Raw genomic sequence first — 118,726 nt, forward strand, 5'->3', positions numbered from 1 at the left:
CCGCCCCCGAAGGCTGAGACAACCACGTATCCACGTTGACGCACCTGCTGCGCCCTCTCACCCGCATCGCCATACGCCTGGTGATATTGTCCGTGGTCCAGCCCCATGGACCGGGGGTGAGAAACCATGTGGGGTAAAATCAGCATCACCAACGGTGTGTGCCTGAATGAATCCCTTGGCCTATCAGCACATCGGGTTCCCCTTGCTTAAAATGACAATAATTGCAGGCCATACCCAGATCTAAGCCAAGTAAGGGAATGCCGGTCAGACAGATGGAGTCAGGCAGAGATCGTTCACAACACGTTATGAGGACAGCAGCGACACTTTGGGACAGTGAAACCACATGTGGTCACCGTCCCCCTCAGGTGCCCCTGACCCTCAGCCCCTCCTGATTCTCGGGTCACAAGCCATGTCTGGAATCCAGGGGTGTTTCTCCCACTGGGTAGAGAAAACATTTGACTACAAGAGGAGTCTCGCCGTGTCCCTTGCAGAGGAAGGAAACATGGCTTCTCTGGGCCCCGGAAGTGAGGGAAGACCATGAGCCTCAGGGCCCACTACAGGAAGGCACCTGCGGACACAGGCAGGTAGGTGTGGGGGAGCCCGAGAACCTGGCTCCGGGGCTCTGGCATTGGGCGGAAGCTTCCAGGCTCCAGGAATCCTGTGGACATTCACGTCCAACATGGCGGTAGGGCAGCCAAGGCGGAGGGATGGCCCGGCAGAGCCGCCTGAACCGACCCCTGGCTTCCCGTAGTCTCCGGGGTAAAGAGCAGATGAGAAATTCCTGGGAGCGCGGTGAGAGGACCTCCCTCCCCGGAATGTTCTCAACAGTCAGAGACACCCACCGGAGGGACGTGGCCAAGCTCAGGGGCGCCGAGCATCGCCAGCAATCGCCACGAGCTGGTAGTGAGGCCTGGACCAGATTCTCCCTCAGGGGCCTCGAAGAACCAGCCCTTTGATTCCGGGGCCTCCAGAGCCGTGGGCCGGCAGAGCCGTCCTTTGTGCTGCCTTGTCCCAGCAGCCCTGGGAGGCTGAGACATGTACCGTACCTGGGGTCACCAGGACTCCCGGGGTCTTCAGAGGGGCAGGGAAATGGAAGACGCAGCTTACGGGAGAGTTAACAGCTATTTCCCTGGAGAGCCAGCTTGGAGGAAGACAGTTGTGACTGAGCAAGTTCGGTAAAATGTCAACGGTAGACTCGAGATGGTGGGGGTACAGATGTTCATTGTAAAATTCAACTTTGAAACTGCTAATAGAATGTCGGGGTGTTGTTCGTGGCACATACGATAGGTTGGATGACCTAACCCCTCTCTTCTTTGCTTGCTTTTATTACGAAGTCTAGGAAACCCAACTGTTTGCTTTCTCAGCTTCCCTTGGAGCTCAGGGTGTCCACGGGGACGTAGCAGAAACCCCGGGGCTCTGGGAGAGCTGTGGGTTTCCCGTAAGAAGGGATAGATGTGCCCAGCAGCACCCTCCTGTCTCTCCTTTCTCTGCCCGAGATCGTGGGCGGAAAATGACAGAAAGGCCAAGAGAAGCACAGGACACAGCCCAGACGGGGTCGGGCTCCAAAGCCACGCTATGCCTTGGCTGGGGAGAGAGGGGTGGTTTCCGCTGTTGTAGTTCGGTGTCCTGTTACTTGCAGACAAACGCCTTCCCATCTGATCAAAACGTTCCAACTGTGAAGACTGGAAATGCCGTCATGGATGGTCGAGGGCACCACGCTCTCATGGGCCGGGAGAACGCCTGTGAGAACAAGGCGTCCACACCCAGGAGGGCGTCGGGTCCGGGGCCCCGGCATGCAGCTTCTGTGTGGTACCAACTGCTACTCCAAGGGAGACGCAAACAAACGTGCACGGAGTTTTCTTGGGCAGATGCCTCCCTCGCTCGCCAGCCCCCCACGCTGGGTCAGGTGTTTATCAAAAGCACCCGAGGGACACCTGGGTGGCTCAGTGTGTTAAGGCTCTGCCTTCAGCTCAGGTCATGATCCCAGGGTCCTGGGATCGAGTCCCGCATCGGGCTCTCTGCTCAGCGGGGAGCCTGCTTCCCTTCCTCTCTCTCTGCCTGCCGCTGCCTACTTGTGATCTCTGTCTGTCAAATAAATAATAAAATCTTAAAAAAAAAAGCACCCCCAAAGCCCAGGACGCTGGCCACAGCACACATCGCAGTCGCCCTGTCCGTCGTCCTGTCCGTCGCCCCGTCCGTCACCCCGTCCCACCTGGGAGCGCTCCGTATCACACGGTCTTTCCGCTCCGGAAACCTGACGCTAGTGAACACGGGACCCAGCTGAGCAGTTCCGTGTGTGGTTAGCGGACCCAGCGGCAGAAACGCTCTAAGCTCGTCTTAGGGATGGGTGAGTGAGTATCTCTCAGTCTGACAGAGGCCCCTACCCAGTGCTGTCACCGCCTGAGCCGCGGCCTCCGACAGACACGTCTGAGCGCTCACCCCCAGGGCCTGCGACCCTCACCCCATCGGGAGATAAGGTCGTGGCCGAGGCAGTTAGGTAAGCTGAGGTCACACCGGACTGTGGAGGGCCCTAATCCAACGTGCCTGGTGCCCTCAGGAGAACGGCCACGGGAAGGCGCAGATGCAGGGAGTCGGCTGTGCGGGGACAGCGGCAGAGGCTGGAGGCGGCTGCCAGCCCAGGAGCCCCAAGGACCACCTGCCTCGGCCGGAAGCTGGGAGAGGGGAGGAAGGACGCTCCCCTGGAAGGTCCAGAGGAAGCACATTCCCGCCGACACGCGTCAGACCCCCGGCCTCCAGAGCGGTGAGACAAGTCGTTTCCATTGTGTTAAGTCTCCGAGTTTGTGGTCCTTTGCCTCACAGCCGCGGGCCAGCAGTACTGACGGAGAACGCGCAGGGACCGTGTTACCATAGGATGCCCGATGCTCAGTCCAGAAATTCAGCTCCAGTACCTTCGGGCTGGGGCCTGTGTGTCTGTGATTCCGCAGCCCGAGAGCCCCGAATTATGGACTAGAAGCTTCCCAGCCACGTGCTCGGTGACGATCAGCCTCTGCGTACAGCCTGGAGGCTCCGGGGCACACGCGCAGCCCCCGACAGCAGCCACCGCCGGACCTGCACTGTCGGCCTACGGTCCTCTCTCAGCTCGGACACGCCGCCGCGGCGCCCTCGGCTCCCGGAGGGCAGCCTGAGTGCCCGGGTCTCTGCGTCTCCTCCTGTCTGTGTGTTTACCTGCCTACTCGGGCCCGATCACAGGGAGCCGGTAGGTGCGTCTGTGCCCAAGATGGAAAATTAATTAAATTTAAGGCTCCAGGTGATGTAAAATAAATTAGGTCTCTGTTTCATCAATTTAAGTCCCCAAACCTTGACAGTAAGTTTACTTAGGATGTGATGTCTCCCCGTAAAGTAACGTATGCCTTACGAAACGGAAACCGAGCACATGCAGAGATTACACCAACGGATTCAACTTTAGGAACTAGGTCACAAATGAGGTTTTTACCCTGTGCGTGGGAGAACTCAGTGCCGATTGAATTATTCATGCAACGTGCACTCCGCTGTTTTAAACCAGACGATTGAACGCTGGTTTGGAAGGTCATTAACACCCAGGAAAAATGCAAATGGCTCCTCCATCATTTTAATTGTCAGAGCCTGAGAATCACCACCACATGGAAATGGGATGAAAGCAGGTCCCCTCCCTGGTGGGGGAGACGGCTCCCACCTGCCAGACTCTTCTCGGATGTAGACCAGGGAAGGCTCCCGTGGGCACCTGCTTCCCCACAGAGACCCCGGCTCGCTGGGCGAGGAAGCAGGGACGTGCTATTTAAAGCCTTCTTCTCATACGTGAATAATCAAGGGCCTTTTTTCTTTTTCTTTTTTTTTTTTGGATAGGGCGGAATTGGGGGCAATGCTCAATTAGCCTAGAAAATATCCCCTCGCCTGGCCACCTGTGGAAGGGAGCAGTCCCAGGCGGCATCCCAGAGTCAGAGGGGACTCCTCCCAAACTTTCTTCTTAGAAGCTGGCAGGAGCGTGGGGATTTGCCCAGAGCTGCTCAGCCGCTTAATGATGGTCAGAACTAGAACCCCTTCCCGGCCCCAGCCCTGAGCCCTGCTCACTTTGCCTCTGTCCCCCAGGAGGCGGATCTGAAGGGCTTCTACGCAGAACATCTAACATCTGCAAGTGTGGCAGGAACAAGAATGAGCAGGTGTTTAACCGTGAAGCCCGGTCTTGAGTTGGTTCTGAACACAAATCCCGGCCAGGTTCTATTTCCTGAATCCCCTTAGGTCGGCAAGGGGGGTGTTGCAACTGCCCCAGGCTGGCCAGGTTGTGGGGGGCGTCTGGGGGGCGGGGGGCTCCTTCATGGGGTGCTCGTCGGGCACCGCAGAGGGAAGGCGCTTCCGCTTCTGGAATGCCAGCGGGGAAGGGGAGGCATGCACACACAGGGGATGGGGCAAGCAAGCGGGGTGAGCTCACTGAGGCCTGGAGGGCACATGCAGGGGGGCAAGGGGAGGTCTCACCTTTGCCCGTTCCTGGTTTGTTCACCAACGGCTCGTTCTGTCGAGAAGAGAGATGATGGAATCTCGGCGTGCGTGGAAATGATTCCAGGGGCTTATGAAAAACACAGATTCCCCGACTCACGCCCGGGACTCGGGGTGGAGCTTCTGACTCGGGTGATGGCAATGAGGCCGACCGCCCACCTTGCAACGTGAATGGAGAGAATTCCACCTGCTGTCCAGACCCCGGTTCCTGGGTACAAACTTGTCGCCGAAACGGTGGGATGGTGCGGGGGTCTCAGAACGTGCCCACCGGATCCCCTCAGACCGGCTGTATCAGACAGAATAACGGTCCCCCAGGGGTGTCCACGCTCCAGTCCCCAGAACCTGGGCATGTGTTACTGGTATCGTCTGAGTGCTTTGTCCCCCCACATCACACACTGAGACCCCACCCGCAGATGATGGTGTTAGGAGGTGGGGCCTTCGGGAGCTGACCAGCTCCTGAGGGTGGGACCCCCAGGAGGAGCTCAGTGACTCCACAGAGCTCCCTCTCCCTTTCCCCCGTGGGAGGACACAGAGAGGGGCTGCCGTCCGTGGACCAGGATGCCGGTTTCCTCCAGATACCAGCTCTGCCGCACCTCGGTCTCGGACTTCCAGCCTCCCGGGCGGCGAGGACGAGACTGTGTGGTTTCTGCTCCAGGGCCTGGGGTGTCCTGCCGCGGCAGCCCGAGCTTACACGGCAGAAGGGATGTGGCAGATGTGACAACAGTCGAGATGGAGAGATGATCCTGGATTCCCTGCGTGGTCCATTGTGCTCATGAGGATCTTTATAAGAGGGACGCAAGACGGGCAGAATGGGAAGGAGCCGTCAGATAGAAGCAGAGGGTGAGTGCTGGCTCTGGGCAGCAACGGGGGCCCCGAGCCTCCCAGCGAGTGAATCCCGACGGGTCGATCCGGTTCTGTCGGGGAACGTGCTGAGCCCGCGGGCTCCAGCCTGAGCTCACCCGGCTCCGCCTGTCCCTGAGAAGCTGTCTGGCTTCCATGCGGGCACACCCGCCTCGCCGGCCCCGCGCCGCCTCCTGGCACAGCCCGGGGAGAGAGGGCTGCCGTGTACGCAGTGTCGCCCCATTCCCGGGCAGGCGGACCCAGTCTCCCAGCAGGACGGGTGCACTTCCAACGACGATGAAGCCCCCAACTGAGCGTCACGGCTGGAGTGGAATCAATGACCTCGAGAGCCCCTTATAGCGGGTCTGCTCCTTGGGGACGGAACACAGGGTCGCGGTGCTTCCTGGCTCATGCTGCGACAAGCCGAGCCGCGAGGGCCGGCCAGGTAGAAGCACTGGTGGCAGGGGGCCGGCCTCCGGGGGCACGGGGTCCCTGAGCCCACCTGCCCTCCTCCACGGACGCGGCCTCAGAGGGGCGTTGTCACCACCTCCCAGGCCGTTCGGTGACCTCCGGAGGTCCCCTAAAGGAAGCCAGAAGATGGGAGGAGGCCCCGGGGCCAAGCCTGTGCACGAGGGACGCGGACATGAGGCCTCGGCTGTTCCGACGCAGATGAGCACCCACTGGACAGGGACGGACCCCACATACACGCGGGCTCCGGAGTCCCACAGCGAGTGCCCGTAGCACGTCATTTACCCTCGGGGACAGTTTTATCTGTTTCTCAGATGGGTCCCAAGGCTGGTGTCATGGTGTGGAAACCACAGCTGAGGGCCCATGTGGCCGAGGAGAGCTGCTGGCATCTCGAGGCCCCGCTCCCTGCCGGCGTCACCATGGGGGGGGCCTTTCCGGCCCCGGCAGCTTCGGGGTGCTCAGGAGCCCTCCTTCACGAACAAAACTCACAAAAGCGTGGGTCTGTGCCTGTGCGCAGAGAAGCTGGGGAGAGGAAGGCGGGCGTGGCTCTGACCGTGTGTCTGCAACACACACCCCCCCGGCTGGGGCGCCCTGCCCAGGTCCTCTTAGGACGGCAGGCACGGGGGGGGCAAGGAGAGGTGGGTTTGGGGACAGAGCCAGGGGATCCCCTCACGGTCCTCAGATTCACGAGCCCCCAGCTGCCCCCTCCTCCTGAAACCAGCCTGACTATCCAGCCAATCCTCCGGACCGAGCTGTTAACTTTTCCCTAAGTAACTGAACGCGGAGGGACGTGACCGTCAGGCCATCCGATCTCAGTGCGGGGTCACTTCTTAGAGGGGAAGGAAGAAAGGCGGCAGAAGGCGCGGGGCTGGGAGCGCAGGGGTAGAGCGCGGGTGGGGGGGCAGGGCTCGGCCGCGGGCGTCCCGTCGACCCCTTCTCGTTCCGTCTCCAGCGGGCCTGACCAGCTGCAGTCTCGAGACCGGTGTCCCGGGAGAGGGGAGAGAAGGTGTTGGCGTGTCTGGAAACCGCCAGGCCACCATGGGATGCCGTGGGTGTGTGTTTGGCCACCAAGCCACACAGTCCACTGGGAGGAGTCACCAGCTTCTCTGTGCAAAAACAAAATGGAATAAAACCAAACAGGACAGCGGTGCCTGCTCAGTGCTCCCTCGGTGCCCGGGAGGGCTTAGGTCATCGTCTGGCAAGTGACGCTGTTTGGGGAGCCCCTGGGAACACTGTACCATGCCGCCAGCCCGTGGGAGTCAGAGTGTGACAGGTCCCGGGGAAGTTTCTGGAAAATACATCATCATCATTTCTGTAAATAAACCTCCTGGCATTAAAAACGAATCCAGAGCCTCTTACTGACTGCGTAAGCGCGGAGAACGAAACGGGGGTGCAGTGAAACAGCTAAGCCAGATTCAGAAGCTGGGGCCCGGCGTGCTCCCGACACCGGCTCAGCAAAGCGCCTGCCAAGCAGGTTGGGAGCCCAGAGACCGTGTCCTTTCTCTCAGCCCCCATGAGGCTCCCTGGTGAGGGCCAGCGTCAGAGTGAGAGCCACTGGGAGAAATCTAGAGTTTGGGTCTCTGCTGGAGACCACTGGGCGTTATGGCCCTTCCCCAGGGAGATCCCAGCAGGGCCCTGCAGGGACAAGCTCTCGGCTACGAATCACCAGCCACGGCTTGCCGGGGGGCGACAGTGGCAGACCCCGGCTGCCTGGTCTGGTCCTGCTTCCACCTAAAGACCCGGTCAAGCTTTCTTAATCCCACAAGGAGCCCGGGATCAGCCTCCTCCCCACCCCCGGAGGATGACAGCGCAGCAATGCATGGTCCTTATCGTCTCTCGGACCCAGGGTCCACACCTATGCAGCCCCCGTGTCACTACTTGAGAAGTGTCCGTGGCTGACGACAGCAGGTGCGTTGGACAGAGGGGATATTCCGAAGGCTTGTCCCTGCACCGGAGGCTTCATACCCAGGGGCGCTTCCCTCACTGGGGCTACTCGTTCCACTGAGGGTTTCCAGCTCTCTTGCTCAAGCAAGCTCAGCAGATCTGGGGAAGGACCCAGGTGCGAGCACTTCAATTCCCTTCCTTTGGATCCGATCACAGCTTGAGCCTGAATGATGGGGTTTCTGGGTCACTTGATGAGGCTCCTGCCCCAGTCTGGAAACCCTGCTCGAGGGGCCCCTGCGGAGGCATTTTGCCGAGGTGAGTGGTCACTATCTATAAGCAGTTCACTCTAAGGAGACCACCCTCCACAATTAGGGGGGGCCACGTTCAATCAATGAAGGACTTAGGAGCAAAAATGGAAGTTTCTGGAGAAGGAGTCCTGTGGGGGCTTGCCCCAGCCAGCCTGCCAGGATGACTTTAGGTTTGCCCCCTACAGTCTCGAGAGCCCACCCTATAAAGCCGGTCTCCTGTTGATCCACTGGCGAGCTCTGGCTGGTCCAAGAGCCCATGGGGCTGCTGTGCTTTTGGAGGGATCATTCTGCATGAAGTTTCTAGAACAGTGCCCGAGACGCAGCAATCATTCCATAGATGTGACCATGTTACTGCTCTATGCCAGGGACAAGACATCATGCTCTCTGTCCTTGGGGACTCTCCCCATGTACCCCATATTCTCTCCAATGGCTCCAGGAAGGTGAGTGAACGTGAGTGTGGGACAGGGATGGGGGAGATCAGGAAACAGTGGTGTAGGGGAGGAATGGGAGACCCCAGCAGTCTGGGGCACAAGGCCAGGGGGTCCACGGAGAGGGCGAGGACAGGGTCTGACCACCAGGCTGCCCCCCCGCCCTCCTCCCGCCTCCCACGCCCCTGTATCCTCACCTCACCCCGACCTGCGCTACCACTGCTCTGGCCATTTGTCCTCCTGTCGGCTCAGCTCCACGAATTTCCCAGTGCCCTGTGGCTCTCTGTCCTCTTCTCCCCGCCCCGGGTCCCAGCCACTGCCACCGCAGAAGGCAGCTCTAGACCCACGTGAGATGTGACCGTCCCCAAAGCTGCCCTCACCCCATGGTCTCACAGCCCTCCGCCCATAAAGGGAACAGCCCACCCGCCACACGGCTCGGCTGGGGCCACAGCTCTCCCTCCCCAGGAAATCCCAAGTGCTGGCGCTGGCAAGGAGGCCCCGGAACCCCGTGTGCCGCTGGTGGGAACGCACCAGGCGCACCTGCTGTGGAAGGCGGTGGGGCGATGGATCAGAAACATTCCAGCAGAACCACCCCAGGACCCGGCAGCCCCACGTCCGGGCACACAGCCAAGAGAACGGAAATCGAAGTCCCAGGGACTCCCCGTGTCCACGCGGCATCCCTGACGGCAGCCCAGCGGGGGCGGCGAGCCTCCCCCTTGCTGGGTGACTGGAAGTGCCCTGCGTGCACTGTTCCTACAGTGCGCTGTTCCCCAGCCTCCCGAGGAGGCCGTCCTGCCGTGGGACACCGCACGGACGGACCCGGAGGACAGGATGCTCGATGGGCTAAGCCAGTCACAGAACGGAAATGTTCTAGGACCCCCCCCCACACACACACGCACCGCACGAGGCACCCAGAGGGCTCGGATTCACAGATGGGGGTGGCTGCGACAGGTGCTTCATGGGGACAGGCTCTCAGTCTGGGGAGATGTGAGCCCGGAGACGACAGTGCTGACGGTCTGCACAGGCTCCTTTCCTAAACTTCCTTTCACGATGGTTGGGATCGCAAATCTCATTATTTGTTTCACAGTTTAAAAAAAGACCTCGTTCAAATAACATGTGAAATCAAAGTTGAGATGAGACAGCCAATCTCACCACCTAATATTTTCCCTTGTAGCCTTATTCGAGAGAATATACACTTCTTAACATTTTGAAAAGAAGAGCCATTTTCCCAACAATACTAGCCACCCAGGATTTAAGTTTGCCCAAAGGCAAAAATGTCCTTTTCAGTCTTAGATTTTACCATTTTCATCGCAGCCGGGACCCCAGGGGACCTTGGATTCTCACGAGTGATACGGAAAGGGACATGTCGGGAAGCTGGAAAGTGCCTGGTGGGCTCAGGGATCCAAAACTGAGAGTCACTTCCCAAACTCATTTCGTGGCAAAACCTGATCTGAACGGATGTGAGCCTTCTTCTGCTAGCTCTGTCGAGTAGCGCGACTCTCCTACACTCACTGCAGAAATAGCAACGCGTTTCATACAGGGCGCTGTGGGCACCCACCAAGCCACACACAGGTCGCACAGAGGACGCGCACCCTGTTACCTTTCCAAAATCAAAGAAGTTCTGATCCAAAACGCCTCTAAGTGTCCACCTCAGAAAACTGTAGTAAAATTAACTCATGCTTCAAATATGCATTTAGCACAGCAGGTCTCAAGATGTGGTCTGCGGATCCCTGGGGGTCCCCCGGCCCTTTCTGGGGGTCCACACACTGCTTTGTGCATTGATACTGAGCCACTATCTACCCCAGCCCCAGGAGACACGGGCTCGGACGTGCAAGCATCCAGGCGCAGCCAAGGGCTGGTCCTCCCCAGGACCCCCACCCCGGCCCCAGCTGTGCCTGTGGGCGCCGTGCCTTTCACGGCCTCACGCTCTCAGTTTGGTAAAAGAAAAAAACAAGCCAGTTTCTCTGAAGGATGTCTGTGAAGAAATACGGAAAAGTGGTTTTATTAAACCTTGGCCCTTGAGTAAGCATTTTTTTACCACTCTGGGTGAAGACAGGGACAGTGGGCACTCAGAAGCGAGGTGGCTGTCCAGGCGAGAAGCACTTGTCGACGGAGCTGTGAGCCGCGCGAGCCTCCTTCGTGGAGCTCCATTGTACAGGAAACAGCGTGCGATGGACAGACCGTGGTTATTCAGACGTGGGTATCGGACGGATATTTTTTCAAAAATAAGTGAACTGAGTGACCAGAGAAACAGGAGTGGTCGCCGATGATCAAATTTGGGTTTTCAAGGGGAAAACAAAATTTTGGAAACCTTGTATCCAATGCCACGATTAGACAACTTGCCAGTACTTACAGACTTCTCTGATGAGCTCACGGGTAAAATGACAAATGTGATTTTGCGGTATCGTGTAATGAAAGTGTCACCGTTTGGAAAAAGTGCCTAACCCAGAGAATCGGTATTTTCCAAACGACCGGTGAATGATGGCACAAAATTTTTCATGGGTAAAAGATCCTTTCAAATTCAAGATGGCCCCAGGGATTCGGACGTATCGGAGTATGAGATGTTCTTCGATGTGGTTTCAGATTCCACACTGCAATGAACCTTCCAGAAAATACCACTCGTTGAATTTTGGTGTAGTATTAAGGAAACATGTGCACAACTATCTGACAAAAAACAAAAAAAAAAAACCTAGTAAAACACTCCTCCGTCTTCTAACTACCTATCTGTGAAAGGCTGGACCTGCTTCATAGACTTGAACCAAAGTCATGGACTACACAGCAGAAATGAGAACCCAGCTACCTTCTATTAAGCCAGACATTAAATAAAGTGTGTAAAAATGTAAAACACCACTTTGCTGACTCATTTTGTTTTATCTGGGGATACACAGTAAACGTTTATTGAAATATATTAAGTAAATACCAAGAAGGTTTTATTTTCATTGCAAGTGAATCAACAAATATGTTTACAATCTTTGTTTCAATTTCTTGTTTTAACCACAATTTTAAAATTTTTAATTAAAGATTGTATCTACTTATTTGAGAGAGAGTGAGAGAGCAGAGAGGGAGAGGAGAGGGAGAAGCAGACTCCCCGTGGAGCAGAGAGCCTGACACGGCGCGGGGCTCCATCCCAGGACCCTGATACTGACCTGAGCCAAAGGCAGAGGCTTCACCAACTGAGCCGCCCAGGCACCTCCTTTGTTTCAATTTCTAATATGATAAACAGCGATAGCTATGATGCAAACAAAGAAAGGTCTTTCAGGCCCTCGATAATTTTTAAGACGATAAAGGGGCTTTGAGACCAAACCCCGAGGGCACCGGCTGGGTGCTGGCTGCACGGGGGGGGGGGGGGGGGGCTGGAGCCTCAGGAGGCAGGGCCCCGCCCAGCACAGCCCTACAGTCCACACGGGGACACTTACAACCTCGCGCAGCCACAAGGTCCAGGGAGGATGCAAGACCGGGCCAGGCCCTGCTGTAGACACATGGGCTCACTCTGGGCTGTCCGCATGGGAGGACCTGCCGGATGTGCCAGCTGGAGGGGCAAGAACCCCCTGGGGGCGTGGGTAGAATTAGTAGGGCGCCAGGGCTTGCAGAGGGAGGCCAGCAGCCTAACGTGAGGTGAGGGCGGTAGCCTGGGCAGTCACAGGGGGCCCTGAAGGACAGCTACCCGGTTATGTCTCACTCTCAGCTTTCCTGGAAACCGCTGGCATAGACGACGGATGGAAGAGCATCTGGGTGGCACTAACTGAGGCTTCTTCAGATGCCAGGGACCAGCAGAGGTAGAAAGCGGGTCAGGAGGCTGCAGCAGAGGGAGCAGAAGAGGGAGAAGGGCGTGGGTGCTGGTGGACGGGCCCCAGGCGGCAAGGTCCATCCCTGAGAGATGCGGGAGCCGGCACTGCCTCCTGGAGGCTTAGCCGGAGAAACTGGCCAAGTCAGGGACCCCCGGCGAGGAGGAGCCGATGGGGGCTTCCACGACAAGGGAGGCAGGACTCAACCACCCACGTGGACTGATAAATTTGAAAAGCCTCCTAGACCCCGAGTGGAAGCGGCCAGGAGGCGGCCAGGCGCGTGAGTGTCATGCTCAGAGCTGGACAGAAATCTGGATTATCATCTGGGCAGTGGCGTTGATTAAGGCGCGTCCCTTGAGAACTGCTGGGACGAGGTGTGTGTGTGCGAGGAAGGGGGCGATCGTGGCCAGCATGGTAGTGGAGGAGACTTCACCTGGAGAAGGACCGACCATCAGACTCATGTTTCCTTTTTCTCTGGGCTGCCACAGCTTTGGGAAGTCTCCAAAAGTCAGAGCCCCTCTAGTGCCTGGGGCAGTTCATCCCCCGGGGGGTTTATCCTCGGGAACCTAGGGAGCCCAAGGCCTGAAGGGGCCTCCCACCAGGGAGGCGGGAGGGAGGGGCTAGGCTGAGCCCAGCCTCTGGAGAGTCAGGCAGCTGGACCTCTTGGGGGTCGTGCCCCTGTCCGGGGTCACGGCGGGACAGAGCATCACCGGAGTCGCTCCTGGTGTCCAGGCCTTGTTAATGTGGCCCCATGGAGACGCAGGTGACCCTTCCATCTCCGCACGCTTACTGCGGTGACCACGGCGACACCGTCACGTTTTCTGCCAGGCTCATGGAGTAGACAGGAAGGAACACAAGACTTCAATGGTAGGAACAATGAAGGAATCATAGATTATTTTAGATTATTATTATTATTGTATTATTATATTATTATTATATTATATTATTATTATTATTATATTATTATTTAGATTATTTGCCAAAAGGGAGATGGATGTCCTTCCTACAACTTGACTTCTAGGGCCTTACAGTCGAGAAAGGGGACCCCAAACGCTATGCGTGGAGCCGTTTTGAAGTCCGTCTACACTCACGTGGAGATCACAGAAACCCAAGGAAAGAAATGCGGCTTGACTTGAGTGTGGACTGAAAAAAAAGTTCTTTTAAAGAGGGCTGGCTGATTTGGACTTCGGAGGAGCTACGGTGATGGGCAGTGTAAGGGATCACTTGCAAAATTCCTGAAATAAAAATCCATTGACTTAAAAACAAAGACTCGTAGGAATCCCTGCCCTCTTTCCTCCCAGGTCCCTGTGCCCCTGGGCTCGCACCCCCAGGTCCTATCAACTTCTGCTTCCTTCCCCCAAGTACTTTAGACCTTTCCCGGTCTTCCCTGAGCCAACGCCCTGCCCCCAAACTCGGTTTTGCACAAGACGTACGGACCTCTGCTTCACTGACTCCCTCCCTGCGCCACCGAGGATGAGAGGGGTCGCCGAGCCGTAATCCTTCCTCACCTCTGACCTCTCCCGCCTTCCCTACCCCACCCCCCACGCCCCTGCCCCCCTCCCCGCTCCGGTCGGCTCCCTCATGTAAAGGTCTGTGGGGGACGACTTGGGAGGCCGGGACTGCGGCCTTCTTGAGGGCTCGCCCCTCAGAAACGCAGGGAGACCCTCCTGGCGGAGTAGGAGAGCGCGGCGGCCGCCACCGCGGGTCTCCCTCCCCGGGGCGGGGCGCCCTGGGGCACCCGGAGCAGAGGGGCCGTGACCCTCCGCGGGGCGCCCACCCGTAGCAACGGGAGCACCGTGGAGGCAACGACAGGCTTTGATTGGGGGGGGCGGAAGTGGGGCGCCTTTTTGCAAACACAGCTGCTCAGGGAAGCCAGTCCCAGGAGACAGACGCGCGCGGACGTAAGGGGGCGAGGACTAGGTGAGCGCGCCCAGGGTCCCGGGGTCCTCCAAGGACGCGCGCGGGGTGGGTCAGAGGCGGCCGGCAGCTGGGGGTCACCGCGGGCGGGACGCCTGTGGGCGTTTCGGGGGTAGGGATGGGGTGGGGGTGGGGACCCGCAGCTCCAGCCGCGCCCCCGCCGCGAGCGCCACCCTTTCACCGAGTCCGGCCGAGCGGCTTTGAAGTCGCTGCCGCGGCGCGCCCCCGCCCCCCGCGCCCCCGCCCCGCGCCGCGCGGAACCGCTGAGTCCGGGCCGTGCCCGCTTTGTCGCTAAGCGCTCATTGCGGCGACTCATTGGACCACGTCGGTGGGGCGATCGCAGCCCTCTGATCTGTGAGCTGCGGAGAGCTCGGCGGCTCGTTCGCAAATCCGCGCCCGGGGCCGCCCTCGCTGCGCCCGAGCCTGGGGCCCCGCGCTCCTGCTCCCGCCGCGCCCTCGCCAGCCTCGAACTGGGGCGTGGGGTGGGGGGTGGGGGACCGGCTTTCGCCTCGACGGAAAAGCCCGAAGCTGAGAAGTCCGCCCCGGGGATCCGGCCTCTGACTCCCGAGCCCTCGCTGTCGAGCCAAGGGTCTCAACTGGGCCCGGGTCCCCTCCTCGCCCGAAGGCGGGAGCGCTGCTGGGGCGCGTCTCCAAGGGCCTCCTCTGAGCCTGGGGCGCGAGGGCAGCCCTCTCCGCCGCGGGGGCCGGGCCGGCGGTCCGAGCCGCAGCAACCCCCTCTCTCCCTCTCCGGGCGCCGCGGGGCACCTGGCAGTTCACAGGGAATCACCCCTAAAACCACGCCTGCCCCGGGCTTCGCTGCGGACTCGCAGCGCCGGGGGCCTGGAGTGGGGGAGGGGACCCTGGAGCGAAAACTGCGCCGGGGCCTCCCGGGGACCTCGCACTCGAAGCCCCAGCGGAGGAGCCCCCCCCCCCTCCTTACGCCGCAGCGGGTGCGGAGGGCGATGCGGGGGAGGGAGAGGAGCCCCCGCCCTAGGCGGCCGCCTCTGGAAGGAGAGCCCGGGTCACACTCCGGCGACCAAAGGCCCGCGCCCCCGCCCTCCCCCGCGCGCGCACGGCCGGCTCCCGCCCCGCGTGCCCGCTGCGCCCGGCCCGCGCACCACGGGAGGCTCCCGCGCTGGGCGTCCCACCCCCGCCTCCGCCGCGGAGACCACGGCCCCCGGGCGCGGAGGCCTGCGGTGGCCGCTCGCCCGAGACCCCTCCAGGCCCTCCCGGGGTGCTGGGGTGCGCGCCCCCCCACCCCCACCGGAGCGCGGCGGGCGCGGGTGGAAGGCGCGGGACCCCCGCCCAGACCCGAGGCGGCCCACCCTCCCCCGCCCGGCCCTCGGCCGGCGAGCGCGAGGCGTCCTGACTCCCGGAGAGGGAGCTCTCCTCGCGCCCGGGCCGCCGGCGGGCATCGCGCTGCCCTTCTCGCTCGGTTTTTGTCTTCCAGGAGTCGCCTCCACCGTGGCAAGGAGATTCCGGCCCGGGAGGAAAGGCTGCGAGCCTGCCTTCCGCCCCGTCCCGCCCCTGGCAGACCTTCGCCTCCGCGGATCTCCTTGATCCCGAATCCGTTCTGGTCTCCGGCTGCCGAGGCGGCCCCCTCCGGAGTGAGGTTCCCAGCCCGTCCACGCTTGGGTTCACGTTGTGTTTTCGGGGCTGAGCTGAGCTTTTTTCGTGGCTGCTTTGCACGCGGAGCGGCTGGACTTGTATCTGCAAATAAGATAGAAAACCTGTCACCCGAAGTGTGTCGTTTGTTTGGGGAAACCCGCGCTGTGCCCTCCGAGCGCGTGTGCCAAGGCCGTTGCACCGAACCTTCTAGTTCAGGCAGGCCGCCCCAGACCCCTGGCCCCCAGGCGCCGGGCCCCACGCGTCTGTAGCCCGGGTTAGCCCTGGCAGTGCCCACTGAGAGCCGAAAGCAGGTAGTTAATTAGAACAGCTCTCATTTCCCGCTCCTGGTGCATGGGGGAGGTGTAAATCCCGAGGAATTTAAGGGCATTAGCTGCATATGTGGGAAATCCTTGCACATATCCCATTTCTCTCTCCCAGCCTCTGCTAATACTCCAAATGGCACAGTCTCTAGACTTTGCCGGCTTCGCAGGGGCTGTTGTGTCTTAAGGGATTAACTGATATGAGACACACAAAACCCTGAAACTCCATAACATAAAACACAACACAAAGAGGCTGCCTGCTTGCCGAGGAAAGGAATTTTTTATTTTATTTTATTTTTTTAGAGGAACTGAAGAAAGGGAAGAGGAGAAAGAGAACGCTTCTGCCCTGTGCCCTCACTTGCAAACATTGCTTTGTGGACTTTTCCTTAAGTGGAGGAGAGGTACTGGGATGAGGGAAGAGAGGCAGAGGAGAGTGCGAGAGGGTCCCCCAGCCCCGCAGGAGCCATCGAAGGAGCCCAGGGAAGGGCAGCCTGTCCCTTGGGGAGCACTCCCTGAGAACACTTCCTGAGGGCAAGCACCCACTGTGCATGGTGACCGGCCGTCCCAGCTTGCAAGGTCAGCGGGAGCCTTCGTGCTGGTCAAGGGCCACCACTCCTCCCATGAATGCTCTTCAGTACTGAGCCCAGGAATTTATCAGGGTGGGACCTACCCCCCTAATACCATGCGCTGAAGAATGTTCACCAATTAGATACTGATGCTAGAGAGGTGGCCCAGGCTGTTAAAGTCCCTGAAATTGATCAATGATTTAGTCAAGTCGAGAGAATGCTTGAATTTAAATCTCGAGGTGGTTTTACCTTTTTATATCAAACTATAGAGTTCCATGTGATAAAGGGAAAAAGAAATAAACTTGAACACAGGTTTTTTTTTTTTTTAATCCTCCCTCCCCCAACTGAACCAGTGCATAGCTCTACGTGAGCCCCCCACCCCCAAGCCAGGCACTGTTCCGTCTGGATATCTGAGAGCCATGATGTAGATGTGTTCTTCCTGAAACGAACCCCAGACTAATGAGCTATTTGTCTCGAGAGCTGTAGGCAGAATGGCTGGGCTGGATCCAAGCACCCTAAGTTAAGCCTGAACTTGCCTAAAGTGCCGACGATCTCCAGCTACTCAAATCATATTTCCAAAAACAATATAGGGTCAGCAAGTGCGAGCTGACGCTGCGCAAGCCTCTGGGAGATGACCTGTGGCTTTCAGGGAAAGAAAGAAGGAAAAAACCCTTGCACTCCGTGAGGGGAAGCAGGTGTCCCAGGGGCCGCTCCTGAAGCTCTCGTTTTCCTTCCGAAAGTCAAAAGGAAGACAGTGACAGTCTGTCCTGAAGTTCTTCCACTGTAAGTCATCAGAACATTGCGGATGGTGGCTGGTTTTCGCCACAACTCCAGTACCCCGTCACAGGGTTTCTCATTTGGGGGCTTAGCTCAGTGAGTGTCGCGCCCCAACTTCTTTGCCAAACCAATGTTTCCCGTCTTCCTCTGGACTTTTTTGGGAATGTGTCACTTTCTTCCGGGTTGCTGCAATTCTCGGGGACATTTTCTTTACAGTAGAGCCGCTAGGTCGTGGGACAGTCTGTCTGACCGCCCAACCATGACTCTACTCTGCCCAGGCTGTGCTAGAAAAACATCCACACCAGACCCCAGAGCTGTGGTTGATCTGGAGTGCGAGTGGGCTCAACTTCTGGAAGGGTCTGGATTTGACTGGGATTAAGGACAGCAGTGAAATAGGGTGAGAGAGTGGGAAAGCAGCTCCTAGGGTCCAAAGGGGTTCCCGAAGAATCCCAAGTTAGGTTACTTAAGCCAGAAGTCACCTGGGCTGGGAGAAAGTCAGGGGAGGGTGGGCGTAGGGCCAAGACCGAGTCTGGGTGTAAGTCCTGGAGCACAGGTGCGGCCAGCCTACAGGTCCCCCTTGAGAAGCTTCTGTTTCCGAGAGAAACCAGGTTAAGGATGCTTCTTGTGTGGTGGCCTCTAGTTCTGGAGATCTGGAGATCTTCCCACCCACCCCCCACATCATCCACATCTCCCCAGCTCTCCCAGGCTAGCTAAGGGTCAAAATGAGGACCTCTTCCTGTGGTCTGGACAGGAGAGAGGTCTCCTGTGGCTGTCTCCTCCACTTGGTGCCCCCTGACGCAGAGTCACAGGGAGCTTCTGCTGTGCACAAGCTGCTGCTTTCCCAGCTCTACCCAAGACCCCAGACAGACAGTGCTGCTTGCTGGCCTGTCGCCCTCCCCAGCTGAGCCTCCCTGGGCACCCACCCGCCCACCAGGCTCTCCGTGGCACGTGGCAGTGCCTCTGGGGACCTGGGTGACCCTTGCAGGCCTGGGACAGGGAGAGGAGTGTGGCCTGGAGGGCGGGAAGGAGCCAGGAGCTCCGGCCCCTACGCTGGGGCCCCTATGCTCGCCACCAGCTTCAGGCTCTCCCAGGCTTGCCACTACTGTGTTTAACTCCTTCCTTCCTGGGGTTGATGCGCTGAGGCCCCTGACCTCAGGCCCAGCCTCCACCATCCTGGGCCCCAAGTTCCCTGGCTGGGTTTGTAGGCCCGGGCTTTCCTTGCAAGTGAGCACAGATGTGCTCCCAACCCCCCCACCAGACCCACCCCCTGCTCCCCATCCCCCATCACTGCGGCCTTTGTCTGCAGGCCGGGGGTGCAGCGGCAGCACCCAGGACGGCTCTCTCCCAGGCTGGAGGTGGCGCTCCCCGCTCCGCCGCACTTCCTCTGCTCGGCGCCCAGAGCCAGGCCCTGCGGAGCCAGCTCCGGGATGAGGGCGCACGGCTCCCGGGCCTCATTTTGTTGGGGTGGAGGTCTCACTCTCCGGAATTGTTGGGCGTCTCTACCAGCCGAGGGACCCTGACCCCCGCGAGCAAACGCCGCTCTCACTGCGTTCTTTTTCTCCCCGGGTGTCCCCACACCCACCGAGACAAGTGTGGGGAGTGAGGGGACAACGGAGCTGCCAGAAAAGTCACCCTCCTCCAGCTTTGTCTGGAAGAAAAAAATAAAAGGGAGGCTGAATCAGCAGCCAGGCCCCGCTGTGCGCAGGAGCGCTCCTGCCCTCCGCAGCCCTCCTGCCCTCCGCAGCCCTCCTGCCCTCTGCAGCCCTGCGCGAGGTTTTATTTGCAATACTTGTGTCGCTATTATAAATCCACTTGTCTAGAAGCCGTTTTTCCTTCTGATACTCTTCCAGGTCCCTCTTCGTGCAGACAGCCCGGGACGTCTGGAGCTGGTTCCCCGAACGCGGGTGGTTTGCGGGTGCTCTGGGGCACCTGCCAGGCTGGGATGTTCCAGGTTCCCGGGTCTCGGCCTCACTTGACGCTAAGCGGAAGCAAACGTCCGGCGGTGGCTCCCGGCTCGCGGACGGACAAGCTGACCTTGAGTTCGGCGGCGGCGGCGGCAGCAGCGGCCGTTGGGGTCGGGCCGGAGGGGGAGCGCGGCTGGCCGGGTGCAGGGCCTCGGGGCTGAGCGGCTGCAGGGCTGGCTAGCATCTCGGGACCGCAGGAGAGAGCTGCGAATGCCCACTCCCCCGCACCCCCCAAAAAGCACAGCCAGGGCGGTGTCCGCATCTGCAGGGGGCGGGGGCTGGGCCTCAAGCGCGTTCCCCGAGCTTCCTGAAACAGCTTGTGGCGATGCCTGTGTTGTGAGATTTAGAATTCCCTCAACGTGGGCCGCTTCCTCGCGGATTCTCCTGCCCTCCTGGCTGGCCCTTTGTATGGCGCTCACTCTCAAGGGGCACTCTTTGGGGGAATTAATGTCATGTTTGGGTTGGCTTTGGGTGGCCTGATACTTTAATTCTTTCTCTCCATATTCTTTTCTTTTTGCCCGTGTCTGCCTCCTGCCCCCACCCCCCCACCCCCGCCGCCCCTGGCCGGCCGGTAACTTGGAAATCGCCTTCTCCCTCGGACCCTCCTGACCCTGTAGGCTGGAGACCTGGTGACCCCAGGCTGCTGCCAGCAAACAGGCTCGGTTTGCCTGGAGATAATGTGCTGCTTGGCAGGGCTCCTGTGCAGCTGCGAATGTGGGTCTGGGTTGCAGGAAAGAACACAGCAGAAGCCCACCGCCCACTGTGGGCTTACTTAAGGCTAAGGCAATCAGAGGCAAAGTTTCCCAAGAAATTAGAAAATATTTTCTAGGAGACGGCCTAATTGATTTTTTATGGGACAGGTGGAGAAATTAACCTGGGGTGGCTTTACAGGAAGCGAGCCAGCCCTGAGCCTTCCCACCGCTCCCTCTGAGTTCTGGAGACCCAAAGTCATTTGGACATTCCCTGGCTGGTGATGATTTGGGTTCTCAGAGTCGCAGGAAGATGTCCCGGAAAACCACAAACACAAGTCAATAGGGCGTTCCCCAAAACCTCACCAGCTCCATTTTCCTAGGGACGGGCCAACTGTGAGGTTTGATTTTTTGAGACTCAGGGAGGAACCCTGGCGGGTATGAACCTAGCAAGGAAATTTGGCAAGGACCCCTCCAATAGGAGGAAAACCTGGGGGCGGGCAGTAGATATGAGTCTCCCCAAGTGAGAATTGCTTTCAACTTCCCCATCTGCCTGCTGAGCCTACCCACCTTCAGTCGCCTTTTAGTGGCCAGGTGACCCAGCCCAGCACCTCCTCCTCTCCCCCATCTGGGCCCCCCTCTTAATTTCCCTGGGTGCAGAACCTTGTAATTGCTGTTTGTTGCGTCCCTGCCGCCCCCCCCCCCAACCACCGGCCTGAACCCTGGAACCTGTAGTGAGCAGACAGAGCTGGGTTGGGGAGAGGATAGGATGCAGGTGCGATGGCTGGAGAGCTGAGCCAGGCCAGGGGGCTTCAACCTCAGGGTGGCTTGGCCATCACACTGCCAGGAGGGCTGCTTGCCTAGACCTTATCCCGCCTTGCCTCGCCATGTCCCACTGACGCTCCCGGGCCTCGAGCTGCTCTGCAGTGGGCCTCAGCTGCTGAGCACCCCGGAGCTGCCTGGGCTGGCCAGAGCTAGGGTGCCCCCGCTCTCCTTCTTGTCCTCCTCCCCATCCCTCTTCCCACTGAGGGTAGTTTTATTGTGTCAGCGCTCCCAAACCCTTCGGAGCCTCCTTTCGGAGGCTTCCGGAAGTTTGCAAATTTCCATAAAAATGCATTTTAAATGATAGGCAAGCTTAGGGGAACAAGGGTATTGGGTGGGTGTCTGCAGCTAGGGGAACGAGAGAAGAGCAAATAGGAAGGAGCCTAAGGGAGGAGGGGGAAGAGAAGAGGAAACAGAAGTTCAAGGTGGACATCTGACAGCCACTAGAAAGGAAGTTTAGAAGGAGATGGGGGGATAGGGGAGGAGTGGGGAGAAACGGACTGGAGCCATCACCCTTCCACCCCCTCCTACATGGCCCCTGCTCTCCCAGGGAACTAGTTTAAAGGATTCTAGGACAAAGAAAATGTGGTGAATGGCCCTCAGTGGCCGCTCAGTGGGGGTAGAGATGTGGGGGGGGGGGGGTGGAGGGTTATCTGAGAAAGGAGGGGTAGGATGGGGGAGGGGGATGCTCTGGGGTGTTTTCTCTCCCGATGGTTTTGAAGGTTTGGCCAAACCGTCAGCCCGCCTCTCCTTTCCCAGACAGAAGATGCGTTATTACCCGCCATGCTCCTTTATTTCCCTTTCCCCGCACGGAGCCCCCCGTCCTACTCCCGCGCTCCGTGGGATCTACACGCACGTTGCATGAGGATCTGTGTTCCCGGGTGGGATGCCGCCGTATGCACGCGCCTCCCTGCTCACGCACACGCACACACATGCACACTTACAATGAGCGTCTACAGGAGGAGGGTCCCGCGCGCCAGCTCTGCGTTTAAGACAGGAATCTGCCAGGCTAGCAAAGTCAAGAGTAAGTGACAATTTCCCTCTCCACCAGCAAGGAAAGGAGACTACAAAAGTCCCTTTGTACCTCGGCAGCTCATTTAATATTATTTATGCATTTTTGTGCAAGGAATTGTGGGATTTCTCCCCACGGTAAACAATATGGAAATGTCAAAAATCGCGGTCTTCCAGCGCGTGTCCACGGACGCACACCAGGGTGACCTGACGGGGCTGCGGCGGGGGCTCCTCGGGTCCCCGAGCCGAGAGGCGGCGGCGAGAGCGCGAGCGAGCGCAGGAAACACGGTCGCGGGCTCGCTGGGGCCGGGGCTCCCGCGCGCGGAGCCCGAGGACGCGGCCGCTTTAAGGGGGGGAGGGGCGGCGGCGGCGGGGGAGGGGCGGCGAGCGGCTCCTGTCACCGAGCGGCCGCCGGCGCGTCACGTGGGCGCGCCGCGCCGCGGCCATTGGCCCGAGGCACGTGTCCAGGAGCCCGGCCCGCGACGTCACTCGAGGGGGCTCTGTTAAAAATAAGAACAAAAATCCAGAGTGAAAGTGTCTCAGGTCGCGCCAAGTGGCCTGGAGAGCGCCCGAGCCCGCGCGGAGGCCGAGGCGGCGAGGGCGCGCAGACCGCCCGGCCCGGCCCGCGCCTCCCGCCGCTCACCCATGCGCCTCGGGCCGCGGGGCTCGGCGGGGCTCGGCGGGGGCGCGGCCGCACGCCGGTGGGGCGCCCGGGCCCGCAGCGGGGCGGCGGCCGAGCGCAGCGCGGGCCCGCGGGCCTCCATGTGCGTGCTGGCGGCGGCGGCGGGCGCGCTGACCGCTCGCGCCCCGCACCCTCGAGGGCCGGCCGGGGCGCGCGGGCGGGGGCGGCCGGGCGGCGGCGGCGGCGGCGGCGGCGGCGGCCGGAGCGGGCCCGGGCGGGCGTGAGCGCGGGGGAGCGCGCTGCCTGCATGCGCGCAGCTCCGGCCCCGGGCGGCCGCGGCGGCAGCGCGGGAGCCGGAGGCAGCCGGACGCGGAGCGGAGCGCGGAGCCCTGGAGGAGCCCCGGGTCCCCGCCGGACCGTTGTGACTGTTTAGCGCCCGGGGAGGGGCGCGGCGAAGACGAGGACCCGACTCTTTTGAACCTCCCGGCGTCTGGGCGCGGGGAGACTCCTGGTATTTTCTAACTCGACTCGTGGATCGGAACGTGGCTCCCCTCCAAACGCGGCCGGGGGCTTGTAGGACCCCAGCCCTGGCCTCGGCCGCCGCGCACGCCCTCGGAAGCCTCGGCGGGGTAGGAGCGCGAGCCGGCCGCGAGGGTCTCCGTGCGCGCCACGGGCGGGCCGAGGGCTGATTGGCGGGGGGGAGGGTCCCCGGAGAACCAGTTTGGGATTTGTGGTGAACAGCATGGAGGAGAATGACCCGAAGCCCAGCGAAGCGGCGGCGGCGGCGGAGGGGCTGCGGCAGCCGGAATCCAGCCCCGGCGGCGGCTCGGGCGGCGGCGGCAGCCCGGGCGACGCGGACACTGGCCGCCGGCGGGCTCTGATGCTGCCCGCGGTCCTGCAGGCGCCCGGCAACCACCAGCACCCGCACCGCATCACCAACTTCTTCATCGACAACATCCTGCGGCCCGAGTTCGGCCGGAGGAAGGACGCGGGGACGTGCTGTGCCGGCGCGGGAGGAGGACGAGGCGGTGGAGCCGGCGGGGAAGGCGGCGCGGGCGGCGCGGAAGGAGGCGGCGGCGCGGGAGGCGCCGAACCCCTCCTGGGGTCTGGCCGAGAGGCCCGGCAGAACGCGCCCAGTGCGCCCGCACCGCTGCCCGGCGGCGGCGGCGGCGGCGGCGACTCTCCGGGCGACGGGGAAGGCGGCTCCAAGGCGCTCTCGCTGCACGGCGGCGCCAAGAAAGGCGGCGACGCCGGGGCCCCCCTGGACGGGACGCTCAAGGCCCGCGCCTTGGGCAGCGGCGACCTGTCGGTGAGCTCGGACTCGGACAGCTCGCAGGCCAGCGCCAACCTGGGCGCGCAGCCCATGCTTTGGCCGGCCTGGGTCTACTGCACGCGCTACTCGGACCGGCCCTCTTCAGGTGAGCCCGCCGTGGGGAGGCCCGCGGGGTTGCGGGGCGGCACTGGTGGGGGAACTTGCCCGGAGGAAGAAGACACCAGGACACCCCCCCCCACCCCCAGCACACACAAAGACGCACAAACAGGGACATTGTGTGCGACTGACGGTGGCCAGGGCAGCGGCGGAGGAGGAGAGGGCGCTGGACTGATTCGCAGGGGGGTACAGATTGCTTCCAAAAACAGAAGCGACAGGACCTTCCCTCTCTGTCTTGCTTTTGGGGCCACTACCCGAAGTCCCTAATCTGCCGCTCCCCTGGCTGGAGTTTATTCGGTGACGCCGCGGGTGGCTGGAAGACTGGCCTAGAAGCTAGCCCTCTTAACCCTTTCTCCCTTCTTCCAACTCCGTCCAGCCCCAGGACCCTTGTCCCGGTCCCCCGCAGAGCGAGACTCCTCCTCCGACCCGGTTATCCCAGATGAAGCCGGGAGAAAGAGCTAGGTTCCCGGCGCTTCCTTAGACCCCTGGGCCCGGGCTGAGGAGGGAGGAGCAGGGGTAGAGATCGGGAAGGGCGATAGAGGGGCCCTTTGCTCCGACTCCGTGGCCCGATTGCAGGGTAGGGGAGCTCGGCACCCATCTTGCACACTGCTGGGAGGAGGGAGGCCTGCAGTCCCCCAAAGAAAGGACCTTCTCCTGGAGGTTTCCCGGGGCAGCTCCCAGGGCGGAAGGAAGCCGATTTCTGCCGGAGGGCGGGTGGCAGGGCCCGCGGGTGTGTGCGGGGTTCTGGGCGTATTTTTCACAGATCTGGGTTTTTAAAAGCTAAATGCACATCCATGTAGAAATCATCCGTTACATGAAATGGGGGTCCGCGGCTGCAAACCGCCATTAGGAACAGACTCCATTTGTCCCGGAGCTGGTAATCCAGACCCGACCCGCTGCCCCCCAACCCTCAACTGTTTTGTGGGGTTTGTTTACCCAAATCCCAGCACAACTGAGTCTCCCCTTGGCCGCCTTCCCTCAGAAATGTGTGTGTATATTTCTGATGAAATCCACATTTCTTCAGCTAGATCTGAAATTTGCTCCATTGTTCTCGCCTCCCTCCTTTGTTAATATTTAATTAACATATAGACTCACAATGCGGCCAGCGAGGAGCCTCGGCCGGCTTTGTGCGGCGGCAGAGTCCCGGCCGCGCCAGGCCCCGGTGGCCCGAGGGAGCCCCGCAGCCCGGCCGGGCCCCAGTCGCTGCTCTTCCTGGACTTAAAAAAAAAACAAAACAAAACAAACAAAAAAACACCAAACAAAACAAAACAACAGCAACAACAAAAACAAGCAACAACAACAAAAAAGAAACCCATAAGGTAACATTTGTGTTTCTTGGCCTTTTAGAAAGAAGAGAGGCAGAGAGTTTTCTTTGCCGATGTTTGCTTCTGTTTCTCAAGTGCGTACGTTTTGAAAGAAAAAGAAAGGGAACTAAAAATTCTCATCTTAGGGAGCTTTCCTTTCCGCAGAACGGTGTGTATCGTTTCACGGGCTGGTTCGTGTGTGCAGGAGTCTGGAGGGCTGGGAGCGCGCTTCCCCGGGACAGTGGAGGCGCAGAACCGGCCCCCGGAGCACGAGGCCACGGTCGGGTCCGCGCGGGTGCGGGGCCTCGCGAGGCCTCCCGGAGCCACCGCGAACCCTTCGCGCGCGCCCTGGCGGCCTCTCGATCAAAGCCCGCCCGCTGGCGCGGAACCCGCGCCCTCGGCGTGTGCGCGGCGGTAGCGGTGGGTGTGCGCGCGCGGGGGTGGCTGTGGGCGCGGGGTCTGCCCCCAAACCCAAAAGGCGGGAGTTTACGCCGAAGGGCCCTTGGACACCCCTGGCCGCGCCCACAGCCCCTCTTCCCGAGTTTGCCTCCCCGAGAGCGCACGGCTGGCTCCGCAGACCGGGAATTCTCCGCGTCCGCTGGGTCTCGGCACCCGCCGGACCCCGCGCCCCCTGCTTTCTTCACTCTCCCGGTGCGGGTCTGGTGCAGCTGGAGGCGTCCGGCGAGATCCCTCCGCCGCTGCTGCGCAGGGTGGCGGGGCTGTCCCCGGGCCCTGCAGGGTGGGCTCCGGGCCCTCGGCTGAGACGTGGCGGGGTGGGGGGGGGGGGTCTGGCAGCTTGAGGGAGCCGGCAGGGGTCCAGCCTCCCCGCTGCCGGCAGTCTGGGAAGGAGCTGGGGCCGGAGCTCCCCCAAAGTTGGTTCACTTCCCAGACTAAGAAACCCACACGTGCAGCCCAGCCTCCCTCCCCTAACGGCCTTTGCCGTTTCTTCCGTCAAAGACAGCGTTGTGGGGCTGAATTTCTTGATACCAACAAAAAGAAAGCGCTTGGCCCTCCTCTCTGCTCCCCTCACTCAGGCCTTTTCAGGTGGTGGGGTCCTAGAAGCCTTGCCACCACTGTCCCACGGCAATCTCGAGTGGTGCAGGGGGTGTCCCAGCGGGAGGAGACCCGGGTGGGGGGTCAGAATCCCCTGCACAGGGTCAGCTGGGTTCCTCTGCGGCCTCTGGGGAGGCGGCTCCAGTCTGGGGGAACAGGGTCCCCTCTCCTGCCTGGGAGACTTGGTGGGAGGTGAAGGGGGAGCTCTGAGTGGCTCAGTGATCCTTCCCCATCCCGGAAAGGATCCGTGTGCTCCCTCCTCTCCAGGAAGGAAACAATGAACTTGGGCCCACAGTGCTGTTTAGGGGAGGCAGAAAGGGGGCTGGGGAGTGGAGGCGGAGCCAGGGCCTCTCCCGTTCTCTGGATGCACCTGCCCCCTGACTCCCGCCACCCCTGGCACCTGAGGGTATCCCCTGTGGGCAGCCAGTGGGCGTCCTGTCACCCTTCTCTGGGCTCCTGCCCCTGCTCTGGCTGCCCCTCCCCTCCCCCAACCTTTCCTCTGGCCTCCCCTGGGCCTTCCTCCCCTTACTCCAGGACAGAGAGGGATAGCAAAGGCCTTGCTAGGAAGTTTGGGGGTTTTTCTTTCCTGCAGGAGTTTTCCTTTTATCCGGAGACCATTCTTTCTTCTTCTTCTTTTTTAATCTTAAGTAAACTCTGTGCCCCATGTGTGGCTGGAACTCAGACCCCCAAGATCAAGCCTCGCCCCCCAGCCAGCCAGGTGCCCCTGGAGACCTTTCCACTAAGCCTGCCCCCTACCCCTACTCACCCCCTTACGCCCCATGATGTCCTGGGCCTGGCTTTCCAGGGGTGGGGCCTGGAGGCGGCGGCGGGGACCTGAGTAGGCAGACAGGCCTGGAGCCCTCCTAACCCAGTTCTCTGTGCACCGTCCCGCCCAGGTCCCAGGTCCCGCAAACCAAAGAAGAAGAACCCCAACAAAGAGGACAAGCGGCCCCGCACGGCCTTCACGGCGGAGCAGCTGCAGCGGCTCAAGGCCGAGTTCCAGACCAACAGGTACCTGACCGAGCAGCGGCGCCAGAGCCTGGCGCAGGAGCTCAGCCTCAACGAGTCGCAGATCAAGATCTGGTTCCAGAACAAGCGGGCCAAGATCAAGAAGGCCACAGGCAGCAAGAACACGCTGGCCGTGCACCTCATGGCCCAGGGCCTGTACAACCACTCCACGACCGCCAAGGAGGGCAAGTCGGACAGCGAGTAGGGCGGGCGGGCGCCGGGGCCGGCCTCCGTCGGCGCTAAGCAATGCAATAATTTAAAATCATAAAGGGCCAGTGTATAAAGATTATACCAGCATTAATAGTGAAGATATCGTGTATTAGCTATGGTTCTGCAATATTCTATGTATATATAATTTACAGGTGGTGTAAAATCCAAAATATCTGACTATAAAATATTTTTGAGTTTTCCAGTGTTTATGAGATTATGCTAATTTTATGATTTTTAATTTTTTAATTTTTTTTGCGGAGGGGGCTGCTTAGGGTTTCATCTTTTCTAATCCCCTAGGCTCTGTTGTGGGACTTGGGACACTTTTATTTTTTAATTTCAAAAGAAGAAAAAAATTAAAACAACTTGCTGAAGTCCAAAGATTTTTATTGCTGCATTTCACGGGACTGTGAACCGAATAAATAGCTCCTACTTGGTCTCTGAGTTCTGCCCCCTAGTCTGTGTGGGCTTGGTGAGGACAGCAGGAGGGTCTGCACCCCTACCCGCGGCCAGAGGGACACTGGGGTCCTGGGAGGAGTGCCGCTGCTTCTTGGCGGTAGTCAGGAGCCTCTGGGCTGGGCTGCCAGGCCTTCCGGGCCCCCAGCCTTGCCGGGCTCCTCTCCTCTTCCTCCTCCTCTTCCTCCTCCCCCTCCCCCTCCTCTTCCTCCTCCCCCTCTTCCCCCCTCCTCCTCCTCACCAAGGCCTGGCCAGCACCTCCCTGTGCTTCAGTCCTTGTCTGTCTTGCTGTCCCCTAACCAGCCGCCCCCGGCCACAGCCGGCTCTCTCGCCTCTGGGCACCACTTCAGGGATCCCAGGCCCATAGGCCCAGCATGTGGCCGGTGGTGGCGGAGCCGCCCTGCCCCTCGTCCTGTCCCTCCCGCCCCAGGACTCTCCTGCCGCCCATCAGCTCCCCCAGGCGCTCCGGGGGCCCCAGAAATGGTGGAGGTCTGCTGCCTCTGGGCAGGCAGAGGGCTCTCCAGACGGAGCTGGTGTTTTCTTCCTTTCTTGTTTTTCTACCCTTCCTTTTTTTCTTTTCCTTTTTTTTTCTTTTTTTAAGTGGCTGCTTCTGCTTTGGAGAGCAATCTTTCAAGGTATGTGTGTGTGTGTGTGTACGTATCTGTGTACCGCGTGCACACAGGCACAGAAGTGTACGAGTCCACAGTTCCCCAGCATGTGGCTCCCTTGACTTTTAGAGGAACTCAGAATCCTCCAGGATCGAGAGGAAGGAGGAAAATGTGTAAATAATCATTTCTTATCACTTTTTGTCTTTTCTTTTTTTTTTAATATACATTTTATTTTTTGAAGGTGTGGTACAGTGTAAATTAAATATATTCAATATATCCCCACCAAGTACATATATATAAACAAACACATTATCTATATATATAACTCTGCACTGTCTTCTGTTTAGTGTATGGGAAAAGAATCGTGTCCAAATGTCCATCTGCAGCCGGGACAGCCCGGGCGGGGGGGCGGCGTGTTTCGGTGGCTGAACCAGACCCACAGCCGAACGCCCCCCTCCCAGGACTGAGGGTGAACGTCTCTCTTTGCCTTAAACCTCTTTATTTCACTGCGATAATAGTTTCACTTTGTACATACTAGTGCAAACCTTTTTAAAAAGGAAACTATAAAAAAAGTTGTAATTTAAAATTCTGTGAATAACCATCTGCTGCTTAGGAAACTCAACGAAATGATATGCCTTTTTAGCAGGAAGCAAAGTTTTTTGTTTTTTTTTTTATTTTTTTATTTTCAGTTTATAAAACATGTGCATTTTACAGTTCCAGCATCAAATATTTATAATCTTATGAGAAATGAATGTTTCTATTTACAACTGTGGTTATCAGCATTGTGAACATTCCCCTTGCATTTTTTGTGTGTTTAAATTCTTGAAAGTTACATTAAATAAAAAAAAAACGCTTTATTGTAAAACATTGGATGTCCAAGTTGGCATGACTAGTTTTTCTAAGTGTGTTTCGAAGTCTGGCCCAACCGCTCTGGGCCTCCTCCCTGTGGTGCGGGTGCTCCCGCCCTTTGCGGTGATTGGAGCAGGGGAGCACCTGCCTACCTTTACAGGCAGAGGTGCAAATTAAAAGAAAAAAAAAAATGAAGACACTTTGAATATCTCCATGTGTGAGCACAGAACAACCAAAGTAATTTAAGTACACTTCTTTGCCAGAAGGAAGTGTTCAAAAGTATGGTGCCCTTTCATTGCATAATTGTTGAAAATCCTACAAAACGCAACAGGTTTCTGTCTCCCCACTGTTCCTACAGGAGGGAGAGAGATGTCGCTCCTGAGGGGGAGGGCTCTCCTTTTTCATGTTTTGTTGTTGTTTCTACGCCCCAAAGCGAAGGACTTGGACACATCCAAAGGCTGAGGTGGGGGAAGGACAGACTGTGTCTGAGCTGACCAGACAACCAGAAGCATCCATCCCGGTAGTGTTCTGGGGAGAGTGGTGACAGCCAGTGTGTCCTGCCGGGATAGCTGAATGCACAAGGTGTACCCAACTGATCTCTGTCCAAACTTCCTTGCCATGAAAAAGATTCTTCTCCCAGTGAAAGAAACTCAGAGACTAGCAAGGATCATTTGCTGCCAAAGGAGATTGGTGTTTTGGGTTCTATCTCGGCTTCCCAAATGGAAGCTGGGCCTTTGGGGGCAGGAGAGGGGCTCCTCCCAGGATTTGCAAAGATGCATCAAGCCAAAGAAAGCTGGGGTCTCACCACGGAGGCTCTGGAGCCCTACCTGTCTGGTCTCAGGAGTGCCCCAGGGTCATCGCCAATGGGGTGTGATCAATCAGGCAATCCCAGTGTCTCCCCTCTTCCCCTACATAATTCTGAGGATTCTTTGGAGTAAACACAAAACAAAAAGGATGGGGGCAATTTCTATTACCTGATTGGTCACCCTCTCTCTCTCTCTCTCTTTTTAAAGACAGTACAGCAACATTAAACAACCATTCTTTTTAATCTATTCACAAATGATTACATTATTGATTGATTGAAAACTGTACATTTTCTAAGGTACAGTTTTCTAAGGTACTGAGTTCCTTTTTTGTAAAGTAATGAGTTCCCCATCCTCAGAGGAGTGCAAGCAAACATTAAGCCTGCAGCAGCATAGGGAGTTTTTCTTTTCTTTTCTTTCTTTCTTTCTTTTTTTTTTTTTCATCTCTGACAAGGGATTGGACGGAATGAACCCCTAGACCCTCAAAAGGTTGAGATTCTGGTTTTGCTCCTATGTTTATTACATTTTAAAATTCAATCTAAGTTTGAGGCTCATGAAGAGTCGCTGTTGCCCCAGCCAGCATCTCTCTCTCTCTCTCTCAGTGGCAAGTGGAGACCAGAGCCAGGCCCGCAGGGTAGGCAAGGCCCCTTTCTGAATCCAGAGCCGGATCCCTTCCTCCTGAACTCGGGGCTCCACTTAACGCACCTTGGATCTGGACCAGGACTGCAGCTCGGAGAGTGGGTGGAGCCTTGGGCTGGACCCCAGCCAGACTGTTGACCCCCAGAAGGCCAGTTCCATAACTGTTCTTCAGAGGAAAGCGGGTGGTGAAGGAAGCCGTTGCTCCTTCCAGCCGGAGGGCTGCCACGGCCCAGGCCTGGTCCTCCACAACCCGGCAAGACCTGTGCATCTCTGCAGGGCCTGCGAGCCTGGGTGGGGGAGTATAGATGCCTGTTGCCGCCCACCCCCCTTCTTGAGCAGCGGCTCCTGCGGGGCGGGGGAGGGGGTGCCGGAGGGGCTTCGCAGGGCCCCTTGGGGTTCAGAGGGCCTTCCTTTTCCCACCGCCAAAGTGGTCAGATGAGGGGGGTCCAACCGTCAGGCTGGAGTCAGAATCCGAGGGTCAACGCAGGCCCGAGGGTCCCCTGGTGTGGACCGGCCATGGGCTTTCCTTAGGGAAGCTAGGAAGGAGCCACGCAGGTGACCTCCTGTGATCTCCAAGAGGACCCCGACTTTGTTGTTGTTTGCTTTCCTTGAGGGAAAAGGTGCAGTCGATGGGGGCTTCCGGACGCCCCGCGCAGGTGTTCGGCGCTCGGCTCCCCGCACACACCCAGACACCAGGCTGCGAGCGCGCTGTCCGCCGCCCCGCGCTGGCTGGGAGGCCGCGCTCGCTCGCCCTCGCTCGGCTGCAACTCGTTCTGTCTCCCGCTGATTCCACAGCCGACCTCCGCCGTCCCCGCCTGCCCCAACAGCTCCCCAAGCGTCCGGGGACGTCCCGGCTCCGCCGAAACCCGCCGCCGCCCAGGAGCAGCCGCGGCGGCCGGGAGGCGCACAGACGCTGGCGACCGAGGGCCAGAGCGCGGTGCCCACTGCTCCCTGCAGGCCACACCCGCACCGCAGCCCCTGAGCCGGGCCTCGCGGGCCCCCCTTCCCGCGCCTCCCCCGTGCGCAGGGCCGAGGCGAGGCCTCCTGCAGGCCTCCAGTAGGGGTGGCCTGGAGCGGACGGAGGGTTGCGCCCCGGGACCCCGCGTGCTGGCAGGCAGGGCAGGCCCCTTGCGGGCGGAGACGGGCGCGCGCGTGGGTAGGGCCGCCGGGAGCTCTGGCGCGCGCGTGTCCCTGACCCTGGCGGGAGCGCCCCCCCACCGGGCCGCGTGGGCCTTGGGTACACAATTCATGTTGTTACTAATTTCAAATGCTTCATTGTATTTCTGCGGCCCGCCCACGGAAAATAAAAGGCCATTCTTGAAATTGCCTGAAATGTGATAATATTCATTAAAGTGGCTCCTAATTATGAGATTTAATCAAGCGTGGTCCGCTGCTGCTCTGTCTCTGGCTGGTGAGGCCGACGATGACGACGTTACTATTATTGTGGTTGTTAGTAGCCCGGTGCTCAGGTGCCAGAGTGCCGGCCACATCTTCAGTTTGGGGATTTGGGGAGCCCCAAGATGGAGGAAGGGGGGGCCAGAACGACTCTGGAGTCCCAGGGAATAGGTGTGGCCCAAGCTCACCGCCCTTGTCGGTCCAGTCCCGGGCCTGAGCGAGGCCTGAGCAACAACTCTGGGCAGAGGTAGGGGGTCCCCAGACTCCTGGGCCCTCCGTCTCCCCGAGAGACGCCAGGGCCGGTTTTCTGGGAAGGGGAACCTTCGGTCCAGAGCCCGGGACACCTACCCCCTCTATTGGCTGGCCCCCTTTCAGAACTGAGACCCACGCTTTGCTCAGAGCAGAAACAAAGAGTAGCCAGATCTGCCTCCCAGGCTGCCTTTTCCGCCCCTCTGCCTGGAAGGCATCCCAGAGAGGCCCTGTCCCAGTCCCCCAGACCGGGAGGGAAAAGAGCTGAGGGCCCAGTGGGTTGCGCCGCAGCTCCTCCTGCGCAGAGGGGGTCAGGGTGGGGCGCGCGGGCGGGAGGGACCCTGGCACAGTGGGGTGCTGCGTGGAGCTGAGGAATGGTGGGGATCACTGCGTGCACGCACGGTCTGGAAGCATTGGGCGGCCGCCTCCGTCCCCATCTGTCGGGCTGTGAAACTTGGCCGTGCGGTCAGAGCGCGCGCGGCCTGCGGAAGGGGCCGCCCAGAGCCTTTCAGCCGCGCCTTCGGGGTTCTCTCCTCCCGCCAAGTCCTTTGTCTGGAAGGGGACTGTCAGCTCCGCCGTGGTTCGCCTCCTCCTTCCCCCAACCTCTACCCCCTCCGCTAACTGCCCTTTCTTCCTTTCGCTTTTCTCTCCTCCTTGGATGGGTAATCACAGGCTTCAGCTGCCAAGCGCGCTGCGAGGAGTTGCTGCCCCGTTTCTGTGTCTGCGGCCCCTCCCAGCAGCAGACCGGCCGCTTCCCTCCAGCCTCTCGGACCTGGGCCCCTGCCCTCGGGCGTCACGTAGCGGCCAGGGGACGCTGCATTGGACTTTTCCCTTTGGGCCAAAACTTTGTCCTGAGGTTTTTGGTAGCTTTAGTCTCCCACTCCTAGCAACAGAATGTGAGCCCTGGAAGCTGGTATTTCTTCCAGTTCAGGCAGAGGGTGCGGGGGGACAGGGCAGAATCGTGAAGCTCCAAGGCCAGTACCCCTTTTCTATCACTACAAGTAAGGTGTCCCCAATAAACCGCTTACGCTACAACTCAGAAGTCTCAGAATATACCTTCCCGTGCAAAAGCATCTGGGTGAAAGTTGGGAAAATCTCGGTCCCTCGAATGCATGATGACCAGGCTGGGTTCCAAGGCCTGTTTGTTTGGGGGAAAGGCTGAAGCCAGCCAAAGCAGTGGGCTGAGTTTGCTTCCACACTTGGGCTCGGTCAGCTCAGGTTTCAGGGTTTTTTCCCGTGCAAACCCATAAGGTAGCCGGCCAGCACACAAAGAAGTGCCCCACAGTGAAGGTAAACTATCCTAACTGCCCCCAGCCCTGCTCAGTGGCTGTTCATCTCTCCAATAGCAAGAAAGCTGACCTAATGGGCTTCCCCGTAGAGTTTTTCATGAGGGAAAATGAGCCTCAAGCAACGGGCACAGAACAGGGCTCAGGGCTCCGCAATCGAGGGGCTGCCTCCCCACTCGGCAATGACCCGTGTCGGGCTCTGCCCCCCACAACCCTGGCGCCTGTTTCTGGTAGAGCGCCTCGCCTTCCTGGCTCCCACCGCCCAACGCAGCCTCTACAGAGTTTGAGGCAAGGAAAAGAGGAAATCGTGAGGAGGAGAGACGATCACTGCTGTGGCTCGGACACACACACACACACCTGTCCTCACCGCAGGGTGTCCCACCACTTTTTTTCTCGACTACAACATAAGTAAGATGCTGCGTCTGGGGTTTCCACAGAGGCCCGGCCACGTCACACACCACTCCATTTCCCGTTCCCATCCACAGTCGCTGTGCTTGGCGGCATCGTCCCGTCCCCTGAACCCGATGTGACTCCAAGCACGGGACGCAGGCAGCCTACCGGACAGCGAGACCGGAAGCCAAGCTACACCTTGCCCGTGGGCCCCAGCCCATGTTCATGAATCCTGCTGCCACCACCCCCCCGCCGTGTCTCCCCCACTTCCTCCAAGAGCGAGTGGGCGTCCTGATGGTCTGATGAGCTGTTGGGTGTAAAGAGCGAAGAGTCTAAGTAACCCTTCTAAATTAATTGCTGTTCCTATAGCTAAAAGCATAACAGGCTTTGATTACATGCTAACCAGAATGAAACATAATCCTGAGTTAATTACGTGGAGATAATTTTATAATTATATCATTCAATTTAAGAAGCAATGTGTTGTTAACCTCCTAATTTTCACAAGAGTGATGATTCAAAATAAAAATGGTCATAAATCTGGACCTTCTGAAAGACCTATCCCTTCGTCTCTCCCAAATGGCAAAGTGAGTATCAGCTCAGCCCACCTGCTGTCGGTTTACCTGCAGAGACTCGCACCAGGAGAGTGGAGACCGCTGAAAGCCTCAGACAAAGCAGGCCAGCCGCGGACCGTTTCCCAGGCTGACCTGCTCTCCAGGCCGGAGGAAGCTCATCTGCATTTCTGTTCTGTCCAGCTTGTAAGTGCAAGTAACACCCAAGATCCTGCCGCAGACCCCCACCCCCATGCCTGGTCCGGGAGACACTCCAGCTGGGAGCGCGTGGAGCCTGGGGCTGGGGCTGGGGCTGGGGCTGAGGTGAAGGTCAGCCCCCAGCCACCCATGCAGGTGGTTCATTTCCTCCCCCAAACACTAGTGCCCTCCGAGGGGTGCCCCGGGCAGCCCAGGACAGGACTGGCTGTTCCCGGCTCCCCTCCTCCTCCCTCCCGTCCATCCCCCACCCTCAGCCGTTGGGGGAAGCTCTGGTTGGGGGGGGGCGAGGCCGTCTAAGAGGTGCCCCGCTGGGATCACTGCCCGCACGCTGGCCCTTCCGAGCGGTTCCGGGAATCTGCAAAGGGCTGGAGGGTCAGGGTGTCGGGTCCGGGCGAGAGTGAAATTGTCTGGTTCTTGCGAGGCGATCAAAGGTCAGCCAGACTCACTCCCTTCGGCACCGGGGAGCCCCGCATCTACTGTGGCCGGCTGCACGCTGCCTCGAAGGGGGCGGCAGGACCGCCGGTGACCCCCTGGCGGGGAGGGCGGTGGCTTCGATGCAGCCCCGGGAGCGCGCCCGGAGCCCCGAGGAGCCGGAACCAGCGCGTCCGAGGAGGGACGGCGCACGGGCCGCCGGAGCCAAGAGCGCACAGCCCGAGCCCAGCGCGGGCGTGAGCGCGGCCTTCGTGCCCCGCGCCGAGTGGGCATCGGGGCGCAGCGCGGGGCCGGCCGGGGCTCCCGTTTCCACGCAGGTAGAAGCGTCCGGCGGGGCGCGGGGGCCGGCCCTGGCCTTGCACCGCGAGGCTCGAGGCCCCTCCCCTCCCCCTACAGGGGTATCTCATTCGCACCTTTTTTTTTCTAAATGCTTCCTGGTCTAACTTGAATATGCAATGAGGCGCCAGAGCTTTGTGGCGGAAATATAATTAAACTGGTGAAAGATGTAAAAGATGAAGAATGAGGATGACATCAGGCCGATTTCACACTTGGCAGTCGGATAGCTGGGCCCAAGCCGCGCTCTTGCCACGCAAGGCAGATCAAAGTACCCTGCCCCGGCTAAAAAGGCAAAAGGAGACTTAAGTATGCTAATCCCCAGGACAAATATATTTTAATCTTGTTAGAATACAAGTTAATGCCGCAGCTCAGTGGCTGAACTTGGTCAGACGGTGGAGATCCATTTTTATTTTAGCTATGAATGAGGTAGACCTCCTGGTGTATTCATAGGTAGTGAAAGTAAATGTGCAAAACGAGCCCCTCTTTGGGCTGGGTCCCCTCACCTAGGGCTTGCTTTGCTGGGGGGTGGGGATTCGGGAGGCTCCCGGGATGGGATGATCCCTGACACCATTCATCTCTCCCCGTGTCTCCCTCTCTCTGCACAGGATCCTGACGGCCGAGGAGGAAACTCAGCTCATTTGGCACAGAAGAAACAGGGAAACTCTGAAATTAATTAAAAGATTCTCCAAAGCAATCTGTTTCCCTTTAGGCCTGAGGTTTGACAACCAAACCAATTCCTTTCTATCAGCCCCCTCACTTTAATTTTTACAATGTCAATTTTCATTACTATTAATTATTTGCTGAGCTCCAACTGTATATTCAGGATTGCCCTGATTAGTGGGAAGCTCGCAGGTTCTTGCGAGTTTCAATTCCTATTAGATGTGAAGGTGTTAGTCGGGCTTGTATGCAGATGGAGGTTATTAGTTACAGAGAGAGGAGGGGAAACTCAGTCCGTCGTACTCCCCTGCAAATACAGCCATTATGATAAAATGGTACATGAAATCACGGGTGTGTCTGTACGTGCGTGTGTGAGCGTGCGAGGGCGCGAGCCCGGGAGCGAGGGCGCGCCCACTTGACGGGGAGCTTGCAGGAGGCAAGCTGGCCCCAGAAATATTGCTGGTGGCAGCCGTCTAAAAGGTAATTTCTGTCTTGCTGCTCTAGTGTGTGTTAGAATTCCCTCGGCCTCAGGCATAAAACCTGACTCCCCCTCGAGCCAGCCGCACATCCCCGCATTCCAGAGACCTGCCTTTGCTGTCCTCAGCTCCCACCGACCCAGGGTCCCCCCCAGGAGGGGACGGGAGGCGTTGGGCGGTGGGGGAGGGGAGGCCCCCAGCCGTCCCTCCCAGGCGCGCCCTGGTTTCCAGGACTTGGGAATGTCGGTCTGCCCTAATCCTCTCAATTCTCCCTCAAGTTTCGAAGGGCCGCCAAGGTGCCGTGCTCGTGCTCGCTGTACCCACGCAGCGGGGTCCACGGAGGCTCCCCCAGCAGGGGAAGCCAGGCCCAGGAGCTCCGCGGCCAGCAGCCAAGCCCTCGGAAGAAAGCGGTCCTGGGATGCTCTGGGCTCTGCGCCTTTCAGGGTTTGTCTTACGAGCTATTCTAGCCCTTCCTTTGTGCGTCTCAGGCCAGCAGCCTGGCTCGAGGACATGCAGCCAGCTATGCCCTTCTGTCTTAAAGAAGAACACGGCCTAACGCGGGGGGGGGTCCCTACTGTGCGCCTGCGGAGCCGTTTTCGAAGTCCGGGGAACGAAGAATCACACACGGGGGGCCTCAAACAGCACGAAGTTGTGGGCTTCGCTCTGGGCACCAGAAGTCAGGAAGCAAGACACCAGCGGTGTGGGTTCCTTCTGGGGCTCCGAGGGTGATGCTGTCCCACACACCTCCCCACCCCCGGGTCCCTGGCTCTGGTCATCGGTGCTTGACGGTTCCTTCCTCTGTCTTCACGGGCCTGCTCCCTGTGGGGGTGTCTGCGTCCCCATCCCTCCTTTTCCCAAGATACCAGTTACCCTCAACCGAGGGCCCACCCTTCCCTGGGTTCCATCTGGGAGGTCTTTGTTTCCAAATAAGGCCACATTCCCAGGTTCATGCGTGGACCTGGATCTGGGGGCACGTGACTGCAGTCGGGACAGCCAGGCTTGGCATGCAGTGTAGACCGTCGCAAACTCCTCTGGCGTCAAGCCCCGTACCATGGACTCTGTTCTCAGTCCTAGTCTCGGGGTGCAGCCACTGCAAGTAAGATCTTCCTGGAGGCCGAGCGTGCCTGGGTCTGCGTGGGTCTTTGTTCTCCATGTGACACAGCCTTTCCGTTTCCTCCGCTGGGCCTGGGGCCTTACTGACACCAGCCCTGACTTAGCAGGGGCCTGGCCAGCCCGTGTCCGTGTGACCCAGTAAGACATCGTCCCTCCCATGACACGGTTCATGGGAACGGGCTGTGTCAGAGGCCGAGCACAAGGTCGCTGGGCTGGGACGTGACGACCCCCTGCCCCATGCCTTGTTTTCTTCACCTGAAACCAGAGAGAGGGTCCCGCGGGGGCTCGCTGGCAGCTTAACATGAGGCACAAGGGTTCGGGCCTGGCACAGGGTGGTCACGCTCTGGGTAGGCGTCAGCTCTGATTAGTACCCAAGCCGCCTGCCTCTTTTGCCAAGGTCACCTAGAATGCTTGTGTTGTGAAAGTGTGGAATTGCGACCTCCTGTGTGCTGCCTCTGCGTCTCTGTTTCAGGTAAGTCTCCCCCCGTCCCCCACCCTTCCTGGCCCTGCCAGCCACAGATGTTGAGGACCACAAGCCCGGGGACCAGACAGACCTGTGTCTGTGAACTTAGGCGTCCCCGGCCACGTCCCTTGTACGCTCTGGGCCCTGCTTTCCCCAAAACAGAGAGAATTCTACCCCCCTTGGGGGGTGGTTGGCATTCTGCATGGAGGGGCTCCCCAGAGAGCCCCCTGGCGCTCTGACCGAGGCAGGAGCCGAAGCTGGCCCTCCGTGGCACTCCTCGCGCCCTCAGAACACCTGTTACTGGGTGTCTCCCTGGCTTCCCGTGGGAGTGCGTCCCGTTCCCGCGGAGCAGACCAGGGAAGTGTGGGCCACCGTGTCTCGGGCCAGAGCAGGGCAAGCAGCGGAGCCCATGCTTAGGCCCCTAAGCAGATGCTAGAGACTCTACGGGACAGAAGGAGGAGCGCTAGGTAGAGACCCGCGTCCCATTCTTTCTCCCAGGCCCGTCTGCGGTCTGAGGCAGTCACGCCCCTGGTCGGAGGCTCTGCCCGGCTTCCATCCTCCGGCCACTTCGGGCCTGCCAAGTGCTGACCCTGACCACCGAGGGCAGGAAGAACAGGCACTCATTGCACGTTTCTCTGTGCTAGGTGCCAGACGAGCTCGCCTCCGGTGGGTGAGCCGTGTTACTAACGAGGTTCTAGCAGGGCCCGGGGAGAGTACGTGACTCCTGGAAGGACCACCCCAGGACCTGGCAGACCTGAGATTTCCTTCTAGGCGGGCTTGGCTAATCCCAAGGAGTCCCTTGCCGGGACGGGTACTCGGCGTCAGGACAGACGTCAGGCAGGGAACTGGGGCAGAGACGTGGTGCTCCCGGAACAGTCCATGTGCACCGGTGTGCTCCCCAGCCTTCCTGGCAGTCAGGTGGGGACATCAGATGAGCCCTGACCAATGATCTTGGGGCAAAGTGGCTCCCTGGGGCCCTTGGGTCTGAGGCTACTAAAAGCAGGTGTGAGATCCCCATGTTCTTTCTCTCCTGCCTTCACAGCTCTGGACACCCAGGTTAGGCGACAATGTCACGGAGCACAGAGGCCCACGTCTGCCTGGGTCCCTCCATGGCTGTGTGGAGCCGGGCCGCCAAGCCACTTCGGACATGCAGCGGTGGACTCAGCCGACCATGAGATGCACGGATTTGCCAGCAGGCCCCGGCCCCAGAGGACCTCCCTGAACCCTGGACTCTGGGGCCAGCCTGTCCTGAGGGAGGACAGACGGTCTCCCTGCCCCTGACCGTCCAGTTCTGTGTCTTCACTTTCCTCCTCTCCCCATCTGCACCTCCAGGCATTTAGACCCAGATAGGAGGCAACCTGAGGCTCACACACGGCGCCCGAATCATCCCCATTGTCCTACGCACTTAGTGCGTGACTACACAGGGGATTCGCTGACCGGGGAGGGAAAGAACGGGGTTCAGGAGGATGTGGCACCTTCCATGGGGGGTCAGGTGTGCGTCTGCTGCTCCGTGAGAAGCCCTTGGATGCGCCACATGCCTTCCCACCACCCGGGGCCGCCCTGTGACATGATGGGATATTTTGGTGTTCACCACATTCTGGTAATCCGCTCGGGATGATCAAAATTCAGGGCTTTCGAGTTCAGTAGTACTCCTCCGTCCAGCCCTCTTTTCTGATGATCCTGGGTGACACTTGTCTAACTCAGATAAACTGACATTTTCATCTCTATTTACCTTAGCAGGAGGAAAACCACATGTTATTGGCTGTGTGTCTCGTATGACCCCCCCCCCCCAAATTATAGGCTTCTACACGACTGAGAACCGGGAGCGGCGAGGTGGGCTGTCTCCTTGTCTTTCAGAGAGTAGGCATTGACCTACATTGGAGTTTCCTGTCATTTGCTAAGGTAGGGACAGAATTGGTCCAGAACCACCCTGTCCTGGGCCCACTCTGGGTCCCTCAGACCTTGTTTGGGGTGAAGGGTGTGTGGGGGAGGGGACACCAGGGAAAATGTGACCTGTGTCTCAGCAGCTTGGGGCAGGCCCCCAGGCCCTACTGTCTCATGGGTGGAGGAGTTGGGGTGGGGTGTACAGGATGCAGACGCCCCCCTCTCAGACCAGGGCCTGGAGCCAGCCTGAAGCCTTTCTGCCGGACGAGCAGGCCTTCGGGCCACATCCTGGGGGGTGGTCGTCCGCGGGTGGCCGTGTCTGGGGTTGGGTTGCGGGGCTGGGGAATCGTGCGGACATGCCCCCCAGATACTAGATCATGCAGGGATGGGGCTGTGCAGAGTGGCTTCAAGTCGCACCATGAACAGGCCCAAAGAGATGGTGTTCCTAACCACTAACCCCTGAACTGCCCAGACCGCTCGCCGAGCTCCACCACGGCCTGCAAGGCTGCAGAGGGGGTGGGTAGGGGCGAGAGGCTGAGGGCAGACCCCAGCAGAGGGGCTGAGCGGGCCCAGCCAGGCAGGACCTCGCGTGCCAGTGGTGGTGGGGGTGGGGGGTGGAGCAGAGACCCTGACTGAAGGAGCCAGATGAGCTGAGGGTCCCCAGAGTCCAGTGAGGGAGGCCCCAGCCCCTGCGCCCTGGGAGGGCGGGCGAGGCCTGTTTCCCCAGCTCCTTAGGCCCCCGGATGAGCACAGCAGAAGGAGAGGACCAGCCCCTGCCCTGGGAAAGCTCACGTTTCCCGGAAGCCGTCTCCGGAAGTTGACCTGAGGAGCAGGTGTGCATGTGTGCAGGTGGGTGTGCGTCCGTGTGAATTCCATGCATGACCGTGTGTGATGTGTGCAGCCGTGTGTGTGCATAAGTGGGCATGTCTGTATGTGTGTGTGTGTGAACCTGTGTGTGCCCATGTGTGTGCATGCCCGCCTGTGTGTGCATGCTGAGTGTACACACAGGCATCTGTGTGTGTGCACGTGTGCATTCCTGTGTGTGCACACCTGTGTGTCAGGTGAATAAGCTCTCTATGAGGGCCGGTTTCTACCTGTTACTGTATTTGTCATCAAACGCTAATTGCTTTGGGACCTGAAGTCAAACCGTGATGCAGTCAACGGGAGGGCAGACCCTCTTCTCCCATGAGATTTTGGAGGCAAATCGGGCAACTGCTCTGCACACTGAGGTTAGATCCTTGGGGTCAGCTGGGTGTCAGGAGCGCGCTGCTCCTAGCTGGGACGGATGGGCGAGCCTCAGCCAGCAGGGCCGGGGGCATCAGGATTGCTAGCGGGGACCCGGGAATCTTGAGAACCCCTAGTGCCCACTTGCCAGGCTGGTGTCCCTGCCTAGAAGCCTGGAAGGGGGCACATGACGCCGTAGGAGAATCCGCAGACCCACCCCCAATTGTGCCCACAGGGCGTCCAACTTGGGGGAGGAGAGAAGAAAGCAATCTGGAAATAATCCTGGAAAATAGGAAGGCTTCCATTTTTCCTCCGACCCAGACTCGAATTGTCTTTCTGGGTCTGGTTGATTCCCGTCAGCAGGAGGCCTTTTTAAGCATCCAAAACACAAAGGACGCAGCACAGGGGCCGCTGTCCTTTACTATCTGCTCCCTGAGAAACCGCACAACGAGAAGACATAATGACGAATTAAGAAATGCTTTTAGCCGCAGTGATCACAACGGCATCGTCAGATACTGAGTCGTATAAACATGAAACACTTCATTTATCCAGCCTGTCAGAACTCCTTAACATAAAACGAATTAATAGTTGTGTCAGTTAGGATGCTCTCAATCCCAAGGAACAGGGAGAGCGAACTCAGCCTGGTTCAGACAAGCCGCACAGTTCAGCCGGACGGCATCAGGTCAGGCTTGAGCAAGGCTTGCCGAAGTCAGGAGGGCTGGTTTCCTTTGTCTTTCCCTTTGCCTGCCGTGGTGTCAGCTTCATTCTAAACCGTCTTCCCTGCGTGGTTACGAGTTGGCTTCCTGCAAAAGCATGGTCATGCGCTTCCTAGGTCACATCGAGAAGGACAGCAACAGCTCCAGGTCCCACCCTCAGAGAGAGGGGCCTTCCCGAAGGTTCCCAGGGAGCCTTTCTCCCGCTTCGCCGGCTTAAATCGGGTCACGTGACTTCCCTGAGCCAATGATCAGGTGATGTGCTGACTGACCCAGCAGTTGGGGCCCTCCCTGGGGTTGGGGGCGGGGCCAATCTTTCCCCCCGAAATCCCTGGGCCTGCGTGGAAGGAAGCATATGGGGTGGTGGGGATGGGGCCCGGGGGGGGCACCCACAGGCGAGCTCTGTAAACAGGCCTCGGCCCAGCCTGGGGAGTGCTTTCTCGCCCCAGCTCTGCTCCAACCCCGGGCTGGGACCTGTTGGCTCCCCCCTTGGACACGGTCGTCTCCTCCTGACTCCTCTGGGGCTTCACTCCTCATCCCTTCCCCACCGGCTCGCCCCTCCCCACCGTGTCCCTCGTGGCCCCACACTCCCGGGCCGTGCAAGACCCGGGCCTCTCCTGCTGCGTGTGGTGACCGGGGTGTGCATTTGGGCACTGCTGTCCTCTGTACCACCTTGGCCCGACAGTGACTTTCAGGGTTTCCGCTGTCTGTCCAGACACTGGGCCCTCCCGGAGCCGGGACCCCCGGAGTCCTTGTCTGCAAGACCCCCTCTTCATCCCAGAAGAGCAAAGCCCCTTTGCCATCTGGGCTCCAGGTGACTGCCTGCCTCACACCTGCCTCCGGGCACAGATGTGATGGAGACGAGTCGGCCCGTGAGGTTTCTCCGATCAGAGTTCTGTCCTCTGAGTCGGACTCAGCCCTCCTCGGCTTCAGGAAGCCCCCAGTGCCCGCCTGTCCCCTGGCCCGCTGCCGGGCAAGCACACATCCGGATTCTTCCAGACTCCTCCCCCGCCCTGCTCTCACGCTGTCCCCATGGCCTGGCCCATGCCGCGTTCGTGGGCTCTCTCTCCACCCAGGGCCCCTCCCGGGGAGCCTTCCAGGCCACTGTCTGCTTGGGTCAAGGGTCAGGTTGGATGGAACCCCAAACAGGGGCTCCAGGAGGGGTCTTCCCGGGGGGGATTCCTTGAGCTACAGGTCGCCCACCAGGTCCTCTGACCCAGAGAGGCTGCCTCAAGGCTGCGGGAGGGGGGACAAGCCTATGTGACATCACACCAGCTAACGTGCGTCCTGTCCACAGAGTCTCCATCTCTGGGACACCGGGAGGAACGGAGGGCTGTTGTCACTCTGCAGAAAGTGTTGGGTGACCTGTACAAAATTAATTTCTTGGCTGTCGTGTGAGTTCCCAGGGGATGTATTCACACACTTGCTGTGATGTGACAGCCTGGACACGGGCCAGCGGGAGGATGGTGAGACCCGGGGGAGGGGAGGCGACGAGGGTGTCCCACACACCCCCACACTGTGCCACCACCCGCTGCCTCTGGGGAGGACCCACCGCCGGGTGGCCGGGAGCCGGACTCCGGGCTTGGGTCTCCAGTCGGCCACCGCCCAGCTGCACGAGTCCGAGAAAGTCCCTCAGGCTCTCTGTGCCTCAGCTTCCCTATCTCTGGTGCCTTTCGCTTTAGGCTGTCGGAGGGTCACCTGCACCCGCGGGCCAGAAACCCGGACACTCCTGTTTGCCTCGCCTGCTCCGAGTCATCGGCTCCAAGAGCGTAGGTCCAGGCCTGCGACGGAGGGTGGTCGGAGGCCCCAGTGCCCGGCACAACCGCCTTCCGGCAGCGGGAGGCCCCCTGGCTGGGCAGCTGTCCGTCCGCGAGTCCCGCGTCCTCCTCTCCAGCCAGGCCTGTCCCCCTCGTCTGCTGCGATGATTCTCAACCTTTCCAGGTAAAAGCGTCTCTTCTTAACATCCAAATATGCGCTGTGAGGCCCATAACCTGATGGTAGCTACGGGTTTAGTACTTTCTGAGAAAACAGATAGACGGCACCCGAAAAGCTCTGCGTTCGGCGATCACATTAGCACCCACACGGATGTGAGGCACAATTTATATACATGTGCATACGTATGCATGTGAATATGCACGTTCAAAAATACGTATCCCCGTAATGTATCCTTAACATACATACCCACAAACATATATTTATAAACATCGATACCCACAAATACATATATTTATATAAATATATACACCTACACATCTGTACACGGACGCATAAGCCAGCAGATACGTATGTAGATGTGTACGGCCACAAACGCACAGGTGGCTGTAACAAAGAGGCCCCAAGACATAGTGTATCTGTCGAGAACACAGAGGTTTAATTTCTCTGATGACACGCTTCTGCAGGGAAGGGGACATAGAGGGTGCGAAGCTCTGGTCCAGGGAATCATTTGGAAACCCACGTCCCTCCCCGCTGTTGTCCAACAGGACTCTCCGTGATGACGAAAACATTCTGCGGGTGCCCTGTCCAGCATGGTAGCCGATAGCCCACGTGGCCACCGGGCACTCGCAGTGTGGCTGGTGCACCTGAGAAGCCAAATTTGAGTTTTGTTTAACCTTAGCTCATTTAAATGAGCTGCCCATGGGGCTGGTGGCCACGGCGTGGGACAGCATGACTCCTCCCCAGCCCTGATGGTTCCCAGCCGAGAGACCCCGCTCAGAGGGGGCAGCCCCAGGGGGAGCAGTGTGTCCGCTCACACTGTCGTAGAGAATCAGTCCAGGGCCACTCCTCAAGGTAAGGAGCTCGGGGAAAGGGACTGACCGGGCAGCTGTGGCAGGAATGCGCCAAGTTATGGTACAGGGACGGGGGATACTGGCGATCGTTGTCTGAGCTGTGCCCACTGAACCTGATATGTGCTCTTTGTTCTGTGTGTAGCCTCTGGCCGTCACCGCATACCCAGGAGTCCTTGACTAGAGGTGGCCGCCCTCCTGGCTCGGTTCCTAGTCAGTCCCTCCCTGTCTGACACTGGAGCCCGTCCTGAGCTCTGCACCCCCCTGCCGGTCGCTGATCTTTCTCTGATCCCCTTGGACAGGGCTCCCTGCCACTCGGGGCCCTGCTGCTCTGGGGAGCAGCTGTAGCCCTTGGGACACCCCACCCCAGCCCTGGACTCAGAGCAGCCCGAGAACCCCCACATCATTGTCAAAGGACCCGGATGGCTCTTGGCTCATTCTATCTCCCCAGCAGCCCTGAGGGAGACCATCCCGCTCTGCCTGGGGAGCGAACTCTGCCTGGCGTCCTCCCCTCAGTCCTCTCCCCTCGAACAAAGCCCCGGGTCCAGCCCTCCTGTCACACAGAGAGATGCCAGGACGCCTCCTGGCATTCTCCGCTTTGTCTAACAGGAAATCTGATCATTTCAAACTTCACGTCCGTCAGTATTTGCAGACTTTCTGTACAGTAGGAGCTGGAGGTGGGCAACCGCAGGGTGCTCTGCTCACGCCGGGGCCCCTGAGCGGCTGCTCCTAGTCCTCCCAGCTCCAGGGTCTCAGGCCAAACGACAGCTTCTGTGGTCGCCGTACACGTAGTGTGACTGTGTGACGCATACTTTGTAGTTAGCTCCGCTACTACTCACACCAGGACTGTGCCATCGAGACTGTCCTCTGCCCATGTTACAGGCAGAGAAACCCAGGCTCAGAGGGCAGAGCTGGGAATTAAGGGCTGAGCAATTTCCCACCAGAAGGAGAGTGCTGGTGGGCGGACAGTCAGGGGATGGGATCGCGGGCCTTCCTGGGTGGGACGCTCTGCTGGGAACTCCGATCTAGGTCCAGGTAGATGCTTCCCCAGGGCTGCAGCCTTTCTCACTCCTGGATGAGTGCCCACCGGCAGAGAAGGGTCCTGGCGGGCCCTGAGTCCCAGACACGGTGGCTGGGCGTGAGTTTGTGCACTTGGAGGGGGCCCCAATGCCGGTGGGACCAGCAGGGTTTGGGGTGGGGAGAGGCCTGCCCCCAGGGAAGTCGGAAGGAGCCCCTGCCTGGCTGCCGGGCTGGGCCCAGAGAGGAGGTGGAGAACATAGAGGCTGGAAGTCGGCAAGGAGCCTGCCTTCGTGGACGGCCGAGGGAGCCAGGGCAGGCCGTGGAGCGTGCTGTGGTCGGAAACGCGCGGCCGGAGGCCTATCTGGGGGCGGAGACGGGGCGGATGGACGGAGGGCCAGAGAGAAGAGCTAGCAGCCTGCACTGGGCCAGGAGGCCTCGGCCGGGAACCCCAAGAAATGGAGGCTGAGAGAGGCGGCTGAGGCTGGAGGCTGGCAGAACAGGGTCGCCCCCGCCGAGCCGGCCCCTGCTCCTGCTGGGCTGGACTCCCTTCTCCTTGGTCAGGGGAGAGCAGGGCCCTGTCCGGACACCCCCCCTCCCTTCCACCCAGCCCAGGCCGGGGCCACCGAGCCTCGGGGCGACACCGCTTTGCTGCTAAGTGTCGTTGGCTGTCCCTCTCAGGTGCATCCCATCCCCACCCCGGGTCAGCAGAGAAGGAGGGATCCTCACGACAGGAAACAATCTCCTGGGGGAGCCACTCCCAGGGCCCCGGCCCCTGGCCTGCCCCTTGCTCCCAGGGATTGTCCCGAGCACCGCTGAGCGGGACGTCATGGTTCAGAAGCCACCAGAAGGCAAAGGGTGACGGGCAGCCGTTCCCAGAGTCCGCCTGAGCCCGGAAGGGGCCGAGCCGGGCTGCACGCTCGGCTGCGTTTTCTGTGTGCCCGGGACTTTAAAAGTGGGAAGAGCTGAGGCCCAGAGAGAAAAGGAGGAACATCTCAGGAAGTGCGGGGGCTTCTGCTCCCACCAGTCTTTTACATTTCTAATCAGGGCAGGGCTTGGTGTGGGGACAATGAGGCCAGGAGGCTTGGCCGCAGGGCAGAGAGTCAGGGACCGGCCTGACTTCGGGGTGCCAGCCTTCCGCAGGAGGAAGCAGGTCAGAGAGAAAGTCTTAGGGTGCAGCACGGAGGGGGCCCCTAGGCAAGGCTGGAATTCCTCCCCAGCGTGGGGATTGCTACAAGTCAGCGTTCTCTTCCGTCCTGGCGTGAAGGTGTCATTCTCAGACACTTACCATTACCTGACAGTGTTTAGGGACACGTGTCACTGACGGGCAAGGAGCTGTTTGGAGAAAAGCCCCCCTCGTGCCTAGCCGGCGGCTCAGCCCCAAGACCCATGAGGCCGGAGCTGTCTAAGCACCTGGGCTTGGGGCTAGGGGTCCAGAACCTTCTCCCTTTACGGCCCGAGGTCCCTTCTGCATGAGGACGGTGCGGCGGGACTCAGAGCCGGTCTGGAGGCCGGCCGCCCCTCGGGCTGTTGCCATGGTGCCTCCAGGCATCCTCGGGGGCGCAGGAAGCCCGGCGGCCCACTCGATGGGGCCCGAGAGAACGGGCTCATGGCGAAGACGGAAATTTTTCTAGAAGTGTGCAAACAGTTTAGTGAAACCCACAGAAATGAAAGCAAAAGAAGGAAAGACAAAGCCACAAAGGGCGCAGAGCGAAGCCAGACTGGCCCGGAGATGAGGCTCGTGGGAGGAGCAGGGCAGGGGGGTGAGGGGCGGGTGGAGGTGTCGTCCGGCCCCAGGGATGGGGACAGCTGGCCAGGGAGAGGAGAGCCTGTGGAGCCTCTGAGGGACTCCTGAGGGCGGGAGGGGGCGGCGAGGGGAGCGGAAGCGGGGCCGAAACACGTGGACAGGAGCAGTCGAGGAGGACGGTGGGGACGGCTCCACTGAGCAGAGCCTGACCGCGCTACCTTCGGATCGGGGAGGCGGCCGAGGAGCTCGGCCCCTCGCTTTCCCAGCACCGCACAGACACAGAGCCAAGGGTGAGGGATGGCCCGAGGTTGCCCGCCGGCTCTCCTGGGTCCGTGGCAAGCTCTTTCCTCTCAGCCTGCTGTGCATTACTTGCCCGAGTCCTCCCTCCCTCCCTCCCCCCTCCCTCCCTCCCTGCCTCCCCCCTTGCTTTTTACTGAGGTTCAGTAGACCTGTAACAATATGGGCACTCGGGTGTGGGGCACAACGACCAGATGCTTGTATCTCCGGGAAACGCTGTGCCGGGCAGCCTGGTGGCTGTGGCTGGCAGCACCGGGGTGTGTATCTAACCACGGCTAAGAGGGGGCATCTCCAAAGTCCCCGTCACACACAGAGGATCTGGTAACTGTAAGGTGACGATGTTAACTAGACTTGTGGGGCTGGCTTTGCCGTATAGTCAGCCTGCTCTGTAACGGCTGTCGCACCGGACCTCTGGGATCCAGAAACCTGGAGGGAGGAAGAATGATGCGGAGAGGAAGGGAAGCAGCAACCGGCCAGGAAGCGAGAGGGGCAGAGCTCAGGCTGCGGGGACTACAGGGGTGCAAGGCCAGGAGGCAGGGGTGGGAGCTGCTGGAGAAGCAGGGGGAGGGGGAAGGGGGGGGCAGGAAGTGGTGAGAGGAGGGGGCAGCTGGTGGAAAGAGACAGCTGGGGGGGCAGCTGGAGGAGGGGCAGCTGCTGGCGGAGGAGGAAGAGGAGCTGGAGGAAGAGGAGGAGTTGGAAGAGGAGGAGGAGCTGGAGGAGGGGGAGCAGCTGGAAGAGGAGGAGCTGGAGGAGGAGAAGCTGGAGGAGGGGGAGCAGCTGGAGGAGGGGAGCAGCTGGAAGAGGAGGAGGAGCTGGAAGAGGAGGAGCTGGAGGAGGAGCAGCTGGAGGAGGGGGAGCTGGAGGAGGAGCAGCTGGAGGAGGGGGAGCAGCTGGAGGAGGGGGAGCAGCTGGAGGAGGGGGAGGAACAGCTGGAGGAGGAGGAGCAGCTGGAGGAGGGGGAGAAGCTGGAGGAGGGGGAGCTGGAGGAGGGGGAGCAGCTGGAAGAGGAGGAGGAGCTGGAGGAGGAGGAGCAGCTGGAGGAAGGGGAGCAGCTGGAGGAGGAGGAGGAGCAGCTGGAGGAGGGGGAGGAGCTGGAAGAGGAGGAGGAGCTGGAGGAGGGGGAGCAGCTGGAGGAGGGGGAGCAGCTGGAGGAGGAGGAGGAGCTGGAGGAGGAGGAGGAACAGCTGGAGGAGGGGGAGCAGCTGGAGGAGGAGGAGGAGCTGGAAGAGGAGGAGGAGCTGGAGGAGGAGGAGCTGGAGAGGGGGAGCAGCTGGAGGAGGAGGAGCTGGAGGAGGAGAAGCTGGAGGAGGGGGAGCAGCTGGAGGAGGGGGAGCAGCTGGAAGAGGAGGAGCTGGAAGAGGAGGAGGAGCTGGAGGAGGAGCTGGAGGAGGGGGAGCAGCTGGAGGAGGAGGAGCTGGAGGAGGAGAAGCTGGAGGAGGAGCAGCTGGAGGAGGAGGAGGAGCAGCTGGAGGAGGGGGAGCTGCTGGAGGAGGAGGAGGAGCTGGAGGAGGGGGAGCAGCTGGAGGAGGGGGAGCAGCTGGAGGAGGAGGAGGAGCTGGAGGAGGAGGAGGAACAGCTGGAGGAGGGGGAGCAGCTGGAGGAGGAGGAGGAGCTGGAAGAGGAGGAGGAGCTGGAGGAGGAGGAGCTGGAGAGGGGGAGCAGCTGGAGGAGGAGGAGCTGGAGGAGGAGAAGCTGGAGGAGGGGGAGCAGCTGGAGGAGGGGGAGCAGCTGGAAGAGGAGGAGCTGGAAGAGGAGGAGGAGCTGGAGGAGGAGCTGGAGGAGGGGGAGCAGCTGGAGGAGGAGGAGCTGGAGGAGGAGAAGCTGGAGGAGGAGCAGCTGGAGGAGGAGGAGGAGCAGCTGGAGGAGGGGGAGCAGCTGGAAGAGGAGGAGCTGGAAGAGGAGGAGGAGCTGGAGGAGGGGGAGCAGCTGGAGGAGGAGGAGGAGCAGCTGGAGGAGGGGGAGCTGCTGGAGGAGGAGGAGGAGCTGGAGGAGGGGGAGCAGCTGGAGGAGGGGGAGCAGCTGGAGGAGGAGGAGGAGCTGGAGGAGGAGGAGGAGCTGGAGGAGGAGGAGGAGGAACAGCTGGAGGAGGGGGAGCAGCTGGAGGAGGAGGAGGAGCTGGAAGAGGAGGAGGAGCTGGAGGAGGAGCAGCCGGAGGAGGGGGAGCTGCTGGAGGAGGAGCAGCCGGAGGAGGGGGAGCTGCTGGAGGAGCGTCCAGTACCGCCTTGGCCGTGGCACGCCGGCGAGCCCGGAGCAGGAACAGATGGAGAGGGGCTGATTTGGGGTGAGGGAGTTCAGGTGGGGAGCCACGGGGTACGAGCGGTGACCACCTCTGGTCAGACAGGAGCGAGGAAGACAGCCCTGGAGGGAGCGCAGGTCCCTTCCTCCCATGAAATCTCTGCGGTGCCTCGGAGCATCTTTGGTGGGGAGCGATGACCCCGTGCGGGCGCGCAGTAATCCTGACCCCACGGAGATGTGGAAACAAGTAAGAGGAGGGGGGGACCTCGGGGAAGTTACACCTTCGGTTTATGGAAACGCTGAAAGAGTCCAATTGCGGGACATCTGGGGGGCTCAGTCGTTAAGCGCCTGCCTTTGGCTCAGGCCATGATCCCAGGGTTCTGGGGTCGAGCCCCGCATTGGGCTCCCCACTCCCCTGAAATCCTGCTTCCCCCTCTGCCTCTGCCACTCCCCCTGGGGAGCAGAAGATTTATTCTCTCTGTCAATAAAGAAATAAAATCTTTAAAAAAAAAGAGAATCCAATTGCCTACATTTTCATTTGGAGTATTTGTTGAAAGAAAAAATAATGTGCTGTTTCGTTCTTTTTGGTGTATATTTCCAGAAACATATGAAATTTGTCTGTATTTTCAGGGGCTACGTACCCCCAGAGCACTTTATCTTGTACAGAATTTTGGCAACACAGGACCCGAAGACCCAATGACCACATCCTCCATTGTAATCAAAATACGGCAAGTTGAAGCAAGCAGTTAACCTATCTGTAAATATTCATTTCTTTTAAATCTGAACTTGATTTGAAGGATTTCTTTAAGCAGTCTTTTTACTAGTCTTATTGCTAATTTTTTAAAAGATTTTATTTATTTATTTATTTGACAGAGAGAGAGAGAGAGAGACAGTGAGAGAGGGAACACAAGCAGGGGGAGTGGGAGAGGGAGAAGCAGGCTCCCCGCCAAGCAGGGATCCCAATGCGGAGCTCGATCCCAGGACCCTGGGATCACGACCTGAGCCAAAGGCAGAGGCTTAACTGACTGAGCCACCCAGGCGCCCTCTTATTGCTAATTTTATAGTGCTACCCAAAATGAGCACTAGGGATGGAATTTTCAAGATTTTCTGTGATAAAATGAATCTTCGGATTCCCCCGATTGAGTGGTTCTACACGTGTGGTCCAGGTTTGAATTTTATATTAGCAGGAACTCTTTTCCTATTTCCTAAAATGCCTTTTTCAGTGTCTCTGTCAATGGCCTTCTTCACGGGCGGTAAAGGTGGTCGGCGACCTTCGAGAGAGAGTCTCGGATGAGCTCTCCGGGGCGCTACCGGGAGGGGCGGGGAGGATGTCTGAGTCGCAGCGCGCCCGATCGTTGCCTTCAGCGGAAGGTCGCGTGTGGGGTTCTGACCTGCTGTGTCGCCTTAGACCAGACAGCGAGCCTCTCTGAGCCTCCTTTTCCTGTCTGCACAAGTTGACCTCTTTCTGTTTGCTTTAGGGCAGGAGGTCTTCGCCGGGGTTCTGTGAACTCGGGCAGGGAAAACGCATCCTGTTCTCACTAACCGATGCCTACCAGCAATCGGCCAGTTCTTTCCACCGTGAAACAGACCGAATGATGCCACGAGAGGAGTCAGCCTTGCCTGTGACCTTGTTGCCAATTCCTTTAAGTTTTTACTTTAATTCCCACGAGTCCACGTCCGGTGCCGTGTTAGTTTCAGACGTGCCACGGAGCGATGCCGCCCGTCCACACACGCCCCCACCCCCCGGGGCGCGGCCCGTCAGGTGCGCTCCTTTATCCCCGGCCGGTCCCCCGGCCCCCCGCCACCTCCCCTCTGGAGACCAGCACTGTGTTCTCCGCAGGGGAGGGTCTGGTTCTTGGTTTGTCCCAGTTTCTCTTTTCCCCGCTTCGCTCATTTGTTCTGTTTCTTAGACCCCGCCCGTGAGTGCGGTCGTGCGGCGGTGGCCTCCTGCGCCTTCGCGCCCTTGGCCTGATGCTCTGTCCCTCCCGTTGCCCGGTGAAGCCACAGACACGTTCACGTCCGGCTGCTGCTGTTGCCGGTGAATGGCGAGGCCGTCTCTGCTTGTCGCTTCTTCAAAATCATTGATTAGACCTGCGAGGGCATCTTCTTACCTAACATATTAGCAAAGATACACATCACAGTTAAAATATATTTGGTAAGTATTTCAATCTAATTGGGTTTCTGCTGACTGTCTACATCTACTTGATGTACGTGTACGTATCTGTCAGAGGAGGGCATGGCCATGGGCTTCCCAAGGCTTCCGGAAGTCTCCCCGGCATTAAAAGAGGCTAAGAAACTCTGCTTTAGAGGGAGGTTGAGAGGCGAAATGCACGTTTACCAAAGGACCAGCAGCTCTCTGAGGGCAAGAAGGAGAGAAAAGGAAGTTCAAAGAACGGTGTCATGACGATGGAGAATGACCAACGCAGCACGCAGGGAGCGCAGGCTGACCCTGTGGCGTTACCCTAAATTATTGTATTCGGGGCAGCCAGTCCCTCGGGATGGTTTTTGGGCCCCAGCTCCCGAGTCTGCTGTGTCCGCGGACGTGGACACCGTGACAGTCACCACCGCCTGCCGAGCCTGCCTCCGTGATGCTGCAGGTGGACGCGGTCGCCCCCATCCCCGAGCTCACCCTCCCACATTAGGGCCGTGCCCTCTGCCTCCCGTTGACACATACTTTCCTGTCGTGAGCTTTGGGGCGATGTCACCTGCAGGCAAGGCCACGTCCGAGCAGCCTCGGCCCCGGAGTCCTGCGACTTCCGCTCCAGGGTTTGTGCGCGGGGCTCCGGGGCGCTCTGGAGGCGGTGAGCCCGGATGCCTGGTCCTCCCACCCTCGTGCCCTCACATCGGAACCCAAGGCACCTCAGGGACTGTCCTGTCCGACCAGTCCGTCTTGGGGGCCCCCCTCCACTGCATCAGAGGGGGCCCCCTGCTGGGGCTGCAGTCAGGACACCAGGACCTTCGAACCTGGCCACTCCTGTCTCTCCAGACCCCGGTTTCTTCACCTGCAAGGTGGAGACAAGAATTGTATTTCTACACAAGGTTGTGTGAGGGTGACGGGAAGGGGTGCATGTGGGAGGGACTGTAATGTCCTGTTCATGGTTATCCCCAGCATGGCCAGCACGAGAGCCATGGAGTGTCCCCGGGAGGTCCAGGCGACCCAGCGGGGGCTCCGCGCCGCGGCTGGGGAACCTGCCGGCCAGGGCGTGCTGGAGGGCCTGGGCTGTCCTCGCTGAAGACAAGGCATCTTCCAATTATGAGAAGACTTTCTGGACACCTCACACACAGGGCGCCAGCTCAGGAGGGCAGGCGCTGTCCTAGGCTCTGATGGCATCACGGGTCCTATGGGTCCCAAGCTGTTGGAGGCCTTCGCGCGGCCTCGAGAAGCCCCGGGGAGCGACTCCCACCCCGCGCCGGCGCCGGCCTCCCGTCTGCTGACTCACGGCGCTTCCTCGGCTGCAACGTCCCCTCAAAGGAAACTGTTCCGAACCGGCCAAGGTTCAGCTACCAAAAGTCACCTCCACCCTGTTCGCGCTAACAGAAGACCGGAAACAACCTAAGCGACCCAACACGGGCGACGAGCTCCTAGAGCTGCCGTGCCCGCCGGGAGTGAGCACCTTGCCGCCCCGACGAGTTATGTTGCACGAGAAGAAAGTCCTAGCACTTTGAGTGGAAGGTCTGGGCCAGAGAACACCTGGTTGCACGTCTAATCCACACACGTGCACACGCGTGCCCTCCCACACACGCATGCACACTTACATATATGATGCAAACAATTATCTGGGTGATGGGACTTACGAGTGTCTTTACTCTCTTTTTAAATCTTCATTTTTCTAAATACAGGTATTTCTTTTTTGCTTATAAGGAAAAAATGCGTGTGTGTGTGTGTGAGAGAGAGAGAGAGAGATTTTCCTTTTTGTCTGGTTTTAAAGGAGACTCAAGCCATAGAAACTGAGGGGCCGCCTCTGTGGTCCTCCTGCTCGGGGCACTGGCCACCCACCTGTCCAGCGCCCAGCGAGCCCTTGTTTGACCGGCACCTCCCAAGTGTTTTGAGGACCCAGGGTTCCCGCAGTGTGGCCCCTGGGGACCCCAACCTGCCCTGCGGCCCCCAGGAGGGGCAAGGGCAGAAGGCACTGGACAATCTTGAATGTGGTCTTCCCAGGAGGATGGGGAAAGGGACCAGCAGTGTCTGCTCAGTGGGTTCAAGGCAGAGTGGGTCAGGCCGGCAGATACACCAGGGAGCGAAGGCCACGGCGTCCCTAGCTGAGCAGGGTCCCTTGGTCCCTAGCTGGGGTTGGAGACGCTCTCCCAGAGTCAGGCTTTCAGAGGGAGGACAACCAGGCTGCAAACTGGCCACAGGCACTTAGTCAAACAGAAACGAAAACCCCAGAAGGGTCCAGGCGATTCTGTCTGCTCTCCTGCACGCCCCCAACGCAGGAGCCTAACTGTAAAGGAGAATTCTGTGCTTCCTGCTCGACTGGAAAGTAGCACGAGGAGGGGAAATAGCTTTACGGTCTGAGTTTGTGTTCAGCTCAAAGTAACACGCCTGCCCCAAATCTGCCCCACAGGCGACCAGGCAAGGCGAGTCCGGGGGGACACCCGCCGCAGGCGCTGCCGGGGCTGCGAACAGCGACGGCCCCCGGGGAGACACGCAGGCCCGGCGTTCTTGCCAGTCCGTCTGCAAATCCGACAGCTGCCCCCCCTCAGGTCTGTCTGTCTCGGCTGGGATCACAGGTGACCTGGGAGTGTCGAGACCCCTGCAAGGTGCCCGCCAGGGGCTTGGCGGAAAGACAACCCAGCCGCTCTGCCCACCGCCCCCTCCCAAGGTCTCTGCCTCTTCCTTCTCAGAGCAGGAGACACCGAGGTCTGTGGGAGCTCCTCGCTCTGCTGGAATCCCCCCCTCGCTCCCACCAACGGCCCCTGAAGGGAGCACAGCTCCAGCCACCCCCTCTCATCAGCAGGCGGTCTGGGTAGGGTTTCTTCCGGACACCAGCCGGGGTCTTTTCTGGGTCTGCCTTTCCCACGAGTGACCTCAAAAACGCTGGTGGCCCGGGAAGAGGTGGTCTTCTCGAGGACGAAGAAGAGGCCCCCAGGGCTTGTCCAGCGTGGCGGGCAGCCGCGTCCACACTGACACCTCCGGCGAGGTCGCCCCACGGCTCCCCTTCCCACGGAAAATCCCCAGTTTCCCCATCGGAACGTGGAGGGGCCCTGCCCACCTCCCCTCTGCCTTTCACGGTGGGGCCTCACAGCACACAGGTGTCTGATGAAACGTGGGGGTCAGCAAGTGTTGTCACGAAGGGGGACTGTTACGGGGGGAGCGCAGGCTGCTGGGGGCACCCCCGGCCCCAGGCAGGCAGCATCGAGTCTGTGTGAGCTTGTGGGTGGGTAGGAAGAGGGTTTGGGCGAGAAGTTTCTCCGGTTCGGGCCCACGGCTCCCTCTGAGCGGAACATGAAGCCGGGATTCCGGGCCGAGCCTGAGCGCAGAGCCGTGAGCGGGGCTGCCGTCGAGGAGAAAACAAATGGAAGGAGCCGCGCTTTGTCTGGGGCAGTGGCTGCCCGTGGCGTTGGCTCCTCTGGGACGCAGGGCAAGGACAGCCAGGCTCGAGGGCAAGCTCGGGCCGCTCAGAGCAAGGCAGCCGGCCGGCACCGGACAAAGGGCTGCCCACCTGGGCCCGGTGCCCCAGGGGCTCGGGTCACGCCACGGCAGTCCCCGGGGGAGCTATGGGGGTGTCTGGGCCGGGAGGGATCGGATCCCCGTGTGGTTCCTTCCCTCTGGCTTGGTGCATCAGGGAACACTTCCGTCTGTGGGAGTAAGTCGTCCCGGCTAGAAGAACAAAGGCTTTGATGGGCTTGACACTCAGTCACCAGGTAGAAGGAAAACCGTTTCTTAAAAAAAAAAAAAAAAAAAAAAAAAAAGGCTTCTTAAGGTTCAAACACCACCCCCGACGCGTGGGGAGTTGGCCCCATTTGTTCTAACGCCAGTGTGGCTCCGGCCTGCCTTCCGTCTCCTGCAGGAGCCTGCAGCGCCACTGGGCCTGGACACGGGGCCACTGGGCCTCACACGGGGCCACTGGGCCTGGACACGGGGCCACTGTGGCTCACATGAGGCCACTGGGCCTGGACACGGGGTCACTGTGCCTGGACATGGGCTGGACATGGGGCCACTGGGCCTGGACACGGGGCCACTGGGCCTCACACGGGGCCACTGGGCCTCACACGGGGCCACTGTGGCTCACATGAGGCCACTGTGCCTGGACACGGGGCCACTGTGCCTCACACGGGGCCACTGTGCCTGGACACGGGGCCACTGTGCCTCACACAGGGCCACTGGGCCTGGACACGGGGCCACTGTGCCTGGACACGGGGCCACTGTGGCTCACATGAGGCCACTGTGCCTGGACACGGGGCCACTGTGCCTCACACGGGGCCACTGTGCCTCACACAGGGCCACTGGGCCTGGACACAGGGCCACTGTGCCTCACACGGGGCCACGGGACTTCCTGTGGCTTGTGGCGGGAAAACGGCCACACCACTGCCGCCACGCATGGCTGAGCCAGAGCCTGGACGCTTTCACTCTGGAAACCGGCCCAGGCTTCAGGATCCGTGATGTATACAAAATGGAGCAAATTCACGGCATCTCCTGTTCCCCGCTGGGGGTACTACTAAAAAACCAAATCAAACAAAAAAGCCCCCAAAAACAAAAAAATAAAACAAAAAACCTCACTCAAGTGGCCCTTTAATCTTAGGGCATTAAAATTTAATCACCGGCTCCGATGGCATCTAAAGGCATTTCAAGGGTGTATCTTCACCTTAAGGTCTAATAATTCAATAACGCTCATTGAACCCGCATTTGTATCAGACTTCGCTCTGTTTTAATACCATGTTGCTTTAAACAGGGCCCATTTTTAATGGGGGCCAAATAGACTATTTTTTGGTTCTGCGCTTTCTTCTACAAACCGCAGGGCATGAAGATGCTTAATCAGCGCCCTTTGATGAAGAACAACAAAGCCATAAAGATCATTTCTATCAGACAATGAAAGTCACCTGATTGAAATCTTCTCTCTCTGTTGACAGTGGTGTCACCTCAAGGATTACCACCACCCTTTCTCGGCTGGTATCAGAGACTGTGCTGCAGAGGAACTCCCACTCGTTCGGAACGCGGCTCGGAGGCCAAAACCTTAATATAAAATGTCAGTAGTACGTTCTAACTCCTCGGGTGCCAACCTCGCTATTCATGGAGTTGGAAATCGGTATTAATATTTTAACTCATCCCTTACAGGATCTTTCCGGGTCTCAGCCGTGCTTAATTAGCTGACACTGGGCGTCCGACCTTCCCTCATGGAACCTGCATACCTTCCACCCTGGCTTAGTAACATCCCCGGACGGAGGAGGAAGTTCCTGGAGCCTCTGTCTGCTCCAAGGGCAGACGTGCGCGGCTCGGGGGTGTGTCCCAGCTCAGCCAAGTGTGCAGCCGGCTGTCGCCCACGCTGGCGTTGGAGGGAACACGGCTGTTCTCTCGCCTATTTAACTGCTCACCTCACTGTACGGGCTTCCGCTTTGTGCCCTTATGTTTTGGGGGTTACAGTCTCGACCCGCGGCTGGCCAGATCAAATCTGTGTTCCGTAATAATGAGCCACATCACAATACAATTCCGATCCGTTTCCAGCAGAGTCTCCAAGTTTGTTGTTTTCCAGGAACTTCTTAACAGATGGGATGTGTTTTGTAACTATCTTGTGACGTACACTATTTTCTATATCTGTTACAATTTAGCATATTTTTTTCTTTCTTAAAAATCTTGAAAATCAAGATTAAGGAGCACAGGAATGATTTTTTTTTTCCTTAAGGAATTACAGAAATTTCCAGACACATTTTCCTCTGAGATGTCCACCTTGGAGCAATCCCAGCTTCACATGACTTCCCCGGGTCCAGACTTCATTTCCATGTACGGGGGTGGGTTTGCGTGCGTCCGTGTCTCCGTCCTCCCACCCGTCTCCCGAGCCCTCCGAGCGTCCGGAAAGGTGGAGAACTCTACTCCTGATGGTTCAGATCCACCTCCCAAGCCAAACTAGATTTCTCAGGTAATGTCCTTACAGACAAATGAGCTCACAGTACATTAAATTTAATCACCATCTCCAAGAAGGGCAGGTCCTGGAAATGGACAAAACCAGTGGGCTGTTCCCCCTCAGCAAATACACGTTGAGGGCCAGGGGCATCGAGTACTAAGGGAGAGGACATTGTCGTCTGCCGCGTCTTACCCTAGGTAACGCAAGGGCGATGAATGTCTACGATTCCGTACTTCAATTTCATTTCTCTCCTTTGGTCTTTTATCTATCTAGTTCCTTGCTATAAATCTAGGCAACTAATCTGAGAATTTCAGGAAATGTATGAAGGGGCAGTAAGTTACAGGCAGAAAATCATAACAAAACGTACACTTGTGTCTAACAGGTGTTGTGACCATTTACTCTCATTACTAATTACATTTTGGTATAAAACTACGTAATATGCTATTGGGTGGGCTTTGAGATTTAAGATCAGCTCCGAAATTTGTGTCAAATCTTAAAACAGGCCACAGCATCACATCAAAGAATGGCTTCTCCTCTGATTCCATTATAACCTGAATTTTAAGAGCGATAGTTTAAAATTTTTTTATTTACATGAAACCATTACATACATGAATATATACCAACCCAAGCCGAGACGTAGGCAGAACAAATATAACCAGCTATTGACTCTGGTTTTTTAGGGCTTGTCTTAGTAAATCAAGTATTGATTTCTCCCATTTGGGACTTTGGCTCAATTCCACTTTCCACTCCTCGGTGAAATGGATTCACTGGTCTTGGCTTATTCTTAGCAAGTAGTGATCCACGTAACAGAATATAAACAGTGCATCGCAGCTAATTTGGTTGCTCTTTATGAGAACAGGTTCCCAGAGTCTCCCAGGGAGACCCAAAGAACCTGTCCCATAGAGGCACGACTTGAAACCTCTGCCCGAACGGGCCTGCTCTCCCCATTATTTTAATGAGCATCACACCCCCCACTTCTTTTCCTCCAGGAAATTTCCTGACCCAGAATTAGGTTGCTTTTCATTGATTCTGAGAAACTTTTGTGCCACACTTTGGGTGTTTGGGTGTTGCTTTTTTTTTTTTTTCCCCAGGCTTTTTGCTTTGTTTTGGTTTGGGTCAACAAGCGTCATTAAGAAGGCAGGACTGCGGCTCGGAGGGACGCTAAAGCGAGCAACTATTCTGTCTCATTATCGCTCATTAGTGACAGCAGCACGGCCTGACGGTGCCCTACAGGGAAACTCCCGCGCGTTTGCAGCCGTAAGAAATGCGGTGATTGTGTCTATCCCACAAACATATATTTAATCAGTAACTTAGCAATCCACAATATTTACATGAGCTTAACAAGTTTGAGCTGGGAAAAAATTTCTGGAAAGAACAAATAGGTAAGTCAGGAGCTACCAAAAATCTTCGACGACACAAGACTAGCTTTCCTGGGAGATAAGAAACAACTGAAAAGCCATATTTGGAGAGACCTTCAAGGATCGCTATTAGAGGCAAGATGCATGGTTCTCTCCGGTCAAAGCAAGCGCTTCACCACCCGTGAGAAACTTCCATGGGGGAAGGAAGACGGAGCCCTCAGGTTCACTTAGGTTGTTAGCTGGGTCTATATCTGAGACTTTGTGACAATGACCATTGAGAGTCTGGGAAGCCTGAGGTCACACTTGCACGGTCACGGATGTGCCAGCTCCGGGCGCACCTGCCCGCCACGGCCTCGGGGTCATGCTCTCATGAAGGAGTCAGGCTCGTGGGCAGTGCACGTACCAAGGAAGCCCAAGTCTGGGAGGTGTTCGTGACTCGGAGCTATCTGAAATGCTGAATTAATCTTAAATAGACAGGTTTACGTAAAGATGTAGGGACCGTGTTGTAAATCGCAACTTTGCTACCTGACTGAAAGATGGGGCTAATTATTCTGGAATCCCATTTCCATTTTCTATCAGTGCAGGTTCCCTGGGCTCCAATACGTAGGGTCTGTCCTCATTAACCGGCCACGGCTGTGTCCAAACATCACATGCCTTCCCGTTTCCCCAAATAAGTGACATGAATTTAAAATTCTGACTCCCAGTAAGAAGTGGGGAAAAGAAGGGAAAAAGTGGAAACTGCTTCCCCTTAATTTTGGTAAATGTTCCTAAGTTTCAGAGCTCCCCCCTCGCTGAAGCCTCAGCTGAAATTTCCAGGCAATGATGGACCACATGGCAAGAGAGTTTTTGCTCTTTGAGGGCATAATTTATCTCATCCTATCTGGAAAATTCTCACTGCCAACAACGAGCATTTCTTTTTTAAAAAAGAAGTGTGTGGAACACATCCTGACATTTTAAATAATTAAAGTCAGATTCCATTGAATGTAAATTTAAGAGAGACAGTGAAATACCCAAGAGCAATATGTTTACTAGGTTCTGCATAAAGTGTGATCAATGGGTGATTTCTCATACGGTCTCCCCTCCCCTCCACCTCCACACCTACCGAAACACCCAAGTCGGGAGAATAACAGGTTAGTTAGTAGGAAGATACACATGCTAACTGTTAGCCGGAAGTCTTTTAAAACACACACACGCGATAGAGTTTGCAGCAAAACAAAACATGGTCATTGGTATCATCTTTGAAGAATGCACAGTGTAATCATAAATCGACTTTCTGAATCATCTGAATTCAGAAGGTATGCTTGAGAAAGACCACCGTCCTGCTCGCTGTAAAAATATTCATTATTTTTTACGCATTCAATTACATTTTAGAGATTAAAAAGTTTTTAAACTTAGGGTTTAAAGCTGGAAATTTGATTTTCATTCCTGATATACAATAAGCTTGTTTCTTTTACTGATCACCATATAGATCCCAGAAGACAAAATCTGGAATTTGTAGCAATATATTTTCTTAATTTCCTGACCGATCAAGTATTTAAGAAATCAAATCAAGTTCTTATCAAAGAGAACAGGATACTTGTAGACGTGCACCAAATAAACAATATGCATTATCAGATCCTTATTTCATTTATGAAATGGCTTCGCTTTTTTCTTATTATCAAATTAAATGCTTTACTCCCAACTCTCTCTGTACCAAAATCCAGAAAGGTCATTTGTTTTATGCTCTCCTCCACCTCCTCTATAGAAAGAACCAGGAAGAACCAGGTTTGTTGTGATGCCAAACAACAGATTTTCCAAAAAAAAGTCATACATGAGACGACACGGTATAAATGAGAGACGCAGACTTTCTTCCCATGAAGAAACATAAAGATATGAACGTGGATGTTGACCTGTACGCCGCGGCTCTCCTCCTCACCACCTGATGGGCCTGGCACCCTAGAGTTCGGTCTGCTTAGAAGCGGTTTTGCAGAGATCTGGGGGGAAAAAAAGTTACACAGCATCACTCTCACATTTAATCACAGCGCATGAGTCACTAACTTTCTGCAAAACCCCACATTTTTACAGAAGCATATTTTAAAACCTTTTTTATCGTGGAAATCTTCAAATACACACACAAGCAGAAAAAGGGGTATAGTCTACTCCCTCGGACCCAAACCTGGCCTCGACACCTGTTAAAGCTACTCTAGTCCCATCTTCCAGCCTTTTTTTCCTAAAATGTTTAAAAACCCAAGCCCAGGGATCATACCACTTTGCCCATGGCCTTGGGAGTATTTAAGGAGTGCTTTAAATTGGGGCACAGCACGCCTGGCCTTTATCCCAAGGAGCAGAGAGGCAAGGAGATGCTCTAACACACACTCCTTTTCCAACTGGAAGCAATTCATGCCAATTCTCTTTAAAAAGACCACGGATTATTTTAACTACGTCGTTTGTTTAAAACAGGAATATACCGGCCTTTGAAAGTAATCGTTTGGCCTATTATCATTCAGTGCTATCATTCGTGTTGGGAAGGCTGCACAGAAAGGTAAAAATGCTTTTCCTTTACATGCAGGCTAAACATTTCAAGATACTTGGTGCCTTATTTCCTGTGTTGCCTTCAAATGATCATGTGACAGATTCGTCAGTCTAACGGTTTAAATGTTAAGATTTACTATGAAAGCAGAAGTGACGTGTCCAGAAGACATTTCTGTCTTTGCATCGACACCCTCCCACTCTAGCTAATGACGACCCCACAAACCACAGACTGCCCATTCTGCCATGATCTAGAGTGTTATGTTCTCTACCGTCAGTGGAATATAGCTACACTTTTTATCACGGCCCGATTATCTTATTAAGATTTTAAAACATCATTTTGACTTCAAGACGTTAAAATGACAATCTGGCAAAGCCTGGGTCATGGGCCACAAAATATTCCATCAGGAAAATCTAATGAGCTCACTTTTCTTCTTCTTCTTTTTTTTATTTTTGCCTAGGGGAACCCCCCCAAGATTATGTATGGGGTAGCTCTCTTATTCTGTCTTACACCCCAAGAACGGGGTGTATTTGGTGAACTTTTGTTTTGTGCAGTGATTAAAGCTGCAGGGGTATCCACAGCCCCATCCGCAATCAGATCGTCTTTCACTGAGGTTTTCTTTACTGATTCAAAAGGTGGAACATAATGTTTGTGAAAATCCCACTGATGTGTTATTTTAAAATCCAAACGGTCATCTTGAGCGTAACAGATGTTTTCTCCATCCTCCCCCATTTGTCTGTTGGTGGCTGGGGGTGCACTGTCAGTCCCGATACTTAACTTAAGGAATCCAGTTTTAAGTAAGCGGACGGGAGGGATCTCTCACGACACACGCACATACCAAATCACCACGATGCACTCTTTCAACACCTTACAATTTCATGTCAATTATACCTCACAAAAGCTGAAGTTTTAAAGTCTGTGAGTGTGCCCTCATCTGCGACCATGTAATTATTGAAAAATTAAAGTGAAATGACCTACGTGAAAGAGAAAAAAGCAAAATTCATATATAGATGCACATAAAAAACGCACGTGCACTGCACACATGCACATGCATAAAGTAGAAAAAGGGGCCAACTTTCCAATTAAACCTCTAGTTCTAGAAGCATCTGTTTAAAAGAAGTCATCTCCCTAAAAACGGTCTGTAGACATTTTTGCAGACCTCAGTGGAGTGTCTTGGACAGCGCAGACGCTGGGTAGCATGTTACTGGCTAAGGCACGTTCAGAGCCTCTAGTACACACACACACACACACACACACACACACACACACACACGCGGCCATGTCTTCCAAACATCTTTAAAACGCGGAGATCCACCACAGTAAAGTTGCAGGACAACAGAACAAGGTGACGTATTACCTCGAGAAGCAGGGCACGGACGCCGAGCTCACACAGGACACCTGCCACCCCGTATAAACGTTCCGCGGGAGAGCGCCCCAGTTCTTCTATCACGGGAGTGTCTCACCTTCTAGGCGGTCTGAAACCGTCCCAATACGTCAAAACACACCGCTTCTTTGTTGTCAGGGTTATCACATGCCATTTTTCTCACTGATGTATTGCTTTAGCCTTTTCTGGCAATAATTTTTAAGTTTGAAAAAAGTCCATCTTGCTATGGGGTGTTAACTTACTTCAACAGTAGTAGACTTGGGGGTGTGGGGGGCGAGTCTAGCCTCTTTTCAGGATTAACATACCTGCAGTTTTTAACTGATGTCCGTAATATCCATACATGGGTCTCACAGAGAAACCCAGCTTGGAAACCACAGCACTGTGGTGTAGTCAGAGACGGTTACCTCTGGGGTGGCTCGCGGGCCTTCTCGGGAGTCCCGCGGCCCTGACGTTTCTGTTTAGAGTGTAAGGACTTCACCAGTTTTCAAACAATCAAACGCTATTGAGAATTAGTTATCCAACGTTTTATGTTACACCAGCAGCCCTGCGTGTACCTTAGTTTCCCCTTATGCTCAGGGTTTCCCTTATTTCTCGGGGTTTACGTTTATTTTTCTAATTATAAATACGCAAAAGGAGTGAAAAGACATTACTGAACTCAAGTCAAACTGCTGCAGTTAGGAACAGAGCCTTTCCCCCAGGATCTGATTATGTGGGTCAGGGTTGCTGTGAAGAATTGGTGGAACTTGCTCAGGCCCCAGGTAAGGTCTGAACAGGTGTTCATAGAGCAAATTTGTTGCATTTGCCACAGATGGTTATGATGAGTCCACACCCTTTGTGAGGAAAAAACAGGAAAACAGACATTTTCTGGCTTGGTCACTGCATGTTTGCTTGTATCTTCAAGCATATGTACATCTCCAGATTGTTTGAAAAACTTCGAAAATACTTTCTTTGGGAAATCGTGGCTATGCCCTTATTGATGCGAATTTCACAACATTGCAACATTACGTAACTGAACTCCACAGCCAGCCCCCACCCGGACAACCCTAGCCCAGGACAACCCTAACTGTGTCATGCCGTGTACTCTTCTTCAAACTCCCAACCAAACTGGATCTTATTATTATTTTTCAAACTGGATTTTAAGCAGAAAACAACCCTATTATCTACTCAGAGTAAGAAAACTTTTTCCTGTTAATGTGGATTTATAACTTTCTTCTTTAATAACTTTTGATGACATGAATATTTACCTACAAATGTGCAGTAAACATTATTTTAAGGATTTTGGCACTAAATTCAATACTGCGGATGCAGGTGCATTATACCTTATTACAAGCAATTGCTAAATATCTCAAGATTCTGCGATGGCGTAAAAGTACTTCCAGGACTTTAAATCACTGTCTTCATATGCATCGTTCATTTTCTCCAAGATCTCTGAAAAGGCTGCCCAACTTGGCTACATTCTGGTAAGTGTTTTAAAGAAGCATCATCGTGACACTCCCCTAGAAGGTTCACAGGCCACCAAACAGGTGGAAAGGCCAATGATAGTAACATAGTTTCAACTTCATGTGAATCAAGTTCTGTTAATTTATCTAGCTTCTGAGTGTGTGTGTGCGCGAATATAACTCAAGTATTATTTTCTACCCTCTGCCAGAAAGAAAAATATTTTAAGAACAGTGGATTTCTGGGAAATTAACTTGAAAAACAAATATCCAGCTCCCCTCACCGATCAACAAACAAACAAAAACCTTTACAAAATCTCGCACTAAATAACGATCCCACCTTCTGTCTGTAGGAAAGTCCTAAAGAGATTCTCCTTCCTGATCCAGGACGGAGAAGCCCAGCTTTCTCGGAGTTTGGAAAGAGAAAGTGCTTTGGATCCGTCCAATTCGGATGAGCATATGGTCCTTAACATTCGAAAGTCTAGCCTGAGCCCCTTAGACTTTGCTGACAAGGCAGAGGCAAGAAGTGTCAAGGAGGGGCTCCCGGAGCCCTGTGGTTTTGTTTGTTTGTTTTCTCCCACTCGGTGTCTTTCTGATTCAGTGGAGAGCCCTCGGTGGCAGGGAGAAAGCAAGGCGCCGTTTGAAAAAACATGGTGCAGCGCAGGGGGAGAGGGGGTGGGCGCGCGAGGACACATGTTCCATCAGACACAGTACCTGCCTTTCCACCGCACAGCTTGTCAGCGAGGTGATGTGCCTCCTGGGCGATAAGGGAGAGTATCTCGTCTTCATGCTCCTCTATTATGGCCTCGCACTGCGGAAACGGGATCACAGCACAGGTGGAGAGACACGCACGGGGCGTCTCGTTAGAAGCACTTACCAACATTTTCTTAGCTGAAAATAGAAAATCGGGTTGCCAAGGTGGCCCGCTTCTATTAGCCCCCTTGGTTTAAGACATCACGGCACTGGCGCGACCCCCTCTCCCCAGAATGTTCACTGCATCATTTTTCCTGGGACTTAACCAACTGATTAGTGGTGTTGAAAGACAGGGTAAGGGAGGAAACTAGTTCTTTGTATCTGTTCCTCTCCCTTAAATTGGAATGCGAGGACTAGGAAGTGGGTCTCCTGGGTGGGGCCGAAAAGTCTCAGCTTTGTTTTTGTTTGTTTTAGAACCCTTTAAAGAACACAGCTCCTTGGAAATGGTTAAACCAGGTTCCCTCAGATGTAACAGAGTAATCCACGTTGCGGTTTTAAAACAGAGTCTGAAGCGTGAAAACAATCGCTGAAAGCGATCAAAACAAACCCGGCCTCAATCCCACTGTGGGTAACATGCTTGACAGTTACTCGGGGAAGTTTCTTTTCCTACCATTCAGAGATCCATTCATAATTTCACTCTGCTTCTACCTCCAAATCTAACTTTTCAGAGAAGAGGGGGCCCAAATTTGCCCAGACATTAAAAAAAAAAAAAAATCTTCAATTCTAAGTGAAGTGTGTGTCTGTGTTAGAGACCCACAGGGCTACAGTTTCAGGAATTAGGAAGCTGCAGAAGGGCATTCACTCGAGACTTGCAAATCATTTTCCAAGTTCATTAAGCAAGACTTTAAAATTTTTCAATGGCCTTTAAAAATATTTAAATTCCACTATAATGTGTTGATTTAAAACCTGCGAAGTGCAAGCACCCTCACTCATTGCAATTTCTCTTCCGCAGCACTTTTAACCTGGAATTATTGCCTCTACTTTTTAATTAAAATGAAATCTTCGAAAGTCAGCTAAAGCCCTTATTTCAGGGGTTCAGCATGCCTGACATTTTGGCCAATGTGTGAACTTAATACATTTTTTAAACAGGCTTTCCCATCAGTTTGTCTGATTCAACAGCATTAAGTAAAGTGAAATATATTGGAATATATTTTGCCTGGCACATTCTAGCAACCCGGAGGCCAGCCTTCATCTAAAATAAACACTGTACTGGACGGAAGTTTGGCCTTAAGCCAGCTATCATACCTAAGCCTTTGTTTAACTTAGTTTGTGCTAAAATACTTGAATTAACTCAGGAAAGAAATTCTCTCTCTTCTGTGAAGCCTGAAAGTGGTGGGGGGTGGGGGAGAACGGCTGATGTATGCCACTCTTTCTCTACCATTTGGCTGTAAATATTTGAAAGCGACATTCCTTTTAATTTGGATTTTCACCTAGGAGCCATGACCCCTGAATCTTTCTGTGGGAACCTGGAAGAGACCTGCCTCGGCCAGGGGACCCACGGGGACACCTCCCCAAGCCCCACAGCACAGAAGCACACAGACTGTGTCTCAAAGTCCCTGGGAGCTGCCACAGCACTTTCTGGAAAATGTCTCCCGTCCCCCGAGCCCCGTGAGGTGTCTCACATTCCTCAGTGCCCGGTCAGCGCTGAAAAGGCAGGACCACAAAGCAAACATAACGTTCGAAGGCTCAGTGTCTCCAAAGTCAACAACCCAAGCAAAGAGCGAAAGAGAGAAAACCAGAGAGTGCTGGTGGCGCCCAGGGTTCACCTGCCCGGGAAGGGAGCTTACCGCGAATTTCAAAGGTCTGTAAGCATCAGAATAGAAATAGAATTTTTTAAATTCTTTGTATATTTTGTCTCCTTTCCTTGGGGCAAATCTCTTAAACGCCTTCTCCTTGGTCACCGGGTCTTCCTCCAGCTTGTACTCGTTCATCCGCTCGCACACGCCATCCAACAGGTCGGCCAGGAAAGCCTCCGAGCGGGCCAGGGGGACCTGCGAAGACAACACGGGCAGGGAAGCGGTCCTGTGCGCTCGGGGCGCGAGAGGGCTCGCGGGGAGGCACGTGGAGACGTTCGCCACCCCCGCGAACGCCGACCTGCGTCCCCCTCGCAGCAGAACGTGCGCGCAGCTGTCCTCCTTGCAGAATTTACCGAGTGGGCTTAAATGGTGCTTTTGCAAAAGGGCGGGTGTTTGCAAGTGGGCAGGAAAAACCCTATACGCAAACTATAAAGCCCACTTGTGCAGGTCGTCCTCCTGAAAAGTCCCCGAGCCTGCAGACGAAGGCACCGAGTGCAGAAAATGGCTGTGATTATGTACTTGCAAGAGAGAGGGAGGAAGAGAGCGAGAGAGACGCGGAACCTGGAGAGGACGAGAGGGGCCAGGGAGGGATGGAGACGCGGCGAGGCAGCGCGCCCCCGCATCCCGGACCAGCCCCGCGGAGCCCAGACGTGCGCCCGGGACGCGGGTGCCCGGCCGCCGCGCTGACGCCCGCGGGCGCCGGGGGGGAGAGGGGCGGGCAGGGCGGCCCCGGGCGCGGCCGCGGGCTCTGGGGACAGCTGGTGCCCGTCTCCGCGCGCCCCGCTCCCTCCGGAATCCGGGGAGGATTCAGAGGACCCCGTGGCCACCACCTCCGCCTCGCGCGGGGGGTCAAAGAGCGCCCCGCGCCCTTGGAAACCGAGACAAAAACTCGGGGCCCGTCTAGACAGGTCAAGGTGCAGGATGCGGCGTCCCCGCGGCTCCTTCCGGAAGGGGGCGGGGACGCGCCAAGGGCGCCGCGGACGCGCCGCGGCCCGGCCTCCGCGGGTTTTCTCCCTCGCTACCCTCTGCTGATCAAAGTAGGAAGTTTGCATGACAACCGCGCTGAAAGGGGCTGAATCGCAAATGAACTCGGTTTCGGCGATGTTGATCCATCCAGACTCCATTGTCCCCTTTCAGACGCAGTGTGAACCCTTCCGGTGCCGGCGACCGCGCGGCTTTGAGGCGCGCGCTCGGGGCGCACAAAGGGTCCCCGCGCCTCCCGCCATCTGGCCGCGGGTTCCCGGGCGAGCGCGGCTCGGCGCGGTGGCCCTGCCCGCCCGCGCCTTCGGACCGCCGCTCCCGGGGGAGGCCGCTCCGGGGTCCCCGCCGTCCGCCCCCGCTTCGGGGCGGAGTCGACTCCGTGAAAGACAGAACCGTGGACGGGGAAGAAGCCAAAGAAACAGCCCCCTGGGTCGCGTCCCGCTGCCCCACCGCGTGCGCGGTAACGGTGTCCCCGCCAGTCCCCCACACTGGGTTTGGCGTCCGGTCTTTCTAGGCCCGTGCGCTCATGTCTCGCGGTTAAATCGTTTATTAAACTAGAATACACCAACACATGTGCTTGTTCACTAAACCACCCGTTTTTTAAAACTCCCGAGCGTGTGTGCGCGCGTGTGTTTAATGTCTCAGTCGAAGGACCCTAAAGGAAGCGGCTTCCAGCGCGTTCCGAATACAAATCGCCTTTTACTGCCACTTTTAATGCTGCCCATGGAGCACTGGAAATTGTAAAAAAAAAAACGGTAATACGTGGGTAAACAGGCAAACCGAACATCCGTTTTATGAACTTACAGGAGCTACGGATTAAATTTGTATTGGGTCTGCAAGTTATAAAACACAGAGGTAAATTCTTAATTACAGTTAATCAAGCAGATCATTAGCAGAATGACGAGGGCTTTTTCCTGCCAGCAAGCGGCCTTTCCGTGGACCTGCCGCGTTTGGAATACTTCATGCCACTTTCTCCTTGTCAGCAAAGCAGCATTTTACTTTCTGGGGACGAGTGCACCCTTTCACCTAAAAAAAATCTGGCTCTAATGGAGAAGCCCACTCTGGATCCTCTCTCCACCCCTCCGTCCCAGTCGTCCCCAGTCGGAAAAGAAATAGGGTGGGAGTGGTAATCTCAGGAGGGCAGGGTCTGAGCCGGGAAGAGCTTGGGGAACCCTCATCGCTGTCCTCATACATCCCAGTATTTTCAGGTTGACCTGAGACCACTCTCGAAAATGTGTTGTTGTTCTTGTTGTTGTTTTCAACTGCCCTAAGGTCCTGAGCGGTGTGCAGACATCGCCCAGCATCTCGGATGTGAGCAGATCGGAGGTTAATGGGCACAAGGCCTCCACAGCGTATTTTGAGAGGGTTTCTGTTTGTTTCCGAGGCTGAGACTTTTTAAAAACAGTCCCCACATGAAAACTTGCCACAAAACGGATTTTTTTTTCCAATTTTGGGAGTGTAAATTTCCAAGTTCAAATATACGAGTGTGGTGCTTATTTTAACACAGATACGTTCGCAGCAAGAGATCAACACGTGAATTGTTGTTTTGTGAGTCTGAAGGCAAACGTGCTTTTCGACCTGTCGTTAGCTGGCCCTGTGGAGTTAGCATTCTTGAAGAGTAGAAAATACTTGCCAGCAGATAGCTCAGAAATGCTCCATTACAATCTCCACCAAAAACAAGAAAGGAGAAACACCCACAGGAGATTACTGGAGGCTATTTCAGAAGACTTAAAAAAATAATAGATTTTAAAATCTCAATCAAAGCACCCAATTTTATGAGAAAATGCTAAAGAAAAAGAAGCTTTCCACGTTTGCTAAAACACACACGATTGGAGTTTGAAATGAGTCCACTTAGCCGAACTGCCTTCTGGAAATTTAACGACTGTTCATAGAATAATTGGGCCTTTTTCTCCCCTCACAGTGTTTTGACTATAAGAGGGCAGTAAGTATTGAGACAAGGGGAATAAAACGAAGTCTTTCTTTCTGTACTATGAAGGTTTTGAATAGTACTTGTCAATAACGCAACTGCTATTGTAATCTTAGGGGAGGGTTGTCTCCACCCCGCAAGGACTGTCTCAGAGATACTAGCCTCATTACAATATGAATGGCGACGGCCGCCATCATTGTACAAGGAGAAAACCCGATTCTCTGGCAGTTTTCTTATCACTCTGACTTTTCCAACATGGGCTCGTTGCTGTGAGTTATACATACAGAAGCGATCCATTATGACTTCATTGTGCCTGAAGTAGATCCTAACTTTTGCCCTTCTGAAACCTACCTACAACTGGGAATCCCACTTAGTCCATGTCGTGTCTGTTTCTGTTTCCTTTCAGGCTTCTTCTGACCCTGGGCTTGCTCCTCCTGCGATGAAATGGGGGTGGAAGGACGTACCCATGCTTGAGAGCAGGGGGGAGAAAGTAGCTGGAAGTTTTGGCTTTGGGTTCTGTAGAAAACTGGAGAGAGGGGTTTGTGCAGACACACCTTCCTGACAGTGAGTTACACGGTGCCTCCCCTGTGCGTTCATTACTGTGCCTCCGCTCGTCTTGTAGCGAATTTCTTGCTTGATAGCTATCACAATTAGGCAGGAATACAGTTACGTTACAGTGTACAATTGGACGTGGAACCGTTCTTGTGGTAGCTGTGTCTTTTGCATAACAGCCTGGCAATCTCAAATAAATCTCACTTATCTTTTTCCTCAGATATGAAACCAGTACTTAACTGCTTAGTGACTGATCATTGAGTTCGTATCGTTGCAAAGATTCACTTTCTAGAGGTTTAGTTCATGTAGAAATTTTAATTGCATTGTAGCAAATATCGCGTCTGGCTTCATCACTAACTTTTCATCCATAAAAATATTGAAATCACTTCTGATATTAGTTAAAAGTCAATATTTAGAAGGGAAAATTCAAGCCTCCTTTGCTCTAGGCTACAACAGGGGAAGCATGAATTCAGAAACTTGTAAGATGATGAGCTATATAATTAGCTTTTATGTTAATTGACTGCTATGAGTTTGTTGTATGACACTTCTTCATATAATATGCAAATAGCATTGACTGTTTAGTTTTATTAGACAATATAATTAGAGAACTAAAGGAGCTCGTTTCGATGAGGAATAATACGGTCTGGCGAGTCTGCCTGTGTTCTGTGTATCAGAAGAAGTGAATTCCATCTGGACTTAATCAATAACAGAGATTTTAAGTAGCCTTTGTTTAGGGAACTAAAGCCAGCCAACACATAATAGAATTAATATCAGTTTTTCCAGTTACCATCAATTCCATGTTAAAACAGGTGAATTTCTGCAATCAATAAAACGTTGGGGACAAAAATACAAAGATTTCAGCGCGATATGCCACAAAGACACAGTAAATTTATGGAAATAACATCAGCATTTCGCCTTCTTTAATCTGAATAATGAAAAGAGTCAGTCTTATCATTTAAGATAAAACATTTTGCAAGTGTTTCCTATTCTTCTGCTTGCACATCTGCTGTTATGACAAAGTATATGCTCAGTTTGTGAGGAAAACAGAAATAAAGGAAAAGAACGTGATTTGGGGGGAATTTTCCTACCATTCAAAACCGGGAAATCACTTTTTTTTCCAATCACTTTTTTTTTTTTTTTTAAATTCTGGAGCCTATTCCCAGCTTCACAGTGATAAATGGAGTCAGAAATAAAATTGCATCATGGTTCATCACTGATGAACTCTACATGGCCCACTGAACTCAATTTGACTTTTCCCCAAAGTTTAAAAAAACTTTACTTTCATTATCAAATGCAAGCTTGGCCCCCACGTTTCATTTCCCCATTCTAAAGACTATTCTGTTCATCTTCAAGAAAACCTTTAATTTTCACGCATTTTGGGTAAAATGGAAAAAATGCATTTGTCCACATGCAACTGTCACAATTTTCCCATCTTTTAAAAGAATCACCAGAAGCAAGGGCTCTGGGCGCCCTTCCCACGGTGTATCCCTGAGCTGTGCCCTCTGTTGACAGACCCCGGAAGGATTTGCAGATTAAAGGAAAGAACATGGCTAGAAAAAGTGCATAAAAGGGCGGCGGGAGCAGTGTGGCGGCCTTCACGGAGTGAGACGTGAATCTGTCCATCCATTTAACACGTATTTACCGAACTCCATTACGTGTCAGACGGATCATTCAGGTGGTTGGAAAGAGACTCTTCTGTGATTCCAAATAAAAATTAAGATCCTGGGAGAGGACGGGCATGGGAGAGGTCGAGCAGATGCTGGTGAGCGGTCACGGGGCTCCTCGTCTCTCGTTAATTCAGTATCTGTCTCCTTGTTTTACAGGCTCCTGCCTCGCCCCAAATCCGCGAACCCTTCGCCGTTTGGTGGAGTCGAGTGACGGCGTGCTTCCGACCAGCTCCGCGAAACCCTTTCCCTAGATGGGAAAGGTGAAACCTCGGCGTTTGTGGCACCTGTTGTGGCATTTCCCAGCCGGGCGGCAGAGGGGAAGATTCCCTAGAAGCTGCAGGCGGCCCGGAGCAAGGGGGACGGACACGGCACCCAGAGCCTGCGGTGTTCCTTCCCTGCAGACGGGGAGATGCGCACACGCTGGCTTCCACGGACCAGAAACGCAGCGCTGTTTTCTTTAAAAACATTTTTAATAGCTAAAGTAACACATTCACTTGATTAGGGAAAAAAAAAATCCAAAAGGAACAAAAGGGCAGAGTCAAAGTGAGGCCGGGTGCGCCGGGGGCTCAGTCGGTGAAGCGCCTGCCTCCGGCTCGGGTCGTGATCCGGGGTCCTGGGATCGAGCCCCGCATCGGGCTCCCTGCTCAGCGGGGAGCCTGCTTCTCCTTCTGGCTCTTCCCTGCTTGTGCTCCCCCTCCATCACCGCCCCCCACCGCCGGCCACTTTGTCAAATAAATAAATAAATAAAATATTAAAAAAGAAAAAAAAAGTAAGGCCGAGGCTGATACCCCAGACCCTAAGCCCCCAGTTCTCCACCAGCCAGAAACCTTCCGCGTGCACATCTGTACACGTGTGACTGCATGTGCACGTGTGTCCGTGTGTGTATACACGTGACCCTGTTGGTACATACACGTGACCGTGTGTGCATTTGGGAGCGTCCTGTCCGCTTTGCACACGGACCAGAGCAGACTGCACACACGGTTTGCTGTGCCTTTGCTCACCTGGTGACAGGGGGGCTCAGCCACGCCCGTCCCTGTCGGGTCCCCGGACGGAGGCCCACTCACCGTGGAGACGTCAAACCAGAAAGCCATGCCTGTCGGGGGAGGAGTCAAAGACACCACCCCCCGGAGCGCAGCTTCAAGGGGACTGCTGACTCTCATGAGCGGCAGCAAATCCCTGTAATATTTGTTAAAAATCCCCTTTTTTGAATAATTCTTACCTTATTCTAACCCCAGACACTACTTTGGTGTGGGATAAGGGGAGCATTTCTGCCCCCATATCTTGGATGGGGAGCCAGGTGTTGAATGGTCTGCTGTGGCCCAGATCCCGGGGTGATGCCTGTCGCAGCAAGACCATCGCTGTCCATGTCCCCTAGCCCCGACTGCTGGACACAAGGACACTGGAGCTTGGAGACCTTTCAGCCAGCATCCCATGTGCCAGGGGAGGGCACAGGCACGGAGAGGAGGACAGAGCCAAGGTCAGAGCTCAGCCAGGGGACATCGCCAGCCAGTCCTTGGGGGCAGGCTGTTTCCTAACTGCCTTCAGCCCTACTCAAATGTCACACCCCACCGAGTGACAAGGAAGGGGCACTCTGGGGCTGAATTGTGTCCCCTAGGTTCCTATGTTGAAGCCACAAGCCTCGGGACCTCAGAATGTGGCCTCATGTGGACACAGAGCCTTTACAGAGGTCATGAAGGTAAACCGAGGCCACGAGGGTAGCCCTGACCCAGCAGGAGTGCGGTCCTTATAAGACGAGGAGTTTAGGACACAGACATGCAGGGAGACCACCACGTGTGGCTGGGGGGGGGCCTGGAGAGGAGCCAGCTGCACCCCTGAATCGCAGACTCCCCACCTCTAGAGCCAGGAGACACAGGCTTCTGGTGTTTAAGCCCCCCACCCCCACCCCTGCCCCAGCTCTCAGGTCCTTTGTGGTCACAGCCCCAGCTGCAAATGCAGTGCAGACCAGGAGGTCCCCAGCCTGACGCCTCGCCAGCCACGGCCCAAGCCCCTCAAACCAAATATTCACGGAAAGGGCGGAGCCGCCAACCGGGCTGAGCACGCTGAGGGGACGCTGGCCCAGCAGGGCCGCGGATGCGGGACAGCACGAGCTGCACACAGTCCGCGCAGTTGCATGCGCAGGCCCCCATCTTCTCTTTGCCTCGCGGCCGTGCCGGGTGGGGAGAGGCCCCAAACACCTCCATTCTGGTCTGCTGTGCCCAGCCAACTGCCGGCCTGCCCGTCTGTCCCCGGTCCTCACCATAACACCGCTTGGGCTACATGGGATCAGGCTGAGGGACCGATAGGAAAGTCCTTCTCGAGCCCAGTGCATCCGCGTCAAGTGCGACTGTTCCCTTCAATTTGCTGGATGCTGCTTTAGTTTGTTGTTGTCGCAAGTGACACCGTTTAAGGAGCACGGACTGATGTCTGAGCTCTCCTTCCTGAAGGGCTGGGGGGAGCGGAGCGGCCGTCCTTCCCGTGTCCAAGAAGCAGGGCACACGGTGGCCTCCCCATCAGGGCAGAGCTCTGTGAGGCCCTCCTCGCAGCCCCCTTCCCTTCCCCTTCCTGTCTGCACAGAATCGAGAGTGGCCAGGATGGCCATCTAGGCCCTTGGCTCTCAAAGCATGTCCTGGGCCAGCAGCATGGGTGTCACAGAGCCCCGGCCTTGCCCAGACCGACTGCTTGCAGCTCTGCACGTGACTGTGGCGCTCAGGCGGCCTCAGTGTGCCGGGAGGCTCGGACCGTGTGGCTCAGAGTCCTGAGGGGGAGAGGTGTGGTGGAGACAAGCCTGCAGCTGTCCGTGCTGCTGGGTCATGGAAGGAGCCCGCCAGCAGTGCCCGGAGGACGGACCACGGGGTGAGAGCTCTGGCCGAAAGGCTTGTCTTTAGAAACACGGTGTGTGATGGCCTGAAAAAGACGCCTCCGTCCGCAGCCCCGAATGGCAGAGGGCACCTTCAGGAGAGCCAGAGGCCCCCATCCTCCTGACGAGGCCCGAGGGCAGTGAGACGCCGTATTGCCCATTAGAGAACACGCTTTCAGACCAGAGATCTCTTATCCACCTCGGAGACGACAGAGAGATGCGAGGGACGATCAAGGGTGCCCGGCAGCTCCTGGCACCTGTCCCGCGAGGAAGACCTTCTGTTGTGGCCCACGGCTGAACGTGCTCTGGGCCGTCGTTTTGCCCCTCCTCTGCGGCATTCTTTCCCTCGCGCGCATTTCCGACCCTCCCTCTGTTCTGCAGACCCGCAGCGGGCAGGTGCGCGGGGCCGAGTGTGACTTGGCTCTTCGGGGCTGGAAGCCCCATGGAAATGTTCGCCTTCTGCGGCAGAGCCTGCGGTAAGACGGGCCGGAGTGGAGAGGGCGGCGTTTGCCGCAGCAAATCCTGGTGCCTGGAGACGGCTTCGCCACTTCCCACCGAAGGTGCTGCCTCTCCTCCTTGCCTCGGCAGGGTACCCGTCCTGAGACGCTGGGTTCTGGCCAGCCGGTCCTGGGGAGGTCACTGTAGCTTAGCTGCCAAGCAGGGAGGTCATTAGGAAAGTCTTGAAGCGTTTGAGGAGACCGCCAGGCCTCGGGACCCAAGGACATGGTCCCCCTGGGTCTTTGCTGTCCTAGCAATGCTGGGACAGTCTCCTCTGGCCTGGGAGGACAGGGTACAAATGTGAGAACTGATGGAGACCAAACCCAACCCACGTCTATAGCAAGGAGACTATGACTAAGTCAACTTTGTTCCTATTAAAGAACATGTTTTTGTTGGGCTTGGTTTGGTTTTCCTCATTTGGGGACCCCGAGTCTTCATAAATCAACACGTTCACAAGCTACGTGTGTGAGAAAATGCTGCTTCTGCTGGAGGAATGGGACAGGCACGTGGCCACCCAACCTGTCCCCTTCCAGCTTGCGCCCCGCAGAACCGCGGCCGCGGGTCCACCCGCACGCACCGAGGCCCCGACTGCAGACCCGCTCTCCGGCGTCTGGGTCTGGCGTCCGCGTTCGCTGATGGCAGGGCGTTCCATGGAAACGTGGCGTTCCGTGGAAATGTGGCTCCCGGCAGACAGCTCCTCGACTTTGGGACATCCGGGGAATCAGCAACATGAACAAGTAACTCCGCTCGGTGCATTGTTGTATACGCCACGTTTCTTCTGTTGGGTTATCTTCTCGGGCCGTGGTCCTCAGCGTGGGTGACGAAGTCATTCCTGATACACACTTCGCGGGTTTTGTTTGCAACTTGGCTCTCTCTGGCCAGCCCATGAAACCCACGTAGGCCCATCACAGAGAGACATCTCTAAAAATAAACTACGGGCCAAATCACTGAATGTCTCCGATGGCTTCCCCAAGGAGAGCGGGCACCACAGGCCGCCCGGGTCCCAAGGCTCCTCGGACACCCCAGGACTTTCTCCTCGTCATGGTGGGAGGACCCGTCGTGCAGATCCATCACGGTGGCACAAGGCACCAGCACAACTTGGAGGCTGGTCTCAGCACTGGTCCGGCCGTGACCGCCAGCCTCTGTCCTCCTTCACGGCTCTCACGGCGCTCGCGGTCACTGTGGCCTCTGCCGATGTGTACTGGAGTAGATAGACACGAGATTATTTTGAGATTATTTTGCTCCATTGGAACAGAATTATTTTTTCACTATTTAAAAATTATGAATCCCAAGAGATAATACTAAATCCGTTCCTTCCTGATTCTCTGTGTATTTGGGTAAACGTTATCTTCCTGTCAGTGAGTCCCAGACCTCAGCAGGTTAGTGTCTGAACTGAGGGTAAGACAGACTCCGCACCAGCTCCTGAAGAGGAGAAATCCTGGTCCCCCGTTCGTCCGGCCCCGGAATCCTTGGTTGAGGCTGCAACCAGCCTTCCAGGGAGCTCGGCGGCTGGGCCCTGCGATGGCGGAGGCCAAGCACCGTCGCCGGGCTCTGTCCACCGAGGCCGTGCTGGGGACAGATGGCCAGGACACGTGGCCGGTTCTGACGGGTGGGCAAGAAGGCGGGTCAAGGCCACACCGACGGGGGAGAGAATCTCAGGGCTCATAGCGCCCGTGGCGGCACTTGGTCACGTGGCCACTGCCTGTCGACCACCTGCTGTGCGCTAGCTCGTACTAGACAGGAGGAGACGGCAGCAAAGTTCGGGTGGTCCTTGTCCTCCCAGCCTGGGGCCACGGGTGGTCTGGGGCCCCCGTCTGAAGTCACGCAGGAACCGTACTGGCCTCGGGTGGAGTCCCCCCTTGGTGCCGGGGTCCCCCAGGCCATCACCTTGTGTGTGTAGCCTGTGAGCCAATACTGGTTTTTACATTTTATAAGTGAAATCAAAAGAATCATATTTTGTGACATGTGAAAACGACATGAAGTTCAAATACTGGTGTCCCCAGTAAAGCTTTTGTGAGACGCAGCCACACCCATCCACACACGTCCCGTCCACGGCTGCCGCCCGGCTTCAGTAGCAGGGAGGCCCACAGATCCTAAACCATCTACCGTCTGGTTCTTTCCAGAAGCCGCTCGCCCAGCCCCTCCTCCCAGGTGGTCTCGTTCCTGCTGTCCCCTCGCCCCTGCCCACGTGACGTGGTCCTGTCTCCCCTGCCCCCACCTCCAACATCGTTCTTCCCTTCCTGGATGCCGACAGCACTTCTCCCCTGCAGGATGGGGCCATAGTTCTAAAAATGGGTCACGCACACACACGTGCACACACGGGCTCACACGCACACATACGCACACGCATGTGCTCACGTGCACACACAGTAAGCACACGGCATCGCCCCGAACGGAGAGTAAAGCAGCTTTTACCCAGGCGTACGATGACAATGCCCGTGTGCAGCCCCGGGGGGCCTCTTGGTCCCTGCTCCTGCCCGTGTAGCCCGGTCGGCAGCCCCCGAGAGGGAGGGCTCTTGCTTAAGGTCACGAGCCAGTCTCTCCGCTGAAGCCGGAAGACGGCCAGGTCTACCTGACGCTCTAGTCCTTCTCTGAGTGTCGGGGGCCAGAGGGAGCGACTCCCTCCCTGCCTCCACGGGGCACTCCTGGGACCTCCACGGTCCTCCCGAGGGCCAGACGCGCCGTCTCCTCTGCTGTCCACACCCCCACCCCCCACAGCAAAGAGGAGGTGCCCCCAAAGTCACTGTTTCTATGAAAATTAGTGTCCCAGAACCCAGTCTCCCGTCCTGGTGATCTTTGTCAAAGGCACTCAACGCCCCCCTTTCCTGCCGAGGGTTCCAAGGCAAGAGCCCTGCAAACACTGCCAGGCTCACAGCCGCAGGGCCCAGGAGAGCCTCCCTGCTGCGGGCTGCTCGGTGCCCACGGCCAGGCCTCGCCCCTTTCGTCCTGGGGGAGAAACGGTGGCAATCCTCTAAATTCATCCCCATTATCCCTCCATTCTTTACCCGATTTGTGGATTCCAACAACCCTTATTCAGAGGAATAAGGAGCAATTAACAGGACTAGGGATTTATTAAGGATAAGTCATGCAGACAGTTTTGACAGCTTGTTTGGAGTGTGACAGAATTACGAAATGCATTATGTATTTAGACTTTTGTGCAGCGTCTAAGACCAGGCTTGTGAAATTATTCGTGCCAAATGGTCTGAACCAGCCTGGATGAGAACAGTCTTAGGTACCGGAAATGAACTCAAACACCAGAGACCAAGGGGAAATGGCATTGGGCCGTAGTCCCGGAGGGGGGTGGGGGGGTGGGGTGGAGGGGTGGGGAGTGGCGGGGGAGGGGAGCAGTGTTTCCTGCCATCAGGGGAGGTCCGTGTTAGGGTTTGTTTCCCTGGGGGTGGGGGGGTGGGAGGGACCAACCCAGCCAGGTGGCCCCCGGCCAGCAACTGCTTAGTAGACGGCCAGCATGGGGAGGGGCTGCACAGGGACGTCACCCCACCCTTCCAGCACCCCCATCGCCCGAGACAGCCTGGCAGATGACGGGGTAGAGAGGATCGATACACTCAGCCTCACGGAATCAGAAAGACAGCAGGAATGCCTCGGGTCATCAACTCTAAAGCCTGTTGTGGGTCAAACTGTGGCCCCCCAAAAACGACATGCTCTGGTCCAAACCCGTGGTGCCTGTGAACGCCTTATTCGTCAGCAGGGTATAATTAGCTCAGGAGAGGTCATGGTCCCTTAGGATTGGTTCTATCCTGACATTACTGGTGTCCTTATAAGCCTTGGAGAGGACGCGGACATCGAGAGGGGGGACTGCCATGTGCCCACAGAGGCAGAGACGGGGTTGGGGGGAGGGACGGCTACAGCCACGAGCAGAAGCTGGGTGAGATGGGGGATCTGTGTTTCCTGAGTGCTCCAGAAAGAACCAGGCCTGCCGATACCTTGGTTAGGACGCCGGGCCTCCCGAGCAGGGAGGAGATCCGGTTTCCGTTTCGGCTGCCCCGTCCGTGGTGTTGTCAGGCAACCCCAGGAGACTTGCAAGCCCACTGGCAGGCACGCCCGATGGGGGGATCCAACGGCCCGGCCCCTCCGAGCTGCGGTGCAGCTGTGAATGTGCCCCTAGGCCATGCGTGGCCAGAGGAAGGCTTCCCACCGCTCCGGGCCCCGGGGAAGACCTAGGCGGAAGGCTTGGGCGGGCTGGGACGCCGCACGTCCTACCACACCTTCGGTTTGTTCTGATGGAAAGAAGCCTGCGTGGCTGGCATCGGGCTAATCAGCCCTATTCTGTGTTAAGCGGCTACAATCTTTCATTCTCTCCCACCACCGCACGCCGTCGGATAATGACTGTTTCTAATCCGCTGGGAGTCCTGAGCCGTCGGTTTACCTCTTCTCCCCGAGGACGGTCTAGCGTTTAATCCGCGCAAGGCCCGACGCTAAAGCTGCCGTTCTCACCGTTCGCCAGAACGTTCTGGTTAATCGGACCGCGGTGCCTCTGCCCCTGCAATGGTGACCGTGGCCAGCGTTCCAGGCCGTCCCGGGCAGCGGTGCTCACAGCAGAGCGCGTGTGCGAGCGCAGGAGGAGGCCGCCGCCGGACGCGGGGACCGGTCACAGGCTCGCCTCCGGGACTGGCTGTGGGAAGCGGCCCTCCGGGGACGCAGGACGGACCCGAGCACGGAGCTGCAGCCCCCGAGTCTCGTCTAGAAACGCCGACCTCATCCAGACGCTCTCTCCGTCCTCACACACCTGTCCTTGGACACGTACCCCCAAGTGAGCGACTCAGGAGGTTAACAGGTGACGGATCGTCTTTTCCTCTGACATTCCGTCCCTCTCCTAGAGTCTTCACAAAACAGCGCAAATCGTCCCCAAACACGTCACAGAACCGATAGAGAAGCAGCCCACCCCCGAGCAGACGCCGCTCCTCTGTTCTTTCGTTGCGCAGACGCGGAGAGCCCCGGAAGCAGATCTCCCCCGTCAGGTGCGGGGCGCGGGGATGACAGGGGGTCCGGTCCCGGACAGAGACGCGGGACGGCGTCGCAACAACCGGAACGGAAGGTGGGAAGTCGCAGGAGCGCCAAGGGAGCCACCGAAATCCTCCTGATAGGACAGCGTGAGGGAAAGTCCGCGTTTCGGTCTCCGACAAATTCCTCTTCGTGAAGAGCCGACAAGGTGTCCCCCGAGCCCCGGGAGGAGGGTCGTGGCTCACTCCCTCACGGGGACCGTCACCCGCCGGAAGAGGAAGCTGGCCCACACCTCACGCCACGTCCAAAGCCACGCTCTGCACAGAGGCAGCACTTAAACCCACGAGCACAGATCATCGGGAGAAAATTCCGAAAACTGTCGGTAGGACCGAGAGTGGGGAGGCCGCCTTCGACACGACGAGAAACCCCAGCCGTCCAGAGTCAAGGCTGTCCGTGCACCAAAAGGGACACGGCCGGCCACCCACAGCCCGTGACCAGGGACAGGCGGGCACACTGGGGAGGGCGGACAAGAGCGCCTGACCCCGTCCGTCGAGCTGTGAAATAATCATGATGTAAGACTCAGGCCGACAGGGAACGGGTCAAGGACAACCCCCCCCCCCCAACCCCCCGCTCTCGGGAAATCTAACGGAACCGCGCGCTGCCGACTAACCGCAGCCCTTCACTCGCAACCCAGGACAGCAAAACTGAGGGGAGGGAAAGGCCGCCGTTCGCTGATGAGATCACCAAAACCGAAGAACGGTGTGACCGCACAGCTCGCACACTGCGGGCGGGGGGCCAAACAAGCGAGCTTCGCGGACAAGAACCGCGCCACGTGGTTTGGGCAAACGCACACGCGGTGGGACCCCCCGCCCTTTGGGGCACCCGCGCTGTGGGACACACGCCCACCATGCAGGACGGGGACCCAGGAGGCTGGCTGCCACGCCGCTCGGCCCACAGCGCACGGACACATCCCTCCGTGGGACCGTCAGCTGGGGGTGGGGGACAGACACAGACCCAGACGGGCGGGGCCTCTGTCCCCTGGGCTGGACGGGTCCTGATGCACCCTCACCGGGGGTGTCCCAGCCTGCTCTGACTGCCCCGTCCGGGGCCGCAGGTGACAGGAATGCTCTCCCCACGCTTCTGGAGGCCGGAGCCCAGGATGGAGGTGCCGGCGGGTTAGGTTCCCGGTGAGGACCGTCCTGCTGGCTCTCTGTCCTCACTCGGCAGACACAGAGTTCTGGAGCCTTCTTCTCTTCTCATGACGACCCCAGTCCATCCATCAGATCAGGCCCTGCCCTCGTGGCCTCCTTGAACCTGACTCACTCCCTAACGGCCCCACGTCCAACGCGCTCATGTGGGGGGCTGGCCTCCGACATACGGATGGGGGGGGCAGTTCAGTCTAGAGCGTGAGGAAATCAGTGAAACTGCACATCTGAGTTTATTTTATTTAACATTTCCACATTCTTCAGAGGGATCTATATAACATGATTACTTTAAACTGACAAAAAGACAAAAAGAAAAAATGCTGAATGTGTGGATGTTTCTGGGAGTTTAGACGAGCATGGGGAAAGCTGGCGGGGTTCTCTGACCGCTGACCATCTGAGTGGACGGGAAGGTGGATTACAAGGTCGTCTGCATGGCTCCAGCTCAGATCACCGCGTGTTACTCGGGTAATGTAAAATTTTTAATGAAAAAAAAATTAGAAAGCCCAAAGTGGAGTCTTCAGACACAAGTATCCCTGTTCTGACTTCTCACCCGAGAGCCGCTCGCAGCCCAGCAGGTGCCCCCGCCCATGGCCAGCCCACTGCTGGGGGGACCCCAGGAGCCCACAGAGATCCAGCCTTCGATTGGCATCGCCTGAGCCCTCCATCAGAACCCGAGCCCTCCTGATGCGTCAGGACGGCCGAGAGCTGCCTGGTTAACCAGGTGATCTGGTTAGTGAAATCAAGTAGCCTCACGATATTAGAGATGACCCTTAATTCCACATTTTCATACAGAAGGGAGAGCAGAGCTCTCCAGACAGGCCCAAACTCTAACAATTCAACATGGCTGGAGAGGCTCCCTCACTCTGATGTTTCCGGAAAGTTCACAGAGAAAGACATGAGAAGGGTCCAAAGAGCCTAATTATTTCTTCACTCGACTTACACAATGCGCAGGAGAATAAGACCCTCTTAATATAAAATTTAAAGTCTCTCAATCAGAGCTTTGACAGTGCCAACGCTTCCCTTCGCGGCTTTCCACTCCTCTTCCCGGTGTGGGATGGCCGAGGTGCTGGTCCCTGAGCCACACCGGCCAGGTCTCAGGCAGCTGGGTGGTGGTGGCCCTGGTCACAGGTCACCGTCCCTTCTCTGTCCCACATTAAGCTCTGCTGGAGGGATGGGATGTGGTCACCAACGTGCGGGTCACATGGAAACTGGAGAGAAGGGACGTTCGGGTCGGGCACTGAATTAGACTATCCACGCTGTGCCAGGCGGCCCCTCGTCTAGAGCCAAACTCCAAAGAAGGGGAGCTTGTCTGCACTTCCTTCCAAAGGCGTCCCGAGGCTCCCATTTTTCTCCAAACATGCGGCATCTTGATCTCTTAAAAGGTGTCTCTGTTGTTAGAGACCTGGTTGCGGACCCAGACCGTCCACCTGTATGGAGAACGCTGGCCCTGGCGGTGAGCACTGGGCTTGACGGCCTGGGAGGCCACTGGGGGGCGGTGGACGCGCAGAGGACACGCTGGGTGGAGGGATGACTGAGGCCCGAGGGGCCGATCTGCAGATCTCCCAGAGAAACCAGACGCAGAGCTGTTGATCGGAAATCTCGAGGCACGACTGTTGGCTCGTGGTTTTGTTCTGTTTGTTTCTCACATTGTGCCCGAGCCTCCGAACTCTCTCCCCGGCGGGACCGCACGCTTCGCCCCTGCCGTGCTCCGGCCTTGCTTGCTGGCACCCCCGATCCCTGCCTCTCTCCCTGAGGCCACCTCCCCTCTGCGTCTCTCTGTGTCCCTGCCGGCCTTCGGGGGCGCGCTGCGGTCCTCGGACTGGGCTTGCCTCCGTGCGAGATCGCCCCGTCCCAACTGAGAATGTGTCTGAAGATGGTGTTTAAAGACAAGGTCACATTCTGAGGCTCCGGGCGGATGTGGATTTGGGGGCACTGTCGCCCCGGACCTGGGTACACCAACTCCTCCGTTGCCTACTGACGCGTCCCCCTCTCCCGACCGGATCTGACCCCGGTCCAGGTCCAGAGCGGCAGCAAAGGCCCTGCGACCCTAAAACCACGATGCATGTCGAGCGGGGCCTTCTTTGTGCAGTCAGAGGCAGGACTTTCCCCAAACGCTGGGGTTCCCCACCTGAGAAAAGGAAACACCTGGTCTCCGTAGAACACGGCTTTCCCCCCTCGGCACCGCTGGCATTTAAGACCGGAGACCCCTCCGTCGTGGGGCCTCTCCTGTGCTTCCAAGGCCTCCCACTGTACCCTGCTCTGCCCGCTGGTGGCCAGGAGCACCTCCTCCCCCAGGCCGTACGTGTCTGCGGGGGCTTGTAAGGCCCCCGAGTCACTGCCCTGGGCTTCCTTGGAGTGGCATCTGGTCTGAACTCCAGGGTGCTTAGTCTTGGCACCCTTGGCTGGTAAGCCCAGGCCAGTCCCACCCGCTGGGCCTCAGCGCACACGCCCGTGGCGGGGAGGCGGGGAGAGGGGGGACAGGCCTCCGTGGCCCGCACGTCCTGCAACCTGTGGGACCCTTTCCTTGTTAGCAGACTTCTTGTTGTAGATCAACGCTTTACAAGAGAAAAAATTGGGTCATAGCGTGCCAAAATTCTTGACCATTAATCTCTGCCTTCTATGCTCGGTGTTTACTTTTTAAACTTGAAACTTGAGGAACAGTGTCCACATCAGACACCAGCCTCTGGTGCTTAACACTAAGCTAAATGACAGAATTTCTTTCCCTCTACGCTGTTTGACTCTAGCACGTGGGTCATTACACTAGTCCTGGCATTTAAGTCTGGGAGGCTCGGAGAAGGCTGAGCAGGTCTGCTCATTGTTGGAAAATAGGGCAGGGGCTGGTGCGGCCCCACGAGGGACTGCCCAGCACACAGCGGGGTTGGGGTGGTGGCAGCCTTCCACCGGGCGGGCCATCCTGCCCGGCTCACCTCCCTGCGGGTCAGCATACGGGCACCTCCTAGTCAGACGGAGGTGTGCCCGAAGACACACAGCCCATGCTCAGAGATGGGATCATTCCTTCTCGGTATTTCCGTTTCCCGAGAGCTGCTCGGCCGCGTGCTAGGGAGCTCTGGCGGCCTATAGCCGCACACAGTCCAGCCGCGGGAAACCCCAGGCGGGGCGTCAGGCTCAGTGGAGACAGCTAAAGGGACAGAGTTCCAGGGAAACACCTCGGAAACGGGGAAGGGGGATTTTGCCTCGTTGGTTGCCTAGACGTCTAAGCCCTGAGCCCCTGAACACCAACACCCAAAGAGGTCCAGAAGCATTAGAAAGGACCTCAGCCCAAAGGGGTCCCCTCCTTGCTGTAAATTACCCTGACCCTCACCGCCCATTTTGCGTTAAGTGTGACAACGAAGCCAACCTGGGTTCCAGATGCCAGTTGGAGCACGTAAAATAGAATATGTGTGAATACCAGCTCAAAATAGTTGACTTAGATCGAAGGCTAGTAGGATGCTCCGTAAGGGAAAGTGATACTGATGTTTGCTTGTTTATTACTTACAGTAGGCTCTGCACCCAGCATGGAGCCCAACGTGGGGCTCGGACTCACGACCCTGACTGAGATCAAGACCAACCGAGCCACCCAGGCGCCCGAAACTGACGTTCAGAGAGGAAAAAAAACTGGGTTCTGCAAGTTCAGCCTGATTTTTCAAGCCAGTTTCTTAACAGCGAAAGTTCAGTCTCTTGTGCTTGTCCGAGAGATGTGTCTGCAGACAGTCCTGAGGGGGTTTCTTTCCCAGGGTCGTTGTCTTTTTCAATTCTATGAAAGCGATTCTTCGCCACTTTGGAACGAGGACGCCTTTCTACACCATTGCTTTATTTTATATCGCCTGCCGTCTGCTCCTAGAAATGTTGCCTGGAGTTGTTCTTAAATCAAACCCAACGGAGAAGAACTTGCGTTGGGAACCCCCACGATACCCCTTCCAAAACGAGCCCACATCGCAAGAATGAGAAGCTTGCGGCCTGGACAGGGGGCCTGTCAGCCTGGCCGCAGGCCTGGGCTGTGGCTTGTCCCGCCCACGGGCATCTCTGGCCCCTGGGGAACGTTTTGAACAGAGTTTGTCTCCCCAACCAGACCCAAGAGTTTACCCCGTCAGTCTAGAGTCAGGGAACAAGATAGGTAACCGCGCCTCCCACGCACATGCTTTCCAAGTTGCTCACTTCCAGGCAAGATGAGGGACGTGTCTAAGGGGACGTCTCTCGCCACTAGAGAAACGGGGAGTTCACCAGACGGAGCTCACCTGCGTGCGGTGACCGGAATCTTCGTACACCCCAGGCAGGTAAGTGTGCAGCAGGTTTCCTATGGCGTGGCCCCTCCGCGGTCACCCCGGCCCCCCGAGCCCCGGACCGAGGAGCGCAGTCTTCTTCCCACCCCGGCCCGGCCCCACCCAGGGAGGCTGGGAGCAGGGAACCGGCCAGGGTTCGGCAATTCAGAGCCCGTCGCGGTGTGGGCCGGCGGACAACGGAGCTGCTCTGCGCTCCGCCCTGGAGACCGCTGACGAGAGCAGGAGGGAAAGCGGGGGCGTCTGTGCCATCGCCCCAAGATTCCCAAGCAATTTAATGTTCCAGTTCACTTCCCCCCCCCCCAAGTCTGGGCGCAATTAGAGGCTGGAGGAGGCCACGGGTCACGCAGCTACCAGCCGGCCGCGAGGCCTGGGATGATTGGGAACGGAGAGAAGACCCCGTGCGCCCACCGGGCGTCAGGGAGTTGCCAGGATTCCTACAGCTCTTCCCACGGTCCTCGCCCGGCTCGACACCCCAGAGCTGTGCGACGTGGCACCCGGCCCGAATCCCACCGCCCGCGGTGCCCGGCGTGGGGAGACCTGAGCACCGCCGGGGAAGCGGTCTCGGGGCTCTCAGGCCGCCCTGTCCCCGCGGAGGTCTGTGCGCGTGGCAGCCCCGGTGGCTGTCCTCCACGCGCCCGCCCAATGGGGCCAGCGCTTGGCTGCTCGAGCCCTGGTTGCTGCAGCGCCCACCAAGAGGATTAAAATAATCTCCTTCCCTTTTAATTTTGCATCATCCTCAGCCCCGCATCCCTGGGGACCAGGAGGAGAGTTGAATCCAGGTTCGGGGCGAGGAGGGCCGGGCGGGGTGGGAAGCCCTGGGGAGAGGGCCCCCTGCTGGCCCCTCCCGGAACAGCACCAGCACCTGCAAACCACTGGGTGGGAGAAAGGGGTCTTCACCCCTCTCCGGGGCCACAAACAGTCCCAGAGGCCTGAGGGCCCCGCTTTGGGTCCCAGCCAGGCCTGCCCTCCCTCCTAGGTCACGAGACCGAGTCTCACGCTCTCTGCTCTGTGATAGGCAGCCCCAAGCTAATGCATTTGTGCTGTGTGCACACATCACACACGTGCTCGCTTCACACACGTGTGCACACACACAGCTTGCAATGCTTGCTCCTGTCCCCCGGCTTGCATTTCACCCTGGCCTCCCCGGAGACCTGCCAGGCTGAGAAGGAAGCAATTGTCTACTGGGGCTGTTTCCATCTTGGCGGGGGCAATGGCATTGACCCAGAGGCAGCCCCGGGACAGGTCCTGGGCAACTTGGAGGTGGAGGCAAGGAGGGGCTGCGCGAGACGGGGAGGTGGGTGAAGGAGGACCCAGCGGTCCCGTAGGACACAGAAGGCCTCCAGCTGCATGGGGGCACAGGGTTCCCAGACTCTGGGCCGCTCTGTGAGCGACAGAAACAGGGTGTAGGATCAGGAACCTTCAGCCCTTGCCCGGCGCTCGGCGTCTGGGCATGTCACCTGTCCATGATGCGGTTGAAAAAGGCTGGTGGTGGAGGAGATGGGTACTTTCTGGGTCAGGACTATTCTCCGGAAGGGGGTGAAGGGAGCTGGAGGCTACCCTGGCTAATGAGGGAGCCATCTGGGCCAAGTAGGAGCCCGAGAAGTGGTGGGACATGTGGCAGGAGGGAGAGAGCCTGGAGGAGGCTCCTCCCACCCCAGGACGGGCAGACAGACCCAGGAGCCTGCCCCAGTTCCCGAAGGCAGATTCCACACCCCCAGGGCCCCGGCTGCTCCGACTCTCCCCAGCAACCCGCGCTGGCGCCCCCGCACCTCATCCGGTGGCAAATGCGTGTTTTCTGCCGGTTGTGGGCTGCTTGGCAGCCCTTCCCCTGCCTCCAGGGAGGTCCGTGCTGCGGGGCCAAGACCCGGGGTCAACCTCCCTGGCCAGCGTGGGGTCCCCGGGAGGGGAGAGCCCGAGCACGCGAGGGAGTTTTCCAGAGATGGGGAGAGGCCAGAGCCTAGGTTCACAGTCACAGGAACGACGAAGGTGCCCTGGGTCAAAGAAGGAACTTGGGCTTCACGGAACCCGTGGGAGTGAGACGAGAAGGTGTCCGGAGGACGTGAGAGCCACCGATGCGCAGAGCCGGAGAACCGTGGCGCCGACGGCCTCCCTGCTCACAGTCAGGCTGCCGCCCGGCTCGGGAAGCCAGCAGGCTGGGCGCGGGGAGGCTGGCACGTGGCCCCAGCCGGCCGCCTCCACCGGGCACTGGGGGGCCGGACAGCTCGGCCTTCCTGGCAGCTGGGATTCTTTCTGGGACAGAGGCCTTGCCAATTGGACGCATTCCCTTGTGCCTGGGGAGATGGGGGAGGGGAGGCCATCTCTCTGCAGCTTGTTCCGCTCCGACCAGCGACCAGCGTGTCTGCAGCCACCCCCCCAAGCTTCCGGAGCGGTTCCTGGCACCCTGGCATGGGAACCGTAGTAAGACGGGGCCGGGGGTGAGGGCGTCCGTTTTTTTCCTTCTACAGCAGCGGACCCTGCAGGCAGGTCCCAGCTGCAAGGGCAGCAGCCACAGCCACTTGCTGGGCCCTGAGTCACAGCTCAGGACAGTCCCCCTGAACCCAACAGGGCTGCCGGGCTGTGGCCTCTGGACTCCCCCTTCTCCTGTGGGTTGCTCCCTGGGGGTCTGGGTGTGGAAGCATCTAAAAGCCTCCACCAAATTCCTTCCTGTTTTAAACAGCGAGGGGGTCTTACTCTCCGCGGAGCCCTGCCTGCTGACGTTTGCTAGAAGAACTGGCCGCAGGCCAGAAACCCGGGGGTGGTTAGAGTGCGGGCCGGGCTGGTCTCCCCTGGCCGTGTTACCAGGTAAGCCTGTGGGGCTCGCCGGTGGTCCCGCCTGCCCTGGGAGGCTGTCGAGCCTCGGGCGGCTCTGAACTCGAGCTCTACGGTGCTGGGTCTGCGGGAACCCCACTCACGCACGCCGAGCTCTGGGACGCACGCCGTGTCACCAGCGCAACGGCAAAATGGTCACTGCACCGTCTCTTTCTCCTCCTGGACACACAGCTCAGCCGTTTCCAGCCCGTCTTGCAGCTGGGTGAGGACGTGTGACATCCCAGCCACAGCGTGTGGGCAAAAGTAAGGTACCCCAACCTTCATGCGGTCTGCCCGGAAAACCTCCCCAAGTACTCCTCCTGCCCCACCATCCTGCCGCACAGCGAGGACTCTAGGGACAGTGACCAGGACTCTGGGTGGGGCTGACTCCCTGCCGACCTGCAGGGGGGCCCGGCGTGAGCAAGGACTAGGCTCCCACCATGGGACACTAAAGAATCATGTTGGCGAAACCTTGAGTAGCGGCGGTTCTCTTTTACAAAAAAGTAGAGAAGTAAAATAAAAGATGATATACAATTAAAGTCACCAGACGGATTTTTCTCACAAGCGCACAGAACCCCAACTGTTCGGTCTCGAGGACTAGATTTCACTCCTCTCACTCCTAGGAGGAAGGGAAGAAGAAGAGTGTAAGTGGACCGGTCCGCGTTACCTCGTACCGAACACACTAACACCTGTCCGTTTCCCGGAACAAGGTTGGGAGAGGGGAGACCTGCGTCCCAGGGGAGGTTCTTGGCCGCAAGTACTACAGGGAGAAGACAGAGCCAGACCAGACAGAGCTTAAAAGCCACCCAGTCCAACCCCGTCTTGCCGGGACTCTCACAATGTCCAGGCGACAAGTGCATGCCGACCGTGTTACTCATTGGCCAGTATGAGCCCCAGGAACGGGCACTGAACAAATCAGGAGAAAGCCACAGTGTAGCTTTATGTCAAGTACTTTGTAAAACAGAAAACCACGAATCTGTGTGCATGTCTTTCCCACTAAACAATGCTACATTTTAGCAGCAGAATTCTTGAAATGACATGGAATTCTTTTGATTTCTAAAAAAAAAAAAAAACCCACCCCAAAACCCACACTGTGTTTTTTAATTACAGTGATAATGTGTTCAGTATGGAAAAAAATTTAAAAGACAAGTAAAAAGAGAAGACAGTCACGGTAGTACCCAAAAATAAGTGTGCCCGCCTTTATGAAGTATATTCTGGAAGCTTTCTGCCCACAACGTACGTGTATACATAGGGTCGCCTGTACAAACTGGTTCATAACCTCTTTTTTTGCTGAAAAACACCTTTCTGCTTTGGTTTTTGGGATTTGCTTTTTGTTTTGCTTTTTTATGGTTGGTGATCTACAGTTTCCTGAAGACATTTTTATTCACAATTGTTATCAAAGTAACACTTATTAAAATGTTGTCTACGGGCTGACAATGTCCACAGACCAACTTAGGGGTGATCCCCCAGATTCCCACTTACTCGGTAGAGTTCCCGGCCCTGCAATCCAGCGCACACCATCACCTTCCCTTGTAGACCAGAAAATGCAAGGAAGAACCCCCGACCGGCCCCTGCCCCCCTCTCCAGGCTCCTGCACCACACCGGGGTTCTGGCCGGCTGCTTGTTCGCCCCCCACCTCCCGACCCCCGTTCCCTGAGCGCTCCTTGCTTGGCACCAGACGCTGTACAGCAGAGAGCCACCCTCCAGCCTCCCGTGTGCAGACCCCACCCCTGTTGCCCGTCCTGTGCTCAAGCAGGCTCCCTCGGGAGACCTGAGTCAGGGTCTCCACCGATGGAGACCCCCAGTGGGCAGGTTCCCTTGCCCAGAGAGGGGTTTATCTGTGGGTCTTGAGGACACTCCTGACCCTGACCCAGGAGAGAAGTGTTTTGGAGATGGAGGTGAGGCTTCAGGACAAATTTCCCGTGTGTGTGTGTGTGTGTGTGTGTGTGTGTGTAAGATTTTGTTTATTTGAGAGAGAGAGAGCAGGAGTGTGGGGGGCGGTGGGGGGGCAGAGGGAGATGGAGAAGCAGGTTCCTTGTTGAGCAGGGAGCCCACCGTGGGACCCTAAGACCACGACCTGAGCCGAGGTCAGATGCTTAAGCAACTGAGCCTCCCAGGCACACCCCAACTTTTTTTTTTTTTTTTTTTTAGGCAGCGAAGCAAAGTGATAGTATGAGGCTCCCAAGCAGGCAGGGGACCCAAGAGGGTTGCCCCAAATTTCCCACATGTTAAAAGAACAGGATACAAAGCTTTTCCTTTCGTGCTCTGAGTGTTGTAATGAAGGTTTCGTATGTCAGTGTGGTTGATCAAATCATCGGCTATTGGTGATTGAACCCTGACCCAGCCCCCTCCCCTCCCCAGGGGGTCCGGGTAGGATTGGGAGTTCAACCCCAAGGGTCACCTCATTAGCATCAGCTCTCATCCCAGTCACTCAGGACACTACCCAGGTCTCCGGAGCTGTGTGCCAGGAATGGAAGACAAAGAACAAATGTTATGTCTTCTGGTTATCCCGTGCGGTGTTCCCGCGGTCCGGGTGTCACTCCTTCTAGGTGAGAACTTGTCTACACCACATTCAGCACAAGCTGAACTTGCACCTGGATCCTGATGCAAGATCATCGCATGGGGACACAGCCACTGGGGCTGCCACTGGGCTGGGGAGACATCAGCCCTGCCCTCACTGCCCAGCACCCTTGGCCTAGGAATTGTATAGACCACCAGCTCCCAGCCGGGTCCCCCGTGGTGTCTGGTTTCAGACAAGTCCTGGCAGGTTCTGCAGAGGGAGTCAGGAATTACTGCAGCACTGTTTGGGTGTTAATAATCTTCCCAGATGAAATATCTTTAGGCTACTGTCCCATGCTGAGAACAGCCATCTGCTATGGTGGCTTTCAGTTTTTTGGACATGACCCACTTTTTGCATTGCAGCTCATTACATGGTGTCACAAGATAGCATTTCCTTTGCTCTGATCACTCTGATACTCTGTATTTTGACAAGCTGGTTTCCCCCCACCACACCTGCAGGTGGCAGGCTATAGTCTGAAAATTACCTAGGGACTAAATTCCCCTCTGCCTCCTAGCCGGCCTATTACAAAGGCCCGTGCCTCTCATCTCAATAGCAAACAGGGCCCCACATACAGTTGTGCCGGTTGTGCACTGCACAACTCCGTGATGCTGGGGTAACCTAGTGTTATGCAGGATATAATAGGACAGGGTTGTTTTATCGATAGCAAATGATGTGGAATCTAAGTTGACTTACCAGCAAGTTAAATTAATAACAATTTGCCAAAATTTAGGGAATCACTAAAGCTTTCTGAGCCTCAACCATATTTCTAAAATGAAGCTAATTAAAGTGGTCTGACTTACCTTCCACAGCTGTTAAAAGAATCTACCAAAAAGGCATTACTTCTAGTCTACACCACCATCGTTACTGATGGATGGGCTTTGCTGTTTGAACTTCCAAAATTTAGAGAACTTGGCATATTCTCACTCGGTCGAGGCAAAGGAGGCCTTCGTGTTCTGCCTTTTCAGCCGCCGCTCGTACGTGAGACAGATAGGTCCTGGGTCCCGCCAGGTAGGAGCACAGGGACCTGGAGCTCCTGTGTCCGGTGGACGGAGTGTGCGTCCTCACACCGCTGCTTCCGGACTCTGGGTCTCCAGCACGACAGTAGAAATTCACTTATGGGGCGCCTGGGTGGCTCAGTGGGTTAACCCTCTGCCTCAGGGTCCTGGGATCGAGCCCCGCAGCGGGCTCTCTGCTCGGCGGGGAGCCTGCTTCCCCTCTCCCTCTGCCTGCCTCTCTGCCTGCTTGTGATCTCTTTCTCTGTCAAATAAATAAAATCTTTAAAAAAAATTAGAAATTCAGTTACACCCCATTCCTGCAGGTCTGGGTGGTGTCCTTTGTAGGAGAGGAGGAGACACACTTGCTTAAAAAACAAACACTAAGTGACTGCCTCCGAATTGCTTTGGGCTGTGTTGCTCACCCTGTTCCTACACCTGCTGCCATTCCGTGTTGAAAACGAGGAAGAGGACACCCAGGACCTGATGCCGCCTGTCTCTCACTGCAGGGATGTGGCTTTGTCACAAGGCAGGGGAGGTGTCAGGCGTGGATAGACCAGGCACTGCGGGGAGGGTTCTGCACACCCTCTGTCCCCACTCTGCTGCAGAGACATGGCCCGGCGAGATGGGGACAAGCATGTGCCTTTCCTTAGACAACATCAAGAAAAACGTGGCTGTGGGTGAACTCAGTGTCTCCATTTCCAAGGAGGAGACAGGAGGACGTTCCCAGCAAAGCCTCGTCAGTCTCTGGGCGGTGGTGGCCCGCGGGCTGTACGGCCATCTGTCGTGGGTGCTGTCTCTAACATCGGACACTGAAAACCTGCGAGCTACCCGGAAGGTCGTGGCTGTTGGAGCAGAGGACACCGTTCCTCACACCCCTGCCACACGTGCCATCCCCCCCCCAGCCTTCTGGTCCATGCGGCAACTGCGTGCCAGCCTGGCCCCGTCACAACTCGGAGAAGTGGGGGTGTCCTCTCCCAGGCTCTGGCCGGGTGGAGAGCTGGTGGGGGCTCCCGCCTCCATCCAAGAGCACCCACACTTCCACACTCAGATCTGTGAGCATAAGTCAAAGGAAACTTGGAGGCTCATGGAGGGACAGTGTGCCCCGAAGGCTGCCTCCAGCGGCCACGTGCTTGGGAGGCCCCCAAGGCCTGGGAGCGGAAGGGGCAGAGCTCTGGGGAGTGGGGGCGGCCAAGAAAGGCGTGCTCTCCGGGAGCGGCTCGGGCCTAACTCTACTGGGGACCTCCTCGAGCTGTGCCCGGCACACCTGACGAGTGCCCTGAAGACCCCCCAGAGGGCCGAAACCCCCATTCCTGGGGCTGCTCCCTGGGGGGTAGCCCTTCTTGCTCAGTCGGGAAAAACTGTCCGGCCGAGAGCAGGTCTCGCTGGAAGTCTGCACCTGCCACGCCCCCACCCACTCCCCTAACCCTGCCCGCCCGGGGTCCTGCCCAGTCCTCCGAGGGACAGCTCTCGCGGTGTCCCCGCCTCCCAGCATCCTGCTGGTGGCCACATCGGCAGCCACGTCTGGTAGTCTGTGGCTCTGGCAAGTGACCCCAGAGGCAGGCCAGCCCTGGCTCGTGTGTGCGCGGAGCTGAGGAGGAAAGACGGAAGGGAGAGCTCAACACGAGGCCAGCTGTGAACCAGCGAGGGGCAGGGAGATGGCACAGCCCACCCAAACACAGTGGGGCCGGCAGGGGTACGGCCTGGCGAGCACGCAGGGACAGGGCAACTGTGGCCACAACTCAGGGTCCCCCTCGCTGTCCTCAAATCTTCTCACCGAGTGAGACCCAGCCCAGAGCAGCTGGGGCCCACGTGCCTCCTGCCCACACCACCCTCCCCAGGCCAGCCCCAGCACCAGGCCGGACACAGAGTGAAGAGCCTGGCACGGACACGGGCCATCTCCTGCGTTTATCCTCCTCGCTGTGCTCGGAAGACCAACTCATGTCGCTTCCTCCCCCGTCCCCCTCAGAACCCAAACTCTCTCAGGGGACGCTCCCGCCAGTGCTCTGAGAAAGGGGAGACTTTCCAAGGACCCTGGGGAGGATGTGCCTCGCTCCCTCGGCTCTGAGGACACAGACGGCGCGTTAGTGTTTCCCTTTATCCTTGGAGGAACACAGGACGAGAAGGGGGGTGGAAAAGCAGAAAAACGCAGGAAGGTGTGCGGCGCTGCCTCTCTGGCCGGCCACATCCCTGCGGCCCAGGAGGGGCCCCGGGCACCCGAAGCCTCTCCCGGCCCGGGCTCCCTCCTCCAGCTTCCTGCTAGGCACTTGCTTTGTTCTCTGCCGAATGCCCAGCCGAGAAGGCACATCCCGCGCGCTCGCAGCAGAAGGACAGAGAAATGCCTCTGGAGCCGCACCAGGCGAGAACTGCCTGGCCCCCACCCGAGACGGACGTCTGAAGGGCCTGACTTCACGCCGCGAGGCTCCCCCGCATCTCAAGTTTGGCCAAGCAGCCTGCCGCCGAAGGAAACCACGCCACGGGGTTTTGGATCACAGCAGCGAGAGCTCTCTGAGTGGGAGGATGCGAGACGTCCTGGCAGCTTCCTGGGGAGACCGCGGGGTTCTTTCAACAGGGGGGGTTGTTGGGGTCCTTCTGCTGGGAGCTGGCCGGAGGCAGGAAAACTGACCTCCACCCCTGACCCCAAAACCACACGGCTCCCAAACAGGGGGGCTTTAAAGAGCCGCCTTCTGGGGGGCCTTGCAGACCCACCCTCGCGCCTGCCGAGGGAACCCTGCTGGGGGGGGGGATAGGGGTAGCTCCAAGGGAGCACGACCCCAAGGGGAGCACGACCCAGGGCAGCATCCACTCCATGAGCCACGACTGTGAGGTCACCCTGGTTAACCGAGGAACACAGCGGAAGGATGGCTTTTGAACAGTCCCCAGACAGAGAGTTTGTGGCAAAACTGAAAGCTTGTCTCAGCTCGACGGACTCAACGAGGAATTTGCTTGGCAGCAGGAGGAAGGGGAGAGGAGGCCTCTTTCCTCCAGGTCAACATGAGTCCCTGTTGGGACGGACCTGAGCCAGGACGCAGGGCGAGGCAGGAGGCGGGAGGGCTGGGGGTGCCCCTGCGAACCCCCACGCGGCCCTCCATCCAGCTTGGGCCCTGAGGCTCTGCGGGCCGGCCTTGTGCCCTCTGCCTGGGACCCCCCGTGTCTCCCGCCTCCCTCCCTTTCACCCCCGGACTCTTGAAAGACGTATGTCTTCCTTTCTCCGGGCCCAGGCGCAGTAACGAAGCATGGGACGACCACATGCTAACCGAGGCTGATATGAACACCCCATTCATTTTCGGGGCTGCGGGGGTCTGTGCACAGACATCTCCCGGCCCTGCCTGGCCGCGGGAGTCTGCTGCGGCGGGCGCCCGGGCCTGGGCCTGCTCCTCTCTTGTCTGCTGTGACCCCGTGGGGCCAGAGGATGCCTGTGGCTAAGCAGCGGCAGCGGCCTGCACAGTTACCTTGATCCTTTCGGTGACACCATCTGAACTTTAGGGATCTGTCCTTGTCTCTGACTTCAAGACGCAACAATCCCAAGAAAGACCTGAGCTCCCACCCTCGTTCGAAGCAGGTGTGCTGACTTGGAGGAGAGCGTCCCGCCCTCCTGACCGGGGCCAACATCCCACAGAGGCCCTCCACGGAGGCTGGCGTGCAGGGCGACTCCCCATGGACTCCTCGGCTGGACCTTGCCCTCCCCTCCTCCCTTCCTCTCTGATGGGCATGCAATCCCGGAAAAAGCAGACAGACCACTTCAATTATTTGCCCTAAAATAGAGCACAGTCCATTGGACGAAAGAGCAAGGAATCCCAAACTGGTTTGTGTTTCGCTCAGAGTAAGGTGGGCGACTCCGGAGAAAACTTCTCCGACTGTGTTTTGCCCAGGATGGTACTGCAGTCGGCTTCTGTGTTGGAGCATCAGGACCCTAGTGCCAGGCTGGGGAGGAGACGAGTCTGCGCTCACAGTGGCCCCCCACAACCCTCCCGGCTCCTCAGACCCACCGTCAGCGGTGCAGGGGCGGGCCCCTCTCCAGAGGTCTCCGCGGAGGAACCACATCCTTCTTTCCCTTCACACAAGGGCCCGCGTCTGTCCAGTCTGCCCCGGAGGTGGGTCTGGCATTCCCACCCCATAGCCATCTCTGTAGACCTTGGAGGGAGGGGAGGGAGCCTCGGGGAGGGTGCTTCGCGTTCCGGCGGCTCCAGGCAGCCCCGAAGCCGCCCTGGGCCCCCGCCGGCCTCGCCAAGAACCATGGAAGTGCTATTTTTATCCTGAGGAACAATAGTGCCGAAATGTCTTCCGACACGACAAGACACAAAATTTAGGTGCTGGGAGAGAGACTTCAATTTCAAGCTTAAAGATTACTTTGGGTCCCCCAGGACTCGGAAGCAATTTAGAGCTGATACCCTGAACAAGAAGAAGGTTACAAGATTAAGACCAACTGCTGTTTGGATAAATGGTTGGTAATTGCCCACATCCGCAATTAGACACTGGCTCGCGATTTCTTTTCCGCTACCTTTCTCCTCTCCTGCGTCCCGTCAGGATTCATCCGGAAAGCGCCCACCTTGGTCGTCTTCTGCCGAGCCTGGGTGACGTCGTACTCCACCTCGTCCATCAGGGCCCTGCAGGCTGAACAAGGCACGAAGCGTCTGTTACCTCCGGAAGGGGCAGAGGGAGGCCCCTCGGAGCCCTCCTCCGGCGGGACCCTCAGCACGTGCGCGCCCCCCGGAAGCAGGGAAGGTTCTCGTTCTCCGACGCTTCTCCACATGCGGAGACGAACAGAGATTTCCAAGAGGCTCGTTTTCTTTGTGCACTCTTTTGTACAGTGTCTTTTTTTAAACCACAGACGTTTGACCTTTTCATTTAAAATATGCTTTTTTAAAGAATAGAGAGGCCCTTGCTCCTTGCCTGTCAGAGACCCCCCAGGCCCCACCGGGTTGCATGAATTACACTCAGGGAACCTTGGAGTGCTTTATGGGAAAGGTTTGCCCCAACTGGGCCCTGCTCCCGATGACCCATTTTTGCTGTATGTAAAATCTCCGGGAGCCTCCGAAACTTGCCTCTTACGGGCTACGTGGCTGGTTTTGTCCCTTCTTTCCAGGTTCTGCCTCCCCAGCGAAGAATTGTCACCATTAACAAGTCAACGAAATGATGCCCCCAACGTTGTTTGCCCAATAGGAAACTGATTCTGGACTTGCCTTCTTTGCCCCAACCGTGGAGGAGGGATGTTGGGGGAACCTGGTCTTCTGCATGACCCCCCACCCCCGCCCCAAGCAAGGCCCCCACTGTTCAGGACACTCTGGTGTAGAAGGAGGCAACGAGCACGTTCTTACATAAGCATCCCGGTCCCTTTGTTAGAACAGCATAACCTTTAAATGCCCAGTGTGTGAATTCTGACACTGGAGACCCCATGGCCTTAGCGCGATGTCCTGATCATACGTCCGAGGAGGAAGGCTGAGAGCTCAGCCCGCACCAATGAGAACAAAGGCCCAGCAGAGTCCGGCCGGAGCTCACTCTCCCGGCTGCTTCTTGCCCTCCGGGCACCGACCAGCTGTGCTCCCATGTGGCATGCCTTCCACATGCACACAGCCAGGGAGAGCGACCCCGGTACCACCCCCACCTCTCGGCCGGGACCGGGAGATCAAGCACCTTGCCCCAGGACTCCGGGAGCGAGCGCGTCTCCCGAAAGCAAGCCGCCCTGAGTGTCTCGACTGCCTGCAGATTCGGAGCTCAGACCCCGGCGCCGTCCTGCCTCCACCCGCAACTGGCCGGGAGTCACCCGGCCACTGGCTCCCGGCCCTCGTGAGCAGCCCAGACCACTCTGAGTACCTGTTACGGAGCGAGAAGTCCTGTCCGTGTCCCCAGGACCGCATGCGTCCCATGGTGGGGATTTCAAATTGTTTTGCGAGCTTGTTTCGGACCAAGTTGTTTGCGGTTGGAACCTATTTTATGGAATTGTACTGACCCCAGAAAGAAATGGCTGACACTGAGGAGGCCGCGTCAGGACGATGTTATCAAAACCGCCGGGCTACCGAGTGCTCCTCGATAAGCACCTCTGGGGCGGCCGCCATCTCGGGATCTCATCGCTCCAACATCCAGGACTCGGGAGGTCTTCCAAGAGGGTTCTGACCGGGCAAGTCTACTCCTTACTGATCTCAGCAGCTCTCCGACGACCTCGAGCCCCCTGCTCCTGCCGTGGGCAGGCTCTTCCTCGGGGACACCTCTGAAGGTGTGCAGTGGCCCCGGAGAGAGGCCGTCCGGAGCGGCCCGCCTTCCCCGCCAACCCCGGGCACCGTGGCCCAGCAGCGAGGGACCTGGGTGGGGAGCTGGTGCCGGGGTTTGGTTGGAAGGACTGATCTACCGAGAAACAAGTGATGGAGAATTCAGCTCCACTAAACCTGGGCTTTGTTTCCTCCGTCCCCCTTTGCCCGGAACAAAGCGGAATTCATGTATCGTGGGTTCGGAGGGTCGTTTCCTTATTGGCTTATTAAGAGACATTGGCCCGCGTGCTACTGGTTTGTGAGGTGTTCGTGTTGTCCCCCGCAGTGAACCTGTGTTAAATAAATTCCTAGCAAGGACAATCTCAGTCTCTGGGCATAATCTACCCCGAACAAAACAGCCTGTCTGTCCGAGGCCATCGCCAGCAGGAGACGGAAGGTGTGTCGGCCTCTTGCCGCTGCCTGGGCGGTCCATGTGGCACTTTCTCCTCCCGGCACTGGTGTCCCTCCATCCCCAGTGAAGGAACGCATAGCTACTCGCTTGGCCACAGAGAACACACACTTCCTGTCCCTGTCCCTGACAGCTGGGCGTGGCTCTGGACCCTGTTCTGGGATCTTCCTGAAGGGAGAGGCAGCACGCACCCTCGGCCCTGGTGCTGCCCCTCCCAGCCCACGGTGGGGGCCCGATGAGCTCGGCCAGGCCTTCGGGCCCAGGGAGGGCAGAGACAGCAGAGGAAGGGCTGCAGGGCTCGGCCTCCGAGGCTGGGGACAGTATGCCCTGTCCTCTAGGACACTGCTCGACCACCACTGTTCCAGCTTGCCCTATGCCCGGGCAAACCCCACTCACCATCAGTTCCCTCATCCTAGGCCAAGGATTCCAGCGTCTGCAAGAAGTCAGACACGCACAAGGTCGGCCCCTTCCCCCACCCTCTGGAAGAGTCCGGACTCTCGGAATCCCCAACCTGCCCTGCTGATCCCAGATCCCCAAGGGCTCTCTGCTCGGTGTGGCAGAACCACGTTTCTGGCTCCAGCCTGATCTGGGCTGTTCTTGGCTCTTGGGAGTCCACAGGGCGGGAGTGGTCTGGCCCCCTGGGGGCCATCCGGTCACCTGTTCACACCTGTTCCCTTCCCCCTCGGGATTCGGGGACACCAAGACAGGCCCCATAAAGGAGGGCCCGCAAAGAGGGACCCCTGGAGAGACCACACTGACGGGGGGGCCCCCGGTCATCCCCAAGCCTTGGTGGTCAGGGAGGCCCACAACTCGTGTCTCTCTCTCCCGCGGCCCCCGGCTGCCTGGAGGCCCAGACCCCCGGGGTGGGGAGGGTCCACGTTCACCCGTCAAGCAGAGCATCTCAGGGTCAAAGGGGGTCCCCGCCTGCACGGGAGGCTCTCGCTTCCAGGACGGGCTGGGAGGGAAGGAGTCCTCTCGGTCTGCCGTCCCTGACCTCCCCACGGAGGGCCAGCTCGATGAGAAAAGATCATTTTAAATTTCTGCCCCAGGTCACAGAACAAGTTAACAGAGTCACATCAGCGACCTGGGCCTCCAGATTTCCAGTCCGGTGTTAATTTAAATGTTAATCTGAAATCTTCACTTAAGTCACTGGAGTTTCGAGTTTATTAGAGCAGGCGGCGGGAGTGGGGCCTCGTGGGGGGGTTGGCGGGTCGCGTTGCCTGCCAGAGGGCGCGCCCTCCTCCCAGCTGGGCCCGCCGACCTCTTCCGTCTGTCTGCCTCCTCCCTTCTCCCACCCTCGCTCTCCTTCTCTTTCTCGGCGTGAGGTTTGGAAACGGTAAGGAGGTGGTGAAGCCTGTCCCGGCAGGTTCGGGGGACCCCGTGGGGCTCAGGGGCAGAGCCGTCGGGGGCGGCTCCCATCTCCCCGGCTCTGCTGTTCCTGAGCGGCAGCACGCAGGTGGCCCGAGAGCCACCTCGGGGTATGAGCATTCACACGTGGGACCAGCGACCGTGGGGAACCAGGGCCGCCTTCCCTCGGGCCCCTGGCTCTGTGCCGGCCGCAGATGCTCCTGACTGCACTGGCGTCTGAGCACCTGCCGTCTTTCAGAACACGAGCAAAGTCCAAGGAAGGAGCAGCCCGGGCCCTCAGAGGAACTCAACTCACCCGGGATGGGGTCCGGGAGGGCATGGATGTGAGAAGGAGCCCCGACAGCTCAGAGGCGCGCGCAGAGACCTCGCTTGGCAAGGAGGGGGTGCCGGAGCCCAAGTAGAGCAGAGCCACCAGCAGGGACCCGCCCCCCAGCCGCCCATGCAGCTGAGCCACAGACTCACCCGGGAAATGCCAAGACACAGACCCCGGGGCCCAGGCCTGGAGCTTCCTGGGCCCTAGTCTGGGTGTGGCCCGGCTGTGTCTGCATCTGGGACAGGCACCTGCGTCCCCGGACGGCTACTCAAAGACCCACGCTCTTCCACCACCCCAAATGCCTGCGTCCTGCTTGCTGGATCCCGCCTTCTTTAGGAGAGACGAAGCCCTGATGCCCCGAGAAGGGAACACCACCCCGCACTCCGGCCATCAAGAAACCCTTATCCCCCTCCCCACCCCAAGCAGAGGTCTCTCTTACGCGCTGTGGGCACTAGACATCCAGAAGTTGCTGGGGTGTTGGACCATCCCAGGAGGGAGTGGGAGAGACATGAGCCGAGAGACCCTAAGGCGAGCCGCACCTGCGTTGGAACCATGACCTGGAGCTTGGCCATGGGCCTCCTTCGGGGCTGAGGGAGTGGGAGCAGCCAGGAGCCTCCGACAGAGGGAGGGGTGTCCCCGGGAGGGTGTGGGAAGCAGCTTGGGCCTGGGGGGCCGACCCCCCTTCACTCCCTTCCGCTATGTCCCCAGCCGAAGCCCCGGTATCCGTGAACGTGACTCAGCTGGAGGCGACCAGGCCGAGCTGGGGACCTTGATCTCACATGATTGGTGTCCTTGTGAGAGGAGAGACGCAGAGACAGGTCGGGGGAGCCCCTGCGACGACAGAGGCAGGGTCTGTAAGCCAACAATCCAGACGTGGGTACAGGCGAGGAAGATCCTCGTTTCTGAGGGAGTGGCCCGACCGACACTTGGATTTCAGGCCCTGGGCCACAGGAACCCATAGGTGCTCGGCCACCTGGCCACCCAGAGGAAAGTCACTGTTTTGCCAGCACCGTGCCGGGTGACAGAGACAGAGCCGGGAGCGGACGGCGGGCCTGCAGGGGCTTGCCGTCCGGCTGGGAAGACGGCCTGATGGCAGGGGTGCTGCGGAACCAGGCAGGGAGGCTCACAGGATGCCCGCTGGCTCGGGTCTCAGAGCGACGCCCCGAGGACGAGTCAGGCTGGGACCCAGAGGGGCCGGTGTCTGCCGCTGGGAGGAGGCGAGCCGGAGAGGATGTTTGAGCGACGGAAGTCTTCGTTATAAGAAGACGCAGTCTTTCTCCCATCGTCTGTAACCCACAGTATGTCCTAAGTACGTTCTCTGCTTGCGGCAGAGCTGCGACGGTGTTTCAAACGGCCGCGTGAGACCCCCCTCCAGCAGAGGTACCTAATGTCCCTCACTCTGCCCTCTCGCATACTGGGTTGTCCCCAGCTGCCTTTGACACTGAACCTGGAGTGATCCTGTCAGCTCGGCCGTTCCACACAGTATCTCTGTCCTGATTCTCCTCCCGGCCCTGAGCCAGGGCGCCAGAGACCCAGGGGAAGGTGACAGGAGCCACATCCTGGCCACGGCCAGTCCTGGAGTTCCCACGCAAGAGGGGACGGCCACCAAGATCCGGAGAGGGGCTCCCCCAGGCTCCGAGATCCTCCACCACGGGCCGGGATGAGAGAACATGGTCACCCGCCCCATCGCGAGCTGCCGGTGCCCGAGGTCGGCGCCGGCCCGCGGAATGGCAGGGAGAGGTTGTGTAGAACTGCCCGGGGCCTGGCTCCCGGGGCTCTCCGGCGCTCACTCCTGGCACGCAGACCACACCTGTGGCGGAGGCCAGGCCCGGTGGGAACGGAATCAGGACAAGAGCCGCACTACGGCCCGGGTGCGGGAGGGAGCTACGGGAGTGCGCCCGGGGGGTGGCCGGGGGGACGGAGCCTCTTCAGCCTGCATCTTTAGGCCTCTGAGTGTGGCTGGGTCGCACGGTCGCGGGCTGACCTTTGTCAGAAGATGGGCAGTTCCCCCAGAAAGGGCCCGGGGAGGCCTGAGGGGTAAGTAGGCACCCACCGGGGGAAGAGTCGGGGGGGACAGGGCCACTGGAGAGGGAACGGCACAGGCGGAAACAGCACAATGGAGAAGCATGATGTGAATTTGAGAAACAGTAGAACAAAAGCGCCCCATTCCTGTGGCCCATGGCGAGGCTGCCCGGGCAGGCAGGGACCAGATCCGGCAGAGCCTTGCAGAGGTAAGGAGGTGTGCCTTTATTCAAGCCATAGCGAAACCACTGTGTCGTTCTGAGAAAGTTGAGACTTGATGTGATTTTTAGTCTTCAAAAATCGTTTAGGCTGTCATTAGAAGAGATGAGGGGACCAGGGTGTGTACAGGTAAGCCAGCTGATAGGCTACTGCAGCGGTCCCAGCAAGAGATGACTGCAGCTGGGTACAGTTATGGTAGAGGAGATGCAGAAAGGTTGATGAATTTGAGAGCTCTTTAGGAGGCAAAATCGGTAGGTTTGGAGGGGATTGGATGTGTGGGTGGCGCAGACCCTGCTGGTTCCCTCCCAACCACCATTTCTGTTCCTTTTTCTTCTGTATTAGTAAACACCACTCATATTTGGTTCCCGGCAGCCCTTTGTGGCTGAAAACTGGTTCCTTCCTAGTTCATTCCAACCACAGTAATTCCACACGCATCGCTAGTTCTTGGTTTGGGATACACACGTGTGAGAGGTCTGGCCAGTGAGACCCAAGAAGAAGGCTCTTCTCTCTTTGACAAAACAGAGACGTGTAGGAACCTCATCCCTGTGTCTGCACAGGAAGGAGCTGAGAATGCGGCGGTATCCCGTGGAGCCAGTCCCCGGAGCCGAGCGCGTGGGACGATGGAAGATCCTAGTGGCTAATGGCCTGCACAGACCGCCCTGGGCCGCCTTCCTTCCGACGTCTTGGATGTGACACAGCCAACATTATCCTCATTGCTGAAGCTGCTTTGAGTCGGGTGAACGTTGCTGGCTTGCTTCGTAAGCCTGTCCCGGTCTCTGAGGACGGTCAGAACTGCTACCACAGGTGGGGCTGACACGACAGACATCTTTCCCTCGAGGTTTTGGAGGCTGCAGTCCAAGATCAAGGTGTCAGTAGGGCGGGTTCGTCCAAGGTCTCTCTCCTGGGCTCGTCCATATCTGTCTTCCCCTTTGTCTTCACACGTCCTCCCTCCGTGTGCGCCCACGTCTCCACTGAAAGTCCCTCTTATAAGACCAGTCATATTGGATTGTGACTTATTGATTCTAATCCATTGGATGTTAGTTAAAACCTTAATTCTCATCAGGGTTATGGTCTCTAAAGACCTCATTTTAACGTCATTATCTCTTTAAAGACCTTGTCTTTACTGGTTCCTTTCTGAGGTACAGGGGGTGAGGACGGCAGTGTACAAATCTGGGAGACACACAACACGGCAATAAAGTCAAAAGCGTGGATGGCCACAGGTTGGCACTTGAGCACTGGTAAACTCAGCGTCTCCAAGTCGTCCTGACCCTTGCTTCTCTCTCTTTGCGATGCTCTCAGCCTCCCCTGTGCGGTGGCGAGATGCGGTCTGCGGCTCCAAGCCTCCGGTCCTCAGACCGCTGTGCCTGGGGTCACAGACAAGCGTCCTCAACCGCCCACTTCCGTTGCGGGGCAAGTGTCCCCAGATGCCCCCAGCAGTCTTCCTCCTACTCTCCCCGGCCAGAGCCGTCCTAAGGCCTGGCCCAACCCCGTTACTGGCCCAGAAATGAAATGACTATGTTTAGCTTAAGCCAGTGGGGCACACGTCTGTGTCTGGGAAGAGCGCAGGCTGTCCTAGGAAGCACTTGGCCACACTGTAGCCGAACAAAATCGGGGATCTGTTGGCAAGGTCGCGACCCGCCAGGAGACCCCAGGAAATGCCCTGCTCTGTGACGGTCTCCGGTCTCCATACCGGGCAGTGATTCAGGGAGGCAGGAGGTGGGGAGGGGTGCTGGAAAGAGGAGGCCCACCAGCTGGTGCAGAGACAAAGCCCGACCCGAGGCTCTTGCAAATACCACTGGCCATTCATCTCTCTTCTCCAGCACATCACCACGGCAACCCCTCCATGTGAGCGACTCCCCATCGAGTTTTAACCCAAATTATATTTTTCAGGCCTAAAATCTGTGAGCAGGAGAACTCATTTTAACTACTTTAAGATGCTCTGGATAGGAGGCAAAAATGAGACATGAACGGGGAAGAGAAAGGTCATAGATATTTTACTCAGAACCCAACCCACAGGCATTTTCCATCTGAAAGATTTTAAGAAAAAGAAGCAATATTAGAATTTGTGATGGGTGGTGTTTGTTTTCCAGGGAATGTCCTAGTTTTGCTCTAATTCTGTTTATCTCTAGCCTCACTCGGTCATCCTCGATGTCAGGGATAATGGCCGTTAGTCACCAAGGGAAGAGATAATTAAGACCAGCAAATGCTGTTTGCTCCGGGAGAGACGAGGACGAGCACAGCCGAAGGATTTCTGGAGCAAAGCACGGAGTCTGATCGCCGTCAGACGCCGGAAATCCAACCACCCAGAGCACCCACCGGGAATCACCCTCCCTGATTCAGGCAATTCTCCTTTGTTCGCTCTTAGGCATTCTTTATCGTTCCTTTCTTGAGTACGAAATGTTTCCTCTGTAAGACCTGATGATGTTAAGAAAAGTCTGGGAAATCGGCCACTTGGCTCTTTTCACAAGGCCTCGAGCAAAGCGGTTCAAGAAAGGCTCCCGTCCTTTGGGTCCCTGTTAAAGCCGGCACGATGTGACTAGGGGTCCCCAGGGACCGTGGGCTCTGGAGTTCTCTGCGGGGAAGCGGGAGAATTCCCAGCAAGGGGACAATGGCTTCCACCTTGGGTGCTGGGCAGTCCACGCACCGTCGCACCGACGCCTACGGGAGAGTAGCTACAGAAGGTACTGGTGTCATCCCATTTTGCTGAGGGGGAAACCGAGCCTTAGAGTGGGGAAGTGCCTTGCTTCCGGTCACACAAGGCTGCAGAGCCAAGATTCAAGAGCAGGTGCCGCCCCAAATTCCCTGTCATTTCCCCCAAACGCCCTCCGCGTGGAGACGCATTGATGCCGCTGGTGACGGGGGAGAGCCAGCCTGCAGGGGGCCCTCCGTGGACAACATGAGGCTTACATGACCACGTCACCTCTTGAGGGCTCTGGGAAGACCCTCACCAGCATTCATCACTCTCACTGAAGAGGTCTGGTCGTGGGAAGGAGCTGAAATGCAGGGCATAGACTGAGTTCTGCTACGTTAACGGCGACACGACCCTGGCCGACGGCATCTCGCGGGCTGTGAGCCCAGCCCCCGGGGCCGACGCGTGCTTCCAGCACGGGGCCCCCCAGTCCTGCCGAGAGGAGCCTCGCCTACACACCTCCCCTGAAAGATTCCCGCTTTTCCCAGGAAGAAAGCCGTTTCCCAACGAAGTGTCAAAATACACTGGAGTCGTTTCCGGTAAGGCCGCAGTGCTCCTGCCCCGGGGGGGTGCGGCTCTGGCTCCACGGAGAAAGCCGGGAACATTCTGCCAGCGAACCCCACTGGGCAGGGAGGTCCTGGCTGTTACCAAGCTGACCCTCTCAGAGCTGGGCATCAACCGCTCTTCCAAGGCCCAGGTGTGATTTCTTCTGTGGACACAGATGCCCTGTAGGGCACAGACAGAATAGACCCCCTGAGTCCCCACGGTCTGAGCCCCTCTTTGTGGTGACTTGGGCTCTAAGGCTCCGTGCATCTCAGTGCACCCTGGCACGGACGCACAGGCAAGGCCGGGAGTCGCCGTGTCCCGTGCCCGTGTGATCAGACCGCTCACCTTCCTGGCCAGCTCTGGCATGAGCATCGCTGAAGGGGATCCGGATCCACAGGCCCCGGCCACAGTGCATGGCCGAAAAGCCAACTACGAGCCACATCCCAGCATAGCCTCAAGCCTTCCTCAACCGATATCAAGAAATCGGTCCACGCGGGACCCTCAGGGCAGAGGGAAGGAGGCAGGACACGGGCGGCTATGGAGGGTTGGGGGCACGGACAAGCCCCGGGGCTGACCGTCTGGCTTCTCCAGCCCAGCCAGCCGCTCCCAAGGCATTCCACTGAGATCGAGAACCTCACGGAACATTCCCACCGCCAACATAACTGTTTTCCAAAAATGAAACAAAACAGAAATCATGCAGGTTTCTTTTTTTTTTTCTTTTCTTTCTTTTAAGATTTCATCTATTCATGTGCCAGGAAGAGGAAGCGAGCCCAGGCAGGGGGAGTGGAAGAGGGAGAGGGGGAAGCAGGCTCCCTGCTGAGTAGGGATCCCAACGTGGGGCTCGATCCCAGGACCCTGGGATTCTGCCCAGAGCCAAAGGCAGACGCTTCACCGACTGAGCCACCCGGGTGCCCCACAGGGTTCTTTTTTAACCAGGATGAACAACTCTGTGTGTGTCTCTACTCTTAAGATGCCGTCTGTCTGCCTTTAGCGAACAGAGTCAAATCCGAGGAGAAAACAATGACTTTAAAAGCAGGAATTTGGGGTGCCTGGGGGGCTCTGTGGGTTAAGTCTCTGCCTTCGGCTCAGGTCATGATCTCAGGGTCCTGGGATCGAGCCCCGCATCGGGCTCTCTGCTCAGCAGGGAGCCTGCTTCCCGCCCCCCCCGCCTGCCTCTCTGCCTACTCGTGATCTCTGTCTGTCAAATAAATAAATAAAATCTTCAAAAAAAAAAAAAAGCAGGCATTTTGGGTCTTTTGTGTACCACACAGGCAAACCTGTGGAAAAGCAGTCTTACATTTCTCATCGAGTGCTGAGGACTCAGAGAAAACCCACAAATCATTGCCGCCACCACCACCATCACTCTCGGGGAACAAAAAACCAGCCTCCGTCTTAATGAAGGGACGTGCCAAGGAAACACAAACCAGCATCTCGTTCTCCTTAGGGAGGGTGTGAGCCAGGGCTGCAGGGGGAGGGGCAGCGCTGAGGAGTGGACAACAGGGAGATCAGAGTCCTCGGTTGGTGAGGCCCTGGTTTAACCTCCAGAGAAAGGTCAGGCCGAAGCGTAGAGTCGTGGAAGGGACCGTGAAGGATATATATAGATACATATTTTTAAAGATTTTATTTGCTGCGTGGTGCCATGCCCCGCGACATGGCCCACGGACAGTGAGCACAAGTGTGGGTACTGCTCCGGGGCTGGGCTTGAGTTCTGGCTGGGACACAACGAGCTCCAAGTGCCCACAGCCCCGGGGCTGCCGTGCGCCCTGTGATGCATACACGGGGGTTGGAGGTCATCTGTGACCCCTTCCCCCCGAGGGCCGTGGATTTCACCTGCCGTGTGAGAGTAGATGAGAACCACATTTTTGAGGGGGAGGAAGCACGGAACTCCACAAAGGAACAAATCAGCTGCCTCAGGGCTCCCTGTGCTGGGGGTGGTGGTGGAAGGTGCCCCTTTGGGCCCGATTGCAGGTCAGCCCAACTGAAGGGACCCCCGGGGAGGCAGACCCCACAGGCCCAGAACAAGGGGCCCTGTCCAGGCAAATAGGAAGCATAAGGAAGGGGCCAAGAAGTAGCCCGTTGCGGGGGCTTCTGGACAGGTGAGCCACACCCCAAGATGGCTATGACCCCGGTTCCTGGGACACAGGCTGGTGGGGGGGTGCGCTCAGGGGCCTGTGCCCCACGAGTGCGCTACGTCGCTCTCTGGGAATTCTTACTGATGGGTGAAGGGGCCCTGCGTTCCTGTTTCACACTGGGGCTCGGAACTGATATGGCGCATCCGTCATGGTGACTGAGTGACCCACAGCTGACCGCCGGCTCAGAGCAGGGGTCGAAGCAGAAAGCCAGCCCCCGGCACGAGGCCAGGCTGGGCACCTGCACTCCGCAGAAGGGCGCTGGGCCCAGGCGAGGCAGGAGCCACGGCTCTGGGACTCCCACAGCCCCGAGAGCTTGCTGGGGCCCCACAGCCCAGGGCCCCGGCCAGGCCAGCGGCAGGGATGGCCCCCAGCGAGCTCAGATGGAATACTGGTGGCCTCCCTGTGAACAGGTGCTCTCACCCACAGTTTTGTTCTTTTTCCTCTAAGATTCATGTATTTATTTGAGAGAGTGTGTGAGCAGGGGCAGGGATGCAGGGAGAGGGAGAGAGGACCTCGGGCAGACCCCCCACTGAGTGTGGAGACCCACACGGGGCTCGAGCCCACAACCCTGAGACCATGACCTGAGCTGAAATCAAGAGTCGGAAGCTTCACCGACTGCCCCCCGCGGCGCCGCTCAGCCACGGTTCTGTCTGGGGCCCCGAGGCACGGAGGCCCGTGGCTGGGAAGCCGTCGGGACCAAAACGGAGGGCCACACGTGGTGGAGATGGCCTCCACGCCGGGGAACCCGGGTGGGTAAGCTGACCTCCCCGGGGTGCAGACCAGACAGCGGGCAGTGCGGGAGGCTGAGCCTCGTCAAGGGCTTTTCAAGGGAGGGGACGGAAAGGCCAGCGTGCCGGGGGAGGGGGCGAGGAAGAGGCAGGGCCCCGGGGGCAGGGAGCTCCTGTCATACCAGCCACCCCGAGTATTTCTAATCAGAAAGGTCTGACAGAGACAGTGAGGTCTCTGGTCTCTTTGGAGAAGGCGGCCACACGGCATGAAGTGGTGTCACCGCACGGGGCGGGGGGTGGAGGGGGTGGGGGGCAGCTCTTTTCCCAGAAGGTCGCCTACGAGTCACCCTTCTTCGGGGACACAGTCGGGACCGAGAGGATCTTTACCATCACCCGATTCTGAATGAACTTGTTAAAGCATTTTTAGTGTAATGAAAACATTAGATCAATTCCTCGCGGTGATCGTTGTCATTAAATCAATAGCCCGTGTCGGCTGTCATGCTGACGGCTGACACACACGGGAAGGTCTGCTCACAATGCAGGGGACCGCCCGGTGCCCTCTACAGAGCCGTTGGGCCGAGGGCAGGAAAGATAAAAATCTGCTCCGTCCGCCACTCCGAAGCCCCCGAGAAGGGAGACAGAGGTGACTGTCTCCGCGTCGCAGGCGTCCTGAGAACAGCAGGACAACGCAGGTATTAAGAATTAATAAAATATAATGTATTAAGAAATGCATTTGCACAGGTGAGCCGTGCATTAGGACAGGAGTGGCGTGTCTATCCGGTCTGCCATGTTCACACCCAGTAGGACTCACCGCTCGCTCCGACTTTGTCTCTCCTCCAAGCCAAACACACCGAAGAAGGAGTTGGTGGAAGTAGGGGCAGAAGTAAATCGTGGAGCAGGCGCCCCGGGTAGGTCCTGGGGATAAGCACCAGCATTTGTGGGGCTCCTCTCCCCTGGTACAGGCCCCCCGGCAGCCGCCAACAAGCCCACCGGGAAGCAGGTGGGTTTCAGGAAGGCTCAAGCTGGGCCCAGCGGAGGTTTTCAGCTTCCCCAGAGGGCGTGTGCTGCTCAGAGAGGGGGAGCTGGTCTAGGGTGACAAGAACGAGTCATGATCATCTTAAGTCCAGGAGATTTCAGACCATAAATATCCATGCAGGCACGGGTAGGCTCCTCACGTGCACACATGGGCAGAATCCGGGAAGGGAGCAAGTTCACCGTGGGTTACTGTTGGGACAGAAGCACAGAACACCTTGGGGCCAGAGCGCGGCAGGGTGGGTGTCTTAGGTGAGTCTGGGGACCCTGGGAGCTCTGGCCCCAGTGAGATGGGCAGATGAGGGTGTGAAGGTCTGGGGTCCCAGTCCGACTGGGGAAAGGTGTATCTGGGGGAGCAGAGTGAGCTGGAAAGGTTGAGCCACTGGCAAGACAACAGCAAATGGACACTTACTTGCCGATACACCTGGAAAATGCAAATGAATCCCCTTACAGAGTACTAGGGACGCAGAGAATTCAGGGGAATGTCTGATTATGAATTTATATATAAAAATAACAGGCGAGGGACGCCTGGGTGGCTCCGTGGGTTAAAGCCTCTGCCTTCGGCTCAGGTCATGATCCCAGGGTCCTGGGATCGAGCCCCGCATCGGGCTCTCTGCTCCGTGGGGAGCCTGCTTCCTCCTCTCTCTCTCTCTGCCTGCCTCTCTGCCTACTTGTAATCTCTGTCAAATAAATTTAAAAAAAAAAAGTAGGCGAGCCTGGGTGGCTCAGTCGTTAAGCATCTGCTGCCTTTGGCTCAGGTCAGGATTCCGGGGTCCTGGGATCGAGCCCCGCATCGGGCTCCCTGCTCATCGGGGAGCCTGCTTCTCCCTCTGCCCCTCCCCCTGCTTGTGTTCCCTCTCTTGCTGTGTGTGTCTCTCTCTCTGTCAAATAAATAAATAAAGTCTTTTTAAAAAGTTTTAAAAAATAACAAATTTCCTGGGTATAAATACCAGCTAATTAGAAAGCACGAAGGAAGAAAAATACTCGTGAATCCTGGCAATAACAAAAGAGATAAAACTGCTCGAAATAAGCTGAAAATCAAGCGTGTGGGGCAGTGAAACCACTCCGTGGGAATCTGAGGGCGGGTCATGACACCACACCCCTGTCCGCACCCGCTGCACACGAGGTGCCTGGTGGGAGGTCCGAGCTCCACTGGGCACTCTGGGCAATGACGGTCCGGACAGGTGCCTGTCCCGCTCCGCTCAGGCTGTTGGTGGTGGGGGAGGCTTTGGGGGCAGCGGGGACTATGGGGGGGGTCTCGTCCCTTCCCCACATTTTGCTGTTCACCTAAAACTGCCCTAAAAAATGGCCTATGTAGGGACACCTGGGGGGCTCAGTCGGTTGAGTGTCAGACCCTTGATCTCAGCTCAGGTCTTGATCTTGGGGTTGTGAGTTCGAGCTCCGCATTGGAGCCTACTTAAAAAAAAAAAAAAAAGTCTAATTAAAAGGAAAATAAACGTGTGGGACCGAGGTCAGGAAACCCTTAACTCTACCAGGAAACAGTAAGAAGAGCCGGATGCAGCAGCTTGTCGGCAAGGGAGGCTTAGCCTTGGGAAGACAGAGGTTCTCTGCAAGCTCATCCATACACGTTCAAGGAGAAGTTCAACAGGTAAGAGTTGGGAGGGCATTGCAATGCATCTAGAAAGGCCAAGACTCTTGGTACACTCTGGTGGACACTTGCCTGGGATGCCCGCCTGGGATGCCCGCCTCCTCCCTGAGCCCCCGGGTCACCTGCCCCGCTCACCCAGCCAACAGTACTGGCCGGCGGGCGCCCACTGTGAGCTCTCTTTTCAAGGACCCAACAACCCCGCCGCAGGCGGTATGACTGGGCAGCAGGTGACACGGGCAATGAGCCCAGTGCGGGTGTCTACCACGGACGCATGAGGCTGGCCCGTCTTGGTGGGACACCAGCGGGCGTTTGTGCGATCGACCGTGAACTCAAGGAAAATGGCTGTGTGGGCGGTTGAGCTCTTCTCGCGGTGTGACGGAGGGTGCCAAGGTCATGGCTGGGATCACCGAAGTCGAGTACACGGATGGAGCCACCCGGCAGAAGAAGGACTTCTCGGTTCCAGGGAAGAGGAGAGCAGGCCCCTCGTCCTCTAGAAAGACACGGGCTGTGCAGGACCAGCCGGGCGTCCCGTCTGGACCCATCAGGGAAGGAAGAGGTGGCCCCGGGCTTAGTTTCCTACCATCTAAGCAGGGCTCACCCCCTGCCGGGGCTGGAGGAGGGGTGGGGAGCGGTGGGGCTGACCACCTCAGAAGGGCACGGAGACCTCCCAGCATGTCGGCTTGGCACGGGCCAACCGTGGGTTCTGCTGCTCCAGACCGAGGCACCAGCGCCACCGTCCTGCCACCCACCATGGGACCAGCCGGGTGTCGTTTGCCTCTTATCCTCAGTGGCCAAGCAACAGGGGCCGGCAGCCTGATCACGTTGAGGGGGACGGGACGTTCTGGGTCGGGCTGGCCAAGTTCGCTGACCGCGGCCTGACATTCAGGTCTTGGAGCCCCGCAGCCTAATAGTAAAGCACCAAATGTTTAAAAACACACTCAGGTCTCCTGCCGCGGTATTGCAACAACACAGCATCAGCCGGGTTTACGGCCAGGGCCCACGGGTTTCCATGGCTCTAGGGGGCTGTCTGCTCTGCGGAGGTGTCCCAGCTCCAAAGCGGCTTCTGCTTCCAGGGGGCTAGGCATCAAGAGGGCAGGACAGTGGAGAGCCAAGAAGCTCACGGCCGGGTAAGCCTGAGCCCCCAATACTTAGACGTGGACAGAGGGGGGAGCCCCCAGAGCAGAGGAGGAGCAGACAGGGCATTCGCAGAAAACCGGGAGAGCAGGACCACACAGACCTGAAGGGCGCGGGAGGGCCGGGCTCACAGCCCCTCCGAGAGGTGGACGGTCTGCTGGACTCGGCCACACTGAAGCGTGGGGGGAGGCGCGGGTTCCTGCCCCCGTGAATTCAGTCCTTCATCTGACGCTTGCCAGCGCGTCCGGGCACCTCGCTCTGTCTACCGCGCCTCCCCACCACCATCCAGTTTCTGTCTCTGTGGTCCCCAGTGGTGCCCAGATGCACTGATGTCTGTTGCCCCCGAATCCCGTGTGGATGGGGGAGAGTGTCGCACCCACGAGGAGCCCGCACAGCCCGCGCATCGGGATTGGACCCCAAGCTCTGTGCTCGCAGCTCGATGATCTCAGGCAAGCCCCTTGGGCTCTGCTTCCGTTTCCTCGTGTATCCAACAAGGGTCGTAATCCTGTCTCCCAGTGTTCAGCTGAGCCCTCCGCCCAAACAAAGGAATGAGGTCGGGGAGCAGAGGATTCATCCATGTGGGTCGGGGGGGCTCAATCCTTCGAGATCCCAGGACCCTCGAGAGAGCAGAGCTGCGCCCACCACAGCCCGCGCACCAGGCCAGCCTGCTGCCTGACTTTACACCTAAAGCTTTACTCGGGGACTCCCGAGGGGCTCCGTCGGTGACGTGTCCGACTCTTGGACGAGTCCGACTCTTGGTTTCGGCTCAGGTCATGATCTCCTGGGTCGTGGGACTGTCGGATCGAGCCCCGTGTCCAGCTGCACGCTCCATGTGGGTCTGCTTCTCCCTCTGCCCCTCCCCCTGCACTCTCTCTCTCTGATAAATAGAATCTTTAAAAGAAAGCTTTAGGGCACCTGGGTGGCTCAGTTGGTTAAGCGACTGCCTTCGGCTCAGGTCATGATCCCAGAGTCCTGGGATCGAGCCCCGCATCAGGCTCCCTGCTTCATGGGGAGTCTGCTTCCCCCTCTGACCTTCTCCCCTCTCATGCTCTCTCTCCCTGTCTCTCTCTCAAATAAATAAATAAAATCTTAAAAAAAATAAAATAAAAGAAAGCTTTAGTCGAAGACAGTAGTGCCCGATTGTTCATGTGCTTTCTTTGTTGCGGCGCCCGCTGAGCCTGAATCGGAAACCTCGGACACGTCCGCGGCCCCGCCGGCTCCCGGGGCCGAACCCGGCCCCTGCGATGCACGTGCTGGACACGGAAGTTAGACAGAATTTCAGGTATCCGTCCTACTGGCCTCTCGCACAGAGCCTGCCAAGGACAGCCAAAGCCCACAGAAGGGTCTCAGAGGCACAGTCGCCCACCCCGGGCGACGACCCACGTCCCCAGCAGTTGGCTCTGCCAGCAGCCGTTCTCGGCAGAAAAGACAAGGATGGGGGAAAGTGGCCAAGAAGGCTGATTTCGCGCATTTTATTGCTAATATTACTCCTAGAAGCAGGGCAGGCAGGTTGCCTCCTTTGCCCCGCTGGGGAAAGCTTTCTGTATTCTAGTTCTTTCCACCGCGGAACTAGAATTGCTTCAGGGCACAGAGCAGCCTCGTTGCCTCAGCTGTCAGTGTTCAGGGCCATTTGTGCGAGAGAGACGGGGTTCAGCCGAATGGAAGGGGACGTCCCTTCCCAGGTCTCCCTCAATGAGTTTCCTTCAAACGGAAGGAAATCCTGAAAGGGATTTTCAAAGCAAAACAGAGCGAGCGAGCGAGCGAGAGAGAAGAGAGACAAAGCTACGGGAGGACTTCCTGAGTGGAACCGGGGCAGTCTGGGGGAGCTGGGGGTACCCGTGGACAACCACCTTCCGCCCCTCTTCGTGCCTCAGTGTCCCTCCAGCTCCCACAGCGACACCCAGCGGCTCTAGACAGACGCCGTCACTCTGCGCCCCGCTTCTCAGAGCTGCTGCAGCTGCCTGGGCGCCCTGAGCCCCGCATGAGTAGGTCCAAGGCGCACCAGCAAGCAAGGGATTGAGGGCGCCCGATACATGTCGCTCACGGCTTTATACGTAGACTCAAAACACCTCCAAAATATACTATGGCTCGTTTTAAGATAAAATCTACATAAATAGAAGGTCTAATAGCTCCTTCCCTGCCCCGTGGGGCTCTCCACCTTCTCTCCAAGCACACGCATCCGTCTGGAGACCCTGGACAGGCCAGGTGGCCCCACGTTATCCTCTGTCCACACCGTGCTCTGGGGACAGCTTCGCTGGAAAAGAGGGATCCGTTGCTAAAAAGAGCTTTGGAAACCACGGTTCTAGACGGGTCCAAACACCTTTCTGTTTTGAGAGCTCCCTTATCCCCCGCCTCCCCTCTGGCAGCAAGACTCAGCCCCGGAGTCTCCTGCCCTTCCTACAGGCTCCTCCCAGGCTCAGTGACATGTTTGCGTCTGAGCAGGAACTTTCTGGAGAGGATGCGTTCGAGTAAAGAAGTGATGTCAGGCACCGGGTCCAGACAAAGGAAGTCACACGGGTGCCTGCTGACTCTGTGTGGGGTGGGCAGGGGACAACGTCTGAGGCCACTTGGGAAAGGGGAAATGGTGGGCGCTCTGAGCACACCCCCCGTGCCACTGTCCCACCACTCACTCCTCGGTCCCCAGCTCAGGTGGCCTCTCCAGCCTTCTCACACCGGCTTGTGGGCAGCCCCTCCCCGCCTCCGCCATCCCCGGTCCTAGCCACACAGGGCACACAGGACTCCCTCATACCCCGGAGCCAGGCCAGGGAAGCCAGCACAGGTCAGTGTAGAGCTTGGACAGGCAGCAGCGACCTCCCTCCACCCAGAGACCCAGGGGCCACGCAGGGGGCCAGGGAGCGTGAAGAAGAGCCAGACACAGCTCTGAGTCCAGAGCCATCCAGAAGCTTCCAGGCTCCTGACCCAGCACGGAGGCCTCTTGGTTACAGGGGCCCCGTCCGCACCATGAAGGGCAATCACAGGCCTGTCCTTCCCTGTTCCGTCCGCTGCCTCTCACGCCCGGTAGCTCGAGGGACGGAGTAAACGCCCCTTCTGCCTTTTGTCCGACGACGAGGAAACCTAAACCCACCCATGGATTCTGGAAGCCAGGGGCCAGTGTTACAGCCAGGAAACCAGCAAGGGCGTTTGCTGAAAGAAGTTGTAAGAGATGTCCCCCTGGTTCAGGCTGGGTGTGCCGGCCTGGCCCCCACAGCAGACCCCACACCCCCGAGTCTCCCCCGAAAAGGAGGCTGAGAGGTGAAGGGGCTGCCCCCAGCCCCAGAGCCACGGCAGGCAGGAGGCCCACGCCTGGGCCTCATTGGAGCCCCGGGGGCTTCTCGGCTGGGTGCCCGGGGCAGAGAAGCAGCTGTCCACAGCCACACTCACCTCCGCACAGCACGTCGGGGTCCTGAGCACCCAGAGCCCGCGCCGGCCACGCCAGCAGGGCCAACAGGACCACGATCAGCGGCACCGAAACCATGCTTCACAGCCGACCTCCTCCGAAGCTGACCTGAAGCTGGACACCAGCAGGGAGTGGCTGGCGTCCCCCGGTTACCTGGACACCAGTGCTGGACCCCAGATGCCACACCTGCACCTGCGACCAGGCGCTGGCAGCTGGCCTCGGCTCACCTGGTCCCCACCCCGGGGCCCCATCCCTGCACACCGCCCCGCCCCCTCCCGTGTCCCCGAGCTCCGTCCTGGTCAGTGGCCCCACGCTCAGTCCCCACACCTGCCCAGCTGCCCTCATGCTGGCCCTGCTGCAACAGCTGGTCCAGCTCTCCGGCGCGGGCGGCCCTGGGAGCTGCAGCAGGCTCTGGGCACACGCTCCCCAGGGCACAGCCTCACCCCGCAGAAGGGGTGCCTTCATGCTGGTCACCTGGCACCTCCGGGCCTTGCTCTCAGCCTGCGACAGAGGTGGAGGAAGGGTCCTCCTGGGGGCTCTGAGAAGCGCCTCGCAGTGGTCAGGTCCCCCACAGACCTCGTCTCCAGGTCCTGGGGGCCTACTTGCCCCATTCCCCCACCCCACTCTCCGGTGTCCCCCTCTTCCTTAGGCCCTGTTCCTTCCCACCCTACCTGCCCGCCCCAGAGCCAGGTGCAGGGAAAGGGGGGCGCTTAGCGTCGCACTTGCATTTTAACCGGACACTGCTTTGGTCAGTCAGCAGGAAGGCTTTTTATTCAAATGAGTCTCATGGAAATCCCAATATGGAAAGCAGAGAAGTACCATCCCCTTCCCGTTCCTGGGTCTCCACCCACACTGTCTGCTCTCCAGGGCCAACTCTCCCCCCCCCACCCCGCCCCAGCGGCAGGCTGTAGGGTGGGGTTTAGGTGGAGAAAGAGGGTGAGTATTTCTGGGAAAGTGATTTCCCCCAATTCACCTGACCTCCGTTTTCCGGGAGCAGCAGCCGGTGCTGACTCCGTCTGGTTGAGCTGTGAATGCTCGTCCCCTCGCTGCTGCAACAGGGCTAGCTCCCTGGAGATGCAAGCAGGGGCGCGTCTGGGGGGAGAAGGGGGAGAGATGAAAGAAAGAAAGGGGAAGGAAGAAAGAGAAAAGGAGGAGGGAGGAGGGAGGAGGAAGGAGGGAGGAGGGAGGAGGGAGGAGGGAGGTCTCCGGGTTACTTGCAACCACCACCGCCCCAGCCCCGACTGGCTGTTCTTCCAAGTGCCTTGGTACCGTTTAGTGGAGAAGAGCATTTGGGGGACTCACTGCTTTTGCTACGGGGATGTCACGGTTCCCAGGCTCTCTCAGTGGGAGAGGAGGAAATGTGCGATGGACCGACAGCCACAGATATGCCCCCATCTCGATGCCTGAATGGACGCAGTTCCCCAAGGCCAACCCAGCACACCTCGGACTCTTGCTGACCTCCCCTCCGGACGCGATGACGTCCCTTCGCCAGCAGGACAGAAGCTGCCGTTTCCTCCACTGTTCCTTGGGTCATTTCCCCTGTGTGCACCCCTAGACCGCCACAGTGAGCGACTTGTTCCCGTGCCCTGGCTTGCGTGCCAGGGGCCAGGACGCCAGTTGTCATGGGGGCAGCAGGGCACCCAGCTCCGGGGCTCCAGTGCCCGTCCCCTGGCGATCGGGGTGGCCACCGGACAAAGTCCCTGGTGCTGAGCTGTAAGCAGGAGGAGCTGGGGGGGACTTCTGAAAAGCTCTTTAAAACTGGGAATGATGTGATGCGAAGTGGGGTCTGGGAGCAAATGGTCAAGAGAGAATTTTTGCGACGTCTTCAGTGCAAAAAGCGTGGTATTATTAAAGCACGGGACAGGACCCGTTGGCAGAAAGAGCTGCACTGGGGTGGTGAACAGGGGCCAATTACATACGTGCAAGTCGGGAGGGGGTTGGGGACAGTGTAAGTCTCTAAGGAAGTCGGAAGCAAGGTTTC

At 57.7% G+C, this 118,726-nt stretch overlaps 2 protein-coding genes across 2 annotated transcripts; one reads left to right on the forward strand and one right to left on the reverse strand.

Moving 5' to 3' along the window:
* Positions 1-23,242: 23,242 nt before the first annotated feature.
* Positions 23,243-27,499, forward strand: EN2 (engrailed homeobox 2; the record flags this gene model as incomplete). The annotated part of the gene is made up of 2 exons (XM_080819007.1): positions 23,243-23,918; positions 27,183-27,499. 2 exons carry the CDS (start codon positions 23,243-23,245, stop codon positions 27,497-27,499), a joined length of 993 nt encoding a protein of 330 aa, XP_080675133.1.
* A 17,357-nt stretch (positions 27,500-44,856) lies between these two features.
* CNPY1 (canopy FGF signaling regulator 1) lies at positions 44,857-116,790 on the reverse strand (the record flags this gene model as incomplete). Its single annotated transcript, XM_080818766.1, has 5 exons — positions 116,730-116,790; positions 97,404-97,516; positions 67,608-67,811; positions 65,782-65,878; positions 44,857-45,062 (listed from the first exon to the last, which is right to left on the reverse strand). Exons 2-5 carry the CDS (start codon positions 97,500-97,502, stop codon positions 44,857-44,859), a joined length of 606 nt encoding a protein of 201 aa, XP_080674892.1. The 5' UTR covers positions 97,503-97,516; positions 116,730-116,790.
* Positions 116,791-118,726: the final 1,936 nt, after the last annotated feature.

Source organism: Martes martes (assembly GCF_963455335.1).
Source record: "Martes martes genome assembly, chromosome: 11".
Taxonomy (NCBI): Eukaryota; Metazoa; Chordata; class Mammalia; order Carnivora; family Mustelidae; genus Martes; species Martes martes.